Source organism: Dunckerocampus dactyliophorus, chromosome 12 (assembly GCF_027744805.1).
Source record: "Dunckerocampus dactyliophorus isolate RoL2022-P2 chromosome 12, RoL_Ddac_1.1, whole genome shotgun sequence".
NCBI lineage: Eukaryota > Metazoa > Chordata > Actinopteri > Syngnathiformes > Syngnathidae > Dunckerocampus > Dunckerocampus dactyliophorus.
This window is the reverse complement of record NC_072830.1, coordinates 8,067,498-8,188,121: the sequence shown is the minus strand read 5'-3', so window position 1 is coordinate 8,188,121 and position 120,624 is coordinate 8,067,498. Positions and strand designations below refer to the sequence as shown.

Below are 120,624 nucleotides of genomic sequence, written 5' to 3'. Positions count from 1 at the left end.
TGGCTCGTCCTCTGCCATCCACCATGCTACGTTATGTTGTCTGCTGGCGCGTGGCGATGACATCACAGACAGGCAGACTGAATAGGGTAACGTTTAGCGTCTTTATCCATATAAAGCCTGCCGTGCTTAACGCCAATGCTTTATTTCCTAGTATCGATGCAATCGATCGATTACCTTTAAAATTATTTTAGGTCAATTGTTCATCAGGAATGGCAACTTGCCGACCAGTAGTTGGATCATAGGAATATAAATCAATCGAAGTAGTTGATGAATCGCTACCCCCCTATGGAAATGTCAAATTGCTCTGAAATGAGAATATGGTGCAAAGGTAAGAGCTCAGATGAAGATAGCAATTAAAGGCTTGGGATGTTTTTGCAGTTCATTGCTGATTAGAGCGCAAACCAGTCGTTACAATATTCAACTTTTTCATGTTTTGTCCACATGGTAAGCTGTAAATTCATCAAAATTATTAAGAAGCTTAGAAATAAGTTTAAAAAAAAATTAAAACAGCTTGAAATGTTTCACTCTGAAATAAATACGTTGCATGCAAAAAAAAAACATTTAAAAAAACAGACAAAAATCCAAATGTTGCAAATGCTGAAAGACGTCATTGCCTAGTTGAAAGGGCAGTAAAAGAAATGTACTGACATCTACTGCATTGGTACATCACAGCACATCATAGCAATCCCCAGGTGCCATACAGGAAACGCACATGTGATCTATGAATCCCTCATGAACTGCGTATGAATGCTAAGAAAAGCTTTTGCCAGGATGAAATCCAGATCAATAATGTAAATCATAGAGGACTGGTGATCATAGCACATTATAGCACATCATAGCACATCATAGCACATCATAGCAACTAGAAATAGAAATTCTCTTATAAATTGAGTGCGTAAATGCTGAATGATGCTGTCACCAAATGGAATGGTATAGTAACCCCCATGCAAAATAATTAATATATTTAACACAATTATAAAATATATAATAAAAATAAATACATCAATTGTAATAAATAAAATAATACATAATATATTAATATCATATATAATATTTTATATATAAGATGATATATAAGTCCATCATAATTTGAGAGGGTTTTCTTTTAGCATAACGCATGCAGCAGCGGTAGAAATCAAAAGAAACATTGACATAATTGGGGCCAATAAACAAACTAAACACAGATGGAATTATGTCTGACTGATGTTAATCGGAACATCGTCACACACAAACAAATGCAACACAACAACGAAGCAGCATACTCAAATCTTATTGGCTGATCGTCAAAGCTGTTGCTGTTGCTGTTGCAAGACGTCCTTGTCTGTCCCCTTGGTGAAATTTCCTGCAGGAATCAAACAACAACATTGACGCAAGTTTATCTGCAGGACCCCACTTTGCTCTTTTCCTGCTCACATGCCCCCCACCCAACCAACCCCCCCACCTCGCAAACCCCCACCCGCCTCAGCTTGCTAACCTCATTTCCTGCACGCTGCCCATCATCTACCAAGCAAATGGTCCCACCAAAGGATGTCGATGGGAATCCACATTTGGACGCTCGCCCGAGTGTGGCCTTTTATTGGCAGCCGTCAAGGTCGCCGTTTCACGCAGAGTAAACACAGTCAAACAAACAATTGATTTTATCATCAGGTCGTCAATGGAGGGCCTGAAATTGCACAGAATGTCTTTGAAATTCAGTATCCTTTTTGCATCACCATCTAACTTGGCTTTACGTACGTATACCGAATTCTGAATGCGGTAGTGTATTTTGTCGCCACATTGCTGAAAGGTCATCTGGTATAATAGTTTCCTTTCATCACCGGTTGTTTGTGGCCGCGCTTCCTAACGCAGTGATTATAGGAACAACAGCATCAATAATGTTGTTCCCAGCGTCGAACAATGGGCGGAAATCCTCGCATCCGTTCTTAGTGAAAAATGCCATTCATGATCCCGCCGCGTTGCCTTCCTCAGGATATTGGGCAACAACATTTTCTAACACACTTGAATGGCAGCTCAGCCTTCTTTCAAGGAGGAAAATACTTTTATGTTATGGAATTTTGGGCATCCGTGTTGGTGGAGATGTTTGATGTAGTGGGAGAATAGCAATTTTAATTTCTGCCCAAAGAAGAAGTTAATGGCAAACCTTCCCGTACGTCATCATTTGGATTTCAAAAAAATGTTCCGAAAGCACAGAAAGAAGCTTCTTAATCAAGACAGTGCATAATATGCTGCCTGTTGCAAAGCCTGCCTAAACTCTTATTGGACTCCAAACTCCAAATCTGCCGACATCATATGCTTGCATGCTTATATTATCATATAATAAGCTTTTTTTATTCAAGACAGTGTATGATATGCTGCTTGCCATGCCTCACTGTACTCAGAAGAAAAATTAAGACAATGGACTTGAAAAATTTAGACATTCTGCTGACATTAGTGATGAACTTCATGCCAGTGTCACATACTCAGGACAGTGCATGATATGCTACTTGCTGCTAAGCCTGCCTAAACTCTTATTGGACTCCAAATTTGCGCAAATCTGCCAAACAAACACATGAATAATCATATGCTCCACATGTGAACATTTGTATTTTGACATACTGTAGTTTAAAAAAAAAATTATGACAATGCATGATATGCTGCTTATTGACATGGGTCATGTGATCAAACTTTGGAGCAAGATGAGAAAAGGTCATGCTAACTGCTTCATGTCGCATCATATGCTCTGTGTGGTTGGTCTTCACAGAAATAAGCTTTTTTAAAATTGAAGACAGTGTATGATATGCTGCTTGCCATGTCTCAATGTACTTCGGTAGAAGAGAAATCAAGACAATGGACCCGAGACTTGGAGAAATCTGCCATTCTTCTGACATTAGTGATGAACTTCATGCCAGTCTCACATAAACTTATTTACTCAGGACAGTGCATAATATGCTGCTTGCTGCTAAGCCTCACTAAACTCTTATTGGACCTCAAATGGCGCTCATATGCGGACAAACAGACGCATGATGCTGGAATCACACGATCGAACTATGGAAGGTGTGAAAAGTACAAATCAGGCTCTGTTGATTTGCACTTTGACATCCTGTAGTTTTTAGGGGGGGGTTAAGATGGTGTATAATATGCTGCTCACTGACATGACACATGAGTCAGGTGATCAAACTTTGGAGCAAGCTGAGAGAACTGATGGAATTTGCTTCATGTCACATCATGTGCTCTGTGTGATTGGTCTTCCCAGGGATAAGCTTCTTCAATTAAGACAGTGCATGGTATGCTGCTTGCCATGTCTTGCTGTAATCGGGTAGAAAAAACCCCCCAAGACAACGGACATGAAATTTGGAGAAAACTGCGGACAAATTGGGACACTCCGCTGACATCACGTAATGAAAGTGGGAAATAAGTTTCGTAATTGAAGATAGTGCATGACAGGCTGCTGGTTGTGTCATATGTGGTCGAACTTTGGAACGAGTAGATAAAAGTCATGTGAACTGGCTTGATGATGTGTGAATGGTCCCTCATGGAAGTCAACTTCACTGAAGACAGTGCATTATATGCTGCTCACTGCAATGCCTCGCTGGACTCAGGCAAAAGAAAAATGAAAACGATGGACCCAAGATGTGCCCAAATTGGGAGGTGGGTGGCAATACTGCAAATGTTGGTATCAATCTGACATCCAAGGCCAGTATTGCCAATACCGATACTAACAAGGATACTTTTTACTTGAAATTTTTCAAGACGATTGAATGATTTTGCCTTTAATTTGTTGATCATGATTCTAATTAGAATAAAACACGGGACAAAGATTTTAGGCATGCAAAAACACAAAAAGGTGCAATATTGTAGGATACCCGAGACTGTGTGCAAGGATTGAGGCAAATCAATTGTCATTGAAGACCGAATCAGTGCAACGATATCAACAACACAACAACAAAATGAAGATTTCTTTACTGATACTACCCTTGTTATCGATACAGCACAAATCAAACATTACAGGATGAACGTCATGCTAATGTAACAAAGAAATAAGCTTTTTTAACTGGAGACAGTGCATGATATGCCGCTCGCATCTGAAGTATTTGATGACGACACTTGTAAAGTAAATTGCAGCCACTGCAGGTCAGTGGAGCTTGTATTGACCTGGCTTAACCTGCAGACTAAATCCTGATTTATGCCTCAGGTCAGCCATCAGGAGCTGGTTCTAACGACTCGCTGTGATTACTTTAAGCTTGCTTAGTCTGATTGTGGCAACACTGTCTTTTCCACAGAGGTGGAAAAAGAGAATATTTGCAAATTCTTCGCACGTCTGGTTCCCCCATCAAGGCTCGTACCGTCTCACTCTGCCCCGTTTTTCTTTTTTGCGCGCTGACGCGGCTGCGAGGTGTTTGTGTCAAAGTCAATGTTCCAAACAGCTTCGCAGTATTTCCTCCTCGCTTGTTAATATTTCAAAGCCAGCTCCTCTTGGGATTCTACCCAAAACGATGATTTAGGCGACCTACAGACATCTGTGATTGCATCGCTTGGAAGTAAATGAAGCTCCTCACCCTGGACTGTAATGAATTATTTATTTAGTTTAAGGGGCTGGCAGAGATGGGAGATGTGGGCAGTTCCCGCCCTCTTTGTGCTCCTTGGGGACAGAGCAAATGGCAGTGTGGCACCAGGGAAGGCCGGGCCCTCATGTCAGATCTTTTCATTTTAGACGTGGAACAACACGGAATCTCACACGTTCCTACCGTAACATTCCTTCTTATCAGTAAAATAGGCTCCAGTTTATGTTGTGGGGGGTCTTCGACTACTTTACAACCCCCAATGAAAGCAGAATAATAACAACACACAATTCTGCTTTACCAAAGGTACAGTCCAAAAAATATAAACGCAGCACTTTTTGCTCCCATTTTTCATGAGCTAAACACATTCTGTCTTTCAAACATTGTTCACAAGTCTGTGTTACTCTGTTAGTGAGCGTCCATAACGCATCCACCTGTGTAGTGTGGCATACCAAGATGCTGATTAGACAGCATGATCATTGCACAATTGTACCTAAGGCTGGAGTGGCCTTTTATTGTAGCCAACTTAAGGCACACTTGTGCAATAATCATGCTATAATTAGGATTTTTGTTGGGTGTAATAATGTTCTGTTTTGAGCAGTATTACACTCAACAAAAATATAAATATACTTTTAAGCTGCAGATTTTGGAGTGGCCTTTTATTATAGCCAATCTAAGGCACAATTGTGCAATAATCACTCTATATTAAGATTTTTGTTGAGTGTAATAATTTTCCATTTTGAGCATTATTAACATTATTATTAACTAATTATTAACTAAGTATTAATTATTAACTTAAACTGCATATTTTGGAGTGGCCTTTTATTGTAGTCAGCCTAAGCCACACTTGTGCAATAATCATTCTATATTTTTGTTGGGTGTAATAATGTTGTCCTTTGAGCATTATTGCACATAAAAAGTATATAGCTGAAGTGCACATTTTAGGGTGGCCTTTTACTGTAGCCAAACTAAGATATGGTTGTGCAATAATCATTCTATATTTATATTTTTGTCGGGTCTATTACACTAAACAAAACTATAAACATTCAGTTAAACTGCAGATTTTGGAGTGGCCTTTTATTGTAGTGAACCTAAGGCACACTTGTGCGATAATCATCCTATATTTATATTTTAGTTGGGTGTAACAATGTTCCGTTTTAAGCATTATTACACTTGACAAAAATATAAATACATAGTTAAACTGCACATTTTGAAGTGGCCTTTTATTTTAGCCAACCTAAGGCATGCTTGTGCAATAATTATTCTATATTCTTTATTTATATTTTTGTTGAGTGTAATGATCTTCCCCTTTGACCATTATTACATGCAAAAAAAGTAAATATGCAATTAAGGAGAACATTTTGGAGGGGCCTTTTATTGTTGCAGTTAAAGTGAACATTTTGGAGGGACCTTTTATCATAGCCAACCTAAGGCACACTTGTACAATAATCATTTTACATTTATATTTTTGTTGAGTGTAATAATGTTTCAGCTTTCAGTATTATTAAATGGAAAAAATATAAATACATAGTTAAAGTGCACATTTTGGAGTGGCCTTTTATTGTAGCCAGGGATGAATCCCTTGGCAAACATTTTGCTTTACCTTGTTTATCAGCATCAGCAACCATAATAATAAGTATATACAGTATTGTTGAATGAATACCTGATTGACAGTGTCAATCCAAAATAGTATATTTAATTTGACGACGCAGCAACAGACAATCCCAATCAAACTTTATTGATATCATATTTTAAGACACAGTACAAAACCTTGTGTAACGCTTTCCGGGTCTGAAGGAAACACGAGTCAAACTAGCAATCTTCTAATTATATTATTACAGTGAAACCTCGGCTCACATAAGTAATGCGTTCCAGAAGGTCCAACTTAAACCGAAACGTAAAGAAATGTTTCCCGTAAGGAATCCAATTAATTTGTTCCGGACACCCAGAAATGTTAACACAAAACACTTTTAATACAAAACAATTTTACTTGCATAAAACTATTTGAAATGCATTTTAATAAGGAATGAAAGGGCTTAATGAACATTTAACATCACTTTGACCTTAACAGGTGGCAATGACTCCTGGCATCGGTTTCCATTTTGAGAGCATGCTAACATGCTAACGTTTTGTAATAAAGATACGCTACGAATACATTTGGATTCACGCAGTGTGTTAATAGCACGACAAGACGAGCGCCATGTTGTACGCTAACTGGGAAAAGTACGAGCAAAAAAAAGGTTTTGTACATTTTCGATGGAAACCAAAAAACACGCTAACTGGGGCGTATGCTAACCGAGGTTCCGCTGTATTTGTTTAATTGTTGAATACTGGTGACACTTCAATTTGGAACTGTTGATATATTTTTATAAGAAAGTACTAGATATCAACATTAGCTCAAATTTCATCTCATTTTTCAACAAGTACAACGTTTATTCTTGTCAGTGGTCTTCCCCACTACCTAAAGCAATAAAAATAAAGCAAAATGTGTGTAATGGGATGCGTTGTGGTGGTCTGTAATTGTTTATAACAGTGCGAGATCTCAACATTAGTTAAAAATATCTCTATTGTCTTCTTTAATATCTACGGGAAAAAAATATATGATTTTAAAATTTTCTTTGTACATCATCACATTTGTAACTGAACTATATGCGTGCATGTGCATGCACGCGTGTGCGCATGCGTTAAAATTTCCATGCAACGCGTAACCTTCTGCACGCTACACTCGTCCACACTCTCTCACTTCCTCCTTCCTGTCCTTTCTGTCATCTGCCCAGCTCTTCCCCAAGGCACTTCTGCCACCTTGTGGCCGGTTTAATGGCTTAAAAGTGCTCCACTTGGTCCCGCGAGTCCGGTTCTGGTCGGATTTCTGTGACGAGGAATGCGCGGTAGTTCCTCTTAGTTGACTTAAGGGTAAGTCAGTGTTGATGTACTACGCTGCTGAGGGGGATGTCAGAAAACTTCATGTCAATAAATCCCAACTATCCCTTTAAATGCTAGCTGCTGCTTTGATTTGGACAAATATGTCACGTTTTCTTGTCACAGGGATGATAAAGAAACTGCAAGTTAACAACTAGCTAGAGCACTCCTTATCCGATTGTGTATCGAATAGGGACGTGAATCTCTTTGTGGTAGACGATTCGATTCGAATCAAGATACAAAGGTAAAGATACGATTCAAAAAGAATCTTTTTTAAAAACAGATCGATTCGATGCAGTGCAGGAACGATATGATTCGATTCGATTCAATTCCATTCGGTTCATGTTTGTTGATGTCGATATTAATCATACATGATAAAATAAAGATGCCAATTACATGAAAGTGGCATTCTTCCAGTATTTTCTCATGTGTAAAAGAGCACATCATATCCCCAAGCCTGCTGTAAGGCGCCGGCAGAAACAAAGTCAACAGCATAACATGTCAAATGTTTACATTGTTCAGGCACAGAACAAAAAAAGACTTGCTGAATGAACATCTGGGAGCAATATTTTACATTCTATATTTTATATGTATAAGGTATATTTTTATACCTGTTACATTTGGATGTGGAACATTTACGTTGTGTTGCTCGAAATGGAAGTGGAGCCACCAAACTAAGTTTGGTTGTATACTGCGTCCAATGACAATAAACATCAATCTATCTGTCTATATAAAATACAACAATGAAAACCTTCAGTCCAATCAATAACACACAATAAATAAATAGTGCAATGCCCCTTAAATAACGACTCTCTTCCAAGCACAGACAAGTAAACGTCAGTATTTGTCACTTGAGTGCAGTGAAAATGCTGTTTTAGCTTGGAAAAGTAAACAATCCCATACTGAAAATGTCATAACAATGGTCATCGTACAACATTTCAGACTGTCAACACTCCAGGAGCAACATAACATTTCAAAGTAATCAAGTTACAAAGCAGAAAAGTTACCGTACTCGCCTCTGTTGGTCTGGCTGGTCAGGTTTGCACCCTTCTCGCACCCTTCTTGACGTTGACGTTCCAAACGTCGGTGGGACCATGGTGAGCCAGGGTAGTTTTACCGTACAGATGATGTGTTGTTGTTGCTAGTTACCCCACTGATGAAGTAGGCTAGGGCCGGCATTGGCTGGCTAGCACGCTGGTAGCAAGCAGGGCCGTAGCTTGCTAGCCGGCGCGTTAGCATTCTCGTCTTCAGCCGTGGCAAGTTACGGAGAATGAGCGACAATCCTCTCACGTTGTTTATACGACACTGTCAACCGACTGCTTCTCTCGCGATACCCGGTGCATGTCGCCACAATCCATTAACCGAAAGATTTACGGCTGATTATTATCGTTCACATCCCTAATATTGAGGTGCGTGATGAAAATTCATTGGGATACGTTGTGGTGGTCTAAATTGCTTCTAACAGTACTTGATCTCGACATTGGCTAAAAATGCCAGCGCCGACTTTGATTACAGACCAGTTCATGTGTTTGCTTGTCAAAAGGATGATTCAGAACTGTAATTTAACAACTTCCACATCTTTCATCCACTTGCGTATTGTCATGCATGGGGAAAACCCACAAAATGGACGTTTGGATACGTTGTGGTGGTCTACAACCATTTATCTTTTCTTTAAGTTGTAACTTGATGCAAACACAACTTTTCTTTGAAACGGGATCACACAGAGTGCAGACAGTACTGTGTGTGTGTGTGTGTGCGTGTGTGGACTGTGTAGTAATAATTAGCAAGGGGAAATATTAAATTAAAGCAAGTCAGACATTTTATGAGGCTCGTAGCATTTATGACGCTAACAGCATCCCTATAAATTAACGACCTCCCCAACGCCTCCCGATGTGCCGCCACTTATCGGGACTACCATGTGACCTCGCCGGCTCAGCGCCGCAGGCGGGGAGGTCTGACATGAGGGCTCAGACGAGAGCGCGGGAGGATGTTTGGGGAGTGACATGTGGCGGCGAGACAAGCGGCGTGTTGTCGTTGCAAACAATATGTTCTGGTATGCGCTTAATGTGAGTGTTTACGCTGCGAGAGTGTTGCATCTCTGCTCTGTGAGCTTTTCCAACGTCTTGCGTCAGCTGCGAGAGTGGAAAGACCCCGCCAGGAGCCAACAAACAAGCTCCTCGCTTTCAAGCGTTTTAAATCACTCCATGAATAACACCAAGCGGCACCCTCAAAGTCCAATGATAAATCTAGCGGCTCGTCATTCAGCAGCGTTTTAAGAAGGCCCTTGAAGGAAAAACACGGGGGTGAAATGAATATGCCGTCACCTCTCATTTGGGTCTGGGGCCCGGGCCCGCCTCTATAAGAAACGTGTTGTTCCCTGGAAGGCTGCAGGACTTGAGCCCAGCTCTCAGGTTTTGGGTTTTACCCCCGAGTCCCCGCATTCTCAAAGCATTTACTTTGAGGCCCACGTCTCTGCTTCCTCCTCCGTAACCCCCCACCCCCTTTACCCCTGCACCAGACATGTCTGACAGGCTGAACTCGACGCGGGCTGCTCGGCAGACTACAAAAATCATTCATCTGTGCCTCGAGACGGTCAAATCTGGATCTAATAAAGGGGAGCTCGCATGGTGAGCCTGTTCAGGAGGAGAGGTAGTACCAGATGTGGCCACTGGAGGGCTCTGTGGCACCATTGAGGACTTTGGCGGCCTCAATGAGACAGTGGTGATTCATCATGAAAACCTCCTTAACTAAATACTATGAAGTCTGTTATGCTTTAAGCTACATTGAAATGGGATTATTTGTGCCACCTCACAAGTATTTAACTTCGCAGGTACCACCTCTACTTTCATCGCAGTTTAGCTTGTACTCGCAGGTAATTTGCTCGTAGTTTTGCATGTCAACCACACAGTCTGGAGATGGAATCTCCGTTTGGGTAGTCCGGCTTCCTCCCACATTCCAAAAACATGCACAGTAAGTTAATTGGAGACTCTAGATCAGGGGCCAAAGTGTGGCCCGGGGGCCATTTGCGGCTGTGACTGTTTTTTTATCGGCCCTCGGCACATTTTAAAAATAGAATTTAACAAGAAAACTAAAAAAAAAAAAAAAAAAGCAAAAATTGAATTTTTTCAGGAATAAAGTCAAAATATTACATGAATTCATATTTTAACCAGAATAAAAGCAGCAAGAATAAACCCGTACTATTATGAAGGGAAATAATATCATTTTAGCAGCACAGAGTTGAAATATTAAAGAAAAATCAGGTTTTTTTAAACGTTGTAATATAATGAGAAACAAAAAAACAATGAATAAAGTTGTCATTTTGGGGAAAATTAGGTTGGGGAAAAAGTTATAATATCATGGGAATAAAGTCATAAATACGAGCAGAACATTTTCAAGAAGAAAGTTGAAATAGTTTGAAAATGAAAAATAAAACAACAGCAAAAATGGGGGGAAAAATATAATATCAAAGTGGCCCTTGCATCCTTTCATTTTCACAATGTGGCCCTTGGAAAAATGTTTGGACACTCCTGCTTTAGACGGTCCACAAGTGTGAATGATTGTAGGTCCTGTGATTGGCTGGTGACCAGTCCAAGGTCTACCCCGCCTCTAGCCCTGAGTCAGCAGGGATACGTGACCCCAATGAGGGCAAGCGCGATAAAAAAATGATTAACGGATTAATAAATGGTTATTTTGTACTACAATGGCATATAGATAGATAGATAGATAGATAGATAGATAGATAGATAGATAGATAGATAGATAGATAGATAGATAGATAGATAGATAGATAGATAGATAGATAGATAGATAGATAGATAGATAGATAGATAGATAGATAGATAGATAGATAGATAGATCGATCGATCGATCGATCGATCGATAGATAGATAGTCTGTGATCTACAGACTATCTACGGTTAGTTTAGCCAAAAAAATCACTGGTGTTCCTGAGTACCTGTACCAGAGTAAGCCTGCGTGCCACAGTTTGAGAATCAGTGATCTTGGCCAGTGATTCTTAGCTTGTGGGTCACAACCCAAAAGTGGGTGGTGGAGCCATTTTCAGTGGGCTGCAAAAATAATAAATAATAAAAATAAATAAATACATTCAATGACCGTATGTCTGTGAACGCACCTCGGGATCATCCGCAAGGTTGTACTGTTTGTAATTCGACCAAATACTATAAAAGTCGCTCAAAACCCCTGATTTGAAATGACTGAGTGCAGGATGATCTCTTGCTTTTTCTTTGGATTTCTCATGTTTTTTTTGCGCTGTTTTCTTAGATCTTCTTTTGTATTTTTATATTCTTATTCCAGCAGGGGCAGCCTCAAATAGGGGCGTGAGGAGAAGAAGAAACGTGAGGAAAAGAAAGAATGTGTGACATAGAAGTTACCTTATGGTAAGCTTTTTTTACTATTGTTATTTTTATATAATTATTGTTTTTACACTTCCGCAAGTACAAATGTTATAAAATGAGGTGCATCTTCAAAGTTATACACAGTGTGCCTTTCTATATTAGGCCAAGATGAAGTGATTGATTATTTCCATTGTTTTCTATGCGAAATCTTGTGTTAAAATCTTAACAACTTGGATGGTGTTGAACCTTGGACATTCAAACAGTAAGAAAACACTGCTAAGTACTGCTGTTGTTCCAGTGCTGTCTTCATAAAGCTACAATGCGTCTAGTACAGCCGCGCATCCCCTTGCATGCCTAAAACATCCAAGAATGAAAGTGCAGAAAGAACCACCGGAGTGAGTCACTTTTTACGGCTGCGTTTATGTGCGAGTGAGGGCACTATTATACCCCAACCAACGCAGAGGCAAACCGCAGCATTCCAGGCCGGGTCTTAAAGGGGCAGAGCGAGGCTGTCATCACGGTTGTATGGGAACTAAAGTGTTAACATATGGCGGCGGGCAATTTGAGATGGCTGCACAAGTCAGTAGATGCCCGTTTTAGTCACTGCATGTGTCACTTTGTGTTTTATTTATTGTCTTTTCTTAAATTGAGGGAACTTGTGCACCAAAGTAGACAATTGGTGTTTGTGTGTCGTGCTTTTTTGGCTTAATCGTTGTTTGTACTTCAGCGAGTGACAGATAGAGGGCACAGTTGAGCCGTGAAACAAGCTGCAGTTCTCCATGTTTCATACATTTTTTTTCTCCTTTTTTTATTGTACGAGAGCTTGCATATTTTTGACTCCTGTTGTGCTTCGTTGTAATAAGTTAATCTAGTTACCAATGCACAATTACAGTCCAGGGTTAGTTTTACTGTGTGTTGTACTTAATTGTAATATCTGTTGTGTTTGTCTATACAGTGCAGTCTAAGTCAAAGTTATGGCAATATATGATGTATTTTATTCGCTGAAAAAGTTTTTTTTCTTTGTTTCTGGTACAGTGGAACTGTGTTTTTGTAGGTTTTGGTTTGTGATCAAAATTATGACCAAAAATATGTATCGGTTTTTGTACACTGTCTTGGTTATCGTACGGCCCAAACAAAGCAATCACGCCTTGGTGACTAAGGTGCTGTAAAGAATGGATCGTTGTTCTATTAGGGTTGGGGCACTGTAGACAGATTCCCACCAGGGAATCGTCTTTATGATGTGTGTGTGGGTGCTTTATTTGTTCATAGAAAGCATACAATACGATGAACACCTCTGTATGTGTCTCCTTTCTTCCTCTTATTAGGTGGAGAAAGTGAGAAACACTATAAAAGTGATGTTAAATGCCCATTTATCTATTTCATTCGTCATTAATATAAGTGGTTCTCAACTATCTATGCACGTCAGGCTTGACCGATGCGCAGTCAGAGGCCTTTGTGGTCCTCAGCTCATTTTTTGTCCCTCGGCATATTCAAAATTTGCTTTGTCACCTATAACACAACGCTAACATGATGTTTTTCTCAGATATCTAGACAATCCAACCAACTGTTGGACTAGTTTTAGCACACAATGTATCAAAGTGGCCCCCAGCGTTCTTCAATTTTTGTGTATGTGAAATTTTGAACACACGTGATGTACGGTACTTAATATTTCAATTTGTAGTTTAGCAGAACAAAAATCACTGGTGCTCCTGAGTACCTGTAGCAGATAGAGCCGGCGTACCACAATTTGAGAATCTGTGATCTAGGCCAGGGATTCTCAACTTGTGGGCTACGACCCAAAAGTGGCTCATGGAGCCATTTTCAGTGGGTCGCAGATCTTTTCCTGGGCAAAAATAAATAAATAAATTCAATGACCTGTTGCACGCTACACTCCCCCACGCTCTTCCACTTCCTCCTTGCTGTCAAGTGTGTTTTTACATGCAAAAGATCCATGCTGAGCTCTTATCAAATGCACTTCTGCCGTTTTTACGGCTTAAAACTGCTCTAAAAGTGACATCTACTTTGCAGTTGCATCATCGCATCTTTTTGCCTCTCGTGCAAAAAAAAAAACGTAAAAGACGTATCAATCCGTTTTTTTTGATCGGGCGTTCTGGTTTATAAAAACATACATTATTTGCCATGGGATAAATTGCTTCGGTTACCCTACATTTCGGCTTTTGAAACGGATTAATGACGAAAACCGAGGTTTTGCTGTGTACAAATGCATTGCAGACATAAACAGTGATCTTCAAACATCGGTTAATGTAGTTTGGCAGCGGCAGACCACATGCATACGAGCATGGATAAAGGGAAAAGAGTATTAAGGACCAAAGAGGGGTCAGAGAAAGTGGGATTCCCGTGAAGGAAATGAAATAATATGGTGGGTCAAAAGCAGAAACAGACTGTTTCCTTTAAAAAAAAAAAAAAAAAAAAGCCTTGGCCTAATGCGGACCTGACATTCTTAAATCAACTGTGCTCTATAAATAGCAGTGTGTGTGTGTAAGGTGTGGGAGGGCAAAGAGGGGTTGAGTGAGGTGTGGACGAGTGGAGGCGGCCGGCGGTTGGAAAGGGGAACATGAAGCTGCCAAACAAAGACACACCTACTTGCCAGACAACCCTGATGAGAAGTGTGTGTGTGTGTGTGTGTGTGTGTGTGTGTGGAGGAGAGTGAAAGTGGAGGAGAACCATTATCCCACTCTCTCTCCTTTCCTCAAATCAAGTGTAGCAGAGATCTGCAGATACAGTTCTCATTTTGGGAGCATCTTTTTTTCTCTCTCTTTAATCACATTTGGGCAAAGCGGGTACGGAAAAGACAAAGAAGCTGTAGTTGGAAAGCTTCTTGGGGGCAAAATGTTTTTCAACTACTAGTAATCCGCATTCCAAGTGTAATTGTAATCTGATATGCTCACCAGCAAACCGTGTACAATCACAGCAGCCTTAGAACAGCCCCACACCACTTTGCGCTTCAAATTATGCGGCTTCGCTCTCACGTTTTTTTCAAAAATATAGTAATTAACTCATTCATCCCAGACATTTTTCAAAAGACAACCTTTTCAGTATGAGCCATTTTAGACAATTTTGACAATTTTGTCATTGAATGCACACAGAATATTGTGTTCTATGGCTACATAATAAACATGGAACCTACCACAAGAAAGATTAGATTCCCGTCTTTCTACCTTTTTCCGTTCTTTAGTAATCAGCAGTAGAACGTAGGTAAGTTTCAGGAAAATATCAGTTCCCAACTAGAAAAGGGAGAAAACCAGCTTTTTGTGAAAAGATACATTTCAAGCATAACTTTCACTTTGACACAATTTTTTTGCTTTTGTGGCAACCCAAATATCTAAACACCAACACCAACATAAGAAACACCAAAAAGGGATTGTTTTACATCAAAATAAGTATTTATTTATATATAAAACACCACGAACTAGCTACAATTTTCACATTGTGTGTGTATGTGCGCGTACAGGCGTTAATATTTCCCCACAATGCGAAACCTTCTGCACGCTACACTCCTCCACGCTCTCTCACTTCCTCCTTCCTGTCATGTGTGTTTTTTTTCTGCCGAGCACTTTTTATGGCTTAAAATTGCTTCGAAGTGAAATCCACTAGTGGGGAGTTGCATCACCTATTTTTGACTCTGGCGCAAAAAAAACATAAAATGTGTATAAATAAGTTGTTGGGATCGGTTGTTTGGGATTATGAAAACATATAACTATGTCTTTGGTATTGAATGAGTTAACAAATCAGGCTGTTTTTTTGGTTGAATATGGCCTGTTAACTGTAAAAACAAATGCATATTTAAGCAAATATTATTATTTTTTTTAATTAAAAAGCATAAAAATGGCTACGTTAACTAAAACACAAATATAAGGCATTCAAAAGACACATTCAAAGTCGTTGTGATGATACGTAGTATTCTACACTGGTCACTAGGTGTCAGTAATGTTACTGTGATGTTCGGTAAGACACAAGCACCAGACTCATAAAAATCCCAAATAACAACACATGCTACTGTTGCAGCCGTAACGTACGCCAAGCTAAAACTGAACTCCGAAACACCTTTGTAACTTCCTGTTCGCCCCCCACTGAGCTCCCCCAGCACCGGAACACATTTAGAGCAACACACATGAGGATGAGTCTAATTTATGTCTTAAACGGCTTATTTTGTCTCATTATGATTGTCTACTATATTGGGTAATTCGAGTATAAAGGTGACTATAGAGGTGTTATTTCATGCCTAGAGGGCTCTAATAATGTTAAAAGCCGTAATTAGAAGGTTGTAAAAGGGTTTTATATGCACTAACTATGAAAATATTCCCAATAATTATAAATAAGGAAGTCTACTTTGTGGAAATTCACTTATCATGGTCAGGTCTGGAACCAGTTAAATGCGATTGACAAGGCATTACTGTAAATACCTAACTTTTGCTGTATTAGCTTGTGTAAGCTTCTACTCCTGAGCCGCTGCACAAATTTGTCAAAAAACCGCAGCCCCCTTTTTTTTTTTTTTAACAAATACGCCACATAAGCCGGGCTGACTTTAAATTTCTCATACAGCTCAGTGCGTTTTACAAAACCGTAAATTTAGGTTGTTGAGCCAAATCACCACCCAATTTGGTAGCACCTTCAGGGGATTGGTGAGCACATCTATAACATTTGAGCCCATAGGGGGCGCCAGAAATGTAATTTATAGACAGGACACCACACAGGCACTGAGTGAAAAGCCTCTCATCGCTCCTGATAAGCCGTCCGGTGGAGACGCAAGCACACCTCATCACAGGATGGGTCTTGAGAAGGAAGTTGACAGTTCCACTCGTGGTGCTGACGTTGTTATCAGTGTTAACAACACCGGCATGTCTAACAAGCCACTAACGTAGTGCTTTACTTACTCAGGTTGTTCAAAGAAACAAATATTTGACTCATTCAGCTGCTTTTGACAGCCCCTACCTCCCTTCAAGTCTTCCCTAATGAGGGACCTTCAGAAAGACTCCTTTGCTAATTACATGACAAGCATCCCCTTCAGGGACGCTAATGAAGAGCAATAGCAAGCCGTAGTCGCCACTGGAGAGGCGGGGATGGCGGCGGAGTTTGCCACTATTTGTGTGTGTGTGTGTGCGTGTTTGTTGTGTGAGGGGGTGGGAGGTGGGTGTTGTCCTGGCGCCAAGCCAGTAGCTTATCAGCTGTGGCATCTTGTTCTTCCCCTCCCTTCTCTCCACTTAGATTTTTTCGTGCTTTTATCTGGCAACATGCTCTTTTAAGGCAACACTAGATTTTCCTTGAAGTACCCCTCCTGTTCTTTCAGGCTGACAGTATTCCGTAGAGGTTATATGACATAAAAAGTAGCAACAACTTGCTAATTATGATCCTTTTCCAATGCACGGGGCCTACTCATCTCACCATGGCAGTTACTGCTGGGGTTCTAAACATGAAGTAAACCTTTCATCGATGGCTAGAAATGACAAAAACAAACACACCTGCTGACATCAGTATACCCTCTTTCTGCAGCCCTATGGTCCTGTCCAGGGGCAGATTGGCCATCAGGAGTGGCGGGCATTTTCCCGGTGGGCCGATCAATCATGGGCCGATTGACAGCCGTTTATTTATGAGTCAAGCAGTTTGAACCAAAAAGTCCAGGGCCAAATTTTTGTCCCAGTCCCACCCCTGGTCCAGTGTCCACTTTTTTTTTTTGCTGCCCTCAGTCTCCTCTTGGATAAAATGTGTCTTCTTACCAAGAACTAACTACAGGAAACTCATTCCGACTTTTACATTTCCTGTGATACTTATGAAATCACTACCAAGTCGTGGTAAAACGACATTAGGTAGACTGCATAGCAGACGCGCCAGGATTTTGTGGTGCTGCGATCGCAGCATCCATCCGTCTTCTATGCCGATTATCCTCACTAGCTTAGGGGTATGCTGTCCCAGCTGACTTTGGGGGAGAGGCGGGGTACACCCTGGACTGGTCGCCAGCCAATCGCAGGGCACATATAGACAAACAACCATTCATACTCACATTCATACCTATGGACAATTTAGAGTCTCCAATTAACGTAATATGCATGTTTTTGGAATGTGGGAGGAAACTGGAGTACCCGGAGAAAACCCACGCACGCACGGGGAGAACATGCAAACTCCACACAGAGATGCCTAACGGAAATTCAAACCCAGATCTTCTCGATCTCCTGACTGTGTGGCCAACATGCTAGCCACTAAACCGCCGATCACCCCAATTCACGCAAATTCAACTAATCCCCAATTCAACTTTGTCCAATCCCCGCAACTCTCCTGCACATTTTTGTCTACGAGCAACGCTCAAATGTGCACGTCATGTGTCTAACAGGGATGCTGCAATGGCCGTTTTATTCTGCCCATTCCGATACCGATCACCCATGAGTGAGATCAGCCGATACCGATACCAATCGCATGGATTAACTGTACATTTTTCATTTGATTTAAGATGAGTGCTAATGGTCAGGGCCGCCGTTAGACAATTCCAAGGGTGCTTGGCAAATGCTGTAATAGAATCACTGCTCTGTATTCAATATAAAATGCATATTGTAAGAACAGAAAACAGACTCATCTAATAAATCTTTTGAAGCAGTGTATTTGTCCATTTGTTTACTTTGTGGTTATTAAATAAAATGTATTGAAGATACTGAAAGTGCGTTGGTGGGAATATGGGCTTAATTGCAACACAATAGTGACATTTTGGCACACACCCCTGTGGTGGGAACGTCCAGATCTGGGCCCTGTGAGTCAGGACTCGGACTACAATGTGTCATCAGGGACTTCACACGCCGGTCACTGTGACCAACGTCGGTGATGATAGATTGCAAACAGCAGGGATGTTCATATTGGCATGAGTGGCTTTCCAGTGGCTTTCCAGTGGATGTACCTGACAGTCCACCATGTCCGTTTAGATTTAGATGTTTGTGACAAACTACCGTAGAATATTAACTCCAGTATGAGATGTTGCAAATACAGCACACCCTCCATAGATGGCATTGTGGTGAATGTGCACCATCCTTAATGGGCTGACTGTAAAGGACATTTATGGCGTTCTCCTGCTCTTGCGCAAAATGCTTTGGAAGACATGCTAGCATACACGTAGTACAGACATCCTCAATCATTGGAAATGGTCAATGACGAATGGGCAGTTAGTTGCTAAGTCTGATATGTGCCCCTATAACGACGTTTTGCTTAATGGCAGCCATGTTTTTCAACTAATCTAGCTGAAATTTTAGAGACATGTGCTTGTTCGTCCCCTTCGGGTGTGTACCAAATTTGGTGGCGATTCAGCTCAACACTCTGAGGTTAGAGTGTGTTTTTTTAAGTGAATCTGACTTTCAGTTGTTGATGTTTATCATCAAATAACACCAAATTTGTAGTATGGCTTGCTTGTTTGTGGCCCAGAATCAGATGGCATAGCTCTCCAGTGACACCCTGAGCAGGATAAGCGCGAGCAGCACCAAAAAATGTGACACTCCTGAGGATAATGTGGTAGGAAAGGAATGAATTAATGTAAGAAACTGATCCGTATCGTGATGGCACCGGTGGCGACGTAAACCGCAGTAACCGGAAAAAAAGATGCCTGCAACAAGTGCTTGAAGGTGATACGGTCGTCCCTTGTTTATCGCGGTTAATTGGTTCCAGACTTGACCACGATAAGTGAATTTCCATGAACTAGGATTAATAAATGGAATATTTTTGTTGTTAGAGCATAGAAAACCTGTTTAAGACCTTCGAAAAAGTTTTTTTTTAACATTATTAGAGCCCCGTAGAGATTAAATAACACCCCTAAAGTCACCTTTATACTATTATTATCTAATATGGTAGACATGATAAGCGATAATAAAACAGAACTCAAGTTAGCATTGGGAAAGTTAATTGATGTTGTAGCATCTCGAACATCATCGACTTCAGTCTATCATCCATCCTCACTACCACTATCAATGTTTACGCCACATTGCGCAACTCTTATGCGCAGGCTACGGGATCTTTACAGGGACAGAAGAGACGGCCACCGCTGTAAGCATTAGCAAGCTACCGAGCTAACTAGTTAGCCTCCAATTTATTTCGTCTAAACTTACGAATGAGTTTGAAACCAAGTGGGTAAGAAGGACAACGTAAGAAGCCAAAAAGGTACCACTTCCACACGGAATGGGAGAAAAGAGAAGGACACATGTGTTCATGTCTCACATAAGGATTGTGGAAGATGGGCGATATTCCCCAACAAGTGCAGTTTTCCTTTAACACTCCAACAGCAGTGCTCAGTTCCAACACCAAGCAAGTTGGGTTTTATGTCACATTCTCTGTGTTCTGTATTGCTGCTGGTTTTTGCTGTGATAATTGGGATAATTTGTTAGTTCGTCAGTCGTTCAGATTACTGCATGACGTGCTGATAAATTAAAATAATGCCAAGTGACTGGATTGTTCCATGGCCTTGTCCTACGCGAAGGAACATCAGTTGAGTATTTTTAGCGTAACTGGACAAACTACATCAGCAGTGAAGACAAGACATTGGTGGAGGTAATTCAACTGGAGCAGCGTAAGCCTAATGCCACAACCTCATAAAATGTTAGGAACAACCTGGGCACAAATCCAACAAGTCAACAACGTGACTTGGGCGAAGTAGTGGTGTCAAGAGGCTGACTGGAAGAGACGACAGCCGTGCTCGTAGCATCTCCTGTGAAAAGGGATCTTGAGAAACCGAAACCATCTGGAGGAGCCGTGGAATATTGAGGATGTTTGTCTGATTTACAGAGCCTATTTAGAAGTGTTTGCACAACTTGGCTGGGGGATCGGTGCTTTAATTAAAGATAATATCAAGAGCTAATATTGCCCCAAAGACCCTCTTTTAAATAAATCTGTTACCATGCATGTTTCCTCCTTTGCTCTGTGCCTGGCTGGTGTCAAGAGAAGACCCATGGTATATTGATACCTAACAGAAGACAATATATCCGCACTTTATCTATGAGAAGTGGGCTTTCATCTAAAAATATCCTGCAAAGGAATAAAACGGCAGAGAGATGAAGTCTTCTTTGACTGACTGGACTCCACATCTTGGGAGGCCCAAAATAGACACCGGCCTCATAAAGGGCTCCTTCTTTGTAGTCAGCATACAGCAACAACATCTGCAGGGCAGTTTCTATGGAGGAACACATTTGGGCAGGGTATCAAAGAGAAGAGGCCATCCCCTGTGAGGAGTCGTAGGCGGACGCCTCACTCTCGTTTTAATTCCCTCCGTCCCTTCTTACTTCTAAAAATCTGCAGCAATCAAGTTGATGCTAATAAAAGGCCATTAATATCACCTACCTGTCAGATCTATCTTTGGAACATCCAAAATGAGAAAAAAGGGGGCGGGGGTGATCATCTGGATCTCCTCTGCAGCATGTGGGGGATGGATTGAGGTTGGCAGAACTTTGTGGAAATCACACATGATGACAACTCAAGAAGACTTTTTTTGTGTTTTTGTATCAGAATCACATCTTAATATTCTGCAACAAAATGGCATCCAATATAGGTCAAGATGTTCTAAGCCGTTCAATATTTTTCAAGAAAAAAATCTCAGGGTTAAAGGGATAGTTTGTGTTTCGTGACATGAACTTGTATGACATCCCCATCAGCAGTGTAGGCCATCAACAGCGACTTACCCGCCCACTCGGTCCCCTAAGTCCAGTTCTGGTCGGATTTCAGTGATGAAGAACGCAGTTCCAGTTAGTCACTGGGGTTACACAAGTAAGGAGTTTGGCTTCTCAAAACAATATGCGTTCAAAAGAGTAATACATTTGCATGACAAAAATGCCTCCTCGAAAAAAATCAGACCTCACAAATCGCTCGGCGTTATGTTTGTCTCCCGCCGTATCCCTGCACACTGTCGCCTTTCATTTTGAAAAATCCTAACTATGCCTTTAAGACAATAGTAGCATGAGTGCTGACAAGGACCACAAGACGAAAGTACATTTCTCCTGATACTAAATCGTGTAGTCTTAAAACTTAGCTTAGGGGAATTGGGGTTATATACAGTCTGTACTGTCTGTGCTGTGTCTGTGTGCTTGTACGTGAGTTTTATTGTCAAGAACTTTGCATTTTTAATGTATGAATGTATGAAAGGTACTATATATATATATATATATATATATATACAGTATATACTTAGTACCTTTCATACACTCTCTCTCTTCTGTCTGCACCGCCCATTGTCTTCTGTGTCCTGATTGGCTGTCGACCATTGTCAATCAATCTCCTCCGTGCCGTCTCTTGTTGTGGTCATGGCTACCAAACTAGCTAACCTTGTGAGCTGCTTGGCAACCGCCAATACTGCAAACAACAAAAGAAACAGAAGAAGCTAACTGTGTGAGGAAAATACGAGCACAGGAGCAATATGTTTTAGGATACAAAAACGCTACAGCGGAACAGCGCCAGGATGACGGGGCGCGGTCAGAGGAGTGAAATGCGCGTGAGTCACTTAATGATTTGTTGTGTCCAACCTAGTAGGTTGCTCATTAAAATTTAAACGAAATTTGCGCTTTGAGAGTGTTTAAGCGAGAGAGAAATGTGAGAAAATGTTAAATCCTGTCTTAGAAAAGTATATGAAGTGTATGGTGAGGGGTTTTACAGTCTTAAAACTACAGTCAAACCTGTCTATAGCAGCCACTAAAGGGAAATGGCAAAAGTGGCCGCTATAGGCAGGTAGCCGTTATAGACAGGTTGGAGGCCATTTTGAATTTGTGCGCGCACATATTAACATGTGTGTGATTAGAAGCTTGTTGTGTTTGCAGATACATATAATTATACTGTTACATGTTGACCAGTAGAGGGCACTGTGGGACTGCGGATAAAAGTAGTAAAGAACTACTAGGATAATAAACCGCTGTTAATAAAACGATTAAAGTGCATCAGCGACGTGAGTCTCTCCTTCCCCACAACAAGCGGCATTACAGTATTGACCAGTGCACATTGTCTCACACCAGGAAATAAACGGTGTCACTGTCTGCAACAAGCTCCAAAGAAGACGGCTTTTTTTTATGTGGAACAACTGACAGTTTGTGTGGATCTTGTGAATGATTGTGACTGAGCGAGGACTCAGTAATTAAAGTCTACACACGACGGATTCATTGCTTAAAAAACAAAACTTTTTCGTGCATGAAGCTTCTGCTTGAGTCGGCATTTTGGCCGCTATATGCTGTCAGATATTGACCAAAGGATACAAAATGGGTGGCCGCTGGCCGCGTTAAACAGGTGACCACTATACACAGGGTCTACAACACACAAATTTTCTGCGGGGGATTTTTCAGTGGCCGCTATAGGCAGGTGGCCGTTCTATACAGGTGGCCGCTAAGACAGGTTTGACTGTATATAATAATTGGCTACTTTGTAGATTTCACTTATTGCGGGCTATTTGGGAACCTATACCCCTATTTTTTTTCAAACTATATTGATGTGCTTGACCAAATTAAATTGTTTATCATTGTGGCCCATGCGGCATTCTTTAATTCTTCTGTTCTTTAGGGCCAGCATATTGGTTTTTTAAGCATTGGTCATTGCTTGTGACTGTTTTCACTTTTTGTTTTGCGTGCAAATGCTGCCAAGGCAAACACAAAGGCTTGGCGGACAGGTGGCACCGTAACGAGGAGGTGGAAAACACGTGATGATAGCGTCTTCATGCACTAGAGGACTTTGAACTGCTGGAGCGTCTAATTGAAACAGCATTGCAGCAGATCTGGACTACATTTAGTCCCGACACAGGAGTGAGCCGTGTGCTTTTGTGTTTATCTCCACATGGCCATAAGTCATACCCTTTCGCCCTGGACGTGGTGCCCATCTGTGTCCCGCTGAGGGCCCGCTAAACTAAGTGGGGTCTTGAGAAAAGGCAGGCTGCCTAACCCCCGAGCCCTCTTCTAGTACTTCTTCACGCCTCTCACCTTGGACTTGACTCCAACCCCCCACCCTGCTCTTCCACAGATACACTCACATCTCCTCAGCCTCGCCGGTGAAGATTTACTGTTAAGACGAGTGGCTGTCAGCCCGCACTTTCTAATTCAAACAAATGCTGAACCGGGAGGGGTCACGGAATTATCATGGAGCCACAAGGTGTTTCAGACACATCGCAGCTTTAGAAGCCACGTCTAATCTCCTTTCGCTATCTGGGCCCCCGTATAAATACATAAACTAATAACGTGTAGAAATAAGCAAAATGGCGAGATAAAGCTTGTTTGCCATTGGGTGGTTATCTCCAGCCACTATCGAGGCTAAACAGGTGGACCTGAAGATCTGGGATGCTGCTTGAGGCAGCTTCTCATTTCGCAGAAGGCTGCTCGGCGTGCTGGCTCAGCAGATATGCTGGGGATGATATGACACCCATCATGTATTTTATGTCCAACTTTGGCGCCATCTTGACTGTTTTAGCTTCATTTTTGATTCAAATTTTTGTTTTTCCTGCCCACGTTTTCCCAGTTAGACATAACTTACACAACATAACTTACATAGTTTGTTCGCGCGTCTCATTCCCTGCTGAAGTGTTCAATTTGGTGTTTTTTTGGCAGGTTTTGGAGTGGAAAACCAAACCAAGCCAAGCAGGATTGACGTGGTACGGTGCAGTGGACGAGCAGCATTGTTGGACTCCAGTCCATGGGAAGAAATTTCAGTGTTTGGACTCACAGTACATGTTGGAATTCATGTTTTCCCTCAATGAACCGCATGCAGCCAACTCATGCAGCCTCAGACCATGACGCTACCACCACCATGCTTGTCTGTAGACAGGGCACCATTACCTTGGTGCTCACTTGTGTTGCCATACACAGTAATCCCTCATTCATCGAAATTAATTATTTTCAGACCTGATCGTGATACATGAATTTCTTCAAAGTAGGATTCCTTGTTTCTAAACGGAATATTTTTGTAGTTGGAGCATAGAAAACCTGTTTATGGCCTTCTGAACACGTTTTTTAACATGAGAGCCCTCTTGACATGAAATAACACCCCTATTGTGACCTTTACATTCCTATTACCCAATGTAGTAGACATAGTAAGACATAAATAAGACTCATGCTCCTGTGTGTTGCTGTAAATGTGTACCGGTGCTAGGGGAGCAGAGTGAGTGGCGGACAGGAAGTGATATTGGGGATTCAGAGTTGAGTTTTAACTTGGCATGGGTTTAGGCTGCAACAGTAGCGCACGCACAGTTCAGCCATAGAACTCAATATTCTGTAGGCCGGTACTGAAGGGGTTGAATTTTGAAAAACGGCTGAAAAAAATGTGTGTTTTTGGGACATCCTGTCTTTTTGAAAAACCCTGACAGACTGAAGCTGCAAAATTTGATGGTGAGGGATTACTGTACATGGACAATTCAAAAAAAAAAAAAAACCTTACACAATAATGTGTTGACTCATTTCCAGTGGATTGTAGATCTTTGGAAGTTGTACACTGACTACTCTAGAGCACTGGTTCTGAACTGGTGGGACCCACCATCACCCCTTCATGACAAGCGACCACCCAAATTGCAGATATTTTTCTACTCACATTTCTCAAATATGTTTAATGCAGTTTGTAGTTAAAATGTTATTCTGAAGTGCAGGTGCAGCGAGGTTACCCAGCATGCCTTGCGGGTTGTAGATGTGGGTGTAGTTTTGCATGTAAGTTAGAGTGTAAACTTGACTTGTGTTGGTTTTGTTCGCACTGTGAGTTAGATGGGTGCTCATGTAGGATTGTGCTGTGCTGGCAGAGTTTTTGCTGGTTTATCGCTGCAAATAACGAGCACGTCCTTGAAGCAACCTGAAGATGCTTGTGACAATTTCCTGTGCAACTCAAGTTTGGCACAATATCCTAACAAAGTTTGGGTTTCGAATACAGCTGTGCAGATTTATTTTATCAACAGACGACACATTGCTGCATTAAGAAAAACAAAAACCTCAGAATAGAAGCACAAGGGGTTCGAACCCCCCCCTGGTTACGGGCCTGCAATGTACATCAAAACCGGCACTCATATTTATCAAGACAGTCAATATATATTTTCTATATTTATTTATTTAAAAGGTAGATCTTTGGGACTTGGTATAGTAGCTCGCGGGCTGAAAAAGTGTGAGCACCTCTTGTTTAGATGGACTCCTGTATGCGCACCTTTTTCCAGATCCTCACCCAAAACGCCTTTCCAAAGACTGAGCCAAAGCATGCAACCTCTCCTGACCAATCAAAAAGGAGCATATTATCTCTGGAAAGGCAGACGTGCTGCTGAGTGGACTGTCTTGCAAGTTTCCACCTGTTCTGTATGAGCGCTGCAGCTGCTGCATGTAAGGTGCAAGGAATCCACGCCAAAGGGAAATAAAAGATTTGAAGAGAGGATCACCGTGTGTGATAGAGGGAGGGACTACAAGTGTGTGTGTGTGTGTGTGTGTGTGCGTGCATAATATTCCTTCTTCTTTCTTTCCCGACGGGACTCCACGCTCGGAGCAGGTAGAGCATCTCTGAAGTCTGACAAGTCTGCAGGCGAACTTCTCACACAGAACGTTCGGTAAGTTGGAACCATTATTATTTAGACCTTCCATGCTGCGAAGTGTGTGACTATTGATGCAATGTTACCGCTGTCAAGTTTCTATTTCTTTTTTTAACACTTGCAACATCATTTTCGACATTTAAACATGCATAAACTTCACTTAACTATTGAAATCCTTTGACTTGCCGTAAAATTTACACTGAAAGCGCATCAAAAAATGCTTTGAGTTACTTTTGAATGAATTACCTCACGCGGTCAGCGCCGTGCGTGCATTGAGTGACAGGAGCGTTTTGCACAGGATTCGCTCGGCGCTTCTTCTGAAACGAGTGACTCCCACAGAGTGTGGTGAACATCTGCAAGTGTTGCCTCATCATCTCACAATCTGTCAACAAGCTGTCACAGCACATGGGACAAATTGCTTTTGAATGTGCCGGAAGACTGTATGCAACATGCAAACACTCCCATGTCCATGTACACGCTTTTGCTGCGTTCATTCCTGCACAATTACTACTTGTACTTTAACAAGAAATCAGGAAAATACAAACTACAGCATAATATCTTTAGTACTACACTGTCAAAAATAACGGACACTTAGGTCAACACAAGTGTACCCCATCTAGGACTAATTATGGGGGCTTGTGGAACTCTTCTATTCCTGAACTGCTGCACAAAAAAGGGTGAAAATGTTGTCAAAACACGCACCCCTACTGTGTTGCATGTTCTATTATTTGTCTGACAAATACACCACATGGCCGTGCCGTTATTAAACCCCAAAGGTCACTGGTGTGTGTGAGTCACTGGAAGAAAAGCTGTTGACTCTATATTCGGGTGAATGCGGTAAATAAATTGAATATCTCCAGAGCTGCAACAATTAATGTATGATTAATTGGTTATTCAATTAATCAACAACTATCTTGTATTTGTCTAACCATTGTTTAAATGTAAATATCCTCTGATTTCAGCCTTTTTAATTTCCATTAGGGCTGCAACTAACAATTATTTTCTTCGTCGATTAATCTGAAGCTTGTTGTTTCGATTAATCTAGTAATTGGTTAGGTCCTAGATCGACCAAATTGACATGAACCAAACACATACACTTAGCGGTTTGATCCGCAACATGCCAGAAAAGAGGCAAAAATGTCCATCACTGTTTTCCAAAGTCAAACCTGCTGTGTGTGAATATCTTGTCTTGCCTAAAACGGAAAGATATTAGGTCTGCTTTTAGGGACGACTAAGGAAATTTAAAAATATTCACATTTGAGAGGCTGAAATCAGAAGACATTTAGATTTTTAATTTAAAAAATGATTAATTGAACACAAAATAGTTGTCCATTCATTGGATACACCATTAATCATCGATTTATCGAGTAATTGTTTTTGTATTATCATGACTTAGTCAATCTATTTACAGCTTTCACCCAAACATAAGTCAAAATTTATATACAATAGTTGTAGATTAATTAATCATTGATTAATCGATTAATACCTGCTCCAATTTCCTTCGTTAGCCATAGAAGCAGTGTTTTACCCAACTGTTTGGGTTCATATTGATTTGGTCCGTCTAGGGCTTAACCGATTATTTGATTAATCGAAACAACAAAGTTCAGATTAATTGACGAAGAAAATAATCGTTCATTCCAGCCCTAACTAAGTCCATGGTGCGCTTGCTCGTGCACTGGCACCTGCCTGCGCTGCATGCATGTTATCAGTCATGCCGGTTATTAATAACTGCCACCTTACGCAATATAAACTGAAAAATTTGATAATCCGCAAAGTCAAAGCCCACGGTACATATGCGCCACGCATGTGTCATAAATAATTAATGGGATCGCTCCTCCAGATGATAGCTGCCAGAAATACAAATATAAAGAACTACTTAAACTTGTACCATGGCGTGATGGCACACTACTTGATCCAAGGCATGTGCCATCACTTCATGATACAACGCTGTATTACTGCGGCTTTCCTGACTTTGTTCCTACTTTTAAGTCGGTGTGTTTATTTCTCCTGCTAAAGGTGGTGGTTATCAGTAATAACTGGCGGAAGGAAGGCATTGCGTTCATTCTACGACATGTTTATGTTGAGGTGACGGGCCCGAGCCCACCTCTTGCAAGCATGCAGCCCACATTTGGTGCAGCTACACTGCCAGTCAAAAGTTTACACACACCTTCTCATTCAACAGCATGGGTACGTGTCTCCAAACTTTTGACTGGTAGTTCCTGTGAAGCGCCACACTACCGATACCAACATGAGGATTTCTTCAGATTTCCAATTTTAACACAGCCTGTGTTCCTCTCCCAGCTCCCATCACTCGCAAATGCTTGTGCACACACACACACACACACACACACACGCACACACACACACACACACACACAGAAAGAGAGTGTAAACAGTGTGTGATTGATGGCGGGCTTCACGCTGCCTCATGTGTTGCTTTGTTGATCCCTTCAGCAGGCCCAGCTTCTGCTGTCCACAGTGTCCGGGATGAGTTACTACGTGGATCCAGTTTCTTCCTATCCGGCCCTTCACCCCTGTGACCGTCCGGGCGCGATGGTAAGACCCCCACTCCGCACTCTCTCCTCGTAAATTACCTCAGACTACCTACCACGCAGCACAGGCAGGGAGTGTCAGAGGATGTTGCCAAATTGTTGCAACTCTGGATTCCATCACCTCCATTTTTTTCCCCGCTCAAGTGTCCCCAAGTGTTGCGTTCACATGCCTCATGAGTTCATCAACGATTAGGACAACCAAATGTTGAACAATTTCCTTCAGTGGCCTTATGAACTGTTGCGCGAGGGCCCTGGCTAAGATGCACTTCTCCATGTCGCCTAAGACCTTGCACTAACTGGTCCTATCACAGTCAGCGCACCACCACCACCAAACACTTCCCCACCCGTCTTTCCAAACAATACAGAGTCGGAGCTAGCGGGGAACATTGGGATTCCTGTCAGGTGAGCGTTGGAAGGGTGAAGGCCAGGGAGCAGCAACACAAATGCTTCCATTTGTATGCAGAGCTGCAGCACATTAGGATAAGAGATGGAGGTTATATGCTAATGGGAACCTCACACCAGCCCGATACAAAACACGGAAGGTTGCAGCTCCGCCGCTCCTAATTGGCTCAGGTGGCGGGGCTCGCCTTTGGAATTGAGACGCTCGTACACCAGGGCAGATGCGGTCAAAAGGTGAGGCAAACTTACCTCGATGTTTGCCTTACAAACAATACAATTCATGTTTATTTATGGAGCAGTGACTCACAACTAAAGCTCTTTACACGTTAAGGCAGGGGTGTCCTAACTTTTTCCGTCAAGGGCCACGTACATATAAATTGAAGGATGTGGCGGCCACTTATGTTTTGGACATTAAAGACGCTAAACGCAATCCAGTGTATGCCAAGATATGCTAAACTATCTTAGCTAATAGGTGACAAAGCCACTCATTCAAATACCAGGTTTGAACCCTGCACAATAATTACACCATGGAACAATATTTTTTTAATACTTTTTTCTTTTTAAATACTGTAACTGTCCTCCAAAGTCAAATGTCGGTGAAACCAAAGTACTGAGGAAAAAACGTTATTCTTTTTTGGGGGCGTTAGTGAAATATTGATGCAGAGTCGAGATGCCGGCAAATCCCATGAGACTTCAGCTTAGTGAGCCTCTAAACATGGCTGTCTTAATCAAGGCCCTTTGGCTTTGTGTTTATAATATATACTGTGATTATCATGTACCCCTCGTTGTGCTGCTTTTTATTTGGCTTTATTGTGTTTTTGGGCCCACAGCCCGAGTTTGTTCTTTTTTTGGTTCTTTGGGCCCATGTTTTTTCTTTTTCTTTGACTTTTTAAAATGTTTCTAAGCCAAAGCTTCAGTTTGTTTTCTTTTTTTTAATGATTTTGGGCTTGAAGCCCCGGTTAGTTTTGCTTTTTTGTTGTCTTTTTAAAGGTTTTGGGCCCAAAGCCCATCTATGCTTTGGTTTATCTTGGACTTTTTTGTGTTTCTGGGCCCAACGATTTATTTTGTTTGTGTTTTTTGTGCTTTTGGGCCAGTAGCCCAAGTTAGTTTTATTTGTTCTTGGACTTTTTTGTGTCGCTGTGCCCAAATCCTAAGGTTATTTGCTTTTTCTTTGGCTTTTTTGTTTGTTTGGAGACACAAAGCCCCAGTATGTTTTGCTTTTGCTTTGACTTGTTTGTGTTTTCAGGCCCAAATTTTTTGTTTATTTGTCTTTTTTTTGTGATGTTAGGCCAGTAGCTCAAGTTAGTTTTGCTTTTTCTTTTGACTTTTTTGCATCACTGAGCCCAAAACCCGAGGTCGTTTTGCTTTTTCTTTGGCTTTTTTTTTGTTTTATGGCCCGAAGCGCCAGTATGATTTGCTTTTTCTGCCTACTACTTTAGTTTGTCTTTTTCTTTTTTGCAAATTTGGGCCCAAAGTCCAAGTGTGTTTTGCTTTCACTTTGACTTTTTGTGTTTTAAAGCCCGAGTTTGTTTATTTTTTTGTGTGTTTTTAGGCCACTAGCTCAAGTTGCTTTTGCTTTTTCGTTGACATTTTTGGGGTTTAGGCCCGCGACTTTTGTTTGTTTGTCGTTTTCTTTGTCCTTTTTATGCTTTTGAATCTTAAGTCCAAGTAAGTTTAGCTTTTTCTTTGACGTTTTTTTAGAGCTGTCAAAAATAGCGCATTTTTTTCATTCATTTTTCCGGCGTATTTAGTCCAAGCAAGCCACGGTTCTGTCATGACGACAGACGGCAGCACAGTGTGGCTCCCCACAGAGTCACACAGTGCCTGCCGCTCTTTTATAACTTTATTCTGACCTCAACACATCAACAGCAGTGCAATCCAACCCCATATACGTATCTCCTCCTCCAAACAAACACGACTGTACTCCGGAACGTCACTTCCTCATTGTCACTCGACTATGCATTCACGGACACTCCGAACATCACAACGACGTCTTTATTATGCGTATATGTGTGGTCTGAATAAACATAAAGACAAAGAAAAGCGACGAGTGGATATTCTCATCGCTCACTTTGCAATTCTTACAATTCTTGCAATTTGCCGCATTTCAGGATGCTCGGAAATCCCAGAAAATAAACTCAAAACGTGTGTATTCAAGTTAAGTTCCGTGGTGTCTTTGAATGCAACCCCTCCTTGCTCATAGTAAGACGGTTAAACGTGTGATTCAAATGTTCTAACGAGTGTTCGGTAAGTAGGTGTTCAGACATGTGTGCTACCTTAGGAGCTGTTAGTACGTCCATCCATCCATCCATTCTTTTTCTATGCCGCTTATCCTCGCCAGGGTCAGGGGGGTATGCTGGAGCCTATCCCAACTGACACCTTGGACTGGTCATACGTACAAATATGTACAGGGTCAGGCAAAATGATCTGACACATTTGTAGGTGAAATTAAAGGCAAATAAAGTAAAGAAACAAGAAAGTGTTTTTATTTTGGAAAAGTACATATAATGCCATTCTGTTTCATTATGTTTTAAAAATGAAATCAGTCAAATGGGATCCATTATTGTCCACACACGTTGTGGTAACCCATAACAAGATGGTGTTTCGGGCTGGTACGGGATCATGTCCACCAAGATTGAAGTGCAAACGGAACACTCGTTGTGTTGCAGTTACAGATTCGTTTGTTTTGATAAACGTTTCCACAATGAAAGCGCGATGCTCATCGGTCCAATTCATGGTAGCAACTGAAAAAGAAACAAAAAACAATGGCTTAAAGAAACAAAGCAAAATGGCATTATATGTACTTTTCGAAAATAAAAACACTTTTTTGTTTCTTTACTTTATTTGCCTTTTATTGAACCTACAAATGGGTCAGATCATTTTGCCTGACTCTGTATGATCCCGTCCTGCCTTTTATCTTCCTTTCAACAAAATACAGTAAAAGTGGGCATGCTTCAAACATAGTTGCAAATGGTGATTAATCATGACTAATTAACTTGAAAACTAATATGATTAAAACGTACAATCATTTGACAGCCCTACTTTTTTGTGCTCGCAGTTTGTTTTTGTTTTTTTTTGGTCTTTTGGTCTTTTGTGTGTTTTGGGGCTTGAAGTCCAAGTATGTTTTGCCTTTTCTGTGATTTTTGGGCTTGGAGCCCAAGTTTGTTTTCCCTTTTCTGTGACTTTTCCCCAAGTGTGATGCCATCCATCGAACCAGAACCAGAAATGAGTCCGTTGCATCCACAAAAATCAGTCATTTGCGCGCGCAAATAGAAGTGTGTGTTTTATTTCATTTACGTTGACAATTCAAACAGGAAGCTAGACACTAACTTAGCATACTTTCTTGTTTTGGCACCGTTGGGTTGAATAGTTGAATTGTCATCCCCTTCGTTCCCCATCCTGGCTTGTATAGTCGCAGCTATCCTTGTCCCTTTTCCCAATCCATCAATCATCGTGTTGCTCCTTCATGCATTCTCACTTTTTATCCTGGAATGATAGAAGATAGGAGTCGCGTCTCATTCTCATACCGGTAAAGGCTCTCATAAACTGCCCCCCGCCCCCAGCATCCTCGGTTCACGTTAGCCATCCATAAAGCAGGCCAGCTACTGATAAACGCTGCTGTGCTCGAACAGGCGACGCTTATCAGATGGCTAGTCAGTGTCGTGGCCTGCTGTGTGATACACAACTCTGACGCCTGCACGTTTAATGACGCTTCTCACGGTTACTCCGGTGAGAAAACGGCTTTTTCTTTCAAACAGAAGCCGCTCGACAATATCTATTGAGGTTTGTTGACCAGTGCTGGTTTAGATAGGCTAAAAATGGAATGCCACTATCTCTTACATCCACAAAGAATGTCATATCTCCTCCACTCCCCCCACGTCAAGTCCTGTCTCCCCTTCTGAGTGAGGCTTCTCGTACGAGTTTGTGCGATAAGCTGAAAAATAAAACAACGCAGCAAAAAGATAAAGCGTCACATTGAGCCACGGCGGAAACGACGCGGTAAATAATCATTCTGTGTCTTGTTTGTCCAAAGAAGCAGAGCGGAGGGGTTGCCATCGGCCCCCAGTTGCACCTCCCTGCCGTGGTCCACCCTCAGCAGCCACAGTACTACCCTTCACAGCCGCTCTACCCCCAGGATGTCCCCCTGCAGGAGGTCCCCAATGGCCACGACATGTGCCCCACAGGTAGGACATGTACAAGGCTGCACCGGGGCGGGGTACACCCCGGACTGTAATACAGCCTTCTATCGGTGCTCTGTTGTACGTGTCTGTTATTGTATTTACCACTACGACCAGTAGAGGGTGTCGTATACTCATGTGAGAGTTGAAGACGTGTGCGACTCCGCCTCGTCTCTGTATTTAAGTGCACGTCGGAGCCGGCGTTGCCAACGTGGCGATTTTGTGACTAGATCTGGCGACATTCCAACCCCCCCTTGACGACATGTTTTCTCAAAAGCGACGAGCGACGAATCTGGCGACCTTTTCTGGCCTCGTTGGGGAGTTTGTTTGATATTTGGCGACTCGAAAGTGAAAGCGCGTGTTGTTCTGCATTTTGTGTTGTCACTGAGCAGCGGCGGGTGCTGCTGACAGGTCCGCCCCGCCCAAAGGCAGTCACAAGCCGGCAGTATACAGTCAGCTTCCAAGCCACGAGGTTACATCATGTGCAAATGATATGCAAATTAGAGGAAGACGTCATCTAGCGACGTCTAGGACAGCCAATAGCTACACATACTATATATAAACACTTTGTGTTAGCATGCTAACATTAGCATGCTATCATTGCTAGCATGTTAACATTAGCGTAGTATCATTTTTAGCCATTTTCGTAGGTAGACACTTATATAAAGACTTAGCACTATCGTGCTAGTTGTTAGCATGCTAATGTTAGCATGTGTTAATTGCTAGTATGCTAACATTAGCATAGTATCATTTTTAGCCATTTTTATTGCTAGACACTTAAACACTTACCACTATTATGCTGGGTGTTAGCTTGCTGACATTAGCATGTTAACTTTGTAAGCATGTTGACATTAGCATAGTAGCATTTTCACCATTTTCAAAAGTAGATATTTATACAAAGACTTAGCACTATCGTGCTCGGTGTTAGCATACTGATGTTAGCATGTTAGCATTGCCAGCATACTAACTTTAACAATCTAAATATGTAGATAAAATAAATGTAGGACTAATATTTATTTGTACTTTTCTGTACTTTATACTTTTATGTTATTTTTAATGGTGATGTTACAGCTTATTTCTTCTGCTCAAAATAAAATAAAATAAAATAAAATAAAGTTAAATGTTTAAAAAATTCTTGTTCATGATCTAACACATTATTTAGACTTTTTCGAGCAACGTTACTTTATTTTTTTCAACTCACATTTAAAAAAAGCAGTGGAGCTAATAAAGCTCAGCCCTTTGATTGACAAGGTGATAGTAAAGAGTTAACAAGTCTATGTATTTTATTATTCATATAGTTCACATTTTTTTGGCTTATGTGGCTATTATGCAGTTTAGTTTACCACAATAATAAAGACATTGAAGTTAAAATCATATTTTTCCCACAGTGTCAGTCAAAACAGCATTATGATCATCAATGTGAAGGCTGAATTATTGATACACATGTTGTATTTTATCTTGCTGGATTGTGCAGGTGTACCTAATGAAATATCCAGGGATTGAATATGAGAGAAACTATATATAAACTACAAAAGCACTCGGAGAGCCAGAGTTCCCTCCATATTGTGATTTCCACCATAAAAATTAGTCCTACATTTATTTTATCTACATATTTAGATTCCTTGCTAACGTGCTATTGTTGTCATGCTAAGAACTAGTATGATAGTGCTGCTTAAGTGTCTTCTTAAGTTAATATTCATGAAAATCGCAAAAAATGCTAGTATGCTCATGTTTGCCTGCTAGCAATGCTAACATTCTAACGTTATCATGCTAACACCTAGCATAATAGTGTCTACCTATGGAAATGGCTAAAAATGCTACCATGTTAACGTTAGCATGCTAGCAATGTTAACATGCTAGCATGCTAACACCTAACATGATAGTGCTAATTGTTTCTATAAGTGTCTACCCATGAAAATGGCTAAAAATGGTACTATGCTAATATTAGCATGCTAGAAATGCTAACATGCTAACATTAGCATGCTAACACCTAGCATGATAGTGGTGAGTGTTTGTCTACCAATGAAAATAGCAAAAAATGTTATAAATGCTAACGTTAGCATGCCAGCAATGTTAACATTAGCATGCTAACACCTAGCATGATAGCGCAATGTACCGCAACGGCTAAATGTCCCGAACAAGTGCTCTGACCATTTTTTATATGGAGTTATATGCACAAATGCCGAAAATGGTCCCATCTTGCCATGTTAAAGAATCCTTTAATAAAATTCCTGGATCCAGACGGTGATCCGGATCACCCCCAACATTTTATCATTTCTTCCATATCCCAATTCCGACAATTCCTGAAAATTTCATCCTAAATCCATCCACAAACTCTCAAATTATTTTGAACGCAAACAGACAAACGAGCAAACAGATCGACGCCGGCAAAAACACAACCCTGCGCTTTGCGCTGAGCTTGGCGGAGGTAACTACGGTACAGGAGTACATTAGTACTACAACAATAACACGTGCTTTTTCACAGCGTTCCGGACTTGGACTTTTGGCATAAACCAAAACAACATCTGCGTCATGTTAGGGAAAAAATGCGGCTTCTTTAAAAGGCAACAACTGCTTTCAATGCTGTTGGCCGTCACATTAATCAGCATCACGGTTTAATGCGATGCAAGCGGTTTCACACTCCAAGTGAGCGATGCTCATTCAACCCCAAGCCTTCTAGAAAGAAACTCTTTTGGCCACTTTTAGATAAAAGTCAAAGCGATGGCTGCAGGCTTTCCAAATGAAGATTTCTTGCGCCTATCAAGACACGTGAGAGGCTAAAAGCTGCTTTTAAAACGACGTTTAGGCTCTTTGATAAAGCCAGGCTGATATCAAGGACGTGCTTTCACGGAGCGAAGACAAACAAGCTGCAAGTGTCTGCCCGGAAAATATTCGATTACAAAATTACATCGCTCTCGGAAAATTGTGCCTTTTTTTGCCCTGGTGAAACTACTGCGTTATTCTGTTAATATTACTTATTCATTGTCGGAACATGTACAGCTTTTTTCGATGTAAAATCCTGACTTTTTTCTCGTAATATTTTGGAGTTTCGGGTAAAATCATTGCTTTGCTTCATTGGTGCCACTTTATTCTCGTAAAACGCACACTTTTATTTGTGGGCTCCAACTTTTTAACTCATTCCATCACAGCCATTTTTCAAAAGACAACCCCTTCAGCAGCGTCCATTTTAGACCATTTTGACAGGTCTTTCAAGGCACATACAGTCAGCTTCCAAGCCACGAGGTTACATCATGTGCAAATGATATGCCAATTAGAGGAAGACGTCATCTAGCGACTTCTAGGACAGCCAATAGCTACACATACTATATATAAACACTTGGTGTTAGCATGCTAACATTAGCATGCTATCATTGCTAGCATTTAACATTAGCGTAGTATCATTTTTAGCCATTTTCGTAGGTAGACACTTATATAAAGACTTAGCACTATTGTGCTAGTTGTTAGCATGCTAATGTTAGCATGTGTTAATTGCTAGTATGCTAACATTAGCATAGTATCATTTTTAGCCATTTTTATTGCTAGACACTTAAACACTTACCACTATTATGCTGGGTGTTAGCTTGCTGACATTAGCATGTTAACTTTGTAAACATGTTGGCATATTGGCATAAGGCATATTGTGTGTATATCTATGGCTATATAAAAATGGAACCTAAAATCTGGACAAGCATCAAGTGTTTTAAAAGAAATAAAAAAGAGAGAGAGAGAATTAAGTTAAAAAAATGGCAAGAATACATATTTAAATTTTCTGACAATAAATTAAAACAAATGTGAGAATGTCAACAATATGAATATGATTTTGTTTTTACATGTTTCATTGCAAGAATAAATTGTAAATTCTCTAACAATACAGTCAAAACATGTGAGAATCACTATTTTGCGTGGAAAAAAAATCTACATTTTATGAGAATTCACTCAAAATCTGCAAGCATAAAGTGGTTTTTTTTTTTACGTTTTTTTTAAAGTAAAAAATAAAGCAAGAATACCAAAGAACGATGAAACCCTCGTCTGTCATCAGAAAAAAACAGTTCTACCTTTTTTCCGTTCTTTTAGTAATCAGCAGTAGAACATAGGTTAGTTTCGGGAAAATATCAGTTCCCGACTAGAACAGGAGCAGGAACAGGAACTAGAACACAAAACCTGCTCTTTGTGGGAAGATACATTTCAAGCCGAGCTTTCACTTCGACACAAATATTTCTTGCTTTTTGTGGCAGCTCAAATATCTCAACAACTAAACCACAACGCAAACAACACAAAAACGATTTCACGTCAAAATAATAATTTCTTCACAGACTTCACCAACCGAACTGAACCGTGCGCGCGTGCGCTTGCATGTGCGTGCCTTTCAAATTTCCCTGCGATGCATACGTGATCCGCTCACATGATCCACGCCCAGCTCTTTTTAAATGCACCTCTGCCACCTTGTGGCCGTTTTTATGGCTTAAAATTGCTCTGAAGTTAAAATGCGTCCACGGCGTCTTTCGTGTTGAAGGAGTTAACTTCTGGCTTCATTTAATCGAAATCTCCGACTTCCTTCAGTTTGTATATATTTCTCTCTTTTTCTTCCTCTTTTTTTCCATTGTTGAATGAAACGGTCCCCGTTGAGTCATGACTGTTGTTTGTCCCCAAAAGAGACTGCCTCGCTAAAAGAGTAAAAGCAGTGATGGTGCGCACGAGTGTGCGGTTGTGTCGTGAAGGAGCGGCACCGGCACCGTGGCGGATTGTGTGCGAGGAAGGAATGACTTAGTGGTACAGCATGTGGGACGTCAACCCGCATTTGAACTTTGTTGTTTTTAATCCTGGCCACATGCACGCATTGTTGTGGTGCTGCTGATGCTGACCTGCAGGGCAATGCCTTTAGCAGATACCCCCCCGCCCCTACGCCCCTCTTTTTTCCTCCCTCGTCGTCCCCTCAGTCTTTTTAATTTTAAACGGGAACATTCTTTCCAGTGCCGCTTGTCGTCCTCAAGCGTGATTGATGCCGGCAGGCTGGGACGTACTCCTCAGGAGCCGCTGGGCTGCTTTCCCCCGCCACCTCTTTTGGCTGGATGCAGCGGGTACACGACACAGAGGGGAGGGAGCTTGTACAAGGGGGCGAAGGGCGGCCATCTTTTTCCCAAGCCTCTGGTTTGGTCTCTGGAGAGGTGGAGGAGGTCCGAGTGTGTGTCGTGTGTGAGGGAGTGAGGATTTGATGGGATTTGCTAGTGTTTGTTGCCGCAGGCACACTCCTTTGCAGCCCTCACTTCATTGCTCCCAGCGCTAAAACCGTTGACATAAACATTGCTAAGTGGAAAAAAATGACCCAGCGATGACCTCCTCTTTCTTTTTTTCTTTTTTTTGGTTTCTCATCCCGCTCCTAAATCCTATCCCCATGTCCAGCGCAGTTTGAAGAGCTCTCGAGCCACCTGGAGATGTTGTTGGAGTCACTTAGTGCTTGCTTGCCCACGCTGTGCAACTGTGCTAACCCTATTTTTGGCATCGTCTCAAGGCCTTGACATCATCATCTGATAAACCTTACAACAATGCCGCCCTTTAATATTCAGCATTTTCAGCTTTTTATGCACATTTCCTATAAGTTCCGACTGTCAAAAGGCCATTGGCAGCCTATGACTTGTTTTTTTTATTGGCCTGACAAATGAATCAAAATAAAACACATAAAACATTACAAATGTTACATGCATTTAGACACTGAAACATACGTGAATAAAGTCTTCATTTTGCAAACAAAAAGTTGTAATTTTACCAGAATTAATTAAAAACAAATTGCAGCAATAATTGTGACATTTTATGACAATAACTTAAAAAAAAAAAAAAAGTGAGAATGTCACCAATTTATGGCAAAAAAAAATCTAGATTTTACGATAATTCATTCAAAATATTTGAGAGCATAAAGTGGTATTCTTTGTCGAAAAAAAAAGATAATTAAGTGAAAAGAAAATAATAAATTAGCACATTTTCTGACAGTATAGTCAAAACATGTGACAATGTCACCATTTTATGTCTTATGTTTTATGTTTTATGCCAATTCAGTCAAAAATCTGCAAGCATAAAGTGTTTTCAAAAACAAAAAAGAGAGAGAATTAAGTAAAAAAAAAAAGAACAAATACAAATTAAAATTTTCTGACAACAAAGTAAAACAAATGTGAGAATGTCAACATTTTATGAGAAAAAAAATCAGGATTTTTTTGGGAAAAAATCCAGATTTTTTTGACAATTCAATCAAAATCTTAGTATAAAGTGGTAGTTAAAAATATATACAATAATTATGAATATGAATATGTCACCATTTTATGTCTGGATTTTATGCAAATTCAGTCACAAATCTGCATGCATAAAAAATAAAAAAAATAAAGTTTTTTTTTAAAAGAGAGAGAGAATTGAGTTAAAAAAATGCAAAAATGCATGTTTACATTTTCTTTGACAATTCAGTCAAAATCTGAGTATAAAGTGGTCGTTTAAAAAAATAATAATATGAATAAAAAATGTTTTAATTGCAATAATAAACTTGTAAATGTTCCAACAATACAGTCAAAACATTTGAGAATCACAATTTTATGACCAAAAACATCTAGATTTTATGAAAATTCTGTCAAAAATCTGCAAGCATAAAGTGTTTTTTAAAAATAAATAAATTATGAGAATTAAGTTTAAAAAAATGCAAGAATACATATTTAAAAATTTTCTGACAATAAAGTAAAGCAAATCTGGGAATGACAGCATTTTATGACAAAAAAATCTGGATTTCAGTCAGAAATTTGTGAGCATAAAGTGGCTTTTATTTTTAGAAACAAAATTATGAGAATTAAGTAAAAAAAAAAATAAATAAATAAATTTGTGCATTTTCTGACAAGATCCAAATGTATATCATTAAAGAAAATGCATTTGTCATTTTACAAGCATAAAGTTTTGCAGAAGTATTTAATTTTTTTTGAATATTGTCGTCATCCTTTGAGGGGAAAAAATTACTTTAGTCTCCAAAATGATTTGACAAAATTGTTATAAGCAGTGACTGTATGAAGAAAAAGTTGCCATTATAAGAGAATAAAGTAACAATTTTGTTTTAATTGTAAAGTTGTAATTTTTCAAGAATTAAGTTGTCATAAATTCATGAGAAAACGTGTAATTTTATTAGGATAAAGTCTAAAAATGTTGATGATAAAAGAGCCATTTTATAAAGAATCAAATTATAATTTTAGGGAAAAAACAGAAGTCATAATTAAGCTTGAAAGAGTATTGTCATGATTTTACAAGGAACAATTTGTAATTTTATGAAAATAAAGTCTAAATGTAAAAAAAAAAGGACAAAAATAGCCATTTTAAAAGTTTCAAGTCAAATAAAAATTGACAGCTTTAAGTCCTAATTTTACAAAAGTCACATTTCCAAGAATAACGTTATTGAGCTAGAATATCGTCGTAGGCTTCAGAGGAAAACAACATTTTTGAAAGTAAATTATGATCATTGTAAAAGTTGCCCTTTTGAAAGAATAAAGGTTAAAAAAAAGAAAATAAAAATGTGTGCCAAAGTGACATGTTGATGGTATGAGAATACAGACACTCACACACTCACACGCACACACGCACGCACACCCACACACACACACACACACACATACACGCCATGGTCATGTCGACACTGAGCCAACTCCGTACTTCACTCCCACGATGTGACAATGTTGTGAAAGTTCCTCATCCAAGTGTGCTTGGCTCCAATGTGTGTCATTCTAATCCACATCCACGCTGGATACGATCCTGCGTGGGGACCATGCACGCTCACACACACACTCATTCATTAAATTCCCACCGTGCACTCTGGCCGGCATTGCATTACAGCTTCCTCCCATTCAGCGCACACACACACACACGCACACGCACACATTAACTCTTTAACACTCAGTGCAACTTCCATTTCGTACACACAGCTGTGATCTGGCACTCAGGGACCGTTGGCCTTCCTTTTATTTGATGTGATTTGACAGCTGGACGCTTGCAATGGGGGGGTTTGGTAAGGAGTGAGTGGGCGGAATGGCGTTTGAGCAGAGTGGAAGGATAAGTCACAGGAGTGAGGATGGGTGGTGGTGGGAGAAGAGGCTGCGTGGAGCGCTACGGGGGAACTATGACTATGACGAGGGGCACGTCCACACGGGTGCAGGCCCGTTTTTTATGTCTCCGAGTAAACAGGAGGGGGGCCGGCGGGGGTCTCGGTGGGGGTTATGGGAAAGGAGGAAGCAGTGATGCTAATCAGTCCGGCGCACACTTCCTCCGCCCTCCTCCAACAATAAAACAAAACAACAGTGGAAGCACGGAAAAGCCACAGACAACAGCGGAGGAATGTGCAGCGTGGCCGCCGCCGCCGCCGCCGTGCTCCCGCATTTCTGCTGGGTTATCGCAGGTCGGAGGTTACAGGTGGTAGCCGGTCCTCACTAGTAGCATGTTGCAAGTTCATTGTGTGTCTTAGTACATAAAGTACATGAGTAGACATTTAGTCGTGTCCTGTAGTTTATCCTGTGACGTACATTAGTTCACATTTGACCATGAAAGACTCCTGATTGACTCCTGATCTTGGAATAGTGGGAACACATCTGTTCACATTTCTATCCTCGTTTTTTCTTCAGTTTTTCTTAGTTAAACAAAGCATACAATGAAAAAAATATATAATATGACAAAAAGCAATGGAATTACACCAGTAATGTTGTCATTTTACACAACCGTCACCACGTTATGAGGAAATAAGGGGGTTCAGTCAAAAAATTGTCAACACAAAGTGAGAATTTTTTTGGAGAAAAGAATCATGAGAAGGATGCAAAAAAAAAAAATCAATAAAATTATAATTTTAGTATTAAAGTATTTCCGACAAAGACAAAAATGTGAGAATAATGTCATTTTTTGAAAAAAAAGTGCAAAAGTATATCATATAGTGAGCCTACATTTGTCATTTAGGTTGACAGTAAAGTTTTTAAAAGTTTTTTTTACAAGAAGTCATTCGTTTAGCTAGAAGATTGTCATCATCCTATCAGAAAAAAATAGATCTATGAAAATTGGAGGAAAAATATATAATATATATTAAATATGCATAATATTTATATAGAATTACAGTCAAACCTGTCTATAGCGGCCACTAAAGGGAAACGGCCAAAGTGGCTGCTATAGAGGGCACTGTGGGACTGCGGATAAAAGTAGTAAAGAACTACTAGGTTAATAAACTGCTGTTAATAAAGCGATTAAAGTGCATCGGCGACGTGAGTCTCTCCTTCCCCACAACAAGCGGCATTACAGTATTGACCAGTGCACATTGTCTCACACCAGGAAATAAACGGTATCACTGTCTGCAACAAGCTCCAAAGAAGACGGCTTTTTTTATGTGGAACAACTGACAGTTTGTGTGGCTCTTGTGAATGATTGTGACTGAGCTAGGACTCAGTAATTAAAGTCTACACACGACGGCTTCATTGCTTAAAAAACAAAACTTTTTCGTGCATGAAGCTTCTGCTTGAGTCGGCATTTTGGCCGCTATATGCGGTCAGATATTGACCAAGGGATACAAAATGGGTGGCTACTGGCCGCGTTAGACAGGTGACCGCTCTACACAGGGTCTATAACACGCAAATTTTCCGCGGGGGAATTTTTCAGTGGCCGCTATAGGCAGGTGGCCACTAAGACAGGTTTGACTGTAGATAGTATAACGAAATAGTTACAGTGTTCCCTCGCTCCATCTTGGTTCACTTTTTGCGGACTCGCTGTTCGCGTTTTTTTTGTGCATTTTTAGTGTAAGGGAGAACCTGCCCCATTGTGTTCTGCGTTCTTACTGGCTAAAGGAGAATTCGCCCATTGTCTTCTGCGTCCTGATTGCCTGTAGACCAGGGATGTGGCTTGTGGCTCACGGCTGTTTTTATATATATATATATATATTTATATATATATATATATATATGTGTGTGTGTGTGTGTGTGTGTGTGTGTGTGTGTGTCTATACATACTGTATAAAACTGCTTTTATTATATGGAAGAATAATGTCAATAGTGCATGTTGAATACAGGAAGTGAACAAATGTTTTAACAATGGACGTGAAACGAAGAGGGGGTAGGATTAAATAAGCCCTGCTTCTTCCTACTCCTTTTCGGACATGTGGACCTGCGAATTGTAACATGAAGCATTTCAATGCATCCTTCATGCAGGTTCAAAATCAATGAAACCAAAAACCATATGCAGTTTATAACTTTATTGTTGTAAAACTCCAACTTTATACCCCCTTTTCCTTTGTAATATGACCCCAACACTACTACAAACTTTTGGTTCTATTAATGATGGCGCATGTACAAAATAGACCCTGCTTGTCTCACCGTGAGGCAGTAGGGCTGTTTGATTTCTCCCAGGCAACCTGCAAAAAACCTAATCATAATAATACTACAGAAACATGAAACATTTGTAAGGTTCACCAACAAGTACGGTTTATTAGGGTTTAGATTTTTTTCTCATCTACATCATCGACTTTTTGGTCACATTGTAAACTTCCCTTTCCAAGAGTTCTGCGTGTTATATTTCTAGGAAGTGTGTCAGTTCCTCTTTGATAGCACAATGACTAATTGCTAACCATTGAAGAACATGTTGTACTGGACTACAGTGATGTCAGAAATCATTGTACAATGATGTGAAAAAGTGTTTGCCCCCTTCCCGATTTCTTTTTCTTTTGCACGTTTGTCACACTCAATTGTTTCAGATCATTAAACAAATTTAAATATCAGTCAATGACAACCCAACTGAACACAAAATGCTGTTTTTCAATGAAACTTTTTATTATTAGGGGAGAAAAAAATCCAAAGTTACATGGCCCTGTGTGAAAAAGTGATTGCCCCCTAAACCGAATAACTTGTTGAGCCACCCTTAGCAACAACAACTGCAATCAAGCATGTGGAGGAATTTTGGCCAACTCATCTTTGTAGAATTGTTGTCATTCAGCCACATTGGAGGGTTTCCCAGCATGAAGCACCTTAATAAGGTCATGCCACAGCATCTCAATAGGATTCAGGTCAGGACTTTGACTAGGCCACTCTAAAGTCCTCATTTTGTTTTCCTTCAGCCAGTCAGAGGTGGACTTGCTGGTGTGTTTAGGATCATTGTCCTGCTGCAGAACCCAAGTTGGTTTCAGCTTGAGGTCACCAACAGATGGCCGAACATTCTCCTTCAGCAGAATTCATGCTTCCATTTATCACAGCATGTCTTCCAGGTCCTGAAGCAGCAAAACAGCCCCAGACCATCACACTACCACCACCATATTTTACTGTTTATATGATGTTCCTTTTTTCAAATTCGGTGTTACTTTTACGCCAGACGTAATGGAACACGCACCTTGCAAAAAGTTCAACTTTTGTCTCGTCAGACCACAGAGTATTTTCCCAAAGGTCTTGGGGATCATCAAGATGCTTTTTGGCAAAATTGAGACGAGCCTTAATGTTGTTTTTGTTCAGCAGTGGTTTTGGTCTTGGAACTCTGCCATGCAGGCCGTTTTTGCCCAGTGTCTTTCTTATGGTGGAGTCATGAACACTGACCTTAACTGAGGCAAGTGAGGCCTGCAGTTCTTTGGATGTTGTTGTGGGGTCTTTTGTGAACTTTGTGATCTTGGGGTCATTTTGGTTGGCCAGCCACTCCTGGGAAGGTTCACCACTATTCCATGTTTTGGCCATTTGTGGATAATGGCTCTCACTGTGGTTTTGTTCTTTAGTAATCGGCAGTGGAACAAAGGTAAGTTTCAGGAAAATATCAGTTGCCGACCAGAAAAGGAAGAAAACTGGCTTTTTGTGAAAAGATAGATTTCAAGCATAACTTTTGTGACAGCTCAAATATCTAGAAAACTATACCACAACATAAACAACACAAAAAAGTGTTGTTTTACATCAAAATAACAATTTATTTCCAAATAGAACACCATAAACTATTTACAATTTTCACATTTGGAACGTTACTATGTGTGGCACGTGTTAAAACTTCTACTCTTCCACGCTCTCTCACTTCCTCCTTCCTGTCATTTGTGATTCTTCTGTTCACATGATCCATGCCGAGCCCTTATCAAATGCACTTCTGCCACCTTTTGGCCGTTTTAATGGCTTAAAAGTGCTTTGAAATGTTTATGCATTTGTGGAGAGTTGCATCATCACCACTTTTTGCCTCTCGTGCAAAAAAACGTAAAAGGAGTATAAATACATTGTTAGGATCGGGCGTTCGGGTTTATAAAAACGTATGAACACGTCTTTGGTATTGAAAGAGTTCAAGTATCCGTTACCGTTTTGTAGAGCGCATTGATCTGTGGTAGCAAGTTGAAGGCAGTCCCACTTATGGAGTCAAGTTTTGGGTTTTTAATAACAACAACAGCATGAAAAATAAAAGCACAGGCAACACAGTAGGTGTGCGTGTTTTGACAAAATTTCAGCCTTTTGTGTGCAGCGCTTCAGAAGTAGAAGTTATTCATATTACGATATATCACACTGTAGATGCTTGGTAGGTGCAATGATCGTCCAGTGGAGTGACTATATGGCAAACCATGCCCATGTGACCCCAAGGGACTGTGAGCTGTAAAGGGATGACATCACTGCCATCGTTTGTCCTCCGGATGCAATCTTTTAGAGATTGTCTGTTGAAAAAGGCTGTGGAGGTATGATAAAAAGGTGCAAAAAGAGAAAGAGTTAGGAAATAAAGCTCGGCTTGTGTTGAGTGCAGCTCCTCCCTCCAACGTCGAGCCGTCTTTCATTCAGTGTGAAGCAAATTAGAGGCGCAGACTGATGCTTTTTCCCCCTCAGCTGCTCCGGCACGGCTTAGGATGTCGGCAACATTATGGGCTGGGAGGGGAAGAGGGAGGGCAAGACGAGGCGAGGGGGAGGTTTGGGAGGCAAAAAGACTCGGGAGGGGGGTGGGGATAATTGAATTATCTGCACAATGGAGTGATGGGGGGCACGTGGTGCCACTAATGGAGGAAGAGATGTCCTTTTTAGCGGAGCTAATTGTTCAGAAAAGCCTTTATTCAGGGGGCTTCTCTGCCTTCCCACTGCACTTATACACTGCACACAAATACACACACACATATACATACATAAACACACAGGGCAGACTTTGGAATGTGAGGCACAAGGGAAAGATGCACACAAGACACACACACACACACGCACACACACAAATAAACACACTTTTAAGATACGCTGCTAGTCAGCCAGCTAAGCCTTAGATCTCGGCAGGGGGGGCATGCAGCCTGTGGCACCTTCAGACAACATGAAGCACTGATAGAGCTTCCACTGAGCCACTAGACAGCCGCCACAAAGATCCTACTGTTTTACTGTTTCACTGTCTGCACCCTCTATGCGTGTGTGTGTCACCCATCTGGGCCTGAGAATGAGTGACTGATTGATTGCATGCTAAACACTGTCTATTCACACACTGCGCTTATTGTCACACACACATTGATTTTTCATTTTAACCGAGCCACCGCATCGGATAGGTATTTCATGCAGAAATAGAAGCACGCACCAAATAAACGACTTAAGCAGGCGGGATTCTTCTGACGTTGTCAAGTTGGCAGCTGTGTACATTGCCTCAAATTCAATAAGTGTGGTAAAGTGTGATAAAAGGAGCAGGTGTTCCACATGAGGACTATAGACCTGCACGAGACACAGATGTGCCAGCCAGGAGGGGAAATTGCTGCATCAGTTCATCGCTCAATGTTGCAAAAAAAAAGCGCCACAAATGTTTATTTTATCTGGAATAAGATGTAATTTCACCGGATGGCGGTGGCTCAGGAGGTAGAGCAGGATCACTCTGACACCGGAAGGTTGGCGGTTCGATCCTGCCTCCCTGTTGTGTCCCTGGGCAAGACTCTTTACCCACCTTGCCTCCAGGGCCGCCCAAACTGGTGTATGAATTGTAGGTGGTGGTCAGACAATTCCACGGCAGCTGTGGCTACAGATGTAGTGAACCACCACCAGTGTGTGACTGAAGAGTGAATGAATAATTGGTTCACTTCATTGTGAAGCACTTTGGGGGCCTTGAAAAGCACTACATAAAATGTTATTAGTATTAGAATAAAGTAAATAGAAATGCAAGGAAATAAGTTCTAGATTAGAGTATTTGTCTAAGTATTTAACGAAAATAATGTCATTTTACGGGAAAAACAGCTCAGGAATTGTTTTTTCATTTTCATTTTTTAAAATTCTAATAGAATAACGATAATAATAGAATAATGTTGGATTTTTCTAACAAAACAAGTAGTAATTATGTGAGAAGGAAGTAAAAATAAAACTGAGAATAATGTTATTTTATGAGAAAAATGTCCTAATTTTCAAAAATGTTTCATAAGAAAAGATGTAATTTTTCAATCTACAACATTTGCAGGATAAAGTAGAATTTTTTCCTAAGAAAAGTTTTCATTTATGAGACTAAAGCAAATGTAAAACCAAGAATAATGTCATTTAGCAAATATTTTATTTTTTTTAATTCCAATTTTTGGAGAAAAAACTAAAACTTTTGAAGAATAAAGTTGTATTTTTCTGAGAAAAAAAATGTAATTTTATGAGAAGGAAGTAAAAATAAAACTGAGAATGATGTTATTTTATGAGAAAAAAGTCCGACATTTTAAATTTTTTAAAGTTTTATAAGAAAAGCTGTTTTATTTCAGGAACAAACTAACACATTTGCAGGATAACATTCTGTTTTTTAAGAAAAATAATTTATTTATGAGTATAAAGCAAAAAAAACAAACTGAGTGTCATTTTATGAGAAAAAAACGTCAGCTTTTTTTCCAGAATTTTTATGAAAAAAGTTGTAATTTTTCGGAAAAAAAAAACTAAAACATTTTCAGGATAAATTTGTATTTTTAAATAAAAAAGTTTTCATTTTATCACAATAAAGCAAAAATAAAGTAATGCCATTTTACGAGAAAAATATGTTTTTTTTTTATTTTTAGCAGAAAAGTTGAACGAACGAACTAAAACATTTGCAGGACAAAGTTTTAATTCATGAGAATAAAGCAAAAAATCAAAATGTAATTTTAGGAGAAAAACATGTCAGATTTTACAGATTTTTTGAGAAAATTTGTACCGTGGTGAACTGAACGGTCATAGTGGTACTCTGGTCGACTTGTGGACCCACAGGTGTGTATCGTGCCGCATTTATTGCTTGTATTCCCATTCTTCTCCATAGTCAATAGTCCATAGTCATGCCAGACCATTCGAGTACAATACCGTACCAAGGGGGAGGGTGCCTAACCGAGGGGGACATAAACGTGGTATGGCAAGGATTGGTTATTATGATAGATGTGGCCAAGTTTCCCAAAGGAGGCTATCGTTTCACAGTTCATATTGGAATTCATGTTTCCCTTCAATGAACCGCAGCTCGCCAAAGCCGGCAGCACACATGCAGCCCGGAACCTTAACACAAGACACATCATAGACACATAGTAATCTCTTGTGTTGCCAGCTTTTTAGACAGTAATGACTCCTTTTCAGTTGATTGTAAATGTATACAGTACAGTCAAACTGCGGTTTTTGAATGCCCCACTTGTGTATGATTTGTTTTTTTGATGCCAACTTTGCTCTGGTTTTCATGCACTGTCTAGGGTATCGTACTGTCTAGGGTATCGTACTGTCTAGGGTATCGTACGATACAGTCATCCCTTGCTACACCTTTCGTTGCCTCGCTGTTTCGTGGATTTTTTTTCGTACTTTTGTAATTTTTTTTTTTTTACAACGTACGAACGCACATTGTGTCCTGCGTCCTGATTGGCGGTAGAACATTGTCAATCAATCTGCTTCGTGCTGTGTCTTCTGTGGTGTTCATCGCTAGCAAACAGCTAGCAGTGTGACACTGAACTCCGTATGTTTGCACGTTTAATCCCCGACAAAACCCACAATGTCGAGGAAACGTTCTGCACCCAAAAGGCAGAGGAAGATGCTAACCATTGCACAAAAAGTATCACTGTATCATTCCGTGGAATCGAGCGCCCAAACAAAGCACTCTACACGTTGCTGACACACTGGACGTGCTACCGCTAAATAACCCACCACGGGGCCAAAGAAAGTTGCGAGTGCCAGCGATTTGATAAAGAAGACGAGAAACACTAATGAATTCAAGAAAGAACTCATCGCAAAGTACTCTCGTCGCTCCTTGCCATTTTCACCACCAAGAGTCTTCAAAAAAGGTAAAAACTTACGTTAAGCGTTCATTTATCCATTTCGTTCGTCATCTATTTTGCAGTGGTTTATGCATGTAAATCTAGACGCTCACATCTTCTTCTTCCACGTCGCGCCGCGGCCATCCTGTTTACGTGTGTGGAACACACAGCGGAAGAACATGCAAGCGTCTTCGTCACATGCACGCGAACGCACAGGCGTCAGCGCGCAAGGAGACAAACATAACCCAGAGCGATTTGTGAGGTCTGATTTTTTTCCAGGGGGCATTTTTGTGATGCAAATGCGTTACCCTTTTGAACGCATATTGTTTCGAGAATCCAAACTCCTTACTTGTGTAACCCCAGCGACTACCTCGTCACCGAAATCAGACCAAAACTGGACTTAGGGAACCATGTGGGCGTTAAGTCACTGTTGATGGACTACACTGCTGATGGGGATGTCATACAAGTTCATGTCAAAAAATTCGAACGAATCCTTGAATATTCATTAACTGGGTTTACATTGTTTCCTGTGGGCAAAATTGCTTTGGTTTTCGTCAGACCTTTCGGAATGAATTAATAACGAAAAGCGAGGTGCCGCTGCACTGAGATACAAGCTCTACAGGTACGACCCCAAAGTATATCATTTCTATAGTGTTGTCCCCTCGAGAAGATATCATAAAAATGCTGGCTATAATTGCAACATAGAAACGACACAGCCAGCGTTCCTTGGCCCCAGCCCAGGTATTAGTCAGCAACACCATTAAAAACTCTAATGGCCGCCTCCAGGCACCAAAGGACGCAGGCCTCTCCTTTTAAGAACAGATATGGGGGGGGGTTCATTAACAGAAAACAAAGGCGTCCACTCAGAAAGACGGACTGACTAAGATGAAGTGGACTCCACTGTACCCCCCGCCCCCTCCACCTCCCAACTCTCTGCTTCACCCCAACGTGAGCCCGCCCCCCCCCATTCAACCACAGCAGCCAGCAGCACTTCTTCCCAAGCCAGGCTCCTATCTGGCCAGTGAAACCTGACCCACAGGCCTGCTAATGGAAGCGGTGAAGTAGCGCTGCTTTGCAAATCCATACGTGATCAATATCCCGGGCGGCCGGGCTGCCTCCATCCCCATTTAGGAATACACGCATGCATACAGCGCTCGCAGTGTCGTATCGATGTTTGCCATGATGCGCCTTTAAAACAAGCTTGTTGATGGTGATGATGATGATGCTGGATGGGAACAATAGGAATTTCCCCGTATTGTTCCTGCAGTGTTTCTGCTGCGGAGAGAATGACGTCACGGTCTGTATTCTGTAGCATTCGTGCTCTGCTCAGACCCCACTGTGTTCTTTTTTTCACTGATTTGATTTCCAGGAAGGCGTGCTCTTTGTTCTTGTTTTCTGTAGATAACAACAACAAATTGGAATATCTTTTTACTGATTATTCACGGTGAGATCAGTATCAATTATCATTTTGTTTTGAACCAACGCTGCATCAGTCACGTTTCTGATCATTTCTGCCACCATTCTTTGAAATGTCTGAAGTGTGTCCAACTATCCACAAGTATTTAAATAATTTGCCTTGATTAGTTGCGATCAAAACCAAAAATATACTTTTTTTTTTCCCGATTAACATTAAGTAGCTCCATTGCACGGCAGCTTATGCAGCACAGTGGAACCCTGGTTAGCGTGTTTTTTCAGTTCAAATTTATAACAGAATTTTACACCGGTTTGTGTACATTTTCATGTTAGCGTACAATACGGTGCGCGGCTTGTGGCGTGATTAATACTTTGCATGAGTCCAACTGTGTTCTTCATGTATTTTTGCCACAAAACGTCCTCGTTAGCATCCTATTAGCTTGCTGATACATGCAAACAGGAACCAGAAGTCTGCTCTGTTGCACGTCTGTGATGTCGTCAGGGTTTGGCTCTGTAGTTCTTTCCCAACTAACAGCTTGTTATGACACAAAACACGTTTTAATGCATATAAGTGACGAATGAAAGGGATAAATAAACATTTAAAGTAATTTTTGCCTTAATTGAAGACGTGATTGCTCCCAAAGACACAATGTGGCAGGAAAATCAACACGGACGTGTTTTGCCATGAGTTATTTCTTGAATTCAGTCGGGTTTCTCACCTTCTTTATGAAAATGCTGCCACTTGAAACTTTATTTGAATTGAATTGAAGAAATAACTCATGGCAAAACACGAAAGTGGTGTCCGTGTTGATCTCGCTGCCACATTGTGTCTTTGCATGAAGGGGAAAGTATTCTTCAACGTTAACTTATCCCTTACATTCATCGTTTATTGTATTTTCCTGACTATAAGTCGCTCCGGAGTATAAGTCGCACCAACCAAAAATGCACAATGAAGAAGAAAAAAACATATATAAGTTGCACTTAAGTCGCATTTTGGGGGGAAAATGTATTTTATAAAATCAGAGTCCAAGAACAGACATTTCATCTTGAAAGGAAAGTTATAGTAATAACAATAAAATGGAGAACAACAGGCTAAATAGGCGTCTGTTAACGCAACGGGAGTAACGTAACATCCATCCATCCATTTTCTATGCCGCTTATCCTCACAAGGGTCGCGGGGGTATGCTGGAGCCTATCCTAGGTGATGTCGAGCGAGAGGCAGGGATCACTCACAGGACCGTTCACACTCACATTCATACCTGTGGACAATTTTGAGTCGCCAATTAAAGGGAAGGAAAGCCAAGTACAGGGAGAAAACCCGCAGATACTGGCACACAAGCCTAGAGCGCCCTCTCGTGGCTGTCAGTGTGAAAAAAAAAAACATATATAAGTCACTCCGGACCAAAAAGTGCGACTTATAGTCCGGAAAATACGGTGTATGCACTAGTATGCATTTCATTCTTTACTATGGAAAAAATGTGTTTGGTTAGATTCATACCTTCTGGAAGGGATTGATGACGCTAACCAAGGTTCCACCGTAGTTGTTATTCCCGTAGTAATTATAGTGGACTTAGTCATGACAATTAGTAATGGAAAAAACACATAAAAGAAGCCATGATTCAGGTATTTGCTGTCATGTTTTTGCACAGTCACCCTAATAAAGTCTAAAACGTAAAATGCACCACCACCAAAATCAGCAATGTCAGGCCTGTACACTTCTGTTTACTTATATATACTTATTAAGCAATTCTCAGGGCATTGAATCGGTCGCCTCCCATCTGAGCAGGCTTCATCCGTTCGTGCTCATAGACTAGGTGGGACACACACCAGTCATACTAGATAGGACAGCTCTCGTCTGAGAACTTGGTGCAAGATCCAATCTATTTATCCTCTAAAGGAGGAGGCATGTCCAGACAGGAATGGTGAGGCTCTTCAGTGGTGTCAAATGACGGTTGGAAGGATACAATGGAGTGTGGAGCCTCTGCCCGCCAACGACAGTCGTTTGGGGGGTATCACTTTTGTTAGCAACCCATTCAGATGTAGCGATGGTCTTGCACCAAGTTCTCAGACTAGAGCTGAACCTATCTAGTCTGACTGGTGTGTGTCCCACCTAGTCTTTGAGTGATCGATTCAATGCCCTGAGAATACAATAACCTGGATGAATGACAATATTCACAGGCACTTACTAAGTAAATGACATTGTTAACCCCCCTATGTGTTGTGGTCAAAATGCTTTGTAACATACTAGCTTACACGTAATACCTCAAAGTTTTATAATCATATGGAGAATAGTTGCCAAGTCTCACCCAATGCCTAGAAATATAACATTTGCTTATCAATACTGGGGAAGGCGGGGGGAGCTTTCTTTACTTTTTTTTAAGCTGCTGCGCCTTCTCTGAAGTCTTGTGGCTTGCCTCACACTTTGAAAACTCCCTTCCTGAGTTTAGTTAGGGCAGAGGGTGTCCAAAATGTGACCTGGGGGGCATTTTGTTTTTTTTAATGGTCCATGGCACATAGTAGAAATAAAATGAAGCCAAAATAAAAAAAAAACTACAAAAATAGGAAACAATACTGCAAAAAGGAATAATGTAAAGTGAAAAGCTGATAGAAATGACTAATAATAAAGAGGGTTTTTGTTTGAACCTTTTTACCAAACATATACATATACTGTATATCAAGGTGACCCCACTTCCTTTTGATTTTTTGTCGCTGGACACGCCTGATTTGGACATCTTCGGAAACTTTGAAGAGTGGTCGGAAGAAGTATGAAATATGAAAAGAACATGATTAGTAGTCATTTAAATGTGCTTTCGTTATACTTTTATGTAATGGAAATGGGTTTGTTTTCCCCCATGAAACATCTTTAACATCATTTTCGGGAACATCTAAACTGCTTGATGACGTTTTAGGGCTTTTTGAACACGCACGCACAGGTTGTGTGTGTGTGTGTGTGTGTGTGGTGCGTTCGTAATTGAATTGTGAATCAACTGGCACGCCGCCCACACTCCTCCTCCTCCTGCCTTCCAACCCCGCCAAGCACCGCCCCCCTCAGCTGTAGTCGCTCTGTCAATGCAACGCCCCCTCGCCAGGGACGGAAGGAGTGAGTGTGTGTGTGAGAAAGGAGGAAAAAAGGGAGTGTGTGTGTGTCTGCCGGCCGAGAGGGAAAGAAAGCCAAGTTGGGAAGTGACAGAAAGAAAGCAGAATTTTTGCTTGACTTCTAGCGAGGGCGACTTTAAAAAAAAAGAAGTGAGCGGTTGTGATTCGAAAGCGGCGCACTGCACTGATGATCATGACGGCAGCTGTCGATATGAAGCCGACATTGACAATCATAAAGGCTGAAAAGATGGACGGTGAGTTGACAATTTCAAGTTTTTATGTCATTCACAGACACGGAAAGTGACGTGCGTGTTGTACAGTACATCACGTTCTTATAGTGCCGTCACGTTGTGGACATATTTCTGTGTCACGGTTGCTCAAGGTGGGACAACACTTGAGGGGGAAAAATGCAATCACGCCACAGGCTTTGATAGTGATGCAATAACAGACGAAGCCAATTTATGACAGAATGAATCAATCATGCTGTCATCTAGTCGCAGAAACCAGGCTGTACTGTGGTGGGAAAAGTTAGCATTACAAGTATGGTGACATTTTCTTCATATGAGTATTCGAATTAGATGCTTGCAGTTATTATGTTTTTCACTGCAAATAGATTGGAGTTGATGAGCAGACCCTATGGTGGGAAAAGTTAGCATTAGAACTGGTGGTGGGACTTGATTTAAAAGGAATCGGTTTTATAATTAATTTTAATTGTTGCATAACATTTGATGCTTGATGACTGAATGAGTCCTGTCATCTATTTGAAGAAACGAGGGTGCTGCAAAGTGGGGAAAAGTTAGTAGTGGTGGTGGAAAGTTAATCTAATTAGTTGTTGTAGTGGACCTATAACACGACACAATAAGTAATGTTTGTGCTTTTGCTTGCTCATGTTAGGCTAATTGGAGGGAGAACATTGAAAGATGCACAAAGAGATGTTCCAAGGGAGATTCAAACCCGGATCTCTGTGAGGCAGATGCGCTAACCACTAGGCCATCGTGAACACTTTTCAAGGACTTGTGTGAACTCAAGCCCTTTCAATGTCTTGGAAACATTTTTCCAGACCTTGAGTGTGGGCTGGCAACACTGCTTGCTAACGTTAGCATTAAGTTGATATCGTAGGCTTCTCTTTGTTACACAATTAGTACCTAACTCCACAAAGTCCCCCGATGCATTTTGACCTGTGTGTTGTCTTCCACGTAATTCTTGGTGCATCTCATCCTTGACCTCCGCCAAGGCTGCTGTCAGTACAGGAGCATGGCAACCACTCCCCTCCATCATGAAAGCCCCTGGTCCTCTCTCCCCGCTCTTCTTCTGTAGTAGTCTCCCCCCCTCCTTTTCTCTTCACTGCCTGCTGAGGTGATGAATGTGCAGAATTGAGGCTTGCCTCTCTGCTGACCCTGCTTGCCTGGAACCTCTTGGCTTACTTCAGTCCAGGGGAAGACCACAAGTGTTGTCAGCTGGCTTTGCGGGTGCCATAATTTGAGTATTTTTGGGTGTTCGGATTAGGGACGGGCATAAAAATAGTTATTCGATAAGTTGTTGATTGTTGTTCAGTTGCATTTTGGCCAAATGGAGTGTACTGCTTGTCTTCAGCCTGCAGGGGCGCTGTTGATTCAGTCTCAGCTTGTTTTTGGTCAAAAGAAGAACATGGTGTCAGCTATACTTTGCTGTAGATGAGGTATTCTTAGCTAAATTACAAGCTAAATTATATAAATAAAATAAAATTACAATTCAAATATGTGATTTTGTACATCATTTTAACTTTTAAAAGTGTTAAGTCAGCAAGATAACTTACACACACACACACACACACATACTCTATTTTCCCATTGGAAAAAGAGTTCATCTTTTCCATCATAACACTTGTAAAGGCAGTGTTTTAAGTACCGTTTTTGGAACTACTAAGCAAGTGTAAAAATAATGTAACTGTTAACTGCTACCTTAAAAACAATACCCCTTGATGATGTGGCGTAACAGCGGCGTGAGGAATTTGTTGCAGTGAGTCGCTTCACTTTCTGCTCTTTTCATACACTGTTACAGCTTTGCAGAGATGTGATTCTATGGTTATCATCACACTTTCCCCTCTTTGCCATCACCGGTACTCGTCTGCATGACCAAAGAACGTTAAGACTTAAAAGAATGAACCCACCAAAAAACATGGCATTGGGGCTGCAGCCAACTATAACCGATTAATTGGTGGATTATTTTTTCGATGAATCGGATAAATAAAAACGCATTTTTTATTTCCCCCACTTTATTCAGAAATGGAAGATTTGAACTGACAGAGCAAATAAGTGCACAAACACCAGGTTGCCGCTTGAATATTCTGTTAAAATAATGTTACATAATGAAAAAATCAAAATGTTTGTCAAATAGCTTCAGTAAAACAATGACTGTACACAGCAGTGCAATCATGGTCATTTTCGTAGTCAATTAATCTGAAGCTTGTTGTTTCAGTGAATGGAGTAATGGGTTAGGACCAAATGAATATGAAGCAAACACCTAGTTAGTGGTTGTGTCCGCAACAAGAGGCAAACATGCCCATGTGTGAATATCTTGTTTTGGCTAAAACACAAAGACAGTAGGTCTGCTTTCATGGGTGACTAAGGAAATTAGAAAATATCCCCATTTGAGAGGCTGAAATCAGAGGATATTTACATATTTAAATTAAAAACAGATTAATCTATTACCAAAATAGTTGTCGGTTAATTGGATAATCTATTAACCATCGATTAATCAAGTAATTGTTGCAGCTCTACATGGCATCAACCCTACCCATCCCTAGTTTGGATTTTTTTGCATTTTTCACCTCAACTTTTAACCCCCCTTTGCCGTTCTGTGTGCATGTGCGTCATGGAAATGTGCACCAAACTGTATCGACCTACCGACGAGACATGACTCACCACGTTAACTACCCCTTTTCTCGTTGCTGCTACCTGTGCATTGCGTAGATGCACATCCCACAAAGTGTGCGATGCGAGGCGCTAAAACACTTGCTGTCCTGCACATAAAAATATATCACAGTGCTCGCACACAATTTAGGTGGGTGCACTCAAATCACAGACGACGACTTGACACTGATGCTGCTCTGAATGCTTGAAACAAGGAATACAATTAATAATGGGCCAGAATGTTTGTCCAGTTTACAATAAACAAACTAGAATGTCATTCCGTTACTGAAAATGCTATTATTTTGTATGTCTTAAGTTTCCCAGAGCACCTGCAACCAAGTACTGCATATATACATAACACAAATATGCACTTTTGCTTTACAGGCCATGGTGCTGTAATATAGTTTTTATCACTTTATGTGACAAGTGCAGCTGAAGTTTCAGTTTAGCCAGGGTTGCTAATCTCTCTCCAGGGGAGGTAACTTTGAAAAAGAACCCACAAAGAAGGCCAACATTCCACTAAGCTTTGACTCCTCCATTCAGTGCAATCAAAACCTTGTGAAGCAACGTTACTAATAACGAGAGAGGAGCGCATCATCCAAGTTCCCCATAGAAAAAGAATGGGAAATGAATGAATCTGGGAGACAAATATAACGGTGAGCAATTTGTGAGGTCAGATTTTTTTGGAGGGGGCATATTTGTGATGCAAATTTATTACTCTTTTGAACGCATATTGTTTTGAGAAGCCAAACTCCTTACTTGTGTAACCCCAGCGACAACCTGGAACTATGTTCATCAACGAAATCCGACCAGAACTGGACTTGGGGCACCGAGTGGGGGGGTACGTCGCTGTCGATGGACTACACCGCTGATGGGGATGTCATACAACTTCATGTAAAAAAATCCAAACTATCTCTTTAAAACTTAATAGAATGAGAATAAAATAAAATTAAATAGTAAGTACAATTTAAAATAAATCAAAATAAAAAGGTGCTGTACTTTACAACTTAAAAACACGAAAAATACCACAAAACTACTCATCCTTTCAAAGTCATGTGGCAGATGCACGGGGAACATTGTAAGGCAGTGCTTTTCAATTATTTTCCATCATATGCCCCCCCACCCCCGCTGTAGGGTTGATGGAGCCAGCATTCTGCAAAAAAAAAAATCACAAAATTCTCAATATAGATGAATAAAATGAGCTAACATGAGATAACAACAACCTGTGTCTTTTCAGCCATATTGTACTGAGTAGCCAGGACAGAGTACCATTAAGTTCCACTTCTGGTCCTATGATTATTACACTTCACTTGTTGTCACTGATAACCGTCTGTCTTGGCATGGCAAAAAAAAACAAAAAGCCAAAGAAAAAGCATTTGTAGAGGTTTCAGGCGACAATATGTTGGAGGTTTTGCTGTGTAAGCACTGCATTGGATTGGGATAGAATATATCTAATATCGAAAGTTTCCGTACTAGGAGGTGTCTGCTGAGGGACCTTCCTGCTCTGGTGGCAGAGAGGAATGTTGCAGATGATCATGCCCCTGCTTGGTGACATGCACGGAGGCATGGAATAGCAGGAGACTGCACGCTTTATCAGATCGAAATGCTGTTTGTTGTAACTAGCATGTCCGCCCATTCATCACAAAAGCCCTTATAAGGTTCCTTTCCTGGTACGTATGAACACAGAGCCTTCAGGTTTGGGAGGCGCCTCCCACGTCGGTGCGGCCCAAGCGAGTTATGGCGTGTTACATAAGTTGTGCTTTGGTGTCAGCATTTTTTTTGAGTGCGCGCTCGTGTAATATATGCCAGTGTTGGAGTGTACGTGGTGGCTGCCTGGCAGCTGTGCAAACATTATTTGGACCATCAGGCCTTCTCTTGATGTGGGTCGTCATTGAACTGGGCCAATTTAAGCAATCTGCTCCGTCTTTTGTTTCATTCTCATGGACTGTCGTGTCAAACTGAGGACAAAATGGTTGGCGTTATAGGTCAGTGCGCCCCCTACTTTGTCATGTGTCATCCTCGATCAATCAATTTGTTGATCACACAGCAGAGTGGGTGGGGCGCAGTGATATTAGTGACATTTTTGGCCGTTGTTGCAAGACATGTGCGTCATAATGGACTCATGGACTGATTTGGCGTCTTGATGCAATTGGGGCAAAATGGAGTGCAGTACTTGCTGCAACCAGGAGTGGGGCCCTATGAAATCCGTTGGTATTGAAACAGGAGTTCAAAGCATTCAGAAAGCTATTTTTCCAATTCCATGTTTGAGTAATATGTAAAAATAACAACCCAACCACTAACTTTAGGTGTTTGCTTCACATTAGTTTGACAGCTATTTGACAACATTTAGATTTTGTATTATTTAACATTATTTTAACAGAATAATCAAGCGGCAACCTGTTGTTTGTGCACTCATTTGCTCTGTCAGTTCAAATCTTCTATTTCTGAATAAAGAAGCGGAAATTAAAAATGTAAAAAAAAAATTACATTAATAGAAAAAATAATTGACCGATTAATCGGTTGTTAAAATAATCGTTAGTTGCAGCCCTATTCCAAAAAAAGGAAAGAAGGGCAAGTGTTTTTACAGGTTGAATCGGCGGTGTTGCCACCAACGTAGCATAAAAAAAAAAAAGACCTTGTTTCTTGACAAGTGGTTGTAATTCTACAGCTCACTGATGCATTTTGCGTGGCATAAAGTCGGCATTTAAAAAAACAAACAAAAAAAATGATCGCGTCCTTGTCCAGTCTGTCATGTGCCGCCTTGCCCGTATAAACATATAATCATTACACCGAGGCATCGGCCCCTATCTTTAAGCTTCCCTAGTGACTACACGCCTTAATCACTTCTTATAAACCTTAGTCATAAAGCAAGGCGTGTTACGCCAACAGTCGGCTAAATAGCAAGCATATGGCGTGGGCCAGGAGGATTGGGAGAGTTGAAAGAGCCAGCGAATTTGCAAGGTGTGGCCGAATGGATGGTAGTGACAGTTTATCAATATGCTAGGTGATAAGAGGCTTCTCTTTTTACTCGCATTCTACAAAAAAGTACTAATTTGAGAAGAAATGATGTGCCTTGGCAGGCGAAGTAAAACATAACAAGCTTTTCACACGCCCGCCCACTCCATCAGCTCCAGTGGGCCCTTCCTCCCTCGACTTCTCTGCGGGCCACATGCCATCACCTTTATGTGGCTGATAGTGAGTTCCTGGTGTTAGTGCTTTGTCTCCCCCACCGTCATTCCCAGTCTGTAAGCCATGAGTCACGGCGATAATCGTCTGCTGCACCGCAATTGGATTGGCAAGCCTGTATCTTTTGTAGAATACCAATCAGACAATCAACCCAACACTTTCCTTGAAGATTCTTGTTGTTTCTGCTTCATACTTCCTCATTTAACCGCGGTTACAATGTTGTAGTGGAAGCCTGCTTTGAGCGTGAGCCCGCCGTCCAAGAAGACAGCTGGTTTGTTTCACTGCTTGGACCCATGTTGCTCATTCTGTTCACTTGTTTTTTCTTTTATACGTGCTTTTTTTTTCAGCACACCACCTGCTGTAAAGTCTGCAAACTTTTCTGGGGGGAGAAGGTGGGCCACAACCACAGAAACCCTAAAGCAAAGCCCTGAAAAAAAGAGCTTGTTTACGCTGGCAGTCGGGTTTGACGCTAGGATGGGGGTAAATGTTGTATGGGAGTCAGAAAGGAGGTCAAAAAATGGAAAAGGATGTTTCTGTGAGATGTTTCTTGGCCCTTTTTGACTGCAAACAGAGACAAACTGTCTGTTTATGCAACAATAGTGCTAGGGAGACTCAAAAGGCAAACATTTGAAACATTTTTAAAGGAGACGTCACCAGCTAACTGGCCGAGCATATTCCCACACTGCAGGGGAGAAAAAAATGGATCGCTTCCACTGCAGAACGCAGGCGGCTGGAGTCCAGGCTCTGTCCATCTCGTTGTAAACAAACAGGGGATGCTCTCGGGGAACTGTTTGGGCATTAAACCAAACAGAGGACACATCTGACAAACAGTTTACACTGCATGTTGCAATTTTTCCACAAAACATTTTTTTTTTCATGCACACCGGCAAATTCCACAACCAGGTTCCTTTATGAAGTAGGAAATAAGTAGGACAGTAACATTATTTGCCCATACACAGATGGGGGATTTGTGTAATTGTTGATGAATTCCATCTTGAAGCAATTGGTTGCAGACCCAAACGTGATAAATGAATTTCCGCGATAGTGGAGTCAATGTTAATAAATTGAATATTTTCCTACTTTGAGCATAGAAAACCTGTTTATGATGTTCTAATATGGTTTTTGACATTATTAGAGCCCACTAGACTTGAAATAACACCCCTATAATCGTCATTACACTCCTGTTATTCATTGTTTACACCGGATTGCCATTATGCTAACTATTATACTACAGCAGGGATGTCCAAACTTTTTCCAGCGAGGGCCAAAAACTAAAAAATGAAAGGATGCGAAGGCCATTTTGATGTTTTGTAAAGCAAAAAATAAAGTGAAAAAGTGTGTCATTAGTATGAACTTTATTCTTTTTTTTTCAACCATTTTTCCTTTTTTTTCACAAATATTTCTTACTTTCTTCTTAAATAATATTTTAAAATTTTCTTCTCATAATATTATGACTTTATTCCCATAATATTCAAACTTTTCCCCAACCTAATTTTCCAAAAATTACATCTTTATTTTTATTTTTATTTTTTTTTTACAAAAAACTATTTCAAATCATAAAATTATGACATATTTTTTTAATATTTTGACTTTATTCTTGTAAAATTGCAGCTGTTTTTACCATTTCTGCTATTTCACCTTTGTTCACGTAATTAGTATTTTATTCCCATAATATTTTGGCTTTATTTTCATGACATTGTAACTTTTTCCACAATCTAAAAAATGACAACTTTACACGTTGTTTTGTTTGTTTTGCATATTTCATCTTAAAATCTAAAATTATGTTATTTTTCCTCACAATATTATGTTAATTCTCATAAAATTATGACCTTTTCTTGTTAATTACAACTTTTTTCTCCTAACATTTTAGTTTTCTTGTTAAATTATATTTTTACTGTGCCGCGGGCCAGTAAAAAAAAACATCCACGGGCCTCAAATGGCCCCCGGGCCACACTTTGGATATCCCTGTGCTACAGGGACTAGCTAGCAAGCTAATGAACTAACCAGTTTATTTTTTCTAAACTTAAGCGAGGATTTCAAACAGTGGGGAAGAAGGACAAAGTAAAGAAGCCACAAACTTACCACTTCCACACGCAATGGGAAGAGAACCGTTTTTCACTCTGCATCCATGGCTGGCTACATTCAGTGCAAGGTAGGGTCATGTAATAAGGATGGATGTCTCAGCCATGTAACATTACTGCTGCCTAGTGGCCAAAATACTACATATCACTTGCATTTCAATATGTTTTGACTAATAATAGAACATAGTCTACAGCGAAACAGCGCTGATTAATTAACTCATTCAATACCAAAGACGTATTTATACATTTCTATGAACAGAACGCCTCATCCCGAAGACGTCTTTTACGTTTTTTTGGAGGCAGAACTGCATTTGAGAAGAGCACGGTATGGATCTTTTGCTTGTAAAAACACACTGTAAATACACATTACTTTGACCATTACACTCGACAGCAATAATGTCATGTTGGAATGTAATGTTGATATTTGAGCTGTCTCAAAAGCAAAACAATTGTGTCCAAGTGAAAGTTATGCTTGAAATGTGTCTTTTCCCTCCTTTTTTTTTTTTTCGGGATGGATATTTTCCTGAAGCTTACCTATGTTCTACTGCTGATTATTAAAGAACGGAAAACGGTAGAAACAAACTTATTTTTTTCTGATGAAAGACAAGAGTCTAATCTTTCTTTTAGTAGGTTCCATGTTTATATAGCCATAGAACACAATATTCTCTGTGCCTTGAAAAACCAGTCAAAATCGTCTAAAATGGCTGGCACCAAAGGGTATGTATTTTGAAAAATGGCTGGGATGGATGCCCTGCGATTGATTAGCGACCAGTCCAGGGTGTACCCCGCCTCTCGCCCGAAGTCAGCTGGGATAGGCTCCAGCATACCTCTGCGACCCTAGTGAGGATAAGCGGCATAGAAAATGGATGGATGGATGGATGGAAGGATGCATGGACTGGAATTGAATGAGTTAATTAATGAATTCCTGAAAAATCACCATGTAGAGAAGGAGCGATAATCGAACTGCGATATTGAGAGGGACGACTGGAAATGAAACAAAAAGCAAAAATCAGGAGTAGCCCTACTACTTGCTGCAACCAGTAGATGCACCGTTGATTCAGCCTCAACTAGTTTGCTGTCTATAGAAGTAGTAGAAGTAGAACGCTATGGCAAAACTCCTCCAAAAAAAAATTAGCATTGAGACAGAGATTCTACCAATACCAATTAATCAATTAATGAATCGAGGCAATTTTGTCCAATATCTTTACAACCATAGACGTCAATCCAGAGCTATTAACTGTTTTTTGTGTGTCCTGAAATATGTTCTCGCCATAGTGGTGGGAAAAGCACGCACATCAAGGAGGTTTGTTCCATGTTTGAATGCAAGTTATGGGCTACAGATGACTACTTGATAAATAAATGCCTCCCCCATATTGCGGTGTTTTCATCCCGCATACTTCACATTCCACTTCATGTTTTATTAGCCCTAATGTACTGCATGGTCACACAAGCTTTCTTTCTTATTTTGTCAAAAGTGACCAAAAATGACTCATGGCCTGAGCCGACTTATGATTAACGACCTCTCTATTTTAAGCTCGATGTAGAGACTCTGTGGCTATAAGGAGCATTGAAACATCTGGCAACATCTCTCTCTCTCTCTCTCTCTCTCTCTCTCTCTCCCTCTTTCTCTGCCTTGTTTTAAGATAAGTTTTCTTGATACACATCCAACCGGCTGAGCTCATAAAAATATCAGAACAAGTCGGCCAGATTAGTGGAAAGTTACAAGTCAACGTTTTGCAATGGGAGATGGTTTTGATTTGAGCTTATCATTGATGATGCAGTTCTCTCTGTGACTCATCCCACTCAGCGTGTGTGTGTGTTTGTGTGCGCGGTATCATGACAGTCACACCGTCAGTGTGACTGTCATGATGTAAACAATGACCACGTCTGGTTACATTGTTGCTCAATGACTCATAATACAACCGTTAAGCGTACAACACATGAGCATTCGTGTGAAGCCAGAGGATCTTCTCCCCTGCCCTCATGCAGAAACCAGTGATTCATGTCCTGACAAGTGGACACACAGCAGACTATAAAGTATATACCGTTTGTACAGTATATACTGTGTATACATGCAAACCTCAGTTTTTGTATGTCCCAGTATGTGTATGATTTGTTTTTTTGTTGAAAATATTTGCTAAAATGTTGCCTCTGTTTTTGTAAGATATTGCACGTAACAAACTAGCCCGTTTTCCCTGTGAGTTGTGAGTTGTGACTGACAACAGCTCCTTTGTGAATGTTCATTGCGCCATTACAGTAGTGTTCTACTACACTGGCCACTAGGTGTCAGAAACATTACACTGATGTGACAATAGCCACCAATGCCATCACTGCTAACTTGAGAGTCTATGTAAGATATTATTTATGTGTAGGATGTCTTTCTTTCTGTTATTATGTCCACCATATTGGGTAATGTAAGTGTAAAAGTCACTATTGGAGTGTTATTTCATGTTTAGAGGGCTCAAATAATGCTAAAAAAAACATATTTAGAAGGTCTTAAACAGGTTTTCTACGCGGTAACTATGAAAATATATTTATATATATATATATATATATGATATATATATATATATATTTATATATATATAATATATTTATATATTTATAAATAAGGAATCGTACTTCGTGGTTGGGTCTGGAACCAAAGGAGAGCGATAAACGAGAGACAGCGGTAATTGGATTTACATTATTGGCTATGGGAACAATTGTCTCGGCTTTTGTATGTTTTTGTATTCATGTTGACATTTTGAAAGTATTAATGACGAAAACCGAGGTTCCACTGTAACTTGCTCAGTAGGCAGAAAGGCACTTGGCATCTTTAGGGTGCGTTTAGGCTTATTATCATGTTGGAAAACTGTCAAAATGGCTTGGCTCAGGTGGTTGAGTCGTAGTCTCCCAACCTGAAGGTTGCTCGTTCCATCCTGCATCCACCAATGACCATGTCAAAGTATCCTTGGGCAAGATACCTGTACTGAACCCCTAGTTGCTCTTGATTATTGGTAGGTAAATATGATAGTAGTGTCAAAGCTCTTTGAGTGCCTTAAAGGTACAAAGGCTCTATACAAGTGAATTCCCAAAATGTCAGCATAAGAAATCCCATGTTACATGAGTTTTTTTTTAATATTTTGCCCATTTTTCATTATTTGAAAATGTTCAGAGGCATCTGTTCCCTGCCTGTATCCATTCACTCACTGATTTTGTGATTACTCTTGTCTTAAAAGTAATGACATACAAGACAGTTGGGTGATGTCGTGTGAAAAGAGCAGTATTATAACTTGAGGCACACCTAAACCACAGCGCCTGTCACACATTGAAGAATCATAAGCCGTTACACAAGCAACAAAAAAAACAAGGTCCAAATCATGCTGAAAGTGTTTCCCCCCCCCCCCACTTACCACAAAGAAAAAAGTCAGGGGGTAAAATATGTTTAGCATCTCTTGGGGGTTTAATGCTGCGACTTTAGCAGAAACAGCAGCACTACCACATCACAGCTAACGTGATTTGCAAGACTGATGCAGGGGAAATAGAAGGACAGTATGGCCAGTCGTGGAGTATTAGTCTCACTTATTGTCTGTGTCAGTAGCCGACGTGTCTGAGGCGGCGGTGGTAATGATGATGATCCGGGACAACTCCAGTTTCATTGCCAAAGACAGATGTCAGCAGGACTGGCCTTGGTCCACCACCACAGGCTTGTGTTCTTCAGCAGGGCAGCCAGAAGTTAGCAGCGGTCGTCACCCTAAGAATAAAACTTACTGTCTCAGCCTTGTCTGTGCTCGAGAGTTGTAGCTGAAGTCAGACGTTTACATGCACTCATCGTGGGAGTCGGTGTCGTTTAACTTTGGGCCCTTAATGATTTATTTGAACCGTTCCTTTTGCAGGGTGGAATGGTTATAAAACAAACATCTTTAAAGAATTGAGTGCACAAGTTTTAATGTGTGAATGATCTTGGAATCTGCAATTTTCCCAACTTGAGTAAATCTACAGTTCACTTCACTGACGTCTTGGACTTTGCCATTATTTAGATTGTTTCTTTGTTGGGCCAATGAGTGCCGTCAAACAAATCCTGTTATGCCAGACATAAACAGTTGCAGTTATTCATGATCATTAAAAGTAAGTAGCACCATTTATTACAAGATTTAGGTAAGTGTATGTCTGCATTTGAGTCTCTGTGTGTAAGTTTACAAAAATCATTGAAGATGTACAGTACGTTGTATAATTCCATCCTGGGAAAAGAATGCTTCAAATAAATCATGTGTACGTAAACTTTTGACCGCAACAGTCTCCCCACCACTGTCCAGCGTTAGGAACGGTTCAGATGTTGGTCTTCTCTTTGCTTTGCTCTGGAAATCTAAACAGCTGTCCGAACAAGCGGCCCTCTCAAAACCAGACTACCGCCCTCAACCGCCACTCCATCACCACGGGGTGATGGAGTGCCGTGAATGGACCCCCTTCATATCGGTGGAGGTTTATGATCCCAAGGTCTCAGAGCAAGGGTCCTGATAGGATCTCCATCAAAGGCTGTCTCAGATAGCACCTCTGGTCGGCTGTGGCCTTTTAAAGAGCCAATTGTGCTGTAAGTCTCTAGCATTAAGTCAGGACATCTCTGCTATATTCATGTGGGATATTCAGAAACACCTCAGTGGTGGATCTAAAGTGTCTTGACCCTCACCTGAACCCACAGCTCTCCCTACTTCCCACAGGAAGTGGCAACTTAGCCACAGGAAATTGACTCTTATACAGTCCAACATACACCAGCATACAGAATCAAAGATGGTCTTTTTGCATCGCTTCCGCTTTTTCTCCCACCCCAACGCACAGCCCCTCACCGAATAAACTCTGCAGGGCTAATTATAGCTCAGTTGCATGATAAAAAGTGCATTGTCCCATTGCGTTGCATGGTTGGGTTGCATGCGATGCTTGTATCATTGCATCACTGAGAGTGGAGGCTGTGCAGTCCGTGGCTTTATGAATGAAGCGAGTCTCCATCAGAGGCTGGGAGATGGCACTGGTCCCGCAGTGATGTCATAGCAGAGAGAGGGAGCCTTTTGAGACCTCCCGTTCATGGGATCGTATTACAGACTGGTGACTCATCCCCCCATGCTTCGCACCCACCTAGCTAGGATGCTCCCTGTCCTGCTCTTGTCGACCCAAAGCCTGCAAGCGTCTCATTTTCACACCCACACACTTCTGCTGCTCAAGCTAATTCAGTTCACATGTGTCTATGTTTTTCAGTTTTAGGTCCTTAATAGAAGCTTTGTCTGAGGTTGGGATGTGGCTTCAATAGAAAGGCTGGTGTAGCATCCCTGTGGCACATTACTCATATTATAGCGAGAGGGGCGTGGTTAATCGATACCTTTTTACTGCGCATCCAGTCGAAACAACTGACTCACTTCTCAGAATAGCAGCCATACAAACTTGAGACCATTCTATATTTTCCACCCGCTCAAGTCTTGACAGTCAAATGTGGAAGCCACGCCCACGTTTTGTTAGCTAAGTGGACGGTAGTCATTTTGTAGACGCTCTAATGCGGAAAGCAACGACGTGAGGATGCTCAAACTGGCAGCACATACTGACCATTGTGTTTCTAATGGGGCTTGCAGGCATTGAAATCCTATCAGGGCGTCATTTACCAGATACAGTCTGGCATGATGCTAGACTGCCTCCCTCTTTTCACTAATGGATGCACATTAGCCCTGCCGCAGATAACTTTCATATGGCCCATTCGCAGAGATGATGGCGCTGCTACCATTAGTCCCTCAGCTTGGTGGTGTTTGCGCTTTCAGCACTCATCTGTTGGTCAATTCATAGAAGATGAACAAATCAATACAGACAGCAATTTTTTTCTTAATTGCAGCACTTTTATACTTACAACCTTTTGTTGAGCCACTACGTCAAGGTGTTACAATCTAAGTATCACAAAATTGTATCTACATATATTTTTCACAAGTGACATTTGTGGCCTCACCTAGGGGCTCTGATCAAAATGTTATTGAAGACATGTGAGCATACTTGTCATACAGTTATCCTCAATCCTATAAGCAATGGTCAATACCTGTACCCCTGCAAAGACATTTTGGCTGAGGGCAGCCATGTTTTTCAACCATCCTTGGACACATTTTAAAGACAAGTGCTTGTCAGTCCCTGAAAGGTTTATACAAAATTTTTTAGTGATTCGGCTAAACACGGGCAACACAGTCAGGATGCATGTTTTGACAAAGTTTCACCATTTTATGTGCAAAATCGGTTCGGGAGTAAAAGAGTTAGCTTGCAAAACTGCTGTACATCCAGTCGTGAAAAAAGTGAAAACACCCCATGAATCATGAATTATCCAGATAATTTAGTAAAAATGGAAAAAAGTGTGGATGTGCATACCTTGTTTTCTTTCCAAAGTCAACTGGGATAGGTCCCTCAGCGTGTTCCAAATACGGTCCAAGTCTTTAGAGTCCTGGTGCTCTTGGTCTTGCTTTATGGCTATGAGACCTTAACCTTAACCGATAACCTTCGGCTATATTCACACTGCAGGTCAGTCCCGTTGTGATCATATGTGACGTGTGTCTGATTTTATCCATGTCAGTGTTAACAGTACAATTCCCATTTTTTTCAAATGCGACTCTGTCGTATGTGGTCACTGCAGTCAGAATGTTTGGGTCACGAATTTTTGACCTATATGGTATCGAAAGGCATGTTGTGTCGTGCGAGAGTTGGGGGAAATGTACTCACAGATCCTCACGAACCACCATGTCACTTTTCACTCCTCCATGTTGGTAAAGAAAATCTTGACTTCGATTGAGACCACAAATTGGGGCCAGTTATGTTTTGTGTGTATGCGGACGCATTGCTTTCATATCCCAACATCACACACAAATACTAATAAAGATAATACAAATAAAAAGATCAGATTTTAACAAACAAATCAGAATTGGGCATCGTACCCTGCAATGTGAACGTAGCCTCAGGTGTGGACTGGACTCCTGCGATTTTTGAAAAATCCACAAAAATCGACTCGTATGTGGAGGTCTAGGCATTTGGTAACCCTCCACAAATGTTTTTCAGTCGTCCAAACACGTAAGGCACGGTATGGCTGAGGGAATTGAATGAAGGCCACTTTAATTTCGCTGAAGTGCCTTTTATAGAAGATGCTGAGTCCCCATTGTTTACTATTGGACTAATGAGGGATTATCGTCCTCTTTACCCCAATGAAAACTAAATAAATACCCCCAATTGTACTCGCATCCTACCTCAGCTCACATTTCTTTCAGAGTGTTTAATGGCAGCTCTGATGCACTATATAGCTTATGGAGTGTCTTTGATGCGGGGTTTAGTGCTAAAGTGGGTTCAAGACTTCCCGGGCAAATTACAAGTCGGGGGTGTGGGGCTGATAAAAGCGATAGTCAGTCCAAAACTGCAGACAAACCCCTGCTCAGTCCACTTTAAATCAGCGGCCACATTTGGCCTTGTGGGCTCCACATCAAAGCGCAGACTGTCTGAGCCCTCCTGTCGCATCTCAGTTTGCAGCGTTTGCGACATGTAGATATTTTCAAAAGAAACCAGCGTGTTTTTATTGCAAGGCTGCATGTTTTATTTAACTCCAAATGGAAACTGAGGATAGGAAATGCATGTGTCAGCTTGTATGGTCCTGCAAAACTAGTGTTTATTCTATCTATTTGCAGCAAATTATATACCATACTGTCTTTCTATAATGATAGTTAACATTGCCGTTGTTTACCAGTGATATATTGGTATAAAATTAACCTAATCATATACACAGTGAGGGGAAAACTACATATAAAGGAGAGAGACAGGGATGCAAAAGAAAGGCAGTGGGAGACCTAAGTTTACGCAGACACACGTCGGTTACACAGCCAAAAGGAGGGACAGCTGCTGGGAATTCCAGACGAGGTCGAGACGTCAGTGAGTGGTCACGACAGGCATGAAACGTACGCCGCTCTAGTGTGCAGTGCTCGCAGACAAAACCACCAGCCCAGTGGAAGATGCCTGAACATGTGGCTTTGATGGTGTTGTGAGATGACTTTCTTTTTTTTTTTTTTTTTTTTTTTTTTTTGGAACGCCACTTTGAGCAAAGATTTAAAGCAACAGTACCCCTACAACAGCACTTTAAGTATATACTTTATGTCCTTTAAACATATGTTCATGATTTTAGCATGTGGTACAGTCTAGACCAGTGATTCTCAACATTTTCTGTCATGCCCCCATCCCCCACCCCGACAGAATTTTTTTTCACACACTCCCATCTGTATTTAGCTGTGCAAACCACTGTATGAGTTGCTGGCACCAGCATTCTGCATACAATTGCTTGATTTTCAAAATAGATGAATAAAATGAGCTGAGATAACATCTGCAAGAACTTCAAACAATGTCCAACTTTAGTATATTAACCCAATTTGTAAAATTTAAGTCTGCGTGATTCTCATAACAGAGAAAAAAAGCGCAAATGATTCAAAAGCCGGGCCTTTCTTCATTTCTTATCGGATTTGCAGTAATCCTAAAGGCTATGTATGCTTGGTTGTATTTCCTGGTGCCTATATTCCGGTTACCGTGACTTGTTTTCCCTGCCACTGATGTCTCCTTTGTTTTCGTTGTGTATCGCTTGTGTATTGTTAAAGCATGAATACCAGGCATGAAGACACTGAAAATCCCTTCTTATTCCACATCTACTACTGGTCTAGACTAACAGGCCACAATCCTTAACTCGTTCACATTTTGGATGAATTTTACTGATTTTTCAAAGCACACCGAATACTGTGTTCTATGGCAATATAGCATGGAACCTACCAAAATAAAGATTAGACTCTTTCATCAGAAAAAAAAAGATTGTATCTATCTTTCCGTTCTTTAGTAGTCAGCAGTAAAAGGCAAGTTTCAAGGAAATATCAATTCCAAACAAGAAAAGGGACAAAAACAGCTTTTTGTGAAAAGATACATTTTAAGCCTAACTTTCACTTTGACACAATTGTTTATGCTGTTGTGACAGCTCAAATATCTAAACAAGTATGCAACAACATAAACAACATTTAAAAAAAAAGGGTTGTAATAATTTATTTACATGGACTATGGACTATTTACAATTTTCAAATTTGGAACTAAACTGAGTGTGCACGCACGTGCGCATGGCACACTCCTCCATGCTCTTCCACTTCTTCCTTGCTGTCGAGTGTGTTAATACATGCAAATGATCCATGCCGAGCTCTTATCAAATGCACTTCTGCCACCTTTTGACCGTTTTTATGGCTTAAAACTGCTTTAACAGTGACATCTATTAGTGCGCACTTCTGTCACCACCTCTTTTTGCCTCTCGCGAAAAAAAAAAACGGAAAAGATGTATAAATACGTGTTTGGGATCGGGCGTTCGGGTTTATAAAAACATATAAATACATCTTTGGTATTGAATGAGTTAAAGGAAATGGAAAAATGAGGCGAGCATTGGCACAACCTTGAAACATGGGTGATATGAGTTGCTACACTGCAAAAATGGAAATGTAAGCTTGATTAAAGCAAGAATGTGGTCTACAAAAGCAAATGACCACGGGAGTCTCTAATTACTGCAGAGTCAAATAACGTTGGCATTAACATCTGTGGCTGTAGGCGACTTCCCGATGTAGTTTTTATAAAATTAACACCACAAGACGGCAATACTTGTATTTGCAGTATAATCAGCACCGAGCAGCTTAATCTACCGCTACATGCATTTTTAAATGATGGTTGCGCTACTCTGTGCTGTTGGTGTGAAACTTCCCGTACTGTTGTTTACTATGCACTCATCATCTACAGTATCTGTAAACTAGGTGCAGTTTGAAGTTTAACCTTCCTTAATACGGCACTATGTATTATTACCTTTACATGTGATTACTTTTAACAGGAATTACGACATCAAGCCGAGTGCAACAATGTAAAACCTCATGTGAGCCAGTGATGCATCTTCAAAGAACTCAGTCAAGTTACATTTTAACTACATCTTATCAGACGATGGAATGACTTGATGTCTGACTGGCAATATAATAGAACACAGTGTATCCTCTACAGGCACACTTACAGTAATTTAATGTCTACAGTTTTATGTGGCTATTTGCAAGTGATTGGTCTTTGCCCACTTTGTTTTTAGCAGTCTATTCTAGTCGTGATGGTGGCCTGGGGGTCCTCCCCATTGTTCCTTCATCGTCTCCCTCGTTGCCTTGCGTGTCCCACACTTCTCTCAGCTTCTCAATCTAATTAGAGCAGCGCGAGTCATCAGGCACTGTTTAAAGGCATCAAAGGGAGTCCTGTTCCCTACTGGGGGTGCCCACTGGCCGTGAGCAGAGAACAGTGAGCCCAGTGTGTGCAGCCAAGACCCTCAAGATGGCCCACCTCCCTAGCCTGGATGACATCACCACCTCATCTCCTGACCCCCTGACCCCTCTCAGGGTTTGACCCCATTCTTGGTATGGCCACAGTAGGTCCACTGTGTCGGGGCAGCGTGGTAGGAGGCCTGAGGAGGGGTCACGGTGTCACTGATGGGCACCAGGCGAGAATGTGTAGTAGAGAAATGGCAAATAAACATCTGGTGTTTGTTTGGATGCTGGAGACCAGGTGAAAGGTATTGCTTTACGAGCGTTATGTGGCAGATTCAAATAAGATGTCTTGCTCTGCTATTGAGGCAAATGGAGTGTAGGCGCTGTTGATTCAGTCTAGACTTGTTGCTGGGAGGGTGAGCGACGTTCATGCATTATTCTGATCAATATGAAATTCTCCCATTTAATAAAATGCCCCATCGTTAGGCCTGTCACGATGACAAATTTTATGGTCGATAATCAATATTATTGACAACATTTTTTGAGACAATGTTTTAATTAATTATATATTCGTTATATGGCAAAATAATGACAGTACATCATATCAAAGGCACATGTACGTTCTCCCTGGCAATTTGTACTGCCTGTCAAACATTTTTAACATTTCCCAAAATGTTGGCTTTTCAACCGTGTTGAAAGGTTGCATTTCTTTTGCAATGTAGTGAGCGACACTGTCTGTGAGCGTGCACCATTTTGCGTTGTTTTGTTGTATATTTACTTTGCCGATCAAACGCCTCAGTAAGCATTGACTGCCGAGACGAAGGCTCTGCTGCAATTCCACACTGGAGCTGCGGCGTTTGGCTTAGAAACCACGGCTTTTGTGCTTTCATTCATATTAGCATTTACTTGCTCTGTCTGTGTAGCCACTCATTAGCAGCCCCGCCTCCACGTACTGGGAGACAAAGAGACTGAATGGGAGGCGTGTTCACTCTCTCGGTTCATTCCACTATAGAACCAATGTGCACAGACTCATGCAGAGTGATCCAGCCTGTGTGGAACAAAGAGACGAAGAAAACAAACATATGTACATGGATCATGCACATGTCACTTTATTGAGGTGGCAAAATTATGGACTTTGTTTTTTTTTTTATTGTTCGAGTAATTGATTTATCGATTAGGCCTACTGATCGTTGTGCACTCCTATTTAACAAACCAGATGCAATAGCGTGAATACCGTAAATCACCGATTCCTTATCGGCATAGATTTCTACAGACGCAAATAACCACCAGGACATTAACAAATGTGGCTGTAGGAAACTTCCTGATGTTTTTTTTTCTTTGGAATAACTCCGTAATATGGCAATGTTATGTACTGTATGTTACACTTGCTGTACTGTTGTTTACAATGAACTCATCAGCGCAATTAATGCTGGCTGAGCAGATTGCTCCTTACTGCTGTTTCAACTTTGGTTCTGATGGTGCTGTATTGAGCTATGTTTCCCCATTATTCAAGTTTTTTAAATGAATTAAATTCATAAATTAATTCAATAAAACTTTCAAATAATTTTGAAACTAACTGCAGCCTAGCTCCAATTGTCGCCCGCTGCCAATTAATGTCTCATTGTGGTTCATGTAAATAAAACCCCATTTATTATTACAGCATTTATGATACTGTGTTTTGTTGTCTATGTGTTTGCATGAATATTTAATATCTGTATCTCTATTTGTGAACTTCAGATCCGGAGTGTGGCGATATCCCTTTGCTAACTCCCGGAAGCAAAGAGATGATGTCCCAAGCTCTGAAGGCCACATTCAGCGGCTTCACCAAAGAACAACAGCGGCTGGGCATCCCCAAAGGTACACTTGTAAAAGCTTGTTCGTACACTTCTTAGTTAGTATTGTTTTATAACGTTTTGCAGAGGGGGATTCCATCTCAGGCCCTCCAAACCACAATGTGTTGCATATGCAAAAGATGAGCCTCATGTTCGGTGCCTTTCACTTCAGACTGGCTGCAGCATCCTGAGAACCTAGACAGAGAATACAGACAGTAAAGTCATTAGGTGGCTTCCTAATTGAGGCCAACTGCAGGGCCTGTTGGGTAACAGCAGGACAGTCTGTGCTTGTCTGTGTCATTGTGCAATTGCTTGTTTACATCCACTTATGCCTCACTGTTAGATATGCATTGACTTATATGTCCAGGTGTATTCACCAGCCATCCGTATTTACAATAAATACCATCTACACCAAAGCACACATGTAATTAAACCATCTCCGCTTCTTATCTGCTCCAGACCCCAGACAGTGGAGCGAAAACCACGTGGCAGCATGGCTAACGTGGACCGTGAACGAGTTCAGCCTAAAAAACGTGGACTTTGACAAATTCCGCATGAACGGCGGCAGCCTGTACGCTATGGGCAAAGAGCGCTTCCTGGACTTGGCGCCTGACTTCGTGGGCGACATCCTTTGGGAGCATTTAGAAATGCTTCAAAAAGGTAAGCCCGGCATCACATGTAGGGACTTTTACAGTCAAAACTATTATTATTGAATGAAAAGCTGGTACTGTCAGCTAAAGCTGTGTATTTGCGAAAACCACCCGAGATATGCGACCTTTGCTTGTGTTCATTTAGCCTGTGTTTGCTGTCGTAACAGGAGACGAACAGGAAGGAGCGTGTTAGCTCATGTCATTAATCTTTTATGATGCTGCGTGCAGTTACATGATACATAAAATCAATGTGGAGGTCACTGATGCTCACTGTCTATCTATTTTTCATGAAGAGGATACAAAGCATTACCCCAACAACGGACTGACCTCCAACTTCCAGGAATCCCGTTATACCTCAGACTACTTTGTCAGTAAGTACTTGCTCACAATCACGTTGTAATATTATAGCATACATGCTTATAATAGACCAGGAAATTCAAACCTTGGGGTTATAGTATCGTTATAGTCAGCATATAGACCCCTTTTCCCTCAGGGTCGTTTGTCAGCATAGCTTTTTTTGCATTCGTACGGCCATGTGTATGTATTGGTAACTCTTCTACTCCTGAACCGCTGCACACAAAAGGGTGAAAATTTGTCAAAAGATGCACCTCTTCGCTGGCGTCTGTGCTATTATTTTTCTGCCAAATACAACACACGATGGCGTCATTGTCAAGTCAGAATGACTCGAAATTTCTCACAAAGCTCAATATGGTCTACAAAGCAACCGCCGTAACTTTAGGGCGCTTATCCGAATGACCATGAAATTTGGTACACACCTTTAGGGGACTCAAAAGCACATGTCGGTAAAGTTTGAGCAAGATTGGTTGAGAAACATGGCCGCCATCAACTGAAATGGAATGGACTCAGCCACTAAATAGTGATTGATTCCCAAATGATTATAAAGCTTTAAGCATATCTGTGTTACATGTATGCTAGTATGTCTTCCAAATGTCATTTGGGATGTCCTAACTTCTTTACTGTTTGATTTTTTTTAACATAGGCCTGTCATGATAATCGCTAAATCGATTAATCGAACGATCAATAAAAACGACATTGATAATTTTGCCGGCTTCGATATATTGACATGTGCATGCAAGCGTGTTTGGTTACCTCGTCTCTCTCTATCTCTACCTTGCCTCTCTTTACCACACGGGCTGGATGACAAGAGGGTTCACTCTGCAGCTGCCCTCTGCTCCCGTATTTGTCCCAGTACGTGGAGGCGGGGCTACCTTGGCTAGCAGCAAGTTAGCCTCGTGAGCAAGCATGAGCTAACATGAATGAAGGCACAAAAGCGATGGTTTCTCAGGCGAATGCCACAGCCCCAGTGTGGGAATATTTTGTTTTTAAACAGAATGAACAAGGTGAGCGCATGAACACTGACGACTGACACCCACAGTTTTCCCAACTGGGAAAATAACTACTGATGGAGGTGCCGCGAGCAACGCTTACTGAGGCGTTTGGTACGCAAAGTAAATATAAACAAAAAGGTGCAAAATGTTGCACTTTCAGAGTGTTGTTCGCTGTCTGACTTGATACTCCATTTTATTTATTGTTGTGTGTGCTTTTTTATTGGAGTGTTTTTTTTTCTTAACAGAGACAGGGTCTAGTTTTTTACTGTTTTTGGTTATGTTTGTGATGTTTATTTAAGTGCAATTTTTGCCAGAAGAGACAAAGAGTCCATTTTATTTTCATTCAATTTATTGTGTTGTTTTTTCCATTTATTTTTATTTTAAAAGCTCTTGACATTCCAATTACGACGTTAAATACTCTTGAGAAATTAAAGGTTGTTGCTTTTTATACGATCCCATATAATTTATGAAAAAATAGCACAAAAAAATGTTTGTTAATGGTATCGATTATCGACAATAATTTGTAGGATAATTATTGACCGGCAACGTTTGCAATGGTGACAGCCCTATTTTAACACATTTTCCAACAGTTCACGGTCACCAATATCTCTGTTGATCCTTTTCGATAGTAACTGGTTTCCAATCCAAGATGATGGAGGTGAATGGCTTAAAGGTCACATCAGTGCATTTTTTTTTTTTTAACTGTGTTCTAGTGGTTCTCCTCCTTTTGGCGTCATCTGCCACAATTGTTTTAGTCTTCCCATGAGGGATGATCACTCCGCTCGCTCACAAAGATTGATCTCACTCATGTCTTTCCTGCTCTGCTTTCCCTCCACTATCTCCAGGCTACGGCGTCGAGCACGCCCAGTGCGTCCCCCCCTCCGAATATTCTGAGCCAAGCTTCATCACAGAGTCCTACCAGACTCTTCACCCCATCAGCTCGGAGGAATTGCTCACGCTCAAGTATGAGAGCGAGTACCCTGCCGTCATCCTGCGGGACACACCCCTCAACCCCCTGCAGGGAGACTACTTCTCTGTCAAGCAGGAGGTTGTGTCCCCTGACAACATGTGTGTGGGTCGGCTGAGCAGAGGTGAGGGGCACGAAAACTTGTGGAATAGATTGGATCTTTATAGTAAAAAAGGCATTATGTTTGTATGGTGTGCTTGTTCAAACATGCATGGCAGTCTTGTGATGTGTGTGTCATTGCATGTCATTGTGCTGGTGCTACCAGAAAGAGAAATTCCCCTCTTCGGTTGGTTTGTGGTCACAGCAAACCTGCTTCGCACACTTTATTTGAGACACAGGCGAAAGGAAAAACAACACAACACTACTTGCCTTTAATGTTTTTATTTTTGTTGTATTTACTACACTACTCACTTTTTTTGTCTATTCATATTTTTGTTATTTCTATGTCATTTTATTTGACCATTTATTATATTTTGTTAGTTGAACTCAAGAATTTAGTTGCACAAAAATACTATAAAAATATTAAAATTTACATATGTTTATATATAGCGATATAAAAAATAAAATATGAAATGAAAAGGGAAATGAAAAAATGACCTCAAGATTAACAAAAGTGTGAATATTTTTTTTTTTCATGTTTTTGGTGTTGTATTCTATCTGCTAATTTATTATTTCCCATCTATTTTGTTATGTTTTTTGTTATCTATATTATTTGATTTGATAATTTATTATTATTGTTATTCTTGGCTGGATTTCACCAAAATACTATAAACACATTACACAGTAATATATTTAAATTAAAAAAATATATATAAATTAATCAAAGAAAAAGAATTAGCAGAATGTGGAGCAAGATTTTTTTTTTCCTATTTTCTTGGACTATTGAAAGGGTGTGTTTTTTCAGTGATTAATTAATATTAAGATTAATTAAGATTAATTCATCGCTCCTATTAGTGAAACATCAGTCTTGGTGCATAATAATAATAATAATAATCATAATTTTTTGGTTGGCTGGTGCATTGTTTTTCTTCGTTGCCCCCCTTTCTCTCTCTCAGTTGTCAGTGCTCTCTACTTCCACAAATGATTATCATGTGGATTGCACAAATATCCCTTCAGTGTCATACACGAGCTCCAAACTTGTCCATCCCCCACGCCACATTTGAATTCTTAGCCTTGCGTTCTGCTCTTGTGGGAAAGCATTTTTTGTGGGCCTGACTGATATCCCACATATGGCTTTAATTTGGGGGGTAGTCTGAGGATCTGGGCATCAATGGAGGTGCTGCATTATCCGTCATTTGTTAATGGCTTGCCAATAAAAGGCTCTTATCTTTGCCAAGGCCAAAAATAGCCAGTGTGATTTTCTCTTATTAGAAATGCAATTTAAATGGTTGTACAAGTGAAATGGGGTGTGAAATGCAGAGGTTAAATGGTACAAAAGGGCTATAGAATGCGTGAAGTGGGGGTGTTGTGTTACTAATATTTCATTATTAAAGGCTAATACAAACAATTCAGGCTAGGTTTTTTAGCATGCGTAGTTGGGATTGTTTTGGGGAATGGGAAAATGTCTCTAAGAATGTTCTGAACTCCGATTTTGGGACCCTGTGGGAAAACCCCTTTTGAACTCCAACCACGGTGCTTGGTGGAAACCGTGCTTCAAGAGAGTGAAGTCCGGTTAATTTCCCCCTGTCATTTGCGCCCAGGTAAACTCGGCGGGCAGGACTCTTTCGAGAGCATCGAGAGCTTCGAGAGCTGCGACCGGCTGACACAGTCGTGGAGCAGCCAGTCGTCGTTCAGCAGCCTACAGCGGGTGCCGTCGTACGATAGCTTTGACTCGGAGGACTACCCCACGGCGCTGCACGGCCACAAGCCCAAGGGCACCTTTAAGGACTACGTGAGGGAACGCTCAGACCTCAGCAAGGACAAACCCGTCATCCCCGCCGCGGCACTTGCCGGATACACAGGTGAGATGTTAGAAGATCGTAGACAGGGAACGTTAACATTGAACGTCAACAACATGAGAAACCCTTTACCATCCACCAAAACACGGCAAGCGTAGTACACCAAAAATATGATGGAAAAACACCACTTTGTGACAACTTTATTCCTGTAAAATTAGGGCCTTAATCCTCATAAAATGACAACTTTTTGCTCTCTCGCTAGTTTAGTTTTATACAGTTTCAGTATTTTTTCATTAAGTTAGACTCTTCTGGTCCTATAACGACGCTTTTGCTCAACGATTACCTTTTATTGTATTATGCTCTTATTCTCATTTGTTTGTTTGTTTTGCTCATATTACAACTTGATTGTGTCCTAAAACGTTTTTCTCATAATAGTACAACGTATTTTTGTAAAGTTATTCTCGTAAAACTACACCATTTTTTTTTTTTTTTTTTTTTTGCTCGGTATTTAGATTTTTTTTGTATTCTCACAAAGTTTTGACTTTTTGACATACATTTCTCATCTAATTGTTTTTATTTTCATATTATAACTTTACTTTCTTTGTTGTATGATTTTTATTCAATGTCAACTTTTTTTCAGAAAATTTTGATTTTTGGGGGGAAAAGTTCTATTTTTTTCTAGTTTTTTTTTTTATTTTTTTTTTTTAGAGCTGAACATACCCTCTCTGAAAAACAAGTCCAGGCTAGTACTGGTGGATAGTGTTTCTGTATTCACTTCGTACTTTAAATTTGATGTTGTTCCCGTCATAGTTTTACACAATACATAATAAATAAGATCAATTCAATCGCTATAAGCATGTATGTTTTACTGATGTGTTGATGACTAGCGAGCGCGCTGCTGGCACCAGCCATGGCCACACTGGCATAAGGCCCCAAATAACTGTCCTAGGCTATGCCTACAGTTAACCAGCAGCTCGTACCAAAATTTTAGCTCACAGTTCAAAGCAGAAAATCAGCCAAGGATGGCTCGCATCTAAAAAAAAAAAAACACTTGTTATTTGGGACACTCATGTGCTTAGTTACCACTGTATAAATGACAATAAAAAATACCGGCAGTGCTTTAGTACCTTCCGCTTCTCTGGCAAGTCAACGTAGTCCGTGACAATTCCAATCAAAGTGACAGTTGTTGTGAGAGCCATCTGCCCGGGACTTTGAAGCTAAACTTACCAATCAAAATACCCTTTCCTTTGTCCATTTCTGCTCAATATTTATAACTGCCTCAAACTACGGTGTGGGCTGAGGATCAAACAGGACGTGCGCACGTTAATTGCGCGTCAAAAAAAAAAAGTGCCGTTCAACTTCCATTAACTTTGACAGCCCTATTTTTTCTTTTATATTTAAATATTTGTTTTTTCTTGTAGTACTCCTATCCTGCAAGTTTTTCACGGAATGTTACTTTTTCTGTTTATTTTTTTTCACAACTTTTTCACAAACTTGTTTCGCTCAGGTTTACAACTTTTTGTTCCCATAAAATTGCAATAATAAGTTAACAGTCACACCCTTGCAAAGCTTCTGTAACCCAAGTTTTGTACATTTGCAACTGGGGTTTAAAAAAAAAAAGTCGCAATCTTATGAGAATAAAGGCTCACGAAAGTCCCTAAAATTTGGACTTTATTGTCATAAAATTGTCTTTTTCTCATAACATTACGTAATTTTTTTCCCCTGATTTTTCCACCGAGTTGACTTTATTCTCTATGACGTTATTATTCAATACGGGCGGCAGTGGCACCTTATTATTATTATTATTATTATTATTATTATTATTGTTGTTGTTGTTGTCGTTATTATTATTATTATTACTTTTTTTCTTGAAATGCTCTCATGCTGGGACTTTTTCCACATAATGCGACTTTTTTTCAAAAATACAACTTTTGTTTGCTCAGTTTTTTTTCTTGTAAATTTGCAGTATTAAGTTAGAAGTCACACCCTTGCAAAGTTTCTGTAACCCAATTCATGCACATTTACAGGAAACTAAATAGATATGGCGTGTGCAGTCGTCTTCTTTTAGCCTAACCTACTGCCTTGCAATCTGCAGCCCGCACCTCAGCCTACATTTTCCAACGTCTCCTGAACAAACTGAAATGACGCCTGCCCTTGCACATAAGAGTGAAATTATCACTTCATCTCTGTGTGGCTTCATTCACAAAAGACGGTTAATGTGTAAAGCTTTTAAATGTCACAGCTGAAGGAAATGTGGATTATACTGTACATATCCAGTGGTGTTAAAAAGTGTTTGCCTCCTTCCTGATTTCTTATTTTTTGCATGTTTGTCACACGTAAATGTTTCAGATCATTAAACAAATGTAAATATTACTCAATGACAACACAACTGAACACAAAATGCAGTTTTTAAATGAAAAAAATCCAAACCTACATGGTCACGTGTGGAAAAAGTCAGTCTGGGAAAGGTTATAAAGTCATTTTTAAAGCTTTTGGACTCCAGCGAACCACAGTGAGAGCCATTATCCACAAATGACGAAAACATAGAACAGTGGTGAACCTTCCCAGGAGTGGCCGGCCAACCAAAATTACCCTAAGAGCGCAGCGACGTCACAAAAGACCCCACAACAACATCCAAAGAACTGCAGGCCTCACTTGCCTCAGTTAAGATCAGTGTTCATGACTCCACCTTAAGAAAGACACTGGGCAAAAACAGCCTGCATGGCAGAGTTCCAAGACCAAAACCACTGCTGAACAAAAACAACATTTAGGCTCATCTCAATTTCGCCAGAAAACATCTTGATGATTCCCAAGACCTTTGGGAAAATACTCTGTGGTCTGATGAGACAAAAGTTGTACTTTTTGGAAGGCATGTGTCCCATTACATCTGGCGTAAAAGTAACATTTCAGAAAAAGAACACCATACCAACAGTAAAATATGGTGGTGGCAGTGCGATGGTCTGGCAATCCCTTTTTCACACAGGGCTATGTAGCTTTGGATTTTTTTTTGCTCCCTTAATAATAAAAAGTTTTAATTCAAAATCTGCATTTTGTGTTCAGTTGTGTTGTCATTGACTAATATTAAAATTTGTTTGATGTTTTAAGAACATTGTTTGAACGTTTAAGTGTGAGAAACATGCAAAAAAATAAGAAATCAGGAAGAGGACAAACACTTTTTCACACCACTGTACATGTATATAAATCACATGCTGGATATATATACTGTATGTCACACACAACATACGTATATTACACTTGTGTTGTCAATTTGGGTGGTTTGACATTTGACGCTTGTGTTGGAGATGGTTTCCTCTGATAAATGAACATTAAAACCTTCATCTGCACTCCAATCTGTCAGCGTTGCATCACGCTGAAACCGCGATAGTCTCATTTCTTATCTCATAATTCTCACAAGCGTAAACTTGTTTTAAGTGCTGCTTTGCATGCAATACACGTTAATAGTTGTGGAAATAGACCATGAAGAATCGCCATACAGTTTACTTTAACAGCGTTGTAGACTATTTAGGTCGCCTACGTACTAGGAAAACTTGTACATTTTTAAGATCACAAACATACAACACACAAGTTCTTAAAATTCCGACTATTATTACAAAATGTTGTCTTTTTTTAAATATTAGAACATTTTCCCTCATTTTTCCACTAAGTTAACTTTATTTATGTAAAACTACAACATTACTCATAATTAGGACTTTTTGATTTGCTAATGATTTAGTCTCGTGTTGCAACTTTTTCTGTTAATATCACAACTTAATTTTGGTCAAGTCACTAACTTCTTTTGTTTTGTTCTCATCAAATTCTGATTTTTGTCTTTTAATTTGACATGCTATTTTTGGAAGCGTTTCAAATTTTTTTGGGCATATTATGATGTCCTCGCAAAACTGCCACTTTTTTTGCGCTCAATACTACAACTTTACGATTTTGCTCTTGTAAAACAAGGACGGATTTTCTCTCATGTGACTTTTCTCGTGACGATGTGACTATTTTCCCACACTTAACATTTTTAGAAAGCTTTATTCAGTCATTCAAATCGGTAAATTTCCAACTTTCTGTCATAAAATTACGACTTAGTTATTTTTCGACATTCAGTGAAATATTACTTTATTCTCTATATTCTTCTTTTATTCGATATACTTTTTATTTATTAAAACTACAGCTTTTTTTACTTAATATTTATTCAATACCAAAGACGTATTTACACTTTAAAAAAAACAAACAAACCTGAATGCTTGCACTGAAAATGTATTTATACGTTTTTTAGAGTTGTTTTTTTGCGTGAGAGGCAAAAAGAGGTGATGACGCAATAAAAATAATAAAATAATAAAAAAGGTCACTTTTCAAGCAGTCTTAAGTCATAAAAACGGCCACAAGGTGGCAGAAGTGCATTTGATTAGAGCTCGTCATGGATCATTTGCATGTGTAGGCACTGTGTAGTTCGCAAAAGGCTACGCATTGTAGGGAAATTTTAACGCATGCAAACACAGTTGAGTATCAAATGTAAATAGTTCATGGTGTTATATTTCTAAATAAATTGTTATTTTGGTGTAAAACAACCCTTTTTTGTGTTGTTTCTGTTGTGGTGCAGTTGTTTAGATATTTGAGGTGTCACAAAAGCAAAAACGTTTCAAAGAAAGCTGGTTTTTCTCGCTATTTTAGTTGGGAACTGATATTTTCCTGAAACTTACCTCCAGTATGTTCTACTGCTGATTACTAATGAATGGAAAAAGATAGCAACAAACCTTTTTTTCTGATGAAAGACGGGAGTCTAATCTTTCTTTTGGTAGGTTCCATGTTTATAAAGCCATAGAACACAATATCCCGTGCGTCATGAAAAATCAGTCAAAATCGTCCAAAATGGCCGCTACTGAAGGGGTTGAATTTTGAAAAATGGCTGGGATTGAATGAGTTAAATAGTATAAAAAATATAAATTAGTATAGGAATATAAAAAACTATATGTGTTCATGAAATTGTAGCTTTATTCTCAGAGTATCACGACCTTGTATGGCTTAACTAACTTGTATTAATTCAACGTTTAAATGTTTTAAAATCCGTATCGACTATAAACCCAAAAGAATGGCAGCTTGTGGCTTGTTGGCCAGTTCCCCGGCCCGAGATGAGATTTTCCATTTGGGCAGGTCACATACTTTAAGGCTTGTGCTAATGTGAGGCCCCACTGTACACGTACTCACTACGAGGCCATTGTATGATATTTTTGGAAACATTTTTCTTTTCATAAAAATGTCGTCTGCGTTTTAATGCATGAGAGCGGCGGTGGCGGGTGAACGGCCTCAGTGTTACAGACCCTGGAATGCGAGTCAGAGCTGTGAAAGAGAGCTAGTGTTTGCGGCGTACGGTATGCGTTCTTGATCACAAATGTCATGTAAAGTGTGGAACCCACATGTCTCGTTTCCCCGAACGCCTTTGCCTTGTTACACGAAAAGATGTATCGGGTTTTCTGAGCAAGGCGACTTTGACTTCGTTTTTACCGGTGCTGCATAAGCAGGTGTGATTTCAACATGCACGCCTCAACAGCAGGTTTTGGGTTAGCGTATGTTGAAAAGCCACAACATCAAAGCATGCGGCAGTCGATCTAGCACACACACTAAGCCTTTTTTTTGTGTGCTGCTTTCCCTCCTGAATGTTTCCATTGTAAGTAACAAGTCATCAGCTTTGAACTGGTTGTTACATTAGCCTTTACTCGTTAAACAATGCATTGGCTTGCACAGATGCACACAACGTGCTGCTGAAGTCCTGTTGCTGACTTTATGGCAGGTATTTGGTTCCAGTACTGCACTGTCAGGCTGCTTTGGAAGGTTTAACACTCTACTGCTCACTCTATGTATGTGTATATATACAGTATACATACATACATACATACATACATACATACATACGGTGTATTTTTTTAAATAAATGTTATTTTTTGTATTTTTTGTATTTTTGTACTTTTTAATTAAAATTAAATTATAGTGAATAGTGTATATTGCCTTAGTTATTTAATTAAATTTTATAACATTTATGTATTTTTATTATTGAAATATTAAATTTAAAATGTGAATAATGTTTATCTTGCTTTATTTGAAGTATTTGTGTTTTTTAGTTATTTAGTTATTGACAAGTGTATATTTTATTAGTTATTTTTATGGGTTTTCCTAAATTATTATGTATGGATTACTGTTTTTATATCAATGTATCTAATTATTTTTTTATATATAGATTTGTTAAAATTGTATCATTAATTACATTTTATAAATTAAATAAATAAATTAAGAAATTACTTTTATTATCATTATACTGTATACTGTAGACAGCAGAGCATATTCCAGAGTATGTTTTTCTTTAAAATATGATTTATTTAATTATTTTTTTAATCAATAATTTAGTTCCTTTGGAGTGTGCAACAAGGCAGCATAATTAATGGATTACGACCAATTAAATATAAAGGAAAAATACTAGTACTAGTATATAATTATTACAAATATTCTGAACAGATTACGAGGTCTAATAGTACAAAATACTTCCTTACTTCAGTCGTGTTTTAAGTTTCAAAGTATGAAAAGAATAAAAAGCGAATGACTTCACCTCTTGTGTTTGATGTGGTCGCCTCTGCAGGCACGGGGCCGATCCAGCTGTGGCAGTTTCTGCTGGAGCTGCTGACCGACAAGTCTTGCCAGTCCTTCATCAGCTGGACAGGCGACGGCTGGGAGTTCAAGCTTTCCGACCCAGATGAGGTGAGAGGTCGCGACCCCGCCGGTCACTGCAACACGTGCTGGGAGGTCCTAAGTAGTTAAGCAGATGAACAAAACGGAGGTCTTTAGTTTGAAACACTTTATGTTGGCTTCCATGACTCATGATTGGGAAAGCTGTCTGTTTTGATGATCGAGATGAAATACTGGCTGGCAAAAATATCAGATGAGGGTTTCTTTTACTTATTTTAGAGGTATTATGGTGGTTCCTATTGCTGATGCTAGTGTCAATGCTAATGCTAACATTCAGAGCTGTGAACAACCAGTGTTTTTTCTATTTTAAACTTTTGTTTTTGTACTATTTACAGATTTTAGACAATGTTTTCTTCAAGACATGTCGACTTCTACCAAAATTTCACTCTTTGTTCAGCAGGTTTCTGATGCAAATTTAGTTGGTTAGCTAGCACTTCTCTCCCAATTTTGTCAGTTTTTCACAAAAAAAAAGATGATAAATATTAATAACAATAGTAACACATATTAAAATAACTTCAGACTTTTCTCTAGCACAAAAGAAGTATTAAAAACTGGGAAATATCTCCCGATTTTGTCAGGTTTTCCAAGAATGATAAATATTAGTAATAGTAATGCTAATAGTAATGCATAATAATCTTAAAAACTGGTAAGTATCTCTTGATTTTTTCTGGTTAAAAAAAAAGATAAATATTATCTCATTCAATACAAATCACCTTCATTCAGACAAAAACATATTTTACTTACTTTTTGAAGACAACTCGTGAAGCTTCCAGAAGATGAGACGCCTTCTTTCAGGAGACTTTGGCGAAGAAAGTCTGCTCTCGCCCGATGAATTCAATTATTTTTCAGGTTATTAGCCGTCTGACTGTCACACACATACGGGTGAGTGTTAGCCATGTGGCTGCGTTAGCTGGCGTGACGGTGAGCCTCCAAAACTCACCATACTCCATCAAGCGTTGTAATTCAAATGCCATATTAAAGATTTTTAACCTTTTACTACCCCCGCAAGATCATTTTCGCGGCTTGTGTTAGCAGTTAGGTTCCACACGGCAGACATGATTGCTTTAGTTTTGAAGGAAGCTGCAATAGTGCTAGCCACAGGTGATTGATTGGCTTTTGTGACAGGCGTTGAAAGGCATTTATCGGCATATGGCGATCACGCGATTTTTTTTTTTTTTACAGAAATGGGCCAATACTGATCGGTGGCTGATGTATCGGAGCATCCCTAGTGTTATATACAGTACATGTATTATTTTACAAAATCCAATTTTTTGATAGCAAGAAAAAAGTATAAGTATTTCCCAATTTTGTCAGGTTTTTTAAAATAAGAAATATTAATAATAGTAATGCATATTCAAATAATTTTATACATATTAATATATTATATACATTTATTTTTTAGATACAAAAAAATCCTCCTTTTTCATAGCAAGAAATTGCAAGTATCTCCCAATTTTTTGAGTAAATAAAAACAAACAGAATAGATAATAAATGATTTAAAAGTATTTATAAATGATAAGAAAAGAGTACTCATAAAATACAATAAAATAATACATAATAAAAAGAAAAGAGCGGACCAAATTAGGAGATACATGGTTTTGATTGGAGGGTTGTGCCATCTATGGGTGTCTTTACACATGCCAGCAAAAAAAATTATACCACATTTTTTTTAGACTGTTCAGCAATCATCTGTCTTGGAAATAAATAACTTAACATAGTTTGTTTTTTTTATCAACAACTGTGCATTTACTACAAATCAGTGAGCCTGACTCAACAGCGCCTCTGCTGGTTGCAGCCAAGAAGTTCACTCCATTTTACTTGAACTGCTTCAAGATGCAACTAATCAGACAGTATTATTGAATGCAATCAATTGACCTGTCCTCATTCCCGTGTTGCCTCAGGTCGCCCGGAGGTGGGGCAAGAGGAAAAACAAGCCCAAGATGAACTACGAGAAGCTGAGTCGCGGCCTGCGCTATTACTACGATAAAAACATCATCCACAAGACGTCGGGGAAGCGCTACGTGTACCGCTTTGTCTGTGACTTAAAAAGCCTGCTGGGCTACACCCCCGAGGAGCTGCACGCCATGCTGGACGTAAAGCCCGACACGGACGAGTGAACGTAGAAAATCTTAAGCATCATGAGACAGTGACGCCACGTGGACTCGTAAAGCGGGGGGAGGGGAGGGGACCAAAAATGTTTTTAATGACTTACTGGTTTTGTCATCTTCTAGCGTTTGTGGAGTGGGGGGTGGGGGGGGGGGGGGGGGAGCACAAAGCCAAAAGCTTGTATTCATCCCCTGTTGTTGGACACCAACAAGAAGACAGTTGTTTGCAGCTTGGACCAAAAAGTCACGTCTAAGCAGTGGAAGAGGAGACGGTGTTATCACAACCACGGTGCAACCCTTGCAACAACACGCCTAAAGTGGAGCACGTATGGACAATGACGGCGGAAGCCAAGTAGAAGAAACCTTAATGTGCTGACTGGAGCAGTGGTGAGGGATCACTCATAGCAAGAGACGACCTGAAAGTAACCGTTAAGCCTACCAAACTCTCACCTTTACGTGCTTTCATGCCAGACTTTTTCTTTTTTTTCTTTTGTTGCATAAACCAGCAGTATTAGCACACCATAGACAATCATGGGTGAGGGGGTGGGAATCTTTGTATTCATGGCCGTCCATTTCAGCAGTGTTTCATTGCTTTCGCCTCAGATGGTTTCAGATCACGAAGTGAAGTGGAGTTGAGGGAGGAAATCGCTTGGAATGTTAGAAAAAGGTAGATGGATGCAGGGTGGCGAGCGGGAGCGGAAAGGAGAGTCAGAATGTGGTGAGATGGGGGATGAAAGAAATCAACGTCCTCTCGCCAGAATTCAGTCGGACAACACACGAGAAGTCACTCGTGGCTTCGCGTCGGTGCACGTACCTACCGCACATACGGCCACGCTGCATGTGCTTCATTTTACACCGCAGAGACACCGTTCTAAATATACTTATATACTTTTTAAAATAAGCAAAATAATCTACCGTGCCAATGGAATGAGGGCAAATTTTATTGTCCTGTTGGCAAATTTGTGGCTAAATATAAGTAATATATTGCAAATTGGTCTAGCATATTAACAGTAAGATCTTGTTAGTGGAAAATCACCTTGATTTCAGTTTTTGCAGTGGATTTTTGCGTTTTATTTCCTTTAGTCATGAACCTGTTCCAAAAGTTCCAAAAAAAAAAAAAAGATTCCTCGAACACTCAGAAATACGTGATGCACTTGAATCAGCGCATTGCTTGAAAGGAGAGCGACACGGAGTTGTTCATCATTCCAAACCACCCACACACGCGTAATAAAAATGAGCAAAGGATTTCCCTGGCTGGAGTCTGTCTCCAGTGTCCTAACTGTAAACGAACCACTGTCCGTTCTTCAGTCACCAGCGTGTGGACGCTTTGTTTGGGCGCTGAGACAACCGAGCCGGCATATGAAAACCGAGGCATATTTACAGCCATGATATTTGTCGAAAACGGAGGTTCCCCTTTATTCCCAAACTTGCGACCATCAAAATGGGATATAAGACATTTTATTAATAATCAAGCAAGCACACATTAGAAAAAATGTAATTCACATTTGTTGTTCTAAATGAACGTCTACTCTGTTATCATTAGTTGACGTCATGTCGGTAGCGGATGGACGTTTGATGATATTTCTTTGATGGACTGCATTCATTGATTCATTGTTAATTCATTTTTTTTTACATTTTGAATGTTCTGAGCTGCGCTTTCCATGTTGTTTTGACCAGAATGATGGCGCTGAACCATAGCGTCCAACTTTATGACTTATTTAGACCGCGTACTGCAGGGGTGTGGCCCGGGTGCCATTTGCAGCCCGCCACTGTTTTGTTTTTTGGGTTTTTTTTTTATCGGTAATGCTTTAATTTATTTGAACATGCATGCTGGTTACATTGGAATACATCACAGAATACCATAGGCTTATACAATAAAATTAAACAAGAAAACTAACAAAAAGGAGAAGTAGAGAAGCACTCAGAGCGCAGACCTCCACCAACTTGTTTTGGATCAGTCTTTTATACTTTTAGAACCTGTTGGAAACTTGTCCTGTATCTTTTTTTCCATGTGCTCTGACCATTTTTTGTGGCGTTCCACGCACAAATGCCAAAAATGGTATCATATCTCTCAATGTTAAAGAATCCTTTGAAAAAGATGTCTGGATCCGGATCACCCCCAAATTGCAATCAGTTCTTCCATATCGCATTTCCCACAATTCCTGAAAATTTCATTCAAATCCTTTCAGAACTTTTCAAGTTATTTTGAACACAGACAAACAAACGCAGGCAAAAACGTAACCCCGTGCTGCGCTTGGTGGAGGTAAAAATAAAAAAAAAGAACGTTAATTTGACGAGACTAAAGCAGAAACATTAGAATAAAGCCATTCCAACAAAAAAATGTTGTAACACTATAAGAAAAAAATACATTTTCACAATAATTTCCGCAGCAATTGTGGCCTGCGAAAGCAAAGCGCAGCAGCCCATCTTATTATTCCAAATTTGTTCTTTATTTATTATAATTACATCTTCTTCTGCCGCAACTGATCCCGGATGAACCGTGCACAGAAGCCCTGCATATGTCGCATCATCGGAGCGGTGTTGTCATGAGTCGTGTGCTATTTATAGTGTGCAACATTTTGTGCAACCGTGGCGAAGTAATTGCCAAAATAAAGTTTATTCCGGGGCAACAACCACATGTAAGAGCTGCGCTGAACATGCAGGTGACAGTCTGGGCTTTTGGCCGACTGTTAATTGTTCTCGACTCCCAGTCAGAAGGTTGTGTGTTTGGGTTACACTTCTAATTTATCCAAATCTTAACGTTTTTTGGGAGTGGGGGGGATGACGTGTATTGCACATGCGTAGCAGAATCCTTGGCGGGACACGTGCATAAACCGTGCATAGAACCCCTGTGCTGTAATTGCAGGGGCAGGCCCATTCAAAATTTCGACTGAAATTGTTTTCTAGTTTTCAGAATAAAGTTGCAACTTTTGGAAAATTAGGTTGGGGAAAAAGTGGTGATATTACAAGAACAAAATCAAAATAGTCACAGTCTTATGAAAAAAATGACAGAACATAGTTGAAATATATGTAAAATTGAAAAACATCAACCAAAATGGAAAAACAAGCAGAAAAAGTACAAATGTAAAGCTGAGCTGCAGGCTGTTTTGTGTTGACATGTATAGAACTTGTTGCCATAGCTACGTGGGTTGTTTACAAAATGTCAAATATAACAGCGGCCCCCGTATCCTTTGATTTCACCGGATTTGGCCCTCGCTGGGAAAAGTTTGGATGCCCCCGGCATGCTAGCTCAGATTGACCCAACAGTGCCTCTGCTGGTCGCAGCCAAGTATTACACTCCATTTTGCCCAAATTACTTTCATTGAAAAAACGACTCAATTGCTTCACCCGCGTTTCTGTCCCGGAATACATCATCAAGTTTAGCTCTAAAAATGTCAAGTACCGTGCGTTACCTTGTGTAAGAAATCCCACTAAATTCTGGCACCAGCGTGCTCAGGAAATTAGCGGAGGCTGGTGAGGTCAGAGTGAGACGATGGAGGTGATGGCGTGTTAATGGTTCCATCCATGCATGTTGACTGCCTGTGTGAAAGGGGCAGCAGTGGGAACTGTGGCTGCACACTGGCTTTATGGGAAATGCCAAAGTTGAGCATCCTCTTCTAAAATACAAATGTTATTGTTTACAGTAGCTGAATGTTACCCATATTGATGAAAATAGCTTTTTTTTTTTTTTTTTTTGAAAGAGATGTCTATTTGTACAGATTGTGTTTCATGATGCTTCATTGAGACCCGGCTTAGGCGCAAATAAGCAAGCCGACAAAGCCGGAATAATAACCAAAAGCCTTGTGAGGTCTTTGGACGTTGCGCCATGTGTATCGACCGAGCAGAATTCTCTCACAGGTTTTTTTTTTAATTATTTTTTTTATAACGGAGCAGCACAAAGAGTAATGTATTTAGCTTGTTGGGGTTTCCCACTGACTTTAAATTGATGTTAAATTGGGAAGCTCATCATTATCTAGCACTGACTCACACCTCCTTCAACTCTTTCATTCGCAATCAGCTACACTGTTCTTTATGATTTTTTAAAACACTGTTTTTTTCCAGTTTGTCTTTTAAAAAGAGGAACTTTTTTCTTTTTTTTTTCTTTTTTTTTTTGAGTGCAGAGGGACCTTCTGCGTCACACATTCCAATCTACTGTATGTCTTAGCTGGCCAAGTGTATACTTACCCGAGTTGGTGGCATATGCATATCTCCGGAAAAAAAAAAGGATTCAGAAGGAAAACCTTTTTTGTTGTTCTTTGTTGTTCTTTTTATAGTGTCTATGTATTTCTGTTTTGTATGAGATCCTTTTTTATTGTATTTAGTTCACAAACATTTGAATATTTTTTCAATAATTTATATTTTATAAGAAGAAAAAAATTAGATTTGCAGACAGCTGGTGCTTTCATGGGATATTAAAAAGGTAGCACAGGATTCAGCAATGTAGCGATTTTTGTTTTTTTTTAAGGTTTGTTTTATTGTATTTTTTTATTCTTTAAAAAAAACAAAAAAGAATAGATAGATCTGTCTGCTTGAGGAAAAAAAAAGGCTGATGCTGGCCCATCAATGATTTCTGCTGGAAAGGTTTTATAAACTGTAGCCTCTATTTCTAATAATGTACTTCAAAAATGTTATAAAATATATGTGAACAAACACCTTGTTGTTGTGTGTGTCCGTCTTGTGATGCATGCATGCATGTACATTATGTAGTTATACAAAGCCTTTTATCCAAAAGGTTTGTGGATAGCAAAAGTTGCTTGTACGAGTATTAGGGCCACATAAAAAAAATAAAGTACATTTATGAGAAAAAAGTCGTAACATGTTAATAAAGTCGTACATTTACGACTTTATTCACGACTTTATTTACGAGAATAAAGTCGTACATTTACGTCTTTATTCACGACTTTATTTACGAGAATAAAGTCGTAACATGTTAATAAAGTCGTACATTTACGACTTTATTCACGACTTTATTTACGAGAATAAAGTCGTACATTTACGTCTTTATTCACGACTTTATTTACGAGAATAAAGTCGTACATTTACGTCTTTATTCACGACTTTATTTACGAGAATAAAGTCGTAACATGTTAATAAAGTCGTAAATTTACGTCTTTATTCACGACTTTATTTACGAGAATAAAGTTGTAAATTTCCGACTTTATTCTGGTGATATTTATTATTTATTCCCGTGAATTTACGACTTTATTCTCGTAAATTTACTACTTTATTCTCATATTATGACTCTATTCTCGTAAATTTACTACTTTATTCTCATATTATGACTTTATTCTCGTAAATTTACGACTTTATTCTCATATTATGACTTTATTCTCGTAAATTTACTACTTTATTCCCGTAAATTCATGACTTTGTTCTTGAAAAATCCGATTTTGTCAGTCGTAAATTTATGAGAAAAGTCGTAATATAGCGAGAAAGAAGTCGTGATACTGTATTATGAGAATAAAGTCATACATTTACGTGAATAAAGTGGTCATATTAGGGGTCATGGTGTCATACGTGTCAAGAGGGAAAACAGAGCATAGTTGCTCAGGAAGGACGGAAACTTTCCCTTTTCTTCCGGCAAGCTTTTATTTATAACGTGGCAGCAAAACAGAGCAATTGAGTCCTTCTCGCTTCCGCCTTCCTTTATTCTCGAAATCTCCAATTTATTTGTATTTTTTTAATGTGGCCCTAATACTTTGTTGTAAGTTTCCAAGCGATGTTGGTTAATAAACAAAAACAGCCAGTTTTGCATTAAAGTAAATTTAGCTAATACATACAATAAAAAATGTAATACGAATATTTAAATACATATAAATTAAATTTTATATTAATATTCTATATAATATGAAATTATATATAATCGTATATCTTCTTTTCTTGGGAGAATGAACAGAATAAGATTTTCATTGCATGGTATAACTGCTGTTGTACTATGCACATGACAATAAAACTCTCTTGAACTTGAACTTGATATGAAGTATATAAAATTATATGTAGATATCAACTGTAATGTATTTGCTAATGCCATCAAAATGTACTTAAATGCAACAAAGACTTTTTTATTTTGTGTGTGTGTGTGTGTATAATTACTATATACCTGTATATTTTGCATTTGAGTAAAATTAGATGTCATTTGCAAAGAAATTATTAAACTTTATGTATAATAATATAATATGCAAATGTTATTGTTAATATAGGAGGTTCTACAATTCGGAAGTTGTCTGAAATTTTGTGGAAAAATGTTGCTTTGTCAAAAAAGTTTCAAAAATCAGACAATTCTTGGGACTTGCACTTTTTTTTTGACATTTTGCCCATCATCCACAATCCTTATGTGAAACATCAACACATATTTCTTTCCCTTTTGTGTGTGTTGTAAAGAGAGAAAACAAGTTAGCATGAGGGAGCTAACAATGCACGTCATGGGACACGCCTATTTCGACCATACAGCCCTAAAATAAAACCTGTCAAAAAAGCGCCAACAGTGTTCCATTTACATAGCTGACCTGTATATTAACCAAGCTACAGCGATATTGTTATTGTAGCAGCTAACACGAAGAACTATATTTTTCTGGCGGAGTAGCGCAACGCCTCGCTAGTCTCATGAAATCATGGCTTGCACGTATACTGGAGTGTAGAAGGTTGTGGCAATAAGCCAAAAATGCACAGAAAAGGGAAAGACGATTGTGGATGATGGGCAAAATTACAAAAGAAAGCGCTGTTATATCTCGGAAAACTTAAGGATTTTTGTGACACCACTAAGAAAGCAAAATCGGAGAAGTTTGCTGTGATTACCATAAAACCACAAATGAAGCTTGCAGTTGTGTGACGTAGCAAAGCGGTACGCGCACATCTCTGTCCTGGCTGCTCGGTGCAATATGGCTAAGCCGACAACATGAATGATAAAAGAAGAATAACGGAATGTTCAACGTCCGCTGTGGTTCGACTTAATGTGAAGAGAATGGCCTCCCAAGCACAAGCGTGTCATCAAAGTTAGGAATTATTTTATTTTCCTCAAACAAATGATGCTAATGGTGGGTAAGTGTTCACTTCCTGATTTCTTATTGTTTTGCATGTTTGTCACACTTAAATGTTTCATCTCTGCAAAAACATATCAATATTAGTCAGAGACAACAGAATTGAGCACTAAATGCTGCTTTTGAATGAAACATTTTATTATTAAGGGGGAATAACAATCCAAAGCTACATGGCCCTGTGTGAAAAAGTGATTGCCCCCTAAACCTAATAACTGGTTGGGCCACCCTTACCAGCAACAACTGCAATCAAGCATTTGTGATAACTTGCAATGAGTCTCTTACAGCGCAGGAGGAATGTTGTCCAACTCAACTTTGCAGAATTGTTGTCATTCAGCCACACTGGAGGGTTTTCCAGCATGAAGCGCCTTTTTAAGTTCATGCCACAGCATCTCAATAGGATTCAGGTCAGGACTTTGACTAGGCCACTCCAAAGTCTTCATTTTGTTTTTCTTCAGCCATTCAGAGGTGGACTTGCTGGTGTGTTTTGGATCATTGTCCTGCTGCAGAACCTAAGTTGGTTTCAGCTTGAAGTCACCAACAGATGGCCGGACATTCTCCTTCAGCAGAATTCATGCTTCCATTTATCACAGCAAGTCTTCCAGGTCCAGGTCTTCTGGCCAAACAGCCCCAGACCATCATCCTGCCACCACCATATTTTACTGTTGGTATGATGTTCTTTTTCTGAAATGCGCCAGATGTAATGGGACACACACCTTCCAAAGAGTTAAACTTTTGTTTCGTCAGACCACAGAGTATTTTCTCAAAGGTCTTGAGGATCGTCAAGATGTTTTCTGATAAAATTGAGACAAGCCTTAATGTTCTTTTTGTTCAGCAGTGGTTTTTGTCTTGGAACTCTGCCATGCAGGCCGTTTTTGTCCAGTGTCTTTCTTATGGTGGAGTTATGAACACTGACCTTAACTGAGGCAAGTGAGGCCTGCAGTTCTTTGAATGTTGTTGTGGGGTCTTTTGTGACCTCTTGGATGAGTCGTCGCTGCGCTCTTGGGGTCATTTTGGTTGGCTGGCCACTCCTGGGATTGTTCACCTGTGATCCATGTTTTGGCTATTTGTGGATAATGGCTCTCACTGTGGTTTGCTGGAGTCCCAAAGCTTTAGAAATGGCTTTGTAACCTTTTCCACACTGATAGATCTCAGTTAATCTCAGTTAAGGGATTTTGTCTCCCTTAATAATAAGAGGTATCATTTAAAAACGGCATTTTGTGTTCAGTTGTGTTGTCATTGGCTAATATTTAAATTTGTTTGATGATCTGAAACAGTTAAGAGTGACAAACATGCCAAAAAATAAGAAATCAGGAAGTGGGAAAACACTTTTTCACGCCATAGTATACTTGGTGCACTCGGTGTGAAACCAAAAGAAAATACTTTATAAATTATTTCACATGCAATCACAATGACGCCAACATAGTTCTGCAGGTTCCCACCCGCTCGTGTCCCTCACTCTAAACCACGTCGCCGCTCTTTTAAAAGCGAAATACACCAGATGCAAAGAGGAAGTCTGCAGACACAAAAGTAAAAAACGGAGAAATGTCACAGACAGCAGGTTGAAAAAGTGGACAGATGAATTCTGCACCTTCACCTTCTCCTATCCAGCTCGCAGTTCCCCTCCCATTTGTCAGAGCTCAAAGCTAAATATTTGTCCAAATCTGTCTCCTGCATGTCGTCTCAACATTGCTGAGCAAGACAAGAAATCATCCTTTTTTTTAAAAAAAAAAGAAAGTCTTTTAAAGTGGGGGAAATACCAGCAGCGAGCCTTCATGTAATATGTATTTTTGGACATGTTGCCTGCGTGGGAGTGTAAAGAAGGAACGGACACACGAATGAAGCCTGTGCCTGTGATTGTTAGTCATCATGTTGTCGAGATCACAACAGTATTTAACACTACTTGTGTTGTGCTCATTGTGTTCCATTGCCTCGGATCAAGTCTTCATGGGGCCAAGGACACGGAAAGTTGATGATTTCAACACTGCGGGTGAGACGACTCTTGCACAAGGCTTCAACATGCGCTTTCTTGTAAGTATGAGGCGTGGTGGGCATCACGCACACACAAGGTCACACCCACAGAAAGACTGACTGACTTTAAAACAGATCAAATATGACAAAAATATGAATATATTGTCACCATTTGTTTAGTTGTGCGGTTTTTCTTGCCTCCTTCGGTAGGTCTTAATTTTGTTCAATGATTCAATGATTCAATGATTGAGTTTTTCCTTGCCTTTGTCGCCAAAGTAGCCACACTCTCGTTTCTGTTCAAGGTTTAGTCGTTTGAGGGAGTTTTTCCTTGCCTCCATCGCCAAAGTGCCCACACTAGGTCTTAATTATGTCCAATGTTTCATCCTTAAATGCAGTTTTTCCTTGCTGTTGTCGCCAAAGTAGCCACACTGAGTCTCTTTTCCGGTGAAGGTTTAGTCCTTCAAGGGGGTTTCCTTGCCTCCATCACCAAAGTGCCCACACGAGCTCTTAATTATGTTTCTTCTTAGACTGAGTTTTTCCTTGCGTTTGTGGTCAAAGTAGCCACACTCTCGTTTCTGTTCAAGGTTTAGTCGTTTGAGGGAGTTTTTCCTTGCCTCCATCGCCAAAGTGCCCACACTAGGTCTTAATTATGTCCAATGTTTCATCCTTAAATGCAGTTTTTCCTTGCTGTTGTCGCCAAAGTAGCCACACTGAGTCTCTTTTCCGGTGAAGGTTTAGTCCTTCAAGGGGGTTTCCTTGCCTCCATCGCCAAAGTGCCCACACGAGCTCTTAATTATGTTTCTTCTTAGACTGAGTTTTTCCTTGCGTTTGTGGTTAAAGTAGCCACACTCTCGTTTCTGTTCAAGGTTTAGTCATTTGAGGGATTTTTTCCTTGCCTCCATCGCCAAAGTGCCCACACTAGGTCTTAATTATGTCCAATGTTTCATCCTTAAATGCAGTTTTTCCTTGCTGTTGTCACCAAAGTAGCCACACTCTCGTTTCTGTTCAAGGTTTAGTCGTTTGAGGGAGTTTTTCCTTGCCTCCATCGCCAAAGTGCCCACACTAGGTCTTAATTATGTCCAATGTTTCATCCTTAAATGCAGTTTTTCCTTGCTGTTGTCGCCAAAGTAGCCACACTGAGTCTCTTTTCCGGTGAAGGTTTAGTCCTTCAAGGGGGTTTCCTTGCCTCCATCACCAAAGTGCCCACACGAGCTCTTAATTATGTTTCTTCTTAGACTGAGTTTTTCCTTGCGTTTGTGGTCAAAGTAGCCACACTCTCGTTTCTGTTCAAGGTTTAGTCGTTTGAGGGAGTTTTTCCTTGCCTCCATCGCCAAAGTGCCCACACTAGGTCTTAATTATGTCCAATGTTTCATCCTTAAATGCAGTTTTTCCTTGCTGTTGTCGCCAAAGTAGCCACACTGAGTCTCATTTCCGGTGAAGGTTTAGTCCTTCAAGGGGGTTTCCTTGCCTCCATCGCCAAAGTGCCCACACGAGCTCTTAATTATGTTTCTTCCTTAGACTGAGTTTTTCCTTGCCTTTGTCGCCAAAGTAGCCACACTCTCGTTTCTGTTCAAGGTTTAGTCGTTTGAGGGAGTTTTTCCTTGCCTCCGTCGCCAAAGTGCCCACAATGACTCTCGATTATGTTCGTTGCTTCTTCTTTAGATTTGGCTTTTCATTGCCTCTGTCGTTAAAATTTCTCCTTAGAGGGAGTTTTTACTTGCCTATGTCGCCCGTGAGCTCACGGTGAGTCTTGGTTGTGTTCCTTATTTTTCCTGAGTTGGGATTTTTGAGAGTTTACTCCGTGGTTAAAGTTGTTATTTTCTATTTTTCTATTTCGAAAAAAATAAATCCTAAAAATATAAATAAATATTTTAAAAGTTTCTGGTGGAAACTTTCTCCTTACCTCCATCACCAAATGGCCCACACTAAGTCTTAGTTCTGTTTGAGGTTTCTTCCTTAGGGGGAGTTTTTCCTTGCCTGTGTCGCCAAAGTGCCCACAGTTAGTCTTGGTTTGTCCGTTGTTCTTCCCTTTTTTTAATTGCCTGTGATGTTAAAGTTTCTATTTTCTAGTTTCTTCTTTTCTATTTCTCGGGAAAAAAACATCATAAAATAAGTAAAATTAAACAGATAATTAAAAAATGTAAAAAGTTCTTCCTTACAAGGAGTCATTCCTTGCCTCCGTCGCCAAAGTGCCCACAGTGGATCTCACTTCCGCTTGTTTGTTCCTTACATTGAGTTTTTTTTTACTGCCTTCATCATGAAAGGTTTCTAGTTTCCAAACTTCTCTATTTCTAAAAAATAAAATTAAAATGAATAAATAAATACATAAAATTACAAAAAGTTTCTAGTAGACCTTTCTTCCATAGGGGTTCTTCCTTGCCTCCATCCCACACTGAGTCTCGGTTTCTTCCTTAGAGGGAGAACCCGTTGGCTGAGAATTGGCCCAATAGAAATAAAATGGACTCGAGTAACCTTACATCCGTCCATTCTACCAATCCTATATTTATCCACACATCCATTCGTCTTCATATAAAGTTCATTCCTGTCTACGCCTACCTTCTATGCATATGCTGAAAGACAGCTTTGGATTTAACCTCTAAGAGACTTTGATAAGGATGAAACGGAGCTAAATATAACCTCGCTGTCTTGCAAAGAATCCGTGACGCACAAAACTTCCATGGAGAAACGCACTGAAATATGATGGATGCGTCCCCCATGGCCGTGAGAGCCACATGCTCATCTTAATGTCCTGCATGGTTGGGTCCAACGTGACCCTTTCTCATGGATTTCAAAGTGATGGAACAAACAAAGCTGATAGATACTTTGACTTGTGCTTTACATACTTGCAGTGCCAGTAATGCAAACACTCACATGTTCTAATAGATAGATACTCTAGGGATACTTTATAGATCCCACTTCAAAAAGAATACCACAGTGCTACAGTTTGGCACCAATGGCTGCTGTGTTGCCGAATGTATTGTCTTGTTTCTGTTTTTGAGTCTCATTTGCAAGTGTGCATGTTTGTCCTAAAGTAGGGCCCTATGATTCCACGGAATTGCTGACGGAATCGTGGAATTGGCTGATGAAAACGGAATTTACTGTTTAACGCAGAATCCCGCGGAAATCAACATAATGTGAATGAATGTTGTCATCGTGAGGAGAAGGAACGTTCGTGTGGGGGAGTATTTCCCCGACGGATGGCTCAATGTCATGACAAACACTAAACCGTCCCCTCCCGACATAAACGATGAAATGACAAAAAACACTGGCGAAAGTTGGCGGAACCTCCTCTTACGTAGCTTGAATGGAAGCTAGCGGGACTAGCTTAGTTTAGCATGCTCGTGCGGTTGTGTGCGTGCGACTCGGGCTGGATGAGTATATTTTCACCGCGTTGTGTTTTGCTGCTTTATGTAGGAAGCGTTTTACACTGCCTGATGACGACGAAGAAGTTTATTTTTGCACTCAGCTCGTCTGAGCCGTAAACAGACATTCTCAACACACACGCAACACAAGAACACACTTCCGGCCTTCAAAATAAGATGACCGTTTGCCCTTTGTTTAACTATGTCAACAAAATATCATTAAAAAAATCTCACATTTGCAGTTGGAATTGCATCTGTGGCTACATCTTCCTTCATCACGCACGCACACGGCCGTTACAGTTTGTTGAAGATGTTGTAGCAATGTGTGCAGAGGCTGACATCCCATTGCAAAGGTTAGCCAAGCTACATCCATTTCTCAATGACTGAACAAAATTCTCCATTGATGTATTGCATCAATAAGTCTAAAGATTTTTGCATTTCATTAACTGACATTTTATTCACTCATCCAAAAAGCACACACTCTATGCAGGTAGAAATAAGGGAATGGAATATATAACGGAGTAACGAAATTCTAAAAAATTAAAATAGAATAACCAGAATTTGGAAAAAAAAAAAAGGTATTTCATAGGGCCCTACAGAAGGTGTTTCTGCAGTCAGGAAGTGGTCACTTGCTATTGCACAGTACAATGTGCTAGTTTCTGTTGTGGAGCCTGAGGAAATGTTTGCCTGTAAGTGTGTTGTGCTATGTCATATGTTGTGTTATGTGTGTTTTGTACATCAACTAAATGCTAAAATGGGATGTACATCATATTGGAGGCGTTTGAAGTTGCCCAAAGAAATCGGTAATGATAATCACTAGCATGTATCTAATCTAAACAAACCAGCTTTGAGCTAGCGCATTTGTTTGAACACATTTCTTTTGTTCCATGTCCTTATTTTATCATTTCATATCCTGTGTAAATCGAATTTTGACATATTGTTTTTCTGTATGTTTAGTTTTACAGTGCTTCAGCTAAAGACTCTGAAATTGAACTGCAAAGAAGACTTTATTTGGAAACTGTTATCCGTCTGCTGAGCTAGCAATGTTAGCGGGAGCCGAGCAGCTGCCTTTTTAGTGGTAAGGATCGCAAGTCAACCAACTGGTGCCAATCGTTTTTCCTTGAGAAACAGCAGTGTGGTACGAAAAATATACTGGGAAATAAATCCACTTCACTACTTCTACGGTATCATACTTGGTCACACACTCTGTGCCTCTTTCTTTCATCATTCATTGCATTGTGTTGTTGACCCCCTCGTCTTGGCAGGTGTAGCAACTGTATTATCCCCTTTTATGAAGGGCACATCAGGGGCAGTCCCCTGCTTTGCCGGCTAATTTGCATTTTTATTGCCACTGTCGCATCCCGAGTTTAAACACCATCCACCCCCACCGCTAACCCCTAGACCTGCCGCCATCACCTCGAGAGTGGCTGCCGGGCTCCGGGTCCGCACGGGCTGGCTGGAGCTCAGGTAACCAGGCGACCCCGGCATTCCGAGGCGGAAATGGAGTGTCTTCGCAGGCTAATGCGGAGTTTCCATTAGGAAAGATGATTGATTTGCTTCTACAATGGAAGACTAAGATGGGTCTTTGTTTGCAGGTGAACTGGAGTGTGACAGAGGAGACGAGAGATGGCGCAGGAGGAAGAAAATGAAAAGGTGGAATACCAGATGGCAAAGGTGTGGAAGCTTTCACGCATTGTAAATGTCTGTGGACTTTCTTTTCTTATTGAATCCTTAAGCATTGCATCGTATCTGTGACATTCACAAGTGCACTTGCATTGAAGGAAAAGGAGTAGGAGGGCTTCAACTGCATTTCAACACATGCTGGTAACTTTCCAGTTCAACGAGAAAATGGTCTTGCTTTTCTTTTCTACTCTCAGTCAACTGGGATGCAGAAACTTTCCCAGGGCATCTGCTCCAAACGCCCACGTCTGCGTCTCCATCCAGTAGGAGTGCTGCTTTCACCCCTGAGTCCGGCTGTTGCTGAGCTGCCATTGGCTGCCTGGGCCAGGGCCCAGAAAAAGGGAAGGCTGAGCCCTGAGAATTTTCCGAAACATTTTCTTTTCTAGCTCGGCTTTTGCCAACATCTGCTTCCAATCAGTGTTAGTCAAAAGAACGTTTCTTTTTCTCCCCGCTGTTGGGGTTAAACACACACAAACACACACACACACACACAACATAGAAGGTTGAAGTAGGAGAACAAGTCATCTGTTCTGTTAGTAACAATATTACATACAAGAGACTAGTAGTCTTAATGCTAAAAACATCATCATCATTATTGCTATCATCATAGCAATACTACTGTCCTGTTTCTCTGTCTACCCTCCACCCCCTTCTCTCAATCTCAGCCCCACAACGATCACTGGTTGTGTTCTTCTTAGCCTCCGTTGGCAAATGCCCACACGGTCTTGATTCTGGTTGACATTTCTTTCTTAACTCCTTCAACACCAAAATCGTAGTTATACGTTTTTACAAACCCAAACGCCTGATCCCAACAATGTATTTATACGTTTCTTACGTGTTTTTGTGCGAGAGGCTAAAGGTGGTGGTGCAACTCCTGATGCTGATGCAACTCCTTACAAATGGATTAGGCTTGAAAGCATTTTTAATTTCATAAAAACGGACAGTAGGTGGCAGAAGTGCATGTGATAAAAGCTCGGCAGGGTTCGTGAGAGGAATAAGAAACACACATGACAGGAAGAGGAATTGGGAGAGCGTTAAGGAGTGTAGCGTGGAGGCCGAGCAAAAATGGACAAAAAAAAGGCTTTGGAAACATCCTTGAAGGACAGACGAATAAAAACAAAAGAGTGTATGACGCTCTGGTGAGTGTTGCAGAAGAAGCACAACATCGAGCCTCATGTCGCCACACTTTCCACAAAGCACGCAGAGTTCGTCGCGTATTTTCTTCGGAGCCTGCCGTGGGTCAGTTCAACGCCCAAGATAATAATATTGAGATGGACCTCTATGCGGACTCATCCGATGACTCGGTACCATCTGATTCAACCAGGAGCAGCGTTTTTTTCCCTTTTGTAGACGGCAACCGATATTCCTGAAACTTACCTATGTTCTACTGCTGATTACTAGAGAACGGAAAAAGGTAGAAACTTATTTTTCTGATGAAAGACCGGAGTACAATCTTTCTATCGGTAGGTTCCATGTTTATATCGCCATAGAACACAATATTCTGTGTGCCTTGAAAGAGCAGTCAAAATTGTCTAAAGTGGCCGCTAATGGGGCTGCCTTTCGAAAAATGGCCGGGATTGAATGAGTTAATAACCGTTATTCCTTGCCTCTGTCACCAATCCATTTTCTCGAAGGTTTTTTTTGTTTAGAAGTACTTTTTTCCTTGCCTCAGTCACCTCTAGTGGCCATGTTGAGTCCCGGTTCTGTTCAAGGTTTCTTCCCTGCATCAGTTGCCAAAGTCCCCACACTAAGTTTCTGTCCAGTTTGTGATTTCTTCCTTAGTGGGAGGTTTTCCTTGCCTCAGTCACTAACGTGCACCACACAGAGTCTTGGTTCTGTTTGAGGTTTCTTGCTAAGTGGCAGTTATTCATTACCTCCGTTGCCACAGTGCCCACACTGAGTTTTGGTTCAATTCAAATTGTTTTCCTTTGACTGAGCTGTTCACTGCATCAGTTGTCAAAGTTTTTCCTTTCCTCAATCACAAACGTACACCAAAGTTTTATGGTTTCCATATCACCCCACCTACCAACCCATCTATCCACCGATTCCTCAACCACTGGACATTCAAATATTCATGTTTTTCAAGACTTTCGGATCCATCTCCCAATCTTTTACCATGCTTAGACCTTGTACACATACAGAAAGTGTATATTACTGTATTTGTACTGACATTTGTACTGTCATTCTGTGCAGTATTTGGACATACAGTACAATACATCTCAACAACACTTTTTGTGTGGACTTTCCATTTGAATAGGTGGAAAAACGGTAGCCTCTTGAGAAGAAAAAGATCAGCCTGATGTTGAGCTTCCTTCCCATTGACCTCTCACCTTAAACACTATTGGTTTTGCGGCCCTGCTCACGCTGTGTTAGGCCTGATTTACAGCACGACAGTGCTGACTAGTTCTTCGGGAGGCGTAATCCTGGGTCAAAATGAGCTAATAAATCTGAAGTGTGCAACAACAGGGGAAGGTCAGCCTTAAGTTTGCCCAAGTCGCAACTTGTGGGGAGTCTATTTTGAATTAGGTGTATAAATAAGAATTGTACATTGCATTTTACATATTTGGAAAAAGTCCACATCTACAGCCACACAACAAACGATACAACTTGCCTCCCATGATGGCTTGGAGAGCAGCCGGCTTTCTCTAAGTGAACTATGCTATTGCAACCTTTGCCACTTGGGAGGTTAAAGTTTTGTGGGAAAGGACAGAACCACGCAGGGTTTGTGCAAAGGCCTGTATGACATGAATGAGCTATTTTTGTTGCAAAAACATTAAATGCAACGGCTCATTTTTTTGGAGCACTTTTGGATTTAAGAGGCAGGGAGGGAGAGGTTGGAAGGGCAGGCAGGGAGAAGGCTGCTGCCACCGGAGGAGTGGGCACACGAGTGGACAGGTCAAGCAAAAGGCAGTGCTTTGACCAAATGATGAGTAAAAACATCCTGTAGATACAGAGAACCAATTGGCGTCATGGTCTCTTTCTTTGGCATACTGGTTTTCCTGCTCATAGAAATAGCAGGAAAATTCGATGTGTGATTCGTGACTCATGTCAACCCCCCAGTGAACCCACAAAAGGCAAAAGTTACACACCAAGGCTTACCATAAACCATTTGACAGCTAACATTAAAATCGGACAAAAATAAAAGCAAGAAAAGACAGCAGTCAGCAAGTTTTGAAGCTTAGTGATGATTTAGAATGATTTTTGTTCATGCTCTACCAGGAGTTTAGTATGAATTCCAATAAAAAAAACGGAAGTCCCCAACCAAAGGATCCGTGCACAGGGCCGAACCAGGCTGAACTGGGGGATAGGTTCCCAGAATAGCCTGCAATTAGTGAAATCCGCGAAGTAGCCAACTTTATATTTTTTATTATAAAACGTAGATAATAATAAGCAGACAATAAATCATATATGTTTTAAGGCAGTAAAACCCCTCACCATACACTTTATACACTTTTCTCAAACACGCAATAACATTTTCTCACATTTCTCTCTTTAAACAAAGTTTAAACACTCTGAAAGTTCAAATTTGTTTGAATTTTAACAATTAACCTACACAACAAATTATTAAATGACTCACGCGGATTTCACTCCTCTGACTGCGCCCGTTCGTCCTGGCGTCGTTCGGCTGTAGTGTTTTTTTAAAACATATTGCTCCTGTCATCGTATTTTCCTCCTCCTCGTCCTCCTCCTTGAACCGAGGATTCATTTTCAGTATTCCGCAATGGTGCGCTACAGCCGCGTAACCTCCTTCCTTCAGCATGTCCAACGTTTTGTGTCATGGCTGGCTTCCTCCGCCTTTTGGGTGCGGAACGTTTCATACACATTGTGAGTTTTGTGGGAGAGAAAACTTGCAACCGCACACGATTAGCTTCATCTGTTTCTTTTGTTGTTTCCAGTATTGGTGGTTAACAAGCAGCTCATACGGTTAGCTAGTTTGCTAGCCATGACCACAACAAGACACGGCACAAAGGAGACTGGAGCGAGGGAACACTGTAACTACATCAAATTGAATGTAAATGAATATAAATGTTGGAAATAAGGGTGATAATATATCATCTTCAATTTAAAAACCATGACGTCACCGCCCCGGCACATGACCAAAAGTGAGTTCTGACGACAAGCCAACATATCTGAATATTTCGAGTGTCTGACTCACCACAGTCGACATTCTCCTGATATTTTCTTGTCTTATGCTCCCAAAATGATGCGCATGAAATTCCACAAAAACTGAAGACGACGGACCTATGCACATGCGTTCTTTCTTCTTCTATGGTTTGGTATGTCACGTGGTTCCGACTGCGTATCTGTGCCAGCAGAGCCGACCCGACATGCCGTGGCTGGGACGGATTGGATGTCATGCCTGAGATTTAGTGAAAACAAGGTTCTCCTCTCATTCTGTGTGGAAGTGGTAAGTTTTTGCCTTTTTTGTTCTATTCCCCACTCCATTTGAAACACTTTCTTAAGTTTAGAATAAGTAAAGCAGAGAGGCTAACTAGTTAGCTCAGTAGCTTGCTATGTTGGAGGCGGCCGTATGTTATGTCCTTGCAGTGATCTCGTAGCCTGCGCAATGTGATGTAAAGAAAGAATAATAGGAGTGTAGAAGACACTATTGGGGTGTTATTTCATATCTACAGGGCTCTAACAATGTTTTAACACATGTTTAGAAAGTCATCAGCAGGTTTTCTATTCTCTAACTATGAAAATATTCAGTTTATTAATACTGAATCCTACTTGGTGGCTATTCACTCATCGCAGTCGGGTGCGGAACCAACTGACCGCGATAAACGAGGGCTAATTTTAGAGGTATACTGTATATTCCGTCAAATTTCGGATGCATTCAGAGTGATCTGACTTCAGGTTTCAGCACACTGGAGCTGCCTTCCATAAGGCGTCTGAACTGCTGCAAAAGGTTAGAAAAGTACTGCCAGTTGAGCAAGTGGTGCGCATGTAAACATCGTGCAGTCATGCATTAGGTTTCTTTGTATGCTCAGAGGAGCTTCAGAGGCATTTTTGCTCTACTTCACACGCAAGAAAACATTTGGACAGAAGAGCTAAAGATGCGATACAATCCCTATTCCCATCGTTCCCATCGCGGCGAAGGAACACTCTGAAGATGTCGTGCGATGATCTTGCAAAAATAACGCTCGCTTTATTTCCCTTCTTCCTGATAAATTTGCACTCTCTCCGCTGGTGAGAAGTTGTTTGAACAGTGCATGCTGGAGTGTGTATGTGTGCTTGTTATAGGATTTGACAGAACACAGATCCTCCTGCTCTGTATCAGTTTAACACACAGAGACTAGCCAGGGTTTACTCACCAAGCCACCATGACACCTCACTCTGCCACTGTGTCATTCCCAAATGTTGACTACAGCAGCGATTGTCCTGCAAACGAATACAGTATAAAAGGCATATCATTGTGGTATATTACATTTTTGTTGTTGTGATGTCTTCTGTTGTGTTGTTCCCATAGTGAACCAAGCTTATGAACTGCAGCTGAATGTAATTATGTTTTTATTTACATAACCCAAGGTTTATGCAAATAAATTACTACAGTGCAAATATCTATTTAATATTAACACATATTTGCAACTAAGCCATCTTGCAGCCTGAACAGAAAAACCTGAAAACCGGAAAGATGGACACAAATGAACAACTCCTAAGAGTCAAGAGTGAGTCAAAGAATTACAAGAAAGATCTCACCACAAGAATATTAATTTTATCACAATAAAATCCAAATATTTCAAAAAATAAAATTGTAGTTTTATGACAATTAGGTTGTAGTATTTTTGATGCCAAGTCATAATATTATGAGAGTAAAGTTGTAATGTTATGATAATTAAGTCATTATAGTCTAAGAAAAAAAAAAAAATATATATATATATATATTTATCAGAACCAAGTCATAATATGAAGATGTTATATTTATTTATTTTATGAATGCACATTAAGTCTTGATATTGTCATAGTGGTGATGATAATTTGGTTGTAATATTTCCAGGAAAACATAACTAAGTAATAATAATGTTATTTTGTATTTTTTTATTTTATGTGAATTAAGTCTTCATATTAGTAGTAGTAATATTATTCTTTTTTTTAATTTCATGACAATTAATAATAATTTGAAAATAAAGTTGTAATTTTATTCAGTCAATATAATCCAAACAATAAGCAGTGATATTTATCAGAAGTAAGTCACGATAGTACGGTTTTATTAAGTCATCCTATTCCAAGTAAGATGTCATTTTTATGAGAACTAAGTCATAATGGTACAGTTTTTTTCTTTTCTTTTATAATAATAATAGGACAAGCGGTATAGAAAATGGGTAGAATAATAATAATAATAATAATAATAATAATAATAATAATAATAATAATAATAGCAATAATAATTCCTATACCAATAATTTTATCAGAAATAAGTCATAATATTTTGAGAATGTAGTTTGTTTAGCCCCTTAATTCTGTAAAAAAGTCGTATTTTCACCAGAATAACACTTTTTTCTCATAGTATAACAACTGTATGAACACACTCTTCCAATCATGAAATAAACACTTTGTTGCAATATAGCATTTTTGTATTTTTGTAACATTATGACTTGTTTTAATCACAAACTGGCCATTTCTGCCACTGTAAAGGCTTTACTTGGAATACATCGGCCCTCGTTATACTGTGCAGCGGTACCTGATGAAGTGTCTGATGATTAGCTCAACACTATACAGTGGAGTTTCGTGGAAATGAGATGATCTGTCACATGGCTCATCTAGCAGTGTAAGAGTTTTCAGAGTAAGGGTTAAACTGCTTGGTCAGGAATCAACCTCAGTGACTCAGCCTTCATCTTGTGTTTGGTGTTTGGTACAAGGCAAGGTGAAACAACATGCAAAGAAAACACTGAGCTGTGTTTAACAAGCCAAGCCTTGCCTGACAAATGCACACAGCGCTAGCTTTGGAGCCTTAGCACGCCTCTGTGGACGCCCTCCCAGGCTTTTCCCACATCACTGGGGGCCGAGGTGGGCTCTTTGCTCCACAGCAATCTTCTGGGGCTTTGGCTGGGAAAGGCTACACCCCACCGTTCTCACCATTCCCCCTCTCTTGCTGCCCGAGAGAGAGCGCGACGGAGGCCAAAGTGTGGTCAGGGGTTCGAGCCCAAAATGCTGAGTCATTGGACAGCTGATTTTCTTTGTCAGGTGATAACACGTTGAAATAAAGCAGAACAGAGTGACTTGCAATAATAATAATAATAAAAAAAGAGACACTGGAGCTTGACTTGAGGAAAAACAAATATTGATGTTTCGGCATACCAGCTAAATTGGATTAACAACAATGTTTATAGCAGGGCTACTTGACTAAATTGTCCATTTTCAGAGAGCTCAGGACTTCTCATCTGTTATTTTTAGAACGTACAGTACCGTAAACACTCGCCGTGTGTCTACTTAGGTCAAACAGCATTGGCATTAACAGCTGCGGCTGTAGGCAATCTCCTGATGTAGTTTTTTAAAAATTAATTGTACAGCATGGCAGTACCTGCATTTGAAGTACTACGAGTGGCCCCAGGAACCAGATTTGGTCGGCGAAGACCGGTTTGTCCAGATGCCTGTCCTCGCACCGGACACTTCTGTTTGCCCCCAGCCGGGTTCACGGATGTTCCAATAGAGTGTCCAACGTCCCTTGGAAAATGGACTCATCCTGTACGGAGTTGACAAAAGACACACTTTGTCCCTTATTACCGTGACAATCAAAACTGCTGTAGTCTGTAAAATGTGGAGTTTATTGTATGTACTTTATTGATCCCACAGCGGGGAAATTTACTAGTTTATTGAGTTTATTGAAGACAGCTTGTCACAGGCGATGCCAGCGTGTGTGATCGCTCGCCAATCAATCTCATTGCCGTTCGCCTTTTCTGGCATCTTTGTTTACACATTTTGCCTGGCTGTCGCTCTTGACGCACATTGACAACAGCTCGCTGGTTATATAGATATTTATTGGCCTTTATTGGCCTTATTATTATTATTGTTATTGGCCTAGCTAAATCTTTTTCTGTCTTTTTACCACATAGATATTTTGTCTTTAAAACAAACAAGCAATGCGGTTCGTTCAGAGATTGTGCCGAGAAAATACTTTCAGTTGTGATATGCACAGTTGAATGAGAAGCGTTTTCAGCTTGGATTTGAACATTGCCACAGTTGAGGATTGTCACATCTTCTGGAAGACTGTTCCATATTTCGGCAGCATAAAACTGAAACGCAGCCTCACCGTGTTTAGTCCTGACTCTGGGCACCCGCAGGGGTCCCGTCTCTGAGCTTCTCAGAGCCTGAGATGGTTTATGTGGCTCTAACATGTCGGAGATGTACTTTGACGCAAGACCATGAAAAGACTTGTACACAAGCAGGGCTGTTTTAAAGTACTGGACTAATCAGGTCATATTTCCTGGTTCTAGTCAGGACTCGAGCAGCAGCATTCTGGATGTACTGCAGCTGTTTTACAGCTCGCTTAGTGAGGCTGGCGAGAAGGCCTTTACCGTAGTCTCGCCTGCTGGAGACAAAGGCATGGATTAGTCTCTCTGAATCTGGCTTGGACACTATTTCCTTGATTTTGGCAATGTTTTTTAGGTGGTAAAAGCTGATGATGTTATTGATTTAATGTGGCTGTTAAAGTTCAGATTTGAGTCCATTATTACCCCTAGATTTCTCACCTGATGATTAGGTTTTAGAGAAAGAGTGTCAAGGTGGCTCATAAGTGGAGGATAGGTGGTATAAAGCATTTATTCTCCACTGAACAACAAGGAACAACCACTTAAGAACGTCTCAGTTGCTAACAACAATCACATGACCCGGAAACGGAAGTTTGTGGAAAAGTGTAAAATGCCACTATGAAATAATAAAGTAATATTAGGAGTTTAAAAAATTATATTTATGATGTGACCTTCTTGGGTCACTTGGTTTCATTTATTTTCATTTTGCCTTGTTTTTTTTTTGTTTTAATTAAAGAAAATATCGATTTTGTTGTGACCTGAGTTGCAGGATTAGCAACAGTAAATTGCATTGAGAACTACATTTTATTTATTATTTATTTACAAAGAATTCAGTTATTTTTTTGTTATTTATTTGAAATACATACAAACGCCAACACTAACCCTAACCCTCTCATTGTGTTGTATGGTTTAAAAATGATGGTTAGGTCTGGGCTTGTTTCTCTTTTCAATAAAGATATTTTAAAATAACACATTTTAGAGCTGTAATTATAATACTGTACAGTGAAACCGTCAAACCGGATATCTCCCCAAGCTTATCATACCGTCAGAATCTCAATCCCATGTCTAATCCCTGGTTGGGTGAAGGCGGCCCTGGGGTAGAGCTAGGACACACTGGGCCGCAACCTGGACCCGGATAAGCAGAACAAATGTATGGCTGGATGGATAGAGTGCTCACCATGCCTCTGTATGGGTTTGAAAAAATATTAGTTGTGATACTAAACTCATGCGTGTAATATTTTCCAAATTTGCTATTAATGGCTACGTTTACATGCAGTCAAATAACCCTATCATAACCGGAATATTAGCAATAACCCGGTCGCGCACAGCCATGTAAACACCAATAACCCTTTTGAAAAAACAGAATATTGTCATTTTCCGTTTTTTAAAAACCCGAATGTTACCCCTGGGTTACTCCTTTTCTTACCCAAAAATTGGGTCATGTGTACGCCTAGCGGGATATCCCGATCAAAAAGAACAATAATTTGTGTTCTGCACATGCTCTATTTCGAAAGGAATCGTGTGTCTCTGGCAGAAACTACGTGTAAACATGACGACACGCAAAACCCCACACTTTTGGAGCGAGGGGGAAACAAGCCACCTCGTCAGTGTGGTGGAAGGCAGGAAAATGATGTCTTTTATTGACGGTAGAAAGTACCGCAATAGCGAAATCTATCAGAAGGTGAGCAAGCCGTTAGGCGAAGCAGGGTTTGTACGAACGCACCTTCAAAATTTCCTATTTCTTCACATTCTCGCCTTCCATTAATGAAGAAAGTGAGACAGAGTAGTGTCAAGTATTGGTGGTGCGACAGTACCATACCAAACGCAAACAAAGGCATTCATTATCCGTCGTGCCGGTTTTGTTGTTGTCTTTGGAAACAGGAAGAAGAAGCGGAAATGACGCGCATTTTCACTCCGTGCATCGAGTCGTTGTCGAGTTTTTTTGTTTTTTTTCACGTCGCGCATGTAAACGCGTCATTCCAATTGTTTCAGAAACTGGAATATTGATCATAACCCAAATATTGACTGCATGTAAACGTATGACTGAGGACTTTGCTTCTTACCGCTATTACAGCATTGGTTCTATTGTTGCTGTGTTGTGTAGGAGAGTTGATAAATAGTTTTCCTTTCCATCTTTTTTTGTATGTCTCAGATGAGCATATATTTTAAAGTTAGCAAAGTTAAGTAAAAATGACACAAATATGTAAATGTTATGCAGTTTGTATTGGACCTAGTTTAACCCTCAGCACACTGGACGTTCTTACGTGTGTGTGTAAGCAATTTTATCTGGCGTGGACAGCACTTTCACTTTCTGCACACTTAGTCACCCTAACCCTGTTTGTAGTGGGTGTCAGTTTGGGCGATAAGAAGTTGCAAGCAGAAGGATACCGAGAAAAGGCAGCGAGTGTTCAGGGTCATTGACCAGCCAACTTTTAACAACTTGCGCCAGAAGTCATAAACACAATGCAATAGCAGCGGGGTCAGTTGGGGAATGGCTAAACTGAGATTTACATACTGCATTGCTGGGCTGACAATCTTTTTCATTGGTTAAAAATTTAACAAGTATCCTCTTCTGCTGCCAGTTGTGTTGAGCAACATTGCAACCATTCAAAATGCGTAAACAGTACCTAACAAGTTTTTGCTTGCTATATTAAAGTATATTCTTTTAGAAAACAATAATAGAAATGTATTCTGTCAATGATGCTGGAGGTATTACCCGCCTCATGTCCAAAAAAAGTTAGCTGGGATACGCTCCAGCATATCCCCGCGACCCCAGGAGGACAAGTGGCATAGAAAATGAATGAATGAATGAATGAATGTTGTAGGTATAAAAGCCCACTAGGGGCTAATCTGCCTCGAGACGAAAGTACAGTAACCCCAAGAGCGACAACCAAAGAGAGAGGGCAAGAAAGAGGTTGACAAAGTGTGTTATGAAAGAATTATGAGGCTGTTTAATTCCTGAAGAAGACTTTAGTGGTTTTAATTCACAGGAGGAGGATGAAGATGACGATCAATGACTTTTCTGGTAGGCTTCTGTTTAACCAGCTGAGTTAAGCGCACTGTTCAGCACTGTTTGGAAAAAGTTTTAAAAAATCCTTGTGTAACATCTTTCTGTGTACTAAATATCCCATGTTATGACGTGTATTACCTGCAGCTTATATGCGAACAGATCTTTTTTTCTCTTTAAAGTCTCTGACCTTGGCTTTATACCGGTACTCTCTTCAGTCCGGAAACGAATGTTCTTGTTTTAGTATGGTAACTTAAATTGAAAGTGGTCTGAGTGCACTATTTACAAGTAGTGCTGCAGCTGTGTATCCCGCAGATGGCGCTGTCTCACAAGTCAATTGACTCAACATTTTCCAGCAGGAAGATGCTTTGACAAGATGTATCCTAAAATGTGTTTAATAACTGTGAGAGGTACATTTTTGGGTTTAGACTACAATAGATCCCCATAAATGCCGAAAAACTGCCAGTACTAATACGACCACAAAAATGCCTATCTTTGACACACAGCTCACTACCTCATCCCCCACCCCACCCATAACTCTCCTGCTAACTTGACATTGATGTGCTCTGGATCCTCTGGATTCTCTTTAATAATGGATTAGATTTTATAAAGCGCTTTTGAAGGTACCACTCGTGCTTCACACTGAAGTGAACCCATTATTCATTCACACACTGGTGGTGGTAATCTACATCTGTATCCACAGCTTCCCTGGGCTAGACTGACAGAAACGTGGCCAAGTGGATGCATCAGGAGATCGGGAAGTCCTGGGTTTGAATCTCTGCTTGGGCATCTGTTTGCATGTTCTCCCCGTATGTTTCTCCGGGTGCTGCCATTTCCTCCCACATTCCAAAAACATCCATCCATCCATTTCTACGCCGCTTTTCCTCATTAGGGTCGCGGTGTATGCTGGAGCCTATCCCAGATGACTTCGGGCAACGGGTGGGGTACACCCTGGACTGGTCGCGAGCCAATCGCAGGGCACATATAGACAAACAAGCATTCACACTCACATTCATACCTATGGACAATTTAGAGTCTCCAGTTAACCTAACATGCATGTTTTTGGAATGTGGGAGGAAACTGTGCCCAACGGAGAATCAAACCCAGGTCTTCCCGATATCCAGACTGTGACTGTGTGGCCAACATCCTAACCACTAGACCACAGTGCGGCCCAAAAAAAGATACATGTTAGGTTAGTAAAAAAATGTTAGGAGCCATAGGCTTTATATTAACTTTAAACTGTACTAATTTAGCTTTTGGTATCTTGTTGCATCACTGTGAAAATCCCATATTTGACCATGAAAACACTCATCTTCTGTTCTATAAGCAGCAATAGCGGAGGGATATTATTTTAGTAACATTCATACTAAAAGAACGAAACAAGTGACACTGAAAATATGTCTGTTTTACAATGCATTACTTTTCATGCAAAATTCTCACACGGGTGGGCTTTAACGCTCCACACCGACACAAGACTAGACACGCCTGTGAGTTAACGAGCCCATTTATGTGACGTATACATTGCACTGCACATGAGAAAGCGTGTATGTACAGTACAGTACAGTACAGTACAGGAATGTGTGATGAGAATTAGGTAAGAGAAAGACTGAGTGAGGGAGAAAGTGTTAGGAAATGTAAAAAAAAAAAAAAAAGCCACAGCTGAACAGGACCCTGTTGGGGTTTCCAATGAAGTGACAGAACACCCCCGAGTTCTCACATAGTTGTGTCGTTTGTGCAACAGAGCGCTTTACTGCAGCAATATCATGATTTCTCAAGAGCGCTTGCAAAATAAGCCTGAATGCTGTCGACTGGACAGATAATGTAGCAGCACTCGGATTAAAGCACATTTGGATGCAATTGCTGTCATTTTTACATATGACGATGCAAGCAAGCCCATAAAACAGGCCCATAATGATAATGTGGTCAAGCTTGGGGACTCCACTTCACAACTCTCAGCTCATTTCATGAATCCTGTCCGTTTGGGCCTCGAAACCGTGTAACACAAACCTTTCCAAATATATGGTAGTTCCAGTGCAAGGGCAGTAAAGATGCACGTCTTTCCCTGGGGGGCTACATGTAGAAGCAGTTAATAAATTACCATGCTGTACACCGAGGGCCCCAAGGCATTAATGCAGAGCATCTGTGGGTGTCAAGGTCTAGATACGTGCCATGGTGCTTTTTTATTTACCTGTGGATGAATACAGACATGATTTATCAATTCACCTTTCCTGTCCTTTGGGGAATTAATCAGCTGTCTGACACACAAGACCAAGGCGGGGGCAATAGGTAGAAAGATGTCGGAGCTGGTGGTGCTAAACAGCGAGGGATAAGGATGTCACAAGTTAAATTAGAAACATGTTGCAAAAAAAAGCTATTGGGTTAGCAATTGGAACACTTGAGTTCTCAAGCCTACCTTAATACATTTACCCTAATTCTGTCCAAAAATGTCTCTATGACATTGTAGTGTTGTAGTTCATGTCACCGAACAACCCACGGAGATCAGAGTTGTCCAAAATGTGTTTGTCATGTGAAATTAAGATCCATGAAATGGTCTTTCCCACCCTCTGCATGATTCAATAAAATAAATGTCTTTCTGACCATTTATACTAGATGTGAGGCCAAAAGATGGTCTTACGTTATGGGTTAACCCAACAGGAAGCCTGGAGGATACACTCTATTCGACCTGCACTTCCTGTTACTTTGAGGCAAGTACGATTTATTAGGCTGGTGTTATACGGTGCACCACTGCAGATCTGATGGATTTCCTCTTTTGTCCGCCAAAAATAAAAAGACTCATTCAATGCACTTCATGGAAGTAACAGTCAAGGGGTGGGGGGGCTGATAAGGTGAATAAAAGAACCATCTGCAAGGCGCTTCACCAAGCTTGGTGCCAAATGGTCTGGAAAGAATCGAACATCTTGGCAGTACACCCTATGAATATGCTCTGATCCTTACGATGCAGGTGGATATTAAATACATCCCGCTACTTGAAAGTCAGTGCATGTCATTGGCAGCAGTAAAAGTGCGAGCGATAACTTGATATCTCACAAAGTAACCTTTCTGACTGCATTTTGCATGCGTCAACTTTGCTGCTTTTTCTGCAGAAATTGTGTCAAACATGACCTAGATGACGACAAAGCAACGTGGATGGATCAGTACCCCATAACAAACATATATTGGATATTGGATTTTTTTACTGATATCCGATATGCCGATGTTGTACAACTCTCAATTTCCGATTCCGATATCAACCGATACCGATATGTGTAACATCACATATCTCCTATGGCGGAATTAACACAAAGTCTTTATCTAGCCAGTTAGCAGTCAAGCTCAACATGCTAACCCGGCTCACGCTTGAAGACCACATATCTGTCGTGAAGATAATGGATATCAGCAATTAGCTTCTCAACGTGGCTGTAAACAACATTGTACAACATTGTACAACATCTGAGAAATACCAGAACGCAGTCGCTTCAACTGGGTTGTACGTATGTGCAGAACGCGTCTACATCGCGTCTACGTCCCGTCGGCCTGCTATTTTGGCAGTCACATCTTAGGCATGTGTAATCTACAGCAGCAAGCAATATACGTCACCCCCACTCCCAAAAGCCATGTCAAATGATTACCCTAAAAGTATTTTGCACGCCCATTTTTTCCGATTTTACCTTTTACTGGATGGATTTTCGTTGGATCTTTTTTTAGAGATCAGGGACTCCCAGAGTTTCGTTACAAAAGCCAAACATAATTGTTGGTCATGTTGTGCAATAAAAAAGTACATTCAGCAACACTTTGGTTGCATTATTTTTAACACTTTGAAGACCTATTTTCATAACCATATTCAATTCCACAAATTCATGTTTGAAACAAAACCTTATTATTTTAAATAAAACAAAAAAAGGATTGGTATGGGATCGGATCAGATCGGGACATCCTTAGTTAACACACGGGTGGAGGTAAACATGCTTTTCTGTTCTTTAAATAAGCCCCCATATTGGAAACAAATCTCTACATCATTAAATACATAACCCTTGAATGCATATGAGCATGCAGCAAGTGCAAAATTGAATTAGATGACAGTACAACAGAATGTTTGTCTGTTCTCAGGGCACTGTTGAGCTATGTAAGTTTACCTTAAGTTTACCTTAAGTTCCTTTATTCTTTCACTTTCTAGTGCTTCTTTTGTTCAGGGTCATGGGTGAGCTGGAGTCCATCCATCCATCCATCCATCCATCCATCCATCCATCCATCCATCCATCCATCCATCCATCCATCCATCTTCTATGCAGCTTATTCTCATTGGGGTTGCGGGGTATGCTGAAGCCTATGCAAGTTGACTTTGGGCGACAGGCGGGGTGCGCCCTGGACTGGTCGCCAGCCAATCGCAGGGCACATATAGACAAACAACCATTCACACTCACATTCATACCTATGGACAATTTAGAGTCTCCAATTAAGCTAACATGCATGTTTTTGGAATGTGGGAGGAAGCCGGAGTGGAGTCAATCCCAGGAGACTATTTAAGGAAAGTTTGCATGTTTTCAGATGGCAAAATATTCTTCCAGGGCTCATGCACATGGTGTGATGTGTACTACGTGACCCCCACACTTTACCAGAAGCGTGGCAGCTCATGTGATGGTGTTTACAGAACACACATGCACAACATAAGGGTGTGCTAGAAAGGTTAGAAATGCTGTGTGAAATGTCCAGTTTAGCAAGTTAGCAGATGACATTGCAGTTGGAACATGGCTGGCTCATGAGAAATGACAGAAACGAGGAAGTGCAAGAAGATAAGTTCAGGGTTGCTTCAGGAAGGCGGATGGTGAGACAGCGTTTTTTTTTTTTTTTTTTTTTGAACAAAAGCTCTATCAGGATGAGACATGAGATAGGAGAGCCGTCTCCGCCGCTGTCACAGATGATAGAGTAAGCCAGCTTCTTAGTCTCCAACTATTATCACGGTGCAGTAAAACACCAAGGCGAGCTCAAAACCTGCGGTGCGTGCTTACGGAGAGACACGTGAAATAGGTCCTCGTTCATCAAAAGCACTGACTCAGATATTTAAATTTAGGACGGTATAGTCTCGGGAAATGTGCATATTACTAAAAAATAAAATGAAAGGAATCGTATTTGGTACCTAAAGCATGAAAATAATTAAGTATCAATTATATGATATAATAGAAATCTAATGGTCCAAGTGATAATAAAAAAAAATGTAAATAATGTGGCTTTGAAAAAAAATGGAAAATAAATAAATAAATAAAAATGTTCACTTGACTATGCATTTTTTCGAGGTAAGCTAACTCTGGACACACATGGCTGAACATTTGTCCAAACATGTTGCGATGCCTGTGCAATTATTTTTTGGACAAATCTACCACGCGGTGGCCTCATGTAAGTCAGACTGACTTGAAATTTCTCACACAGGTCAATGTGCTGTAACTGTAACTTTAGGGTGGTTAGCCAAATCGCCACAAAATTGGGTACATACATTTTGTGGGACTTTGAAGCACATCTGCACACTTTGAACAAGATTGGCTGAAAAAGATGGCCGCTATTAAGCAAAATGTTGTGCATACAGTAATCCCTCATTTATCATGGTTATGTGGTTCCGCACCCAACCATGATAAGTGTATTTCCTCAAATTAGGATTCCTTATACCTATAATTTGAATAATTTTGTAGTTAGTGCATAGAAAACCTGTTTACGACCTTCTAAATATGTTTTTTAATGTTATTAGAGCCCTCTCGACATGAAACAACACCCCTAAAGTCACCTTTACGCAGGTATTACCCAATATAGTAGACATAACAAGAGAAAATGACTGTAAATGTGTTCCGGTGCGAGGGGTGCTGAGTGGGGGGGGACAGGAAGTGACGCCGCGGATTCAGAGTTGAGTTTTAGCTGGGCGGGTGTAACATCCGCAATAGTAGCTCGTGTTAGGGATTCTTGTGCCTGTTGTGAGATCATTCAAACCTGCAATAAAAGCCTGTTTGAATGCATCTTCTGAATGCCTTATATTTGTATTTTAGTTCATTTAGCTATTTTTATGCTTGAAAATGCTTCACTCATTTAATACCAAAGACGTATTTACACGTCTTTTAATTTTTTTTGCGCGAGAGACAAAAATAAGTGATGACTTTTCACAAAAAGCTGTTTTTCTCCCTTTTTTTGTTGGGAACTGATATTTTCCTGAAACTTGCCTATGTTCTACTGCTGATTACTAAAGAACGGAAAAAGGTAGAAACAAACCTTTTTTTTCTGATGAAAGACAAGAGTCTATTTTTTCTTTTGGTAGGTTCCATGTTTATATCGCCATAGAACGCAATATTCTAAATGCCTTGAAAGATCAGTCAAAATTGTCTAAAATGGCCGCTACTGAAGGGGTTGTCATTTGAAAATGGCTTGGATTTAATGAGTTAATTTAGACCCCCCCCAAAAAAGTGCTGAAATGTGTATAGTTTTTAGTAAAAAAAAACAAAAAAAACCAGCATGATTTATTAATATCAATATATTTTTGAAAAACCGTGATTGAATTTTGAAATTTGTGGCTGATTGTGGATGACTCTATTGACATTCCAATGCATTTTGAGCACAATCCAACCAAGTTTTTGACGCTTCAAAACATGCTTTTCTTTCCACAAACAGCCAAAAATGTGCAGAAAATCCTTTGCTGTTCGCTGAACCTCAAACTCATCCTCTGAAGGTATACAGTGGTAGCGGATGCCAGCCAGTATGTTGGCAAACCTCACGTGCCCGGCGCGGGCAGTGTGAAGCAGGCAGGTGACATCGGTGCCGTGACCCAGGCGGGGGTGGTGTTTGAGGGGATGAGTGTAACAGATGCCAGCCAGTGCGGCTACACAAGTGTATGTTGGTAAGCCTCACTCTCTTGACCCGCTGAACGCTGGGTCAACAGTTTGGGCTTTCGTCCCAACGGTCAGCGCTCTCGTCTCCCATTCTGAGGGTCCTGTGTTCGAGCCCCTGCGCGAGCAGTGCGGGGCCGGAGAGTTATATCGTACTTGTATTTCAGGAGTGTTTGCATTTGGAGGTGTTATTGTCCTTGAACTAAACCCAGCTGAAAAGTGAATGGGGTCACTGAAGCCTGAATGATTTCACTGCACTTGGCAGATGATCACATTCGATTAACCATTTTAGCTCAAACACAGGAAACACAAAGAGTACAATTACACAACATCCTCTGGATAAGAAAGAAGTCCTCCATTTTTT

At 40.4% G+C, this 120,624-nt stretch overlaps 1 protein-coding gene and 1 long non-coding RNA gene across 4 annotated transcripts; both read left to right on the top strand.

The window, feature by feature from the left end:
- Nucleotides 1-26,059: 26,059 nt before the first annotated feature.
- On the top strand, nucleotides 26,060-88,170 carry ets1 (v-ets avian erythroblastosis virus E26 oncogene homolog 1). 3 transcript variants are annotated; one of them, XM_054793960.1, is made up of 10 exons: nucleotides 26,060-26,326; nucleotides 28,763-28,864; nucleotides 33,296-33,443; nucleotides 74,296-74,415; nucleotides 74,850-75,050; nucleotides 75,334-75,411; nucleotides 77,235-77,480; nucleotides 79,057-79,317; nucleotides 85,886-86,004; nucleotides 87,894-88,170. In XM_054793960.1, exons 2-10 carry the CDS (start codon nucleotides 28,796-28,798, stop codon nucleotides 88,107-88,109), a joined length of 1,458 nt encoding a protein of 485 aa, XP_054649935.1. In that variant the 5' UTR covers nucleotides 26,060-26,326; nucleotides 28,763-28,795; the 3' UTR covers nucleotides 88,110-88,170. The 3 variants fall into 3 exon arrangements, with proteins under 3 accessions (XP_054649935.1, XP_054649934.1, XP_054649936.1); XM_054793959.1 differs by having other exon boundaries at nucleotides 33,293-33,443; XM_054793961.1 differs by lacking the exons at nucleotides 26,060-26,326; nucleotides 28,763-28,864; nucleotides 33,296-33,443 and adding an exon at nucleotides 54,096-54,368.
- An 8,648-nt stretch (nucleotides 88,171-96,818) lies between these two features.
- LOC129191025 (uncharacterized) lies at nucleotides 96,819-104,282 on the top strand. The gene is made up of 3 exons (XR_008573129.1): nucleotides 96,819-97,162; nucleotides 102,060-102,138; nucleotides 102,342-104,282. It is a non-coding gene; the product is annotated as an uncharacterized LOC129191025 (long non-coding RNA).
- The last annotated feature ends 16,342 nt before the right edge of the window (nucleotides 104,283-120,624 follow it).

What these genes read in the sequence shown, in the direction of transcription:
- ets1 (XM_054793959.1), top strand. Translation starts at nt 28,796, where the DNA reads ATGAGTTACTACGTGGATCCAGTTTCTTCCTATCCGGCCCTTCACCCC. An exon ending in TTTAGAAATGCTTCAAAAAG is followed by an intron (nt 75,051 to 75,333) that starts GTAAGCCCGGCA and finishes TTTTTCATGAAG; the next exon opens with AGGATACAAAGCATTACCCC. An exon ending in TACCTCAGACTACTTTGTCA is followed by an intron (nt 75,412 to 77,234) that starts GTAAGTACTTGC and finishes CACTATCTCCAG; the next exon opens with GCTACGGCGTCGAGCACGCC.